The sequence below is a fragment of the Sardina pilchardus genome, chromosome 7 (genome assembly GCF_963854185.1).
Source record: "Sardina pilchardus chromosome 7, fSarPil1.1, whole genome shotgun sequence".
Lineage (NCBI taxonomy): Eukaryota > Metazoa > Chordata > Actinopteri > Clupeiformes > Clupeidae > Sardina > Sardina pilchardus.
Window position 1 is genome coordinate 8,171,095 of NC_085000.1, and position 142,389 is coordinate 8,313,483.

Consider the following 142,389-nt stretch of genomic DNA (forward strand, 5'->3'; position numbering starts at 1 on the left):
AAATAAAATAAATAAATAAGACGAAATCTTAACAACTGTAAAAGAAAAGCTAAAATCTCATAAATTCTTGCCCTGGGCTAGTCAGAGTGAGCCATTTAGAGATGAAAGTGAAAAGAAATAAAAGGCTCAATTTAATCTGCTTTAAAGCCCTTCAACATAACGTTTGTGCTTGAAACTCAGAGAGTGAGGGCTGATTGGGGATAAATACATTTCTTACCATGCCTGCGAGCTATTACACCCTTCCCCAACACAGTCGCTCATTCAAAAGACACCGTTTCCATTACTAGCTCTAATAAGTCTTAACATTATTAAATGCCAGCTGGATGAGCGAGTGAAACACGCGCAAAGACGAATCTTTTAAGACTTAAATATAAGAAGACGTGCTGTGGCCTCGTTTGATCGTGTCACCAAACATGTGGACAGACGTTTGATGATACGTTTATAAGACAATAGTGATGCAGAAACGTTGGTGCACTGCATTCAACAGAAATAATAGAATACAATAATAATAATAATAATAATAATAATAACAATAATAACAATAATAACAACGTACATGAAGTATGTGCATGCATCACACTCGTCCGTTGCACCCTGTCATGGAAGCTTTGAAAATGATCTAGAACCCAGGCTAAAATTTTCTAATCACGGATTGTCACTCTCTATATCCATAATCCAAGAGCCCCAGCTCCTGCTGTCCCCAGGATTGTGCCGATTGTTGGCGCTGGCCCTGATCTCAAGTGGCTGTCAATTCGAGGTGGGTGAGGGACGTCATATTTACGCATTATATCAAACCGCGTTAAGTACAGCACCAAGTCATGACCAATTATAAATGCAGCTCCAGTGCATGTTGAAAATATGTTCAGGTGTGCAGAATATTTTGCATTATTATTATCTGCGTCAATCATATGCATTGGCTATACGTTTGGGTGAAATGTGTCTGTGAGTTATGTGGGCGAAATTTAAAAATGCACAAAGCATAATAATTTAGGAAATGGCATGAAAATATTCCTCATAAAACACACAAAACTCACACGCAGGCTCGCACGCACACATTCACTCACACAGACACACACACACACACACACACACTTGGGGAAAATACGACAGTTGAAGCAAACAATAGTGCGATTCCAAAATGAGCAGTAGGCATTTCCAAATAAGAATGAAACATTTTGCACCCTCCAATTCTCATTCTATTCCAACAGACGATTCTATAATATTACAAAACTATCTAACAGCAGGGCGTATTGAATAATTCATCTCCCTTTAGTTCCCTTCTTGGCCTTTTGTCCGAAGTTTTTTTTCTCTCTTTCTTTACGGGTTTCTGAATGTGAAAGGACAGCCCCATTCCTTTTCGCTGCCCTGCTTTTTAGGTTCTGCCTTTGTACCTCCGAACCTTTGCTATAAAAGCCTTCAATGGTGTAGAAGGTCTTTTGGACTGAAGTTCATCTTCAAGTTTAGAGAAAACCTGTCTCAATTGAGAGAAATGCATTTTTCTTTTCTGATTTTATTTTTTAGACCTTTGCATTTAATAGGTCAAATACACAGACTATTGCATAGTAGGCCTAATCTATAATTTGCTCTATCCTTTGGTAAATGCCACACGGATTATATAGCCAATACAATTTAACTAAGGATGATGCACAATCGGAACCGTCACTGATGTAAGGCTATCAAGTCATTAAAAAGTCGACAAATCGTTAAAAAAAAGTCTACTTTGATGGTGGACTGCAAAATTATAATCCATCCGGTATTGACGTCTCTACGGGAGGTTGTAACCTACCATGGTAACACACCACTCCAGCAAAGTCCAGCGTTTTCTTTTTTCTTCGCTGACCACTGACTGTGTTCTCAATGGCTGCTCGTTCACCATTGCGCACCACTGTGAGCTCATGTGCTGATAATTGATATTGATTGTCACATCGGTCATCTGTCAGTTGCTGTTTCAAGGGACCATTTACACCACTCCAGAGGAATCTGGTGTGCAGATGAATTTACCCTCAAATACCTCCCGTCAGGAGCAATATAAATAATTAAGTATATCAGTCGGATGGCTTCCAGCTAAGTAGCATTGAAATCTCGCAGCTATTTGCAAAAGACATCTCCCATTACGCATGACCTGTGATACACACTGCGTTGTAAATAAGATTGCCTGTCACTGAATTTTGTGTTGACATCAAATTTTAAATAAGCTTTACATTGGGATCTCTTCGGTAAAAAAAACAACAACATTGTGCAAAATAGCAAGTGCACATGTCATGTGTAAAGTATTTTAAATCCATGTATTTACCTTTATCACCAAGTATGCCGTCGATGCTATGTTTAGTTTTCTTCTCTCCTCCATCATCTTTTTTATCGCAGTCATCTTCATCATCCTTCTTTCCAAACCGAGCCCTCAGAACACGACTAATGGAGCTCACTAACAATTAAATGATTGAATTATTATTATTGTTGTTATTATTAGGCTATTTTATTATTATTATTATTGTTGTTGTTGTTATTATTATTATTATTATTGCCAAAATGAAAGCGGCATGTCTTTTCGTTGATGTAAAACAAAATAAAAGGAGTATTGCTTACCAGATGAGGCCTCACCTGAAGGTACAGTGCTTCGGTCACACACCCCGTCCTTCAGCAATTTATCTCGGATTTCCCAGCTGAACATTCCTGGGTTTTCGCGCTTGTACTCCTCGATTCTTTTCTCCACGTCAGGCGTTGCTACCTGCTTTTGTGTTGAATTTGTCGCCCAACGAAACGATTTGATTTGGGAGACGGGAGAGCAGAGAGGACACAAGAAAAGGCAAAAGAAAACGAAAACACATTTTATTTCAAATGAACAAAATGTCGCTGTCTTTTCGGCCTGCGTTTAAATTCCTCTTCTCGAACTATCACACAGGCTATTGTAGATAGGGCTAGTGAAGGCTACATCCACTGCACCCACGAACTTTCAATACAAGTTTAGGAGGATTTGTGTTTGCTGCTAGTGAAATCAGTTTATGACATGAAGCCTCTATGCAACAGCTATCCTTCCCAGATAATACAAAATTGATTAAATTATAACCCCAATTCAAGATATAAAACATAAGCATATTAATAGTTCAGCCGATTTAACCCCAGAAGAGTAGCACACAACTCACCCTGGGTTTACTCCCTCCTATTGCACCAGGACGGATGGAACCGGTTTCCTGATACCGGCAGAGAATTTTGGATACACAACCGTGGGAAACTCGAAGCTGTCGGGATATCACGCAGGGTCGAATGCCGTGGTGGGCCATCTCCACTATCTTGTGTCGGATATGATTTGGCAGTGGCCTTCCATTGATGAAAACACCGCCGAGTTGATTCACCCGACCTTGACCCAGAGGGGTTGACACTATATGGCAAGAAAATGGGACCGTATAGATATGAGCAACTCGTAAATCATTTTGTATAAATAAACTGAATATTGCTTCATAAAATTCCTCATAAAATTAAATAATAAATTGCATTGTGGTTGGCTATACGCTTACTCTTTGCTGTAAATTCAGAGAGACAAGCGGAGAAGATATTTGTTTAGTCATTTTTGTGTAAAATGTAAGTGAATGCAGTGTAGGCCTGAACTAAATATGCCTGTTATTTGTTTGTATTTCTGTCGTCTAACTCGTCGTGGAACACAATTATCCAAAAATACAATAGTCCGTCTTGCTAGGATTTTCCCATAATTTGTAATTAAACAGACAACACTTGAATGGCCTATCGGGAATTCAAGGGGCACCAACGATAGCTGCATCATCCCGATTCACTATTCACAGTCATGATGTACAAATATTGATGTAATCCTTTGATACGTCGCTTTGCAATGTATTTTACATTCATTTGTAGCACCAGGCCACTTCAGCAAATCCTGGATATGGGGTAACTGGTCAGCATCGTGTTTGGTCTTTTATTGAGACCACTTGAGCACGAACCGCGTTTGTGCGAATAGGCCCTGCTGCCAATATGAGGATGAATATTTTTCACCATATTCTTCTTGTGTTTTCCTCACACATTAACTTGTTTTACTTTTTTTCTGTTCCATAAACAGGCCGTTTCACATTTTCTCCACTTGTAAATGCTCGATTAAAAACATACAAACACTGGGTTAGGTTGTTTGGTTTAGTTTAAAAATGTAAAATAAATAGCCTACTATTTATTTGTTTAGTGAAACATTTATCCCGACAAATATGTTTTGGTTATGAATAATATAGCCATAGGTTCCAAACTATTTTCAAAGTTTCCATTGCTTCTGACAGCCATGTACCCATTTGAAGGCGCTGCACATACCTTCCAAAGGAAATCCAGTACGGGGGTAGTTTTGTCCAGGCGCCGGTCGCATCATTCGGGGTACAGTGCCCGGCAGAGATGACATTCTTCTGAAGAATTAACTAAAACAAGGCTGATGCTCAAATGGTGAACACGAGTCCAGACTTGTTGATGAAAATGTCTTTGGAGAGGAAAAAATATGCGAACTCCTTTGGTCAAAAAAGAAAAAAGAAAAAGAGACATCCAGCCCGATGGGTTTACAAGTTGTGAACCTCATGCAACGCTGGAAAACACAGCTATGTCTCCCGCGACTCGGAGAGGGGCATGGGCACCATAAGACAACCGCGAACAAGGTGCAGCGTGCGTTCACGGAGGGAGGGGGTGTTCCTGACACTCTCAAGTGGACAAAGGTTACTTAATTCTTTGCAGTGTTTTGCTAAAAGGTCTGGTAGTTTTTGATGACAAAGTCCGCTTGGAGGTTGAGAGTAGTTTAAGTGGATAACTTTAACGCGCGGTGTAGGAGGGGTTGTCGCGCGCGCCGATAGGCTCTCGCAGCCTTCTTTTATTCATGAGGAGGGAAAGAGGCTCTGCCAAGTTTTTTTCGGCCAATGGTAAAAAAACGACGAGCGACGCAAATACACTTCATATTTTCATTCACTGCACACCACCTCTACTCAGTATAAAATAAACAAAAACGTTTGATTGATTAAAAGGACCACATGGTGAGTGCATCAGCACGTAGAAAAAACGAATTACGGGTTTTATTAGCCTAAGTGAGCATATAACTTAAACTAGGCTCATCTGAGAGAGGTTGAAGCCGTGATGAATGATATAGAATATGTCTAAATGTAGACTATGCATTGGTTCATGCCTATAAGCCTGCGCAATCGGGCACTTTCTTTTTTCGTCCTCTATACCCTAATGCTCAAGTGAAACATATTCGCCCCTCGAAATTTTCAGAAAGTCAGTTGGTTATAACAGATTGTTTCTAATGTTATATGTTGTGAATGTATTGGTGTATTGGAACATAAGATCACATTCTCAATCAGTGAATAGCTTAGCCTACTTGTGTCATATTCATAAAACTGTGCATCTACAGAAACTGTTAAATGGAATCCTCTTTTATGAGAATATTTATTTCTATCGAATGTCGTCTGACCTTTGTGAAATCCAACCTATGTAGGCTAATGTCATATTTTGTGTAGTTCGCACAGTTATTATCTGGAAATTAAACCCCTTCTGCCTTTGCACAGAAAATAACTGTATAACTGTATAACACGTTAATGTCTTTGCAAATAGCCTGCTTACCTTGATATTGTTGTTAGGCTTCTGGTGTTTTGAACATTGAGCAGGCCTAGGAAAACGAACAGGAATAATGTTGGCCATTTGAGGAACTGTTTTCACAGCGAATATTTTAGAGCACAGAGAAAGTAATACGGGTGGCAAATGAATTAAAAGCGTGTAAAAAATACCATTCATAACCTAAATAATTGGCCCACGCAGGTGTTGGCTCTGGCACCTTTGAGGGTCAGGTTCAGGTTTTCTGTCTCGACTTACAAATGGTAGAAATGATGTTTAGAATGTGCGACCACTACCAGCTCGTTTGCCTTTGGGAGCACGATTCTGTGTTAACACACCCAGACCTAACAAGGTTTCCGACTCGTCGTAACCTTAAAGTATTCTTATTCCAAAAGTAACAATGTGTAGCCTACCAACACACATTTAAAAGGGTAGAAATGTCAATGACCTCCTCTTAGCGCGCTTTGTAAAAATAATAATGTGAAATGGCCAAAGCATTGGATGGGAATTACCATGAAATAAATCGTTGAATAAAAGCAATTTCACAAGTAATTTTTCCAACAATTAGAGTGTGGTGGGGTGAAATTTCGATTTCACATTTAGATGCGCTGGTCGGGAGGTCCTGTTTCCCCGCTGCCTTAATAGTTTATAGTAGCCTAGGTGAAGGGCTTTACCATACCAGTGGTCTGCGCCACAGACACAGATCTGAGACGTCTGTAAACATTTGTGTTACATTTTCTACTCACCTTAAGATGATTGAATTAAGGTCGAGAAGAAGTGCAGCCAAGGGATTTTTTATTTATTTATTAATTTATTTATTTATGTAGGCTATTGTTTTTGCTTTTTAATCATGTTTTAGCTATAATTAATTTCAGACTATATCAAACTAAAGTAGCTGAAGTTACATGTTGACAGGTTTTTAATATCCCACATCATGTGTAGTCCATGTCTTATAAGTGATGGAATACAGAATAATTTGCCTCTAACCTGTTACAATGACTATAAACCATTTCTTAATCAAGAGTGTATGGTTGCGGGAAAAGGCCAACGTTGTTTTTGAGATGTATGTATTTTATCTGTCACCAGCCCCCCCAAAAATACGTAAAACAAAATAGGTGGAGAGAAATGGTCAATGCATGGTTCCTCTGTCACAAGCGCCCCGTAGAGGGCGACAAAGTACCAGAAAGTGCTGCTTCCTCCATGGGCTCCACTGGTCTATCTAAGGAGGCTGTCACAATAAATCGCTGTTACTGTGTCCCATGGATTCTGGACCCCAAACACAACTACAGTTGTGGCCTAATGTATACTCCAAATACATTTCCTCTAAGAACCTGAAGTAGCCTTTGTCATACATGTTATACTTGTTATCACTATTTGGTCTGTATTGTCGATACTTCCTTGTCTTCTTATAGCTTATATTTAGCTTAGGTCTACCTCTTTGACAAACAAGCCCAGTTTTCTAACACTAACCCCTGCGCTCATGAAGTTCCTTTCTTCTACTGCATGGGAACATGTGGCACAGCATACTCTCCTTCCTGGTGTTAACTGTCTGAAAGAAGTCATAGGTTTTCAGCTGAGACCATCAAACTATACTGTCAGTAAAATAACAAATTATAGTGGCACGCAGAAGTGTTTATGGAGTATCTAAAATCCTTACTGCTAAGTCCATCCTACTGTTGAAGGAACCTAATTTAGATTCATGTACACAAATATATTCAAACCCAGGCTTTGAAACAAAATCTGGAAAATAATTTCCATAATTAAGTTGGGATTGCTCATTTACAAATGAAAATCCTGCCATTGTTGACAAAATGCTGAAGCGGAAGGGATTAGGAATTGCTGTGATGGAGACTACACAGCAGATACTCGTTGATCCAAAGTGCCAGAACACTGTTGTGCTTTAACCATTCGGGAGCTGACAAGGTCAAGGAAGCATAGATATTGTGCATTCATATTTTAAAAACATTGGATCCTTTTAGAAATTTCAACCTGAATTTCCTTCGATGTTGTAGTATACATGGAAGACAAAAGTGAAGGGAACAGATAGACTCTGTAACTGTGCTGTATTTGAATACTAAATCATGTAGCAGAGTATATCATTAGCATTTTGTTGAAAAACAAATGATTAGTAGCTTATAGATTAGTAGTCAATCCAACCATCAGAGGACCTAATGTACTGTATGTTGTATTACGTTTGAACTTTGCCATTTCCATCTGCGGATGCCTGATGTATTACCTATTTGTGGGGAATTGCTTGTAGAGATTATGGTCTCCTGCTGACAATGGGTTCATGTTACCAAGAAAATGGAAATGATGCAATGCATTTTGAATAGGACTATTGTTTTCCACTGACGTTTCTGTAAAGAATGCATCAACCTTTGCCAGTTTAGTGTCTTCTCATTTACAGTGTGCTACAGGCCCTAGAGGATAGATGGCTTGCACTGTATACAGAGCTAGCTAGAACATCACTCACTCACACAGGAACAATCTCAGGTTGGGACTTTGAGGCTCTCCTTCGCCCTCGGCCTGCAGAACAGGGACAGGCACTGCCTGAGCTCAACCTAGCGAGTCTACTCGATAGCGATACAGTAGGCTGCCAACTGCCAGCTTAGCTTAGCGGACCACAGACAATGCCTCAGTGGCTCTCATTCGGTCTTCGGTCTCTGGCGGAGGGGCGGTTTGGGGGTGGGGGGTCTGCTGGAACACCACTAAAGGCTGCGGACACAGCCGGCTTCTGGCTCAGGAGGTAGCATCTCTCTCTCTCTCTCTCTCTCTCTCTCTCTCTCTCTCTCTCTCTCTCTCTGTCTCTCTGTCTCTCTCTCTCTCTCTCTCTCTCTCTTTCGTTCTCTCTCAGGAGAGAGGGAAGACAGAAGGAGCAGGTGCATAAAATCCCACAAAGCCCGATGTCTGGGGTGGGGTTCCCCGTGACATGTTTAGCGTTGGGCAGAGGCACACGGCGGCAGCTGGAAACGGTTAGGGATGTTAAATCACTGTGTGGGTAATGACACCTTGTCACCATCTATCACCAGAGCAAGAGGAAAGAATGTCAGTGATGTAGACCTGTAGTGTTGAGTCTCTCTCTCTCTCTCTCTCTCTCTCTCTCTCTCTCTCTCTCTTCGTGTTTGTGTTTCCCCTGTCTTATTGAGTCTACAGACAAGTTAACCACTGTTCAGTAATTGCCCACGTTAACAACACTCTGAAGAAATGCTCAGACTGATGGAAGGAGAGTGTGGTAAAAAAAATATTCTTGGTGGGGAAAAAAAGGATGTACACACTTTTGTACTCTCCTATTTTGGAATATGTTTTTATTGGCTTTTTTAATGAATCATTTTATACTAATGCATAATGCTATCTTGCACTTGCTATGAGCACAATGACCTCTTCCTCCATTGTGCTCACTCCAGGAGAGTGTGATCCTGTTCTCACATGTCGCAAGGGTTCCCATAAGTTTCCTGTCAGTTGGGCATGAGGATAATATTTTACCATAAAACATATAGTTTATATATGTGCAATATGTATTATGTTATTTATTTTAATAACTATTTTTCCTTTACATGGCATAGTGGAGGCGATTTACAGTTATTCTGTTTTAGCTATTGTTCCACCAAGTAGTACGCTTCTGTACAGAATGGAACGATATGACATTACCTGACATTTTCACTGCTAACAGTACCCTTACTTGGTAGTCAGGCCAAAGGTGCGATGACAACGAAACAGCTACACAAAAAAGAAAACATCCAGCAGCTCACTTTTCTTCTCTGCTAGGCATGTGGCTGTGCATTTTCCAACAAAAGACTGCAGATGGAGAAGAAAAGATGCACAAATCATGTGTTTATTACACAAACTACAATGCTATTGTTCGAGATAACAAATCAACTTACAGAATGGTATGTAAAGTAAAGGTCATCAGTCAGTCTCCATGTGGACCATGCCAGTCCGTTCAGACACAGATGTTACCTGGCTGGACTATGTTTGAACCCTCATAACACACCTAGTGCATCAGATAACAGGGTCTATATGTTTGGATACAGAAACTGTATACCATCACCCTGGCAGCAGTTTCAGGGTTGTCTTGTGCTGCATTGTTGAGATAAGAATTGTCTGATGTGTAGCTGAGATGCCATGTGACCTGACTGCTCTCTTGGATACTGCTCCTGCATTCAATATGAGAAACTCCAACGTGCTCTCACTGTGCTTTGAGCTTTGATGTTTAATGTTTTATTTTTCTCACTACCAGTTTGGCCAGACAACAGAGTGGAGGACCCATGAGAGAGATCATGAGAGGGACGCTCGGTGATGTTTGGAAACACGGCAGCTGCTAAATGTACGTATTAGGATCGGCCACCCAGAATATTTGATGCCTACACTGTAGAGCATTTCTTGTTCAGCTTCTATTTGACCATGGTGTTACATGTTAAAGCAACACAATATAGTTACCTTGAATATCGGCCTCAAATACACACTATACGCTGACTTACAATACAGACAATGTATCTCAAGAATGAGTCTCGATGCTCGATACTCGATATTGCCGATGCTTGAGCTGAACACCTGCAATGCACTACAGTATGCATTGTTGTCGCAGGTAGGAGCATGACCCGTTTTTCGGCTTTAGACAAATTGGGTAACTAGGGCTGCACAGTTAGTAGATTTAAAATGGAAATGGTTAAGGCTGTAATTAATCGTGCAGCGTATAACTCTGTCCCAATGGTTAATCTGGTCATATCTATGATCTTTATATTCATGTTGTGCTGTATTCCTTGTGTGCCAGACATTGAAGCTCACCTAACAGGAGCGCTGTACTTTTCATGCTCACCAATCAGAAGAGGCCCACTTTAAAGGTGCAGTCAGCGGGTGCACAGGGAGTCACATTTGTTTATGTCCATGGTTATATTTAAATGTATGACACTTTTTTCAAAACAAAGTATATTATATTTTAACCAACGACCAAATGAAACAGTTCAGGGACCAGTATTCCGAGAGAAATTCCACACGGGGTTTCGTTTTCGTTTAGGGGGCACAGGCTGCCCCGACTTTGTTTATTTCCAGTTTTCTGAGCCTGTGCTGCCTACTGTTTTCACAGAGTACTCACAGAATGGGCAGCCAGCAGTCATGAGGAGATGATAGCTGAACGTGACAATTTTTTTTATAGGCATTCAATTGTGTATAATTACTGACTGCACCTTTGAAGCGAAATTTGGAACATTGAACGTGAAGCTGGACTTTCAAAAATTGCTATATCGGTTAGTAAAATTATATATTATGCAGCTCTTTTGAGAACTTAAATGGCTTAAATTTTTTATCTTAAATGGGTACCCGTTTGTGAAAAGACAGTCAGATGTAAGGGCCAAACAGTAAGATGTAGGAGTTGACACCTATTCTGTGGTGATCAATTTGTGCATCTTGCTCGATAAAAAACTGGAATACATTGCTGTTGACAGTAGCATTAACAATGCACAATACTGGGTGATTGCCTTAATTGTTCGCAGGGTACTCAAACATTGAGCGATAGCCGCAAAACGTCTCATCACATTCTCAATTTGCTGTTGTTGCTCCCCACTTAATTTTGACGTGTGTGTGTGTGTGTGTGTGTGTGTGTGTGTGTGTGTGTGTGTGTGTGTGTGTGTGTGTGTGTGTGTGTGTGTGTGTGTGTGTGTGTGTGTGTGTGTGTGTGTGTGTGTGTGTGTGTGTGTGTGTGTGTGAGAGACAGAGAGAGAGATTTAACTTAATTAGGACTCTTTTGTTGGGCCGCAACAATGAATTGATTAATCAATTAATTTTCAAATATTAGATTAACTGGTTTGAGTAATTCTGAGGGTAGCAAAATCTCGGATTCCAGCCTTCTACAGGTGGATATTGTAAGGTTTATTTACGGCACTATAGCTGAAAATAGGCGTATCTTTAGCGTGTAGACAAAACAAGCCTTTTGAGGACGTCATCTTGGCCTTTGGGAAACATTGATTGACATTTTTTCAACTTAAAAAAAAAAAAAAAAAACATTTGATAGACCAATCAACTAATAACTTTATCAAGAAAATTCACAACTCATTAATCAATTCTGAAATATTATTCACTCATGTTGTATTTAAAAAACCCATCACTAAAATGCCCCAGTGCCTTGGATTCCATCACTCATTTTGTGACGGTACAAATTGGCCTCCTCACACCCAGTAACCTCTTGAAACGTCTGCATATGTCGAGCATGTGACGAGCCTTCTCGGGCCATGTGGAGGAGCATGCCATTCAAAAACAGCTAAAGAACACATCCCCATCACCCCTGCTTGGAGTTCCTGTGTCTGGTCCTTTCACGCCGGACCCTCTCTGGCAGACGGCCTCCCTTTCATCTGCGTCCATCTCTGGCCTCTCCTCCTTGGCAGAGTTATGGGGGGGACGTGTGAGCGTGAGGAGGTCGGGGCCTGAGGGAGCGCTCCTGCTGTGAGGCCTGACCCCTCCGCACCGTCTGCTCCAGCCAGAGGACAGCCAGAGGGAACAGGCCCCAGCTCAGACCTCTCTCCCTCTCTCTCTCTCTCTCTCTCTCTCTCTCTTCCTCCCCCTCTCTCTCTCTCTATCCCTCTCCCTCTCTCTCTCTCTATCCCTCTTTCTCTTGTCCTCTCTTTTCTCTCTCTCTCATCTTCTCTCCCGCTCTCTCTCTCTCGCTCTCTCTCCCCCTCTTTCTCTTGTCCTCTTTTTCCTCTCACTTGTCCTCTCTCCCACTCTCGCTCTGTGTCTCTGTCTACCTCTCTCCCTCTCACCCCGTCTCTCCCTGCCTCTCCCTCCCTCTCTCTCTCTCCCCTCTCTCTCTCTCCATCTCACTCTGTTTTCAGATGCTGTGCCTGAGCCATGAGCCAAGCCATATAATACTTGAATTTATATATATATATATACACATACACACAGTTCTGGAAAGAATTAAGAGACCACTGCACATTTTTCTGATGTCATCCGGTTGCTGAGTGACATTTGAATAAGTTGTCTGTCAAAATTAAGAGACCATTGCATCATTCAGATGTCACCCAGCAACCGTTGGATGATATCAGAAATTGTCTTATTTTTTCCAGAGTATGTATATAACGGCTTTGTACATTTCTGATCACTTCAGGCACAGACGTTGTGCTTGCTTTTCCCATATCCAGACTTCTTGGGTCATCGGTTACCCTTTACCCGTAGCTTCTGTGCAGCTCCTGCATGGATTTTGGCTGTCATGCTCAGTATGCTGTTTGATGACTGTAAAAAGACAGTGCCTAAATCAAAGCAGGTCATGGAGAGGGGAGAGCTTGTCCTGACTGTGGAGCCCAGAGCTGGTCTACACTCACTGGACATCTGCAGTGCACGCTCCAGGGAGTGCAGTATGCACTGTGTGTATTTGGTCAGATGAAACCGCTTTCCGACACAAAACGGCTTCTTCTCAAGCAATAGTTTGCTGGTGTATAGCAGGTATTTCTTCTTCACACCATGCAACTCAACTTCACTTTGTCTGTTTAATGTTGCACGTCTCTTAAGGATTTACATTGAAAGCAACAGTCAAAAATGTCAAACTAAATGTTTCATAGAGAAAGGTGGGAGGTTAGGGGGACTATTGATGCTCTACAGGTAAAGTGAAGGTCCTAAAATGACTTGGTTATAATGTATACACAAATGTATAGTAGAGCATAGATAATTTTTTCAAAGCAGAATTTTCAAACCAATGATGAAAGAAGAAATCAGCAGACAACAATCTAGATGAATCTAGGCATCAACAGTTCTGCAACTTTCTCTCTATTTAACATAAAGGCACTTTTCATGTCAGTTCGAGTCAGTGTCTGCTCATTTTGATGACCACATAGTCATTTGCTCCTGGAACAGCCACTGACCTTGCCACCGTTCTTAAGCAATGTTATGGCCAAACATCAATTTGACAGTTTTCAAACGGATAGTATTAATGAAATTACTTCTCTAGTCTAAATGTTTTGAGAGAAGAATTTTCTCCAGGTTGTCTTGGTTGCTCTGTGCCTGCTGTCACCCCCCCCCCCACACACACACACACACACACACACACACACACACACACACATACCCACATACCCCAACAAGACCTTTTTTCAGTTGATCAGCATGTGATATACTGGTTGTTTTTTGCTTTAATCAGTTAGTGCAGCCTTTCTTTGAAAATGTCAGAGAGAAAGGACTCTGTTGAATGTAGATGAAAGTTGCAGACCCAATTTTGCATGCTGTCCCGATTGGTTTCACTAAATCAATCTGTAGGACTGGTCCATGAAGAGTAGATCATTTGATGCCCTCGATGGCCTCCCTCTGCTCCAGCCTCTACCCTTCTGGATTTGCGTTGCTTTTTTTTTTTTTTATCAGATGGCATTAAAAGGTGGAAAGCTTTGATCCCCCTCATGTTCCCCCTTTACAGTACACAGCTAAAAATCTGCCATTTCTCATGTCAGTCCTTGGGTCCAGGTTCCTGTAGCTCCAGTTGATGTTTTGGCTCGGTTGATGTGTTTTGTCAGTCGATTACACTGGGTGCCCAGTGACCCTGCCCAGACGACATGCATGCCATTGAGAAAAGTTGGTGTACATTTTCATCAAGGTCTCAAAATCACATGAATGTTCCTCGATTGACAAATATTTGAGTTTTGGATCAGTTAGTGGTCACCAAAATATAGTTTTCAAACTATACTACTGGCCAGTACTGCTTAAAAGTTACCCTGTCAAGTATATCGAATATGTCTACTGGTTCAAAGTTGTGCTTATTTTTCTCTTTTAGTAGGCTAGAGAATGACAATCTGTAATCATACTGAAGGCCCAGGTGCAAGGCAGCAGTATCATTTTCATTATCTTTAGGTCAAACAGGGAGTTTTGGAGAATTCAAAACTAACACCTTCTATTAGATAAGATCAGTTGAGCAAAACTGACCACAGACTTTCCTTAGCTGTCAGTCACATTCAGCGAGCAGAACGGTTTCAGTAAAATAGTGAAACAACAATATTTGGTCAAATGAAGATCGTACTGAAATCTCATTCAGTTTGATTGTCCCCGTATTAGTGACGGAAATCATCGGAACATGGGTGTGATGGATTTGCCTAATATTGCAATCACCACAACTGTCCACAGCAATCTGTGATATTAGATGGATGTTTGACACAGAAATGGTAGATGAATGATTGCACTTTCTGACTGTGTATGAAATTAGAATTTACAACATCAATAGTAGCAAAGACTACACTCTTCATGAATCTAATGTTGATGTTTTCATCGGCATTCGGACATGATTGGTGTATCCATTCACAAATTTGTATGTGGCCATAACAGGCCTCAACCATAATCACTTAAGTTCTGCTAGTGTTCCTGTTACTGGTATTATATTTGACCTTGTATTTGTTTCACGGACTAAATGCACAATGAGTGTATTTGCAGTGTTAACTTTTTTTTAACACTGCAAATAGTATTATTTCTAATTTGGTTGGGTGATATTTAAATGCCACTTTACATCCCAAAATGCATGTCAACCAATCCATGTATTTTAAGTAAAAAAGATAAGCATTGAATATTTTGTTTTGAAACTAATATTTTCTATTTAGCTGCATGCAAAGTAAAAAGGCACAAAGTGCAGGGGAATAATAAAATAGTCTGATGATGAACATAGCTGATTTCGTACAGTGTGATATTTCTCTGAAAGCGCTGGTGTTGTATCAGGTCATGCAAGCATCCCTAAGTTGTTTTTTCACAGGCGATTATGTCACAGGCCATGGGACCTTCATAAGGGGGCTGAGGCACCTCCAGAGATCAATGTCCGCATTTTGTTGATCAAGCAATGCAGATCGACCATGTAAGATGCATTTCATTTGCTGCACAGTTCTCTGAAGTGTCCATTCATGCGGAGATGGTTTCACAAAAAACACTTGGCGTGATTATGACGCTGTTAAGTTGAATAACAACATAAGCAGTCTTTATTTGGCACAATGTTCATATTATAGGCCGACCGATATTGTTGACTGCTCTGACGATGATCATCAGCAGCAGTCTGGTCATCTTTCGAAGAAACGTCAACAGGGCGATGCACCAGCAGACTGCTGAACTAATCACAGCAAAAGCAAAAATAATGTGAATAAAAGCGTTTGCAGTTTAGAGAATTGTTTTAGAGAAAGTTTAGAGAAAGTTACATTTTGAATGTAAAACTAATACTGGCATGTCGGTGTCCAGGTGTCAGTAGAGCATAGTTTCTGGAGAGGTCTAATTTTTGTTTGATTGTTTGTTTGTTTTTCTGAAAGCCTAATCATAAGAAACACATGTACATGCATGAAAAATAGAAAAATGTAGCTACACATTCAGTATTAAATTCAAAATATTAATTTATGAACATGTTTCATAGTTTTGCTGTTCTTTGGATAGAGCTAATTTTCCCACACAAGCATCATCCCACTGTTGCCTCTAATGTGCTGGATCGAGCCAGCAGGGAGATTTTTATACCAGTCATGTACAGTGACCTTCATATTTGAACACATGCTAAAGTTGACTAAAAAGAGGAATATAAAATCATCTTTTGGAAATTGATCTTAATGCCTTAAATAAAAAATGAGGAAATATCCAACCTTTAAGGACACACCAATGGTCTTTGTGAACGAATATTGTATTGTAAATAAATGAATGTTTTTCCTTAGAATGTAAGTATTGGAACCCCCATGTTAAATTTCCATAGAGGCAGGCAGATTTTTATTTTTAAAGGCCAGTTATTTCATGGATCCTTGGATACATGCATCCTGATAAATGTTCCCTCGGCCTTTGGAATTAAGATAACCCCACATCATCACATGCCCTTCACCATGCATAGAGATTGACATGTTTTTTTTTTGTTGTTTTTTTTTCAGTTAACCAACACACAGTTAAGCTAAAAAAATGTTTTCAAAAAAACATGCCAATCTGGTGATGGGTATGTGGAGATGTGGGGCCATTTTAGTCATACTTTCCTAAAGATGAATCTACAGTATATTCCTCTTTTTAGTCAACTTTAGCTTGTGTTCAAATACTTATGAAGGTCACTATATGTCTGCATTCGATTATTCATCTTTAGTTCTTGATGTTTTATTAAAACAAAAAAATGTTGTGGGATGGATCGATGAATTTTAAGTCCAAGACAAATAAGTAATATGATTTGTACCCTATTGTACTCTGGGTGGTACATCTGTCTGGTTTGTTCACTTATGATATGTGGCGGTGATGGTAACAAAATCAAAACCCCCCGAGCGTACCACCTGGTGGTGGTGGGTAGGTACGACCAGTTTTTGTGATTTCTTTGAAATGTGTTTCAAAACAAATGGTAGCCTATTTTGTATTTTTTTTTTATCTCATGTGCCTCATGAAAATGTTTTTTCTACTTTTTTTATAACAATACTGGCATTGCTGTATTTTTACATAAAAATACTTTCCATACATGATGTCAAACATGCATCTGCATGTGCCTTTGGGTGAGTGAAATGAGTTTTTCCATGCTTATTTAGCACACATGGCGAGTGAAGGATTGGTGTTTCTCATCTCTGATTCAGTGTAAAGGTCAATTTACAGTTAAAGCCTACCTTAACACTGACAAGATATGTGTTTGTGTTAAGCATCAGAAGGCAATGCTCTCAAAGTATGTTTTAGTGTCTTGAGTAGTGAAAAGCTGTAAGATATGGACTTGCTGCTTGCTAAATGTTTGCTATTTGTATCATAAAACCATTTAAATGTATTTTTCCTCCTCTGTTATAAAGTATGTCATATTAGATATTGTGATAAATAAGTGGTAGCCTAAGCTTCTCATAACTGATGGCAGTCTTGAATGGCAAAAGTCTGGATATTTGAGAGAGAGTTGATTTGAAGTGAGCTTGCTGTTTGGCCGTACATGCTCCTTGGAGTAGTCAGCCAAATGGACATAAGAAGAAATGCCATTGATTAATCACAGATGAGATGACACAACTACAAACTGAAGCCGTGAGAGAGCCGCAGGTGACTGCCATCCATCCCAGACGGAAATGTTACTGCTTACAGCAGTCTCGTCTTTGTCTCCCAGATATAGATCAGCTTTTGTTTAAAGATAGCTGAATTAACCTCTCCTAGACCTCCATTAGGAGAAGGAATAATAAAGTAGCCTACCTTAAGTATTTTTAAGACCTTAGCTTAAACTTGAACTTGAACTGGACTGAGAGGAGAGGAAGGCAGAGGAGCTGAGATTAAGAAATACGAAACAATGGAAAAATCTTACATTGATGTTGAACAGAGCTTAACTGTTTCTAGGAGAAATAAGCAAGATAATGAGGAGGTCTTGCTTTCAACATCCCTTTTTTCTGGGATGGTAGATGCCTTCTGGACTACGCACCACACTATTCTACTCTATACACACTAAATCCAAACTTCTGGAAACAGACTACAGTGCTATTATCTCCAGTGAATATATTGCTATGAAATGTTTGTATATGGAATGTGTGGTTGTTTTGAAAATGAACCTCCGGCACACATCCTTTGAAATCACGCTCCTTCATCTTTATAACCCCTGTGTTCTAGTGCTCCCTGCAGGACATGTGCAGCATAACACCAAGCTACCTTAGACAGGGCCTACTCCACAAACTTCACACTCAGTAAACACACTGAGAAATATGGATGGAGATTTTGGAGTTCACTAGCATAGAAAGTAAATATGTAAATATTCCGTGTTCAGTGACTAGGTATTTATGGTCTCCAGAAGTAGACAAACCACATGTATTGCAAAAACATTTACTGCAACATTAGTTATCCACCTGTAGGAGGCAGCAGAGGAAAAGTAATGCTAGTAGCCGTACATAGGCTCTGAGTAATGGTAATGATAGAAGAACCTGGAAAACGGTGGACTTCCACAGGGTGGTGCTATTGTTCCAGTCTTTATAGGTCTCTATGATAATCATACGATCATTAGGGGTTCTATCTATATCATGGCATTTGCTCTTACCAGGAAAGAATCAAGACATTTTAAATAGTGTAAATATCAGGAAAGCTGAGGCTTAACCATTCCAAATTTGATTTCAGGCTTAATCTGTCTAAATTACTTGATTTGTGATCCAACAAGTCTACCACGTGTTCAAGTTTGTGGTCCAATGTGTCATGGTTGGCAATTCAATAATATTGAAATTGAAACTTCCATGTGCTTCAGTGATTAAGCTGTAATTCCACAGATAGAGGAGATAAGAACTGTTATTAAAGAGCATTTGTGCCATTTGCCCATAAGTGACAGAGGGGAAACTCCATACACACACATTGATACAAATATTAAGAAAAACAGTCTGGAAGATAACATTCTTGTTTGTAGAATAAAGCACTCAAAATGTATTTGGTCATTGGAAATACTAGTGGTTGCCCCAAGCTTCAAGTCTGTGAGCATGATTCTTGGTCTAGCACAAAAGTTACACAAAGCTGACTGTTGAATCAGTGGGGAAGTGCAGCACTAAGATAAGGCAGCACTGGCAGGCTGATGCTGGTGGTGACCTCGCTGTTTATCTTCACACAGAGATAGTGGACTGACAAAATAGCGTTGAGTGTACCTCAAAACAGCAAACAGCTAAGCGTATGTTTCTCTTTTCTCCCGATAATATTACTGCTCCCCTCGTGTGATCGCTTGGGGACTCGGTGTCGTGCTTTTGTAATATACTGCAGTCACTAAAACCAAGAAAACAAAACACAGATGTGAAACAAAACAAGAGGAAACATATACATGGCCACAAGGTGAGGATAAGTTATTTTATTGCCTTAAATATATAATGAATATAGTGTTTTGCATGTTTCCCCTAAAGCAGGGGTACTGTACATATGTTCAGACAATACGCAACATGCAGAAACGCTCAACATACTTTACAAAATACTCCTTCATTTAAGATGTACGAAAACTCCACTGTGAACAGAGACAAACATGAGGACTAATGTAAACCACTGAAACCTCAAAAGAGAAAAATAATTATAATATATTATTTAATTTGTAGACCACTGTCAAAATCAGAACCAGATGTGGAAAAAATACTATACAACAAATAATTCTTCAACCAAGGCACTGCAGTGCCAAGGGGAGAGAGGCATCAGGGATCATGAAGATTCATGAATCACATTAAGAAGGCAAAAATGGTCGTTTGTGCATGACAGCTTGCTGCAGTCCTGATTGGTATAGTTATGATGCAGTGACTATCAGAGCAAACTCGTTCTGTTGGCCCCCCCTTGTTGAGCACTTACACGTAAATTATTCTTCACATAAACATTAACAACACATGTTTGTACCAGTCAACCATTAACCGACATTATATAGCAAGAACATCTAGACAAAAATAACAATTATGCAACTTTGATGACTTGCAAAAACAACTGTGTCCACTTGACATATACTTGACATCATAAATATGCAACGATTAACCATAAAAACAAAAACAAAGATTAGCACATCTTGAGTGCTTCATCATTTTGTGATCAGTAGTGATAAGTTATAAAGTATAATACACGGATCAACACCTTCTAAACAGCTCATAGTGTTTGCCATTATATTCTTACCATGGACGTGGTAGACACAGAGATTCTGTACAGCTAAGTTACACACTAACGTGAACAACTACTTCATGTTGTACAAAGCACCATACTAAAATACTTATTATGTAGCAGTTTGTTGAACAATGAAAATGTTTTGGTACAAGACCAGCTTATACCAGCTTTTGACACACTTAGCATACACTTAACCATTATCTTAAAACAGTATGCAATAGAATGAATGTAAATCATAATTTTAATACTTGTCATGATGATGCAGTAAAAACAAAAAGGTTAAATATGAAAAGAAGGTGACACTGGCCAATGAAACTTAAAAGGTGGAGAAAAAAAATTGGCTTGGTAAATTTCCAGCAAATGGGATGTCAGTTATTTTACGATACCCTAAGCAGTGTGAGGCATCAGCGAGCTATGAGTTGAGGAACCTGTACAAATATAGGTTTCTAAGAGCTCGTTGTGTTCTTTTTTTACATCAAGTGGACGGATGAGTTCTGTCTGTTATAGATATCTCCTCTCTTAGCTGCAGCCCCCCTCAGTCGTCGTCTCGCACTCAGCCTCCCTGAGAAATCTGGCGTAGCGATCCACGTACGCCGGTCGATGGGGAAGGAGGAAGTAATGGGTGGTGCTGGCTTTCTTGCCCTCCTCCATGATGGGCAGTATGCAGGGGTTGTGGGGCGGGGTCGCGGCCTCCTGGGGAGGCCTGTGGGGGGCCCTGCTGACGTACTTGGGGTTGGGAGCGAAGCTCTGTGTGGGAGGCATCACCCCGTTGACATAGATGGGGAGGCTCTTGGGGCTTGGGGCGCGGGCGTAGGGCCGTGGGATGGGCTCCCGAGGGGGGACTTGGGGCGGCTTGTCGTCATCCTCGTCGCCGTCACTGGGCGGCGCCGACGGGACTAATGCTGACCAGCGGTGCCGGAGCTCCGAGCTCTTGGCAGGAAGCGGTGGGATGGGAATGCGCGGCGGGACCTCGGGCTTGTCCTGCAGCTGGCCGTGGCCGAACAGCCTCAGGCTGGCCGTCCGACGCAGCCGGCGCTGGGTCCGGTCCGGCTGCCTGGCGCAGTCTCTGGGCAGGGGCAGCTCTCGCGGCTGCTTGTGGGCGTACAGTTTCTCTTGGCCCGGAGCGCAGGCAGACTTGGTGCCCTCGTAGTAGGCATAGTTGACCTGGCCGCAGCCACGGTAGCTCCGACGGCCGGATGCGGCGTATCGAAAGGCCAGAGCTTTGGAGCGGTGCTCCGGCACCAGGCACTGCCGGTCATCCGTGCTGGTGAAGAACTCCACCTCGTTGTCCACCCCTTCGTCAGAGGACAAGTCGGACGGGTCCGGGAGAGGAGGTAGCGGCTTGGTAGCTCTTGGGGAAGAGTGCGGGGGAATGTGCTCGTACACAGACAGTCTTTTGAATGAAGGGACCACTTGGTCACCCTCCTGATAACTTTGCATGGAGCTTTCTGTTGACAGATAAAAAAAAAACACTCAGTTAGCAACAGGAAATCAGGAAGTCTGAAGATCACTCTGAATGAGAGATCAATAGGCATATGTTGTTTCCTTTTTACAAATGCCTTTTTAAGAATGCCAGGGCAGTGTATATCAAAATAAAGCTGAACTTTGAGCAACTTTCATGTCAAATGCTCAATAAATAAATATTCAATAAATATTTATGCAACATGATGCCAATACAGTTACAAGTTTATAATGGATATGGATAAATAAACATGAGAGGAAATGCGAAATAAGCATACTCATTCAGTCTCCAAGAATATTATCCCCTGACAAATATCAAAATAAAAAGTGCAACCATTCAATGTGACAAATAAAAATAGAGGGCCAACAGCCATATCTCCAGTGAAAAATAAGCCACCAGTCACAACATCCTATTTGTTGTTCTTCAAGTAACTTATCAGCAATGCAAGTGACAATCTCTGAGCTTCCCATAACCTTCCAAACTTCCCGAAAAACATCCGCTGCAGGCTTGGGAACAAAAAGTAACCAGACAGCGATATGCGTCCACCTCTCCACAAGTCCGGACGTTTCGTCAAAGTTAAACATTGACTAACCAAACAGAAAATAAGAGTGAAGCCCCCCCTTACCCTCATATCCCATAGAGGAGTCTCTGTAGTGTGTTCTGAACTTCTGTTCCATGGTTTCCGCATCAAGGCAAAAGTACAAACTGAAAGAAGAGAGGGAAACACTCTTTCAGCTATACAAAAAAGTTTGTTTATCCAGCACATGCCTCAGAACACTTGGCAGACATTCTATAAAATGAACTGCCTTTAATAAATCAGATGCCTGCGATCCGAACCGAATGAAATGCCAGTTTACATTTCTATAGCATGGTTGAGCTCTGAAAGAACGTCAAATGCATGCGGGTTCAATGTGGACAGCACGGCCGACTGATCTGTGGGATTTAGAAACTCACTTGTTTGTTTCATGAGGATCCCAGAAGGGTTTGCTTGTGGCCATGCTGAGACACACCTCCATGTATTAGAGGAGTCTCTGAGCGACACGGGAACTGCAGGTGCCGACGCACTTAAAATTCACCATTATTTGAGGCACCCATCAATCATCAACCACTTTTGTTCAAATCACGACAGAGTGCTTCTGGCCAACCTGGTGGAACAAAGCAAGCAAGAGGGGAAACGACAGAGAGAGAGAGAGAGAGAGAGAGAGAGAGAGAGAGAAATTACAAATGTTTTCTTCAAGCCACTACATTTCCCTTGTGTATCCCGCCACCCCCCACGCACGTCTGTAACATGAGAGGAAGAGGGGAAGCCTTTCCTCGAAGCCAGCCCCAGCACATTTGGCTTCCCACCCTTTGTACATCAAAACTGAGGGAAACTTGTTTGAAGCATGGTAATGGCGCAACCCTAAGGTCACTGGTGGGCATGCTTTAGAACAGCCCCCTTCCCCTCCCCTTGTTCAGGGCCTGCCAGCCTGCCTCTACAGTAATTACAACGCGCTGCCGTCTCACCCTCCTTCTCTCTCTCTCTCTCTCTCTCTTTCTCTCGCTCTCCCTTGCTCTCTCTCTCCCTCTCTCCCTCTCTCGCTGCAGCGCGGGCTCCCATCCCGCCCTTTCAACAGGGCAATTGTGCAACATTTCTCCTCACAGCCCTACAGACTGTGGAATGACAAACGCTTGGAATGACTGTGCCTGCGACTCTCCCACTCTGGGCCAGTCTTTTAAACATGAGCCTCTAGATGACACGCACTCTTACACACATACACACACACACACACACACACACACACACACACACACACACACACACAAAAGCATGCTCATGCACGGAGTCACCTCAGTAATAAATCACCATTTGTTTGAGCTTCACCATTGAAGAATGCAGGCCAAATAGTGACATTGTGAAAATATATTAAAGTCTATTATTTGGGTATTTGCCTGTAAACAATAGAAAAACGTAAAACTAGGAGCAGTTGAACAAAGGACCAAAGGTAGCCTATGATCTAATAACATAAAAATGTAAACGTTAGCTACTTTGACCAATTTGTATTCTGATGGTAGCCTATAGCTTACGGCTTATACATACATTTGAAAAAGCTGTGTGTCTGACGGTGCTGTGGACTTCTGATTCTATAACAACAAGACATATCTCAGCTTAGCTAATTGTCCCCTTTTACACTGTCAGAAAAAGCCAAGGCCCTTCACTATGAAAAGCCCTGCATTTAGTAAACAAAGTCTCAGGTTACTGTCAAGGTTTTTGAGTTGGTTTAGTCATGAAAGATTAACCTTGCATAGAGAATATCAATCAAATAGCATTCGTGTAGAGTAACGTTTAAATATACGAAACTCCGGAAACTACAGAGAGATCAAAATTAAGCCACAGTAAGTAATAATGGAAAACACTTTTTCCTATGTGTCCAGTAACAGCAAGACAGGTGTGAGCACAGTATGCGCATTATGACATAGCCTATACAGTGAAAAACAAACATCTTACAGCACATTTCCATTTTTTTCTTTTCTCAGTGAAATGACCAAGGACCACATCCTCGGATGTGAATAAAATACTGAGACATATTGTGCAACTCATCACATGCGGTGAGCCTCAACTTCAGCCTAAGTCAAATATCTCCGAGAGAGGAAGAAGAACCTAGCAATAATCAATTCTACCAGCAAACAACTCAATGTGTATGAATGGGTGCACTTTGGGGGCATGAATGGCCCTTTGTATCATTGTTGTAAAGAAAAGCCCTCACATTTTCGAAATCTGAAAAGAACTCTCCCATGAGGTCAGAGCTCTGGCTTTGCCATGGAGACATCCAGGGGTAACGGAGGTACTGGCAAAAAAGCAACAGAATCACAATCAGGTGTGGACAATGACTGTGGTCTCACCTTTTAAGGGAAAAAATGCAGAATGGGAGCTAGAGCACTCAGTCATTGCTGTCTATAACAATGGAACAGCTAACATACACTGTTAAACTGCTTTGGGTGGATGACAAGTCCACACCAATACCTTAATCACAACAAATGGCTTCAACAGGTGGTTTTTCATTATACCAAAGAAAAGACTTTCCAGCATATTTTATCACTTTTTAAAATTGTAACATTGATGAATAGGCTATATTCAACGGTTAGCTGTCGGTGTCGGCTTGCAGTAGGCCTAACCAAAGTTATTAAAATAAGTTGGCGTATATAATTCAACGGTAAAACAGAAATAGAATTATATAAATACACATGTAAGCCTATTTCTAAAAAGGTAGGATAATGGTAACCCTGATGGCCAGGCCCTCTATGATTAATATTGTCATGATGAGTACATTTCACTGCAGTCAGACAAATACAAACAGTTCTCCATGGAAGTGTGATATTTGTACACTTTGTAAACAAGCTATTCATATGAAATATCGTAGCACCTGGGCAATTGTAACTCGACAACCGCCCCCACCCCCTTTAACCTGAAGAGCAAGTCCATCACTATACAAGTCATTGTTACACACACCCTGCTACATTGTAACAGCTGACCATATAATCGTGTGACTCAGGTAGGACTCATTCCTTCCCATAGCCTAATTATTCCGGTAACACGTAGGCAAGGATATGGGCACTGTGTCTCTTTTCCTATTCAAACTTCGTTTGAATTACATAACTTTGCGTAGTCTACTTTAAACCTAGTCTACTTATTACATTTTATCAAGCTAATAGTCACACAAACGCGCCAGTCAAATAATGCATCAAGTTCCTCTAAGCAAATATGAACCCCACAGTTATCTGAAATGACAAAGAATCACTTTGACACATTACAGACTAAAACACCAGAACCAGTGATTGTGTAATAGGCTATATGACTTAAGTGGCGTTGTCCAAGATCTGGTAGCCTGTCTACATAGTGAATAGATATTGTCAACAAAATTAAGCGCTCCTTCTCACCAGAGCGATAACATCTGGAAGATCATGAAGTTTCTCCCGAATTGTTTGTAGAACTCCTGCTCTGTCAGATAATCTTAGAAAGCTGTTGACAATGTTCACGTGTAGTCCGTTTTAAACGATTTATTTCAGCTCCATTCTTTCAGTCTCTGAAGTTCCCGAGAGCTTTTATAAGCACTGGCCCTCTGACGTAGCTCCACCCGCGGTCTTAAAGACACCGTGAATAACACATTTCAGCGTCATCTGTGTAACGCGCTGCACGTACAAACCCACGGCTGGTTTTAATTTGCTCAATGATTAATGGAATAGCGTAAAATAGAAAATATAACTGTAACCAACCAAATCTTCTAAGATAGATAGATATATACATTAGACATATCGTTTGTTTGTTTGATTGATTGATTGATTGATTGATTGATAGAGAAGATAGCCTAGATGATTATAGACTCCACACATTAGATAGCCTAAACACTCTAGGCCTACTCTACTGATTTATACAAGATATCATGAATGTCACAGTCCAACACATTATTTGATAAAGCAATTATTTGTTACTTAGTGGAGGGAAAAGTCATTCGTAATTTTTTTAGGAAGAACAACTTTTATGGGCACTTGGTGTGTTCATAGCTGTTCATATTAAAATTTATAAGGTGCAATATTCCTCATAGCCAGCTGTGGCTGGCAGTGGCCAGGAAATAGTCAGCAACTGAAGGAGTGTGTCAGTGCACGAGGGCGTCAGTGTGTGGGAGGGAGTGGGAGGCACTTTGGAAGTCTGAGTAAGTGTGTGTCCGCTGGGTCTGTGCTCCAGCTGCATACAGGTCCCAAAGCAGTGAACTGGAAGACCCGTGAGGCTGCCTGGCTGGTCGGTCAGATCACTATTGCACCGGCGCTAGCAGTCCCACAAATCTTTACGGGGGGGTGGGCTTGTGTCATGATCAAAGACCAGGAGTTCCTGTGTGATGAGAGACATGTAGACATGTAAGCGTCCCACGTTATGGGACTGGCCTCCCCTCCCCTTCCTGAACTGAGAAGACAGGGATTTGACATCTAAGAGGACAGTCAGACTTTGATCCCTGTCAGGTCAATGACCATGTTTGAGAGACACAAAACCAGCTTGTTGGAGAGTCGACATGCCATACTCAAAATTAAATTTTGGTCGAGTTCCCTATGATAAATGAAACACGCACTAAACATTTGTTTTATTTAAACTTCCATGTTTGGCTAGGACATCCTTTCAAAGATTTGCTTGTTTGACACTTTTTATATTTGCTTGGAACTCAGCGTGAGAGCAATAACAGATTTGTCTTCTCATACCAAACAGCATTTACAGACCATCATGAGGGACTGGTCCAATCAGCTCGTCCACAGCCCATTCCTCCTGCTGCACAGCATCGTTCCCCCGGGGCCTAAACAATGCTCTGTAGAGCTTGGAGCCATGGGGGTTGAGCTGCGGTAGGCTCAACTCCCACAGGGTGGTGGGGGTGGAGGTGGAGGTGGAGGGAAGGGTCAAGGCACTTCCTGTCAACCCCCCCTTGCGCGCACACACACACACACACAAACACACCACCCGGCCTCTGTCCTACACAGCTGCTAGTGCCATCTATACTCAATTCCTCCCACCTCCCTTGCCCCCCCCCCCCCCCCCCCCCCCACACACACACACAGCCTTCACGACCATTATTACCACTATACAACACCAGACATCAGATGCACAACTGCAGACCAGCACAGAAAATGAAAGTCAAGTTGTGATTAAATTGGCTTACATCATTCTGCACGTAGCCATGTCAGATGAGCAATATAGTGAAGTGTAATGACTGATAACATCAGGATTTCATCAAAGGAGGGACTTGATTATTGAGTAAGGAGAGAGTGGCCCAGAGTTCTGTAATGACTTCAGATAAAGGGGGTGGAGTGAGGGGGGCTGTATTCAATCAGGAATAGCAAACTGGTGTGATAGCTACATTAAAATATCCCTTTTCTTTCAAATGAAAAGGCGGAACAGTCTCGTGCTTAGTTGGCTGTCTATACACACATACTGTCTCTGCTAGACACATTATGTAGGCTGGTTACTTCACAGAACAGGGTCTTTCTTATAGAGAAACCACCTGTTAATAAGCATGCAAATGTAATTAAAGGCTTGCTGAAAGAGAGCCCAAGAGATGGAGGTTTTAGTGGTGTCACTGTCACTTTCCACCCATGTGCAAATTACACTCAGCAAAGAGTTTTACAACCCTTCATCCAGACACAGGGGATCCTGAATTCAGCGACGGCAATTGAGTTTGACCATTGCTTATTATCAAATTTTGATGAGAATGTACAAATAAAGTCATAATAATGTCCGGTTTTGCTGTGGACGGAGGTTTGGAATGGATGGATCAAATAGGCTTATTCTAATTATACTGAGAACTGCCAATCATACCAAGAATGCCAAGAACTACTCTTATTAAATCTACTGGAGGCATTGTGGCTTTAGGCCAAGGTTAAAAGTTCATTTCCTGATGGGACAGCTTGCCTCTGTGCCAGCCATATACACATTTTCGCTTCTGGTTTGGAATTAAATATATATTTAATTTCCCTTCATCCATATTATTCACCGCTATAAAGAAACAAAATGTGATTCACAACAGCACTTTAAAGTAGCACAATGTAACTTGCGTTTTGTATAAAGGGGATGACATGAAGTACAGTCTCCTGAAGATTTAGAAGCATTTAGTATAATTTCGCCAATGTTTTGACTGTTTACTGTATATCATCTCCAACATTCAAACATGAAATATATCATTTAATTCTGCTTTAACTTGACACTTTTGCTCAAAAGTCTTCCCAAGTGATTAAGGACTCACCCAGTCAATTTTATTTGACCACGTCTATTCCCTAAATCATTGTGGAAACTGGGCCTTGTCAGAATATTTGTCCTCTGTGGTAAGGAGACGTGGGTGAGTGGCCATAACTGGATGCCCCCAGACAGACACCCAACACGGCCTCCTCATCCGAAAACCATAAAGAAACCACAAATGACTTCTGCAGTTCGGGTATATTTGATCTTTATCTTGCCATACAATATTCCTCCCAATGCCAAAACCCAGAGTTCACTGGTATACTAAAAACTTTACAGCAGCCCTATTTCTCCACACTCAGGGGAAATACATCACAAGACTCATAGGATCATAGACATGAGGCAGTGATTTATGCATACAAGAGCACATCGGAGGAAGGTGGGTTCACTTACAGTAAAAACTGTGGCCAAGCTGCCACGCATCGCAACGCACATGGCTTTTTGTGTCGCATGGGAACTCAAATATCCGAAAGACTTGGTCACTATCGTCCTCGACACATATACACAATTTGCCCTCTGTTCTAGTTTCCTGCAGAAATATCTTTAAGTAGGATGGTGGCTATGAATGCATGTAGCTTAAAGTAGGCTGTAGGGGGAAATGGGGGAGAAATTCTCATGCTGCTGGTGTTTGCTTTTTTCCAAATGTGGGCCCCTGGAGACCCTACTCATATCCATACCAGAACAGGGCCAGGTCTGGGCCAGAGTCGTCACTATCTGGGCGTCTCTATCTCTGAGGGGGCTCAGAGGTAGCCTAGCAGAACACAGATTGCATTACAGCATGGGGAGATCTGCTAAAGGCTTTTACAGATCAATCTTCTCATACCTTTTTATCTGACACACCATGTATGGAAATATACAGTAATTTCCTGGACATAGAGCCCGAGAAATACCAGTAATCTCCCCAGGAATGGCTCGCATCAGGTAACAACTTTATACTGCATATATTTTCTCCCCTTCTGAACACACCATTTCAGTGTCTGAAAGACATCTTATTTATTTGTTTACTTCTTTGCCCTCTCCTCCTTACATGATAGAGCCAACTGTAGCTAAAGTGGGGGAACCTGACAGGGCTGTCAAGTGGCTTTGTTCTTGTTGTTTTAATAGGCTGTTGTGGCTAAGGACACCCACTGAATTTTTTCCAGTGAGTGAACTCCATTGTACACAGCAAAGAGCACCAGCCAAGACTCAAGGGTGGGGTGACGTACAGACACTGGTTGCCGCTGTCTCTACATGGCACCACTATAGACACTCAGAGGACTTATGCATAACAATCATGTACATACACACACATGCATAGGCCCATTCAAATGAGTCCCCAAGCGGTTCATTCATTGTGAAATACGGCAATTCACAGTAAGAAGTGTTGAAGTACAGTACGTCAGGAAAAAATTAGTGCATGAATTTATGCATGAGGGAACTTGACTTTGATATAACAGCGAGCAGCTGTAATGACAGTGAACACTCAGATGTCACCCACTCCATGATGGCCATAAGGAAGTGCGAATAGTGTTTATTTTCATTGCGAGGCAAGGAGGGAATAGAAAAACATCCACCAACCGCAGATGTACGGCAATCGCAAAGAAACAAAAACAAAGGCCAAAAAACAGATGGTGTGAAGTGTCTGCAAAGGGTCCAGGGAACAGCCAATACAGAGATAGCTTGGTGAACTGAGTCAGAACTATACCTTTTGTGCAAAATAAATAATAAAATTATCTATACCTTTTCTAAAAAAAAAAAGAAAAAAAAAGATTTGCAGTAGGCCTATCAATGCTGAGGTATAAACACCCCCTCAGCACAGATCCTACTACCCATCTCTCTCTCTCTTTCTCTCTCTCTCTCACACACACTTTCTGTCAAGAAAACACACACACAAACACACACACTCTTTCCCAGGATGCTTGGATAATAGAACAAAGAGAGTCATTTGACTAAATATGTGGGCAAGGAAGCAGCGTGGATTAAAGTGATCTGAGTACAAAACACAAATGATTTCATGGTAACGGCATCCATGAATGGCAAGTTTGGCAGGAGTTTGGAAATGAAAGGGGTAATTATTGCTCTTTGCCTGGGATACGGCAGTAGAGGGATGGGCAACTCAATTACCCATGGTTCCAGGCTATGGCAAAGGCACGAGGTTTGCAGGCCCAGCAGGAAGTCTTCCGCTGTCTATTGTAAGAAGGAAATGAGCACATTAATCTACCCCCTTAAAGTTTCCCTTTTTCCACTGAAGAGAAGAAAGGGAGAAAGACCTTGTAGAATACAAAGAGGGGGGATATACAGTCTGATCAGTCTGACTTCTATTAGTAAAACATTATCTGAATACCTTCATGGATATGCAAGATAACATAAATATGACATCAGTCCCATTCTTTGCATATGTATTGATCTTGTGTTATGAGTCAGAATGCAAAGCTATTTTGAGTATAAAGTGAACTGCTAGTTGGCATTATGAGGTGTGTGTACCAAATGGATGTACTATATAGAACATTTCCTTCTCAAGACTAGTTCAGAGGCCCCAAACTAAAAAGTACATTCGTACTTGATAATGTATGATTATTACATTGGTCCTCCCATCAGTGCAGCCGATATAACTTAACTGTGTTTACCACAATAATGTCAAAGCAGTTGTGTGTTAGAAATACCCTTTTCTTAATTCAAGGCCACAGACGATAGCAAAGGAACATTTGGTCATGTATGGTCGTGGAATGACACATCCGGTGCACTGTAAGTGTTCGAGCAGTGACTGGGATGTCTGTGTATTTTCGTCCCACAGATTTCCTCTGAGACCCAAACCTCTGCCAGGAACTTGTTTTGGAATCCTCAATCGTTTGCAATGGCGGCCTACTCCCTCTTCATCCGACGCACACCTCATGTAGCGCATGAGTCACCCCGAGGCAGACCCATGGTTTACATTAAAAGACAACTCGGCCTTTCATTAATGTATCAGCACTTGAAGCACCTACTAAAGACAGTGGAGGAGGGGAAGTTGATGTTTGACATACTTGGCAACAGGTTAAATTAACAGCTGGCAATGCAGGGAAGCATACCATGGGGTTTGGGAAAAGTCAATAGCCAAATAAAAAGCCAAAAGTTAATAGTTAGTGGTTGGATTACGTGGAACTGCAGAAGGGAGGAATGGGGGTTTGGGGGTGGGGGTGGACAATGAACTGCTTATTCATTGTGTCTCTCCGCAATGTAAACAGTTTGAGTTGAATTTCCATCAGTTCTACTCTACCGCAGTATTATAAACACCACCCACGCTCTACCAGTGTCAGTTATGCCCGATGAACTCCTAGTCAGACCATATGCAGTGGGCTTTTGGATCATGATCCAAAACTTGTACTGGAAGTAATCTTCCTGTTATCCTGGATTTATGGGAGGTGACACTTTCAGCTCATCATCAGTCATTTTTATATATGTCTCTGATGAGACCTAGAGTAGCTTCTGGAAAATCAATAGGAAACAAAACTGAAGTTTACCTTGTCCCTGAGGCAAATGTTTCCACTGACCACAACATACAGTACCACGCTCTATGGAAAAATCTGTGCCTCTACAGGAAGTCTGATTGTGTGTAATAACTCTCCTGAAATCACCACGGTCATTTTGTTACAATACAATGAGATTTTACAAATGGTCAAGAATTTACAGTATCTTTCGAGCAGTGTTCACTGTAATCCCCAACAACTGAGGTCAATTATGTATGTGTGCCAAGGGAAAAAAAGGTTTGCAACTGTGTAAGAGACAGTCTGTATTCTGAGTCAGCAACTGTATTCCAAATGAGTCAGCTGAGCACTCCCACACTCTGACATCACATCCTGTGTGTCCTGCCTTTCAGTGTAATTCCCATTCCTTTGAAGCCCTGTCAACTACTTCATAGGTTTATGCAGGAAGGAATGAGAGTTATTGAAAAAGAAGTCGCATTATGCCTAATAGAGTACTTTGGTCGGCCTATGATAAATGGTCAAACAAATCAGCTAGGTGTGGCCCACATTTTTGGTGTAATAACAACAATACGTCATGAGTATGCGATAATATATTCCATTCCTCATTACTCTTAAGGCGTTTAAAACCAACAATTTAAAAACACATCCTAACTTATACTCAAAAATAATAATAAAGGTTAAAATTTGTGAAGTTTTGTGGGGGGGTTTTCCATTGAAAACATGATTGTGGTACTACCAGACATCTGTTTACATGCTTACTGTAATCTTAAAACAAATATTTCTGAAATTGTACAACACAGGGGGGGGACTATGACGTGGATGGGTAGGCTACTGGTTTTTGATGGTGTGATGCAATAATATTTGCTGGTCACAATCTTCATTATGCCTGAATAAATATTAGCTCAATGTTAGGTCAATCTAGTAATGATGTTCAAACATAACTGTCAATGCTTAGAAACGAGTGCATGTTAAACTAGTTAAATGTTGACACAGTCAATTCCTCGTGTACTGAGACTGACAAACATGTAGTATTTCATCATATGGTATAGAGATCAGCTAAGGTTTTAAACTATGCTTGGAATTCCAAAGTAAAACGTTTTTCACAGTATGTGCCATTATTTGGGGAATCAATCAGACATACTTTCCCAGGAAATACATATGAATCATGCCTCATAATGCTTCAGACAGTTTGAAACAAAAAAACACAAGTGAGTCCTATAAACCAGGATGCTGCCTCGGATGTTTTCTTTGGGGAAAGTTCAGATAACCTGTGCCCAAAGGCAAGGCTGGGAACAGCGTGGGCCCTCCTCAAGGTCATGATCCCCTGACTATCCTTACCACACTGTGACACTCACTCGTCCTTTATGTTTTATTTCTAATTTTCATTTTAATTTAGTGACATGGGCTAAGCTTGGTTAACAGAGAAAACCCCACCTCAATTAATTTATGTAGAGAACGCTGGAACATACACTCTTAAAACAAATGTGTATGATAACACAACTTGGGTTGTTTTTAACATATTTCTATGTCCAGATAGAGACAAAATATTATTTGTCTTAAGAGTGTACACAGTATGTGTTGAGAATAACACAACGTGTCCAGATAGACACAGTTTGGGTTGTTTCTAACCCATTCATTTTAAGAGTGCATGTTAAGTAGGCTAGGTAGCCTATTCATGGGTTTCATCAGGTCCCTTTCCACAGGTGTGTTAATCAAGCACCATGCAGTCTGCATTGATAATCAAGGTGCTTGATTTTATACACCTGTGGAAAGGGACCTGATGAAACCCATGAATATGACAGTAGGGTTGACTGAGGACAGTGGAGGCGTGTGTACAGTTAAAACACCTTACATATCTTGAATGTGCAGCAAGCCCAAGTTGTATTAGTATCAGTGTCCTCTCTAATCAGGACATTTGACATTTGAATACATTTGATGTATTGGTATTATTATTGTAACGCTCCATTTGTAGCCTACTTTTTGCAATATCTGTTCCAGTGTGCAATATTTTGTTCCTGTTCTCTTCATCAACAATGTAAAATGAATTAATTTAAATTAAAATATTTTGCCCAATTGTTATTGCATTTATTTAGCCTATTATATTTGCAATGAATTTTGCAATGGTAAGTCAACTTTACATGCATTGCATGCTTTCTGCATGTGGGATGGGTTGAGACAAAAATGCACCTTATGCATGGTGCATTTTTGTGGTCTAGGCTAACTGTGGAAAATAGGCCTATTGATATGTATGGATAGCCTATTATTGATTGATATAGCAGTACAAGCAAAGAAAACATACATTATGAATATATATATATATTTCAGTATCTAGTTTTTGTGTGATAGTGGGGAAAGCCGTATGGCTTCTAAGTCTACCTTACAACTCTCTGGACAAAATCCTTCACAAAGTTGGCAAAATAAGGTCTTGATTAAGAAGCCAAATTAGGCAACAGAAATGGTACAAGATGTTCTGAAACAGGCTAGATTGTTTGTTACTCTGAATAAAACCAAAATGAATGCCAGTCAGTACATTTGGCTGACAGGCATAGACTGTGAAAATAGCTGACAGGTCAGGTGATGATGAGAGATTCTATTTGCTCCCAGGAAGAAAAGTAACAATTTCAAGAATTCGTTTCTAGGTGACAGGATTGCTTACTGTTTGTCTGGACTTTAACATTTATGTTAAATTGGATCACCATACGCAGATTAGTTTCTACACAGGTAGTTAGATTTATGTTTTGGTTGATGCTGGTACAGTAAGTAGACACCCTCCTTTATGGGTAATAAAAGCATTATAATAAAGTCTTTTAAATTGTTTTCGTCCTCTGACTAACTAGCTAGCAGCTATAGCTAACTTTAGCTAACCCTAGCTAACTTAGTGATAGCATAGCCTCACGTTTGCCTGTGTGTAAGCTCATGTTTCTTATATTATTCATTAGCTTTCCCAAACTAACATTTCCTCTCCTTTTGTCAATTATAAACGATAAGTTATCCTTAGGGCTAAGATAGTGAAAGAGACCCAAGATAGGCTAATGTTAGGTTACTGTAAAAATCAAATATGCTTCGCAATAAAGGTATAACGTTAATCGTTTTCTCCAAATGTACCTTGACAGATACATCTTTGCAGCCAGGATGCGTCGGAGGACATCAGCGTGTAGTGTTCATTCAGACAACAGCGAACTGGACATAGATGGACTTGGTATGACCCTAAAATGCTTTCTCAGTTAAACTGATCTGACAGAGGCAGAGCACTGATTAGTTGTTTCAGTGCCATCAACCTGTCGTCCTCATTAGGAAATTATAGGTCTAGGTTCTGAGATAGGCATTGGTAGGTTGTACAATAATATTGTATAATATTATTATGAGTTACCATGAGCACGCAAATTTCCGTTTCTTTGAATTTAGTTGTTACCTTTGAAAAAATATGTCTAGTCATATGACTCATTAAATAGTTGCTATACTGTAAACTGTGTGTGTGTTTGTTTACTCGAACAGCTCTGACAGAGCTGAATAAGTTGCAGAGGCAGATTCGCATCATGGTAGGAGCCCGGCAAGAGTATGCCACTGAGACAGAGGATATTATCCGAAGACAGTTGTAAGTATCCGGACTGCTGTGAGCGGTGACAAGCATTTCACTGAGATGCTTTACAGACAGATATGCAACAAGTTTGAAAATGCAGACTTTTCTGTGTTAAACCAAATTCAATACCAGTTGCTTTTTGGCAATGTGACAACTTGTTTAGTAAAAATAGACTATGCCTATGAGGCGTGTTTCGTTAGCAAAAAAAACTTGTGTTGCTTAAAAATAACTAATATCCATTCATATCAATCAGACGAGAAATCCAGAGCCTGAAGGAGGAGCATGAAGAGCTACAGTGTAACCTTCGTGTGACTCAGGGAAGGAGATGTCAAGACACAGAGGCCACCCAGGGCCTCTGCCACATGCTGGTTTTCCAAGACAGTGTGGAAGCACAAATGGACAGAGAGAAACGGACACTGAAGAGCATAAAGCAAGAGGTGTGATCTCTAGTGCCACAAAGTCACCAGAATACTTTAAATTCAAAATACCGTCTCTTGGTGATCACAATTGCTGACAACAATTAAACCATTTCTTGTCGTAACAACAGATACAGACATCATTTGTCTAATTACCTTTTGGTCTGTGTTATGTAGATTTTGAGACTTGAGAGAGAGATGGCAGAAACCAGAAGAGAGAAAATACCTATAATCAGTAGATGTACCACCAGTCATGTTTTGGAGAACAAACTGGATCTGGTATAGAACAGAAATATATTATATCTAATATATAGATATGAAATCATCCTGTAAACGTGCACAAAATCACTAAATATATGTTTTGTTTATCTGTTGTAGGGAATTATACGTAGCAACAAGTTATTGTCAAAGAACAGACAGCTCAGGGAGGATCTTACAATTCTTCAAATTGAACGAAAACAGTTCCAACAGATATACAGCAAACTGGAGAAGGTTTGTACAAAGTCTCTCAGTGTGTAAATTAATGAAACATCTCAATTTGTTTTTAAAAATCCATCTTAATCAGCATGCATATGTAAATTAGTGTCCGTGTAATTCCATTCACAAGGAGCTGGAACTCATTCGCAGAAATATCAGAGATGTCATGAATAAGACCTCTGCTGCTGCTGATGGAAGGTACTGGAGACTTATTTGTGGATTGCCTTGTAAATAGAGTTGTATAATTTCTTTATTGCTTATCATAGCAAATGATGTTCACCAATTGTTGTCTCACTGCACACTGTGTTTCAGGTTGGATATGCAGTTAAAATCCATGTTTTTGAAGGAGAAAACAATGAAGGACATGGTACAATACAACACGGAGTTAAATGAACTAGAGAGAGTCATCTCTTACAATGATCAGCTCAAGAGCTTCATGAGCATCAAGAACCAAGAGAGAACCAGTCAGGGAGAGAGTCAGGACAACAGGAAACAAGGTTAGAGGAAACTGAATTGAGAAACTCTCTGGAAAGATGACGAAGTAGATCAATACAGGTGAGCCAATGGACAATGTGGTGGTGACACAGCCATTAGTCACATGCATTTGTCATTTGTTTAGAGAAAGAAGAAAAGAATGAGAAGGGGGTAGACTTAGAGGTGTCTTTCAAAAGAATTCAAGACATACTTGGAGAAGAAGATCTTGAGAAAATTGTGGCAAAGTTCATTGAAGGTCAGTGCTTTCATTTCAGCTGTACAACCTGCACTTTGACCTGTGGGAGCCATCTTGTATTTGTGTAACTCACCCTTTATTCCTCATCTCTTTCCAGTTGAGGATTCAAATTTCTCCTCCTTGACCTACGTCAATGAACAGAACAACGAGGCAGAGCACATAAAGGACCAGATAGATCAGGTCAGTCAGAGCTAAGGATGATTTAGGTATAGAACTGACACTATCTTAAACAATAACATTTATCTCCATTGAAGGCTCTGAAGTTCGCCTACAAAAAGGACCCAAAGCTGCCATCTATGCCCATATAAGGACATTTTTGTGTTAAATGACGCTAACTACTTTGCAAGTTAGTTGAGGGGTGGCCAAAAATCAGAGTTTGTCATCTGTGTGTACTGAAGATCACAATACTCACCTGAAGGCAGAGGACATGAAGTGTGTAGAGCTAAATGTTCGCTTTTCAAACTTGTCCTTGCGAGAGTTTAACAGATGCGATAATCCAAGATCCCCCATTTATTTCCCTATATAGGAAATATGGCAAGATACTGGATCTCCTTATATGGGCGAAGATGGCAGCTTTTTTTTGTAGGGGAACGTCAGAGGTCTATTTGCAGCATGTCGGCAGACATCCACATACACAAGGATTGGCTGGTTGTAGTGGCCTGGTGCTGCTGATGTAAATGTGGTCAATCTGCCAGCTCATATGCCACACACACACACACACACACACACACACACACACACACACATGCTATAAGCACCTCTAAGTTGAGGTACTTTTTAAATGGAAAACCAATGACAGAATCCCAGTCACACTTGAGGTGTGTGTGTGGGTGTGTGTGTGTGTATGTGTGTTTGGCTGATTTAGATCTTAGAGGGGATCGACCATCTGAACTCCGAGTGGCAGACGCAGCAGGCTGAGCGTGCTGCTCTGATCCAGGACATAGCCTCTCAGCAGCAGCAGACAGAGAGGCAGAGGCAGGCCTACGAGCTGCGCATCACAGCCATCAACAAGATCCTGGACCAGCTCAAAACAGGTCGGCCTGGCACGTTTCCGTTAATGGGGATCTTTATGGCTCCCTTCCAACTGTAGTCTGAGAATTTATCTTAGTTAGATAAGGTAATGTTTTACCCAGTGTTCATTGGGGTTTCATGCAGTTCAGTTCATTTTTATCATATATAATGAGAAAAAAAGATTTTTAATTGATGCACTTTGCTATAAATAAATTTGTCTGTTGTATTTTAGGTATAAATGCTGTGCTTAACCAGATCAACTGTGATCGCTCTGAAATCGATGAGCAATTGGGGGCGTCCTGCGATAACAGGGAGAGCATCACCATGGCCTATCTGGGCCTCGTGGAGCACCGCACCAATGAGCTGCTGACCATTCAGTCCTTTGTCGATGCCAAGGTGATGCTGTGCTAGATTTTCATTACAGCTGTTGGTGATTCTCTTGTGATTGTGTTATGACTGTTTGTGTGTATGATTGTTTTTTTCTACACATTTGTGATTTTGTCTCTCTTTCTCTCTCTCAGGACCATGAGAAAGAGTACAGTGCCATGACGACAGCGTGTCACTTGCTGGGAAAGAGTCCACCTCTTTCCCAACAAGATCTGATCATCAGACCCCCTGTTCACTGGTTTGTGTTATTTAAGCAACGCAAAACACACAAGGCAATGTAGAACATCATAATGGCTGTGATCTGATAATAGGATCAAGTCCAAGGCGGCATGTGTTACCCATAATGCAATGACATCATTTAACGAGGGCTGAGAAGCAAGAGGGCGTAAGTGACATTTCACCAGAACAACTCTAACTGCTTCCGTATGTTCACAGTTAAGACCTTTGCTTTTTGTTCAATAACTTTATATTTAGAAATATTTTACTTCTATAATTTTGTCAGTTAGAAAGAGCTCATCAAGAGCTTTCAGGTCATACATATGTAACTCAATTTTGACCAAAATGTCACTTACGCCCTCTTTCTTCTCAGCCCTAATTTAACATCAGTGTCTTTAATTGGATAGTTCACTGGATAGTTGCTCCACCACAAATGACTTGCTACTATATGGTGACGTGTCTAAAACAGAGAGGGAAAAGTGTGTTAGCACGTAGTTATTCAGCAAAATAGTTAATGTCGCTGGCTGAGAGGTGACAAACCACGCTGTGGTTGCAAAGTATGTGGACCATTTTTTATTTCGAAATGGTTATTCCTCAGTGCATCTCAACATTACTAATAATGCTTGCTTGTAAGGAATGATTCTGATATAGAGGAGTGTGAATTCACCTTGGGAGAAAGAACATTATCCAGAGAAGAGGTCTACGAGCAAGCTTTGAAGAGGGTGAGAAATAGCCAATACATCAAAACAAACATGTGTAAACTGGTTGCTAAAGCCTTCATCATTAGCTGTGATCATGTAGCAGTTTCCTTGTATTGTTTTTACATTTGGCTTAGCTTTTTTAAGATTCCAAGATACCATAATAGCTTCTTATGCGTCACACAGGCATAAATGGTACAGTACCAGACCAGAATGTTTGTTTTGCCACAGATGCAGAGGAGGAGAAGCAGACCAGAAGTGAAAACATCCAGAGTCAGCCTTGGGCCCAACTTCCGCCAACGCAGCCTGGCTTTGGCTTGATGTGGCTTCCTGACCTTGTTTGCCTCGGAGGTGGACTACTTTACAGCTTATTTTCATATGTACATTTTCTGAGGACGTTAAACAAGCTAGGAATGTGAGTCACACTTAATGTTGCACAGAAACACTTCATGGAGGAACCTGATCAACCATGTGTTCTTCAAGTCTGCCACCCTAGCTGATATTAGTTATTCTTATGTAATGTTGCACTCAATTACAAATAAACATTAGGTCCATTTTAAAATATTGGATTTTATTGAACATCTGTTGCATTACATGTTTTGATAAAGACGATGGCAGTGTTACAGTGCTCTGTGGACACCCAAACATCATTCGTGTTGATTCACAAGATCGAACTGTGAACAGAATCTACAATCTATTTCATTTGTGTGAATTTTCATCACAGTATAAATATAAAAGTCATTTTCACTCAATCAAATGTTTTTCACAAAATATAGTGCAAATCATTTCACAGAAGAACATCATTTAAAAAGTTGGTCACAGTGGTTTGTATAAGAGTGAGGTATATATTTGTGCAACTCAGGTTCTCAGGTTTTAATTTTGCAAAATCCAAACACAATCATATGACATCAAATGTCTTTTTATCCTATTAATGTTATTATCAATCATAGCATTGAATAACAGATTTAAACCTTCACTGAAATTCCCTATCCGATCATGAAACCCTCCCTAAGAACCATCCACCTTGTTCGAAACTACTTTAATCATTTCTGGGTCTTTGCATCCTGTTCATTACCACAGAACACTACTCTATTCTCCAGCCGCGAGCGCTCCGCTTCAAACACCAGCCTGTGGCTCGCCAAGGTCTCTCTCGGACCAGAGCAGATGAGAGCAGGGTCCTCACTCTGCAAAGAAACAGATGAACTCGCTAGTAAAACAAGTCGATAGTGGCGTTTGTTTGGTACTGTGCTGTGCTGCTCATTCTGTTCTTTACCCATGAGTGACTGTGTCAACATCACCTTTATTATTACAACCTCAGGTTTAAAGACCCTGTAAATATTTCAGTTGAAATGTACCAAGGGCTATCTACCGTGAATGTCATGAACACCTACATCGATCAGACACCGCAAACAACAAAAACGGTAACTCACTGCCACAGCCGAGATGAAAGCATCCACAAGGTGATAATCTGCCCCTCCATGGCCTTTCATAGCAAAACTCCCAGGGGCTTTCAAATCCGCCGAATGCTTAGTGGACCTCTGTGTGAGAAAGTCAAACACGCTGATATCGTGGCCGTTGTACTGGAGCTCCCCCTGTAGGACGAATGAGTGACAATGTTGTGTGTTTTTTCTTTCCAGTGAACATAATGTATGTTTTATTATATGAAATTGCATGGATGCATCAAGCACATCCTCCAAGCCCAGGACCTACCCTGGTGCCATAAATAGTAGTTTTCCGTTGACACATCTCTTCTGTGAAAGCTACCATGGTAAACGCAGCTGTGAGCCCTCCTTCAAACTCCATGTTTACAACCTATTAAAGGATAGGCAAAGAGTACTTACTTCAGTATTCAGTAATCTGTACAATAAAGTTGACAGTCTTCTATTCTGTACAACTGATACACATGGAAGTTGCATTAGAATTGTCAATGTTGTGCCTGATAATGTGCCATGTCCATAATTACTGTTATAACAGTCCTCTAACTCTACATTGACAAACAACTTATATAACTATAACTACATAACTATATTATAACATAATAGCTAGAAACATGCATCATTAACTGTATATTTGATTGGTATATTTAAGCGCGCAAATATGATCAACATATTTCCAGCGTGGAATCAGTTCTGTGAAGTTGGGTCTTATCGATGACAAAATCCCATCTACCTGATTGGAGCAGACGTCATTGTCACACTCGTACACACACCGACCGTAGGGACCAGTGCACAGGGCCTCCGTCACAGACTCGATGTCTGGAAGGGAGCTGGAACAGATGACTGACACAGGCCAGCCCACACAACCCTGAAACAGAGGATGTTAAGGGAAGTGGTCAGAAAGATTTTGAGGGTTTTGCATCTAAACTCTTCATATTTACTCTCACCTCCCAACTTTGACACCAAAACTGCTTATGAAGTAATCACACTAGAATGTCTAGGAAAAACAATATTTTTCAAAACTAACTTCACAAAAAGCTGAAAGGGTTACGGCAAAATATTAGATACACCTGAAATATGTCTGTTATGATATAACATGATCATTCATATGGGAGCTAATCTAGACAACAACACACGAGAGTCTGTTGGCGACAAGTTAAAAGCTTAAATTGCTACATGAGAAACAAAGAAACCAACCTGTTTCACTGCGTCAAGGTAGATTTTGCGAGCTGAGTATGGACAGTTTGCTTCCACAGGACAGTCTAAGCAGCGATCAGCAGCTCCAGCAGGCTGGAATGAAAGCTCATTCTATGACTTAGCATAACCATATGTTCAATGTATGTACTGTATCATTTTCTTGCCATTTTGGTGTTGTCTATGGAGTATTGCAATTTTGGATTTATGCATCAAGGTTACTACTTGTCTACTTGATTGTATCATGACTGTATCAGTTCATACAAAAGTGAAAAAAAAAGACAGACCTTGTTTTCTTTGCGGAAGTGACTCAGAGACCCAAATGATGAAACTTTTATACACCTGCAAATAATGTAGACACCACAATAAAAAATAAATTAAAAAACATGTCATCGACAGAACCATCGGCACCTGCAAAGTATTCCCTAAAATGTGTTATTGATCTGATTTCAAACCTGCGGCCACTGGCCCAGTGGTGGATGAGGTCCAAGTCATGACAGCTTTTGGCCAAGAGGGAAAATGAGCTCTGCTCCTCGTTCCTCCAGTTCCCTCTGACAAAGGAATGAGCAAAATGATAGAAGCCCACCTACAGCAGCCGGGAACATATTTGAGCAGATCAAGTTGGACAGAGCATGGGGTATGCAGTGAAGAAGCACTTCCCATAGACATACTGTAAGAAAATAGGATCCTCAGATCCTATATTTTAGCGGAATATATTTATTTTTCATATATAAATATATCTTTATTTTTCCTGAGGGGAAAAAAGCTGATCAACAGAACTGATCAGCCAGAAAGCTGTTCCTAAGACTGTGCTTTTAGGATTCGCTCCAAAGTTAAAAAGTAAGATCTTCCACATCACACTCGGAGTAGCCAAATATAATGCAAAACAACTGATTTGTACATACCGGCTCCAGATGTTGTATATGGATCACATCCCCAATGGCTCCGCTGTCCAACAGCACCTGGTATTAGGAAACAAGCCTCCTTAGGATAAGCAAAAATGCACGTACCATCCTTTCAGTGATTCTACCACTCCATTTATATTTGTTTTTAAAATGCATCCTGGTTCACCCAATCACAAGTAGTCAGTTTTAAATACACGTATGTGTAATCAAGACACATTGTTATCCGATCACTTAAACCACTTGCCATGGTGGTCTAAAACGCACTCTGAAGCTTCCTGCAATCCTGAATGAGAGCTCTGATGAATGCAGAGTTGGCAGTAACGTAATCTAAACACAAATGGTTAGCAACATCTATGGCTGTGCATCTTGGATAAATGTGTAAATGGCGATGTGACTCAACTGACCACTTGTGATTGGATCACCCAATATGCATTCTAAAAAGTAATGTAATGAAGGACTTTATGACTTAAAGATTCTAATAAATCTAAGTAAACTTGAAACACACTACTTTAAACACCAGATTGGAGGTCTACCTTTATTTTGTGGATGAGAGGATCATATCGGAGAACATGGCATACTGTGAGCATTACACCAGCGTGAATGCAAGCTTCCACAATTTCTGTACAGTCCTTTTCTGTAACCTGTCATTTTGGATAAACATGCAGAGGACTGTGAGCAATGAGTGGTATCATTAAAACAGAAACATACTCCAAGACAAAATGATCTTACAGCCATGGGTTTCTCCAGTAGGATATGATAGCCTTTTCTGGATAGTGCCACAGCTGGATCCTAGGGAGGAAAGATGGAAATCATACAAAACTAAAAGTGAAACTAGGAAACTAAAAGTGAAAATTAGATCTTGTAAAAACATGAGTCTGAAAAGTGGCAAATGATATAGCATCCACCTTATGAAGTCGGTCAGGGGTACAGATAAATATAGCATCTGCAAACTTGTCTCTCTCTACAATGGATCTCCAATCTGCAAAACAAAATCAAACAAAACAAAAATAGAGTACCCGTAATTTCCCGACTATTAGCCGCGGCTTATACATTGATTTTGCAACATTTCTTCAGCTATGAGGTCAATACAGGGGGGCAGTTAATGGTGTTAATATAGTTTTGTTTCTTTTAACTTGCATAAACACTGTCCTGCGGTTTATACACAATGCGGCTTATATGCAGGAAATTACTGTATGATAATTAATGCAGTTTTAGCCTTTGGGACACTGTCACACTGGTACAGGACTGGTTCATATCTCTTACCATCAAATACATTTTCATCAGGTATTTGATGTTTTTCTTGCAATTTACGTCGGGCAAACAGCCTTGGATCCGCCACTCCAACTACCTAGGGCAACATATTGTCAAATGTCACCTCACCTCACAAAAGAAGAGTTAAAAAAAAAGAGTCCACAAAGCTGGATAAACACATCGATCACTGCATGTAAAACAGTAAAGAAAGCAGGTTCTCTGTTCTAAATGCTAAAAGCAGAAGCTCCTGTACCCGCATCCTGAGAGGGTGAAGGGCAGCATAACTGGAGTATGTCTCCCCACGGTTGCCAGCTCCAACCACAATCACATCAACAGGTGTTGGCATAGCGACCGATCAGCCGTCCTCCCTGAAACAAATAGGACATGATTTCCATAAGTGAGTTAAATTGGTCTATTGAAGAAATACTTGAGATCTAGATTTTAGATTTCACATGGGCTACCCAATTTTATTATTTATTTTACTTCAATAATGACAGGTGTTTCTGTTTTGTAGGCCAATCACAGCTTTTAGCATCTAGGCCTAACTGGAGAAGCTGACATAAGGGTCATTCCATGTCAAATCAGACAGAATCCAAGAAAATGGCATGAAGGGTAGGCCTATCTGTAGGAACATAGTCTCTGTTGCTATGAGTATCAGTGTTATACCATGTTTCATTCAATAACACAGGTGAATTGCATTGTAGGCTATGTCATATCCTTGTCTCTTTATACACTAAATGCCCATACATTGAGCTACTTCAACATGGATTTCCATAAGCCTTTGGCCATCCATAAAACTCAATCCTTGGAAAATGACTAAAAACTAACATTATCCCTTGTTTTAACCATTCATGCGCATTGTAGAGAATTCAAATATAGCATAGGCTTTACAGTCTAAGCCCCAGGGCATGGGATACAGTCATAGGCCTACTGACAACTAGGCCATCAACGTTTGGGGTGGTTATTGTTTCTAAAATGATGTGTGTTTTTCAGGCTGTAAAACTAAACAAATAGCAAGGGCTGAAAGACATGATGACAATTTGAACAGAAATGTGTAACAGGGCTTGCTGTTGAGACTGACATCAATAAAAGTTGAGACAGTGCAACTTCTCAGATTTGATACCAAATGACTCACTTGTGGTTTGACAGGAGTTTTACAGGATTTCCTCTAAAATTCAACGTGACACCGAAGCTCATGCAACATGCATTTCAGTGTTCACATCTCTCACCACTAACAGGATACTCAAGACTGCTCCTATGGTTAGCATGTGTGCTTATGAGAGGGACTCACCAACTCTTGTTAAGTTCCCCACTGTAGGCTATGTCCTAGTAGAAACGGTAACTTCTGAATTAGAAGGACCGCTACTAAGTTGGCAAAATCAGGGTTATCTGAGGATATGATCTTAAGGACGGGCTCGTACTGGACTTTGATCTTTCCTATCCGGAAATGTGTGGACTCTTAAATGCCTGTCATGGTGTCTGTTGCCTGTGTCCGTATGAGATGCAGAAGGCCATGCCTACAGCGCCTCAGTTTATTATGACAAATCGAAAGATCTTCAAAATTAATGGAATCCTTGCCTCCTACTCAAACCAGATTTGTACCTCTGTTTGTACTGCAAAAGGGCCAAGAACCTTGTTTGATGACGTCAACTGAAAACAAATCAACGAGATACCAAGGAAGCACTCGCAGTGGCTAAATAGCAACACAGATTTACAGCGCCGCCTAGCGTTGCCATCCACATACGCCATCCCAAATTCACTACTGTGAGATCTATGAGATCTAGCTCTCTATGCATCAAGCAAGGGAAGTGGGCCTTCTACTTGTGTCTTTCATCGATAAGAGGTGGACTAAACATATATTGAAATACTTCTGTATCAATAGGAATAAAGTAACATAAAAATACAATGTCATCCACAAAATACAATGTCATCAATGCAAATTATCAATTTTATTAAAATGAAAATGAAGGCCCCAGCCGTGGCGCAACTGGCTGGGGCACCTGCACCACACACCGGCGACCCAGGTTCGATTCCCGCCCCGTGGTCCTTTCCAGATCCCACCCCAGTTCTCTCTCCCTCTCGCTTCCTGTCATACTCTCTACTGTCCTGTCCAATTAAAGGCATAAAAAGCCCCAAAAAATAATCTTTAAAAAAAAAAAAAAATGAAAATGAAAATATCTTACTTGTCTGTGGTTGGATTACAAAAAATAACTAGAGACAAGTTATCATCATTTATGAGTATACCAAGAATAACAATCAAACTAGAAGATTAATTTCTGATAATTTGTACTGAATATCCTCTATTCATAGTATGACAAATAAAAACAGTACCAAACAGGATTATTTTGTACTTCATTGTCTCTTAACAAATGTGTCTTCCAACAAATGGACAAGATTGACAGAGTATATGTGATTTTATGATTTACATTCAGTATAGTCTGCTCATAATCAATAGTCAAAAATCAATGTAACAACAGAAAAAAAATACTTTGATTTTTAGATTCACAAATAGATTCACATGATGGAAGACAGAAGATATTTTGAATAATTATTTGTATAAATATAATCATAAACACTTATGGGACAATGGTTCAAACATCATGATTGTCACAAATGTCAAGTTTACAGAACTCTTAATTAATTTATAACCCCATTTCTCACAAAAACAACATAGTATACTCCTACTGAGCCATTTCTTCTGAAGATTGGGAAGCTATTCCTCACTGCTGTGCTTGTGACTATTCTCAGCATTCATTGTCAACACACATTTCTACAGTACATTAAGCTAATCTAATGGACGATGCAGGAGGTGGAGGACTCCTGCTTGATGCGAGCCTTGAGCCTGCGCAGCTCGGCATGGCCAGCGTCCACCTGCAGCCCGCTCTGCGTCAGCGTCCAGGCCTCGCTCAGCTGCTGCTCAGCGTAGCAGCGCGAGGCGGCGTGGAGAAAGTGCCTGGCCAGCCTGGCCCGCCCCGCCCCGGCCTCCACGCACTCCAGCGTCTGGCTGCGGTGCAGCCCCAGCGCCCTGGAGAAGTCCTCCACGGCCGGCTGCTCTCGGGAGCACAGCAGCAGGCTGTGGCCACGGCGGCACAGGTCCTCTGCCCACAGCCCGTGCTCTGCCGCCCTGGCCACCCCGGCCTCTGTGACGCCGACGACACCGGTGGCAGCACCGTGACCTCGGATGACCTTGTCCAGGTCGAGCACGGCTCTCTCGTGCAGGCCCAGCTGGGCGAGGCAAGCGGCTCGCTGGCGGAGGTACTGTGGCTTCAGCTCGTCCACGGCCCGCACCGCCACGGTCAGCAGCGGCAGGGCACTCTCCCATTGGCCCTGCTCAGTCGCCCTGCTCGCTTCCTGGGACGCTGCCTGGGCGAATAACATCAAATACATTCAGAGAGGAGTGCCCTCCCCCACACAAAAGACAAATAAATAGTGCAATGCAGCAAACAGTGACAACAGAGGAAGAGGAATGATTCATCTCTAGATCAAAGCGAGACTACGCAAGAGACTTAAAGGTCATTGCCAAACATTTCATTACTCAACATACATTTTGAGTTTACTACTTAATCACTATTTGACATGCTGATGTCATACAGGTCAATGTTTTAACAGTGACAACAGTTTACTTAGCTCAGAGAGGGAGATGATACACGCATGTACACTAGATTTCCTGGTTGAAATATTGCTCTACTAAGGTTATTCAGATATTGACGCGAAATACTTGTTGGGAGAAGTCTACCACCATTGGTTTAAAATGGCCAAGCAACAGAGACTACACAACTGCCTGACTGTGTGTATGTTTTGTACATTCGGCACTGTGACACAAGTAGCGCTTCAGCTTTACTTGTCCGAGGTGTTTCCTGTGCAAAGAGCTGACGAGAGGAAGCAGGAAGTCCAGGGTGGAGGGCTCTCTCTCGGCCACCTTGGCCAGCCTCTGGGCTGCTCCCCTGAAGTTCTGCTCCCAAGCCTCCACCACCCCCCACCTGGCCTGGGCACTGGCCTCCCGGGGCTCCTGCCCAAACACCTGTCCCAGGTGAGCGGCCGCTGCCTGCACGTCACCTGTGGGGGAGGTTAGTCAAAGTTCGCACTGCACAAAACAGCACACACTATGGAGATGATAACGTGTCTGTGTATCAGAACGTCCAAACCTGTAGCCTACATGTAAAGATATTCAATCAACAGAATCAGTTGAAAAATGAGGCAATGATGACAATAATATCAATAATAGTAATAACATTACCATCATCATCACAAAAAGTTCGTACCTTTAGCAAGTAAGGTATCAATGTAAAGCAAATGCCACCTAGGGTCTCGACCATCTATTCTCAGAAGTGCTGCTCCAACCAAAAAAGCCTCTTGAAGATGCCTCTCCAAACAGGGAACTGGATTGACTGCTACTGTTTGCGAGAGACTTGTTTGGCAGAACTGAAGCAGCCACTCGCAGATGAGTTTCCGTCCCTTGTCTTTCAGGGAAAGAATATCCTGCGCGACAGCCTCTGGGTTCGCTCGCAGAGCCGCCAGTATGTCTGCGGTACATTCCTGGGGACATTTGTTCATGTTAATTGACATTCACAAAAGACTACTGAGTTCTTATCATCAGATGTCATTTCTTTATCTCGCCTTAGAAAATCCCCATGACTCATAGCTGAGCCTATTGTGTTAATCTTCCTATGTCTGGGCTCCCAACCTACCCAGACTCATCAAGAGTAACAGCACAGAACAGTTACTTTCTCTGTCCTTTTTTTCTTCAGCTTTTGCTTACAAACTCTCATCCTCAAACCCAATTAAATGATCATAAATCAGTTTGTTGTTGTTAATCCGATCACTTGCAACAGCAGCCTCAGGGACTGAGAGGCAATATGTATTTTCTAATTATGTGCTGCCTGCGTCATGTGATTTGCGATGGGCTGATTTGACCATTCACCTTCTGTTGATTCAAAGTGAGGTGGGTGAACGCTCTCCCACAGAGGGCTGGCACATGCTCTGGGTGATCCTTCAGGATGGCGGTGAAGTCAAAGATGGCGGTCTTGCGCTGGCCCAGTAAAGCGTAGCACCGGGCCCTCTCCAGCAGTGGCTCCACAGCCTCGCCACCTGTAAAAGGGCAAAAGCATCAATATCTGCTTTTACTGCTGCAACAACAGGAAGAGTGCTACGGTCACAATATCAGATTGACATGTTTCACAACACACATATTTCCTGTGGTCACAGAAACAAGTTGCCTTCTACTGCTGCGTGGGCGTCAGGAGTGTACACGCATAACTTTCAAAGTGGAATCCTCAGTACTCAGAGATATCAGCAAAATTCTCTGAGCTGACACTGAACCGGAACTGAACTTCTTTCTAACTACATGACCACAGATCCCCAGAAGCGCAGAAGAAGTCAAATGTGTAAGTGACCTACCCGAGGCCATAATGGCAATGGACAGATACGCCACTGCCTCCCTTATGGTGCTGGTCTCCCTCTGGACCTCCAGGGTTCGCTTGGACGCCGTGTAGCAGTGCTTCTCCATCAGAATGCGATCCTTCGGAGCAGCCACTGCAAGCAGGGGACGCAGACAGCTAGTGTCGCCACACTGGATCAGCTTTTTCAGCAGCTGTCAATCACAATTACTCAAAACATCACATACTGAAATACACAAAACACACTCTATATCCATGCATTCTGCACTTCTTAGTGTCTAGAGGCCTATGTCCCCCCAGTGTCCCAAGTCAGAATAGCTACAAAATGATTCATTGGATGAAAACATCTAACACTAATCTTCTGTATACCATTACAATGAACCCATCGCTGTTTGTCTCTCTAGAAGGCCAGGCACCTGGTTAGCGTCGTACAGAAAGCCCCGGTGCAGCTGCAGCAGTGCGAGGCGTGCGAGGATGGGGGAGCGTGTGGTGGCGTGCTCTATGGACAGCAGCAGGCGGTACGCCTCCTCCACCCGGCCCAGCCGGTACAGGGCGTCCGCCGTGAGGATCTGCGGCGCGTCCGAGCCCGGCTGCAGCTCCATCAGGAGCAGAGCCAGAGCATGCACTCCTCCTGGGCTCCTGCACTTGACCGGAACACAAAACACCTCATGAAGACGAGCAAGCCTGTGCAGAAGCATTTGGCGTTTGGCCAGGCATGATGACTGTTTACAACTACAGTACATCATTTATCATTGTATTGTATTCATCATTGTATGGCTTATAAACTATTATATGATCACATTACCCGTCTTTGGACAGTGGGAGGGACTCTTTCCCCTGTACTGACGGGGCTGGTTTGTGCTCTTGCTGTGAAGAAGGGCCTGGGCCTTTGCCCCCGACGTCCTCCAGCATGGCTCGGCCCTGCTCCAGCAGCACGGTGCACAGCAGCCCGCGGTAGTTCCACGGGACGAGGCAGCGCACGGTGAACGCCGTCTCCTGGGGCTGCAGCCTGCTCGCGGTCAGGTAATCCAGCGCGGTCAGGTAGTGGGACCCGGCCATCATGCGCAGAAGCCCCCTGCCACACAGGGCTCGGACACAGCTGGACGGATGAGGCGCCCTGTGCTCCATCACCGCCTGGAAGTCCTCCAGCGCCCCCTGGTGGTCGTCGGAGAGGAGGCGTGCATAGCCGCGGAGCACCTGCACGGTGTTCTGGTAGCTCTGCTGGGTCGCCGCCACGCCCGCCAGCTGGCTGCTGATGGACAGGGCTTCCCGGAACTCCCCGTGGAGGAGCAGGCAGTCGGCCAGACGCACGCGCAGCTCCCGGCCGCCGCCGTCCGGCTCCAGGTGACAGAGCGTCCGCAGCTGCGCTATCACAGGGTCCAGGAGCTCCAACCCTTTGGTGGAGCGGAGATCCGGGCGCGCCAGCGCAGTTTCCCGGTAGCCCGAGAGCCCTCGCTCGGCCTGCTGGCGGAGCTGGATGCGGGCTGCCACGCCAGTGCCGTTGTCTGAGAACAGACGCTGGAACTGCAGTCTGGCTGTGGCTGGGTGTATGGCAAAGGCCTCTCCAAGATCACAGCAAACCTCACTTGCTCGTCCTCCAACAGAGAAGTTGGCCGCTGCTCTACCAACTAAAACCCTGGCCTTGTTCTCAGCTGGCTTCAACCTTACAGCCTCATCCACACTGATATGTTCGCACATCTTTAGTGCATAGGAGAAGGTTTCTGCACTTTCCTCAAACTTGCCAAGGGACAGCAAGAATTCACCTTGCAGCTCTTGCACCTTTGGGTCATCTGGTGAAATGGCAACTAAGAACTCAAGGATTTCACAGCTCTGAATTGGATTGTCATCCACTACATCAAATGTTTTATATTCAGTCTGATTTTGACTAGAGGGCGTAGGGCACTTATGGATATGGTCAGAAAAAGCTTTAAGAATTTTTGGAAGATGATGGGCTTGCCTCGACCTTATGAGTCCCACACACTCTGACTTATGTCTTTGGAACGCTTTCAAATAAAGCTGAAGAGCCTTTGCGCTGTGGGGCTCTGAGAGAAAACCAGCAAGTGCCTGAGTAAGCTTCAAAATCAACTGCCTGGGTCCTGTCGGGGTTGGTATGCCTTTGCCACTGAGAAGAGAAGAGCACCGGGCATAAATCTCCTCCGAACCATGGTTTGCCCTCTGCAATATACTATCCATTTTGAAGAGCGTGGCCGAGAGGTTGTTTGGACAGAGTGTCGACAGAAACACCGCCGCAAGGCCCTTGTTGAGTCCATCCATTGACCTCTGTGCATCTTCCTCACCATCAAGCCACGTCTCAAGAGCCGAAACGACCTTAGCGACGCTGGATCCATCCAGACCTCTCATGTGAGCCATTGTGGAGCCTGCATGAGTCTTAAATGCAGTCGTGTAGCAAGCTGCGGCTTTCAGTACACAGCCTGCAGCCATCAGCGCATCACCGTCATGACACAGCCCTGCAGCTGTTGCTTGCTGATTGGTAGTCATGTCTAGATTTTGTGTTCTTCAAATGTAAATTCATATGGCATCATCCTTAATCCTTGAGAGGCTTTTTTTCCCTGGTGGAAAGAGAGGGCATAGTCTATTTCCTCACAAACGTGTGACACGCACACACACACACACACACACACACATACAAGGCACACACACACACACACACACACACACACGTACACGGCACACACACACACACACACACACACAAACACACACACACACACACACACACACACACACACACACACACACACACGGCACACACACACGGCACACACGCACACATACGCACAGTGTATGATGCACAGATTCATAAAAGAACGTTTTTCATTTGTCAGTCTGATCTCTTTCTCTTTCTCTCTCTCTCTCTCTCTCTCACACACACACACACAGAAAGAGAGAGAGAGAGAGAGAGAGATGATAGTGGCAATTATTTCTTTAGGAACACACATAAATGTATAGAAATGCCTGACTTGCAATTAAGCTAATAACTGAATTACTCTGATGACTCCCTTAAAATGCTTAGGCTACCTTTTCTATTCGTGGGCAGGACAGTCAGTCCTACATTTTTCAACACTGCTGTCGAGCAAATATTAGCCTACATTCAAACATGGCCATGTCAGTTGAACTAAAGGTTGTTAGAACGGATTGATGAACTGTCACTGATTGAACATGATGCACACTTTACAATGACAAAAAATGACAAGTTCTTTGTTAGTCGATAATTAGCTTAGCAAGTGAAGTAAAATGAAAAGTTGAATACTTAACTTGATTACAGTAGGCTACTGAATATAACTACAACATATTTACCGTTCCCAGTGCTGTTTTCTTTTAGCCTTTTCTCCAAGAAACAAACTTCCGTGAAGGAGACTAACTTTATATGTAACTCCCATGTTTGAAATTTGATAGCGAAGTTAATGCAACTGGCGTTGGCTACAGAAATGCTGGTCTACCTATGAAGACGAGGCATTCCAATTATAACCAGCAAAAGATTATTCTACTTTCATGTGGTACATAACTGAAATTACCTCATGGTAGAATAATATATAGCAAACAGCTGTCATTTATCCTGTGCACTATTGTTAGCTGGCTAGCCTTACCAGCTGACAGGCAGCCTGTGCTCTGTCGCCCGGGCAACATCAAACAATCATCAGTTAGACAGGTAGTAGACGAGTCGTGCTCTCAACCAAAGATCGAGCAGAGCGGTCCTCAGAAGGTGTCACTTTCTAGGTGATGAAACTGAATGCCTCTGTGTGTTGCTTTGAGCATTATGAAACATGAACTAATGCATGCAGCAGTGGCACATCTAATACATTAGGCTATCTAGGTATTTACCTAGAGACCCATTTAAGTGTCCAGCATTCATTGTCCTCTGTAGGCAGTTTAAAAGGAAGACTAGGCCATCCAGACTAAGCCAAGCCAAGGTAAAACAAATAGGCCTAGTGAACTAAAATGATTTAAATTGTTAACTTTCTGCAAACTTTCCCCAGGGCAATGTTCGAAATTCTGGCATCTAGCGTAGGCCTACCTACCATTTTTGTGCAGAATTAGAATTGGAAACCGTAAGGCTGAGCCTATGACATTCCTTTTTTACCTTCCTCAGAGGGCAACGTAGGCTAAATGAATTGCAAGGGCACGCCATAGTGTTGCAGTGCTATCTACAAGGGCATTTCATAAGTTTTTCTGCCATCAGAGAGCAAACCTCAACTTTATAAACATGCAGTTGGAAAAATGCAGAAATATAGGCTACAGCAAAGGTACACCCATGTTTCCTGACTGCTGAGGCTGGTTGTTTGTAAAGTTTAGGTGAAGGAAGTAATGTTAGGAATTTCTGATCAATGTGATTTGTAAGGCTGGAACAATAATTTCAAAGTTGTAGAGCCATCAGACTCTATTCACTTTGTGAATGAGTTGGACTCATTCCAGGCTAGCATCCATTAGGAAACCCTAAATTGATTCAAGTAGGGACTCTTTACTTCACTGCATCACATTTTATCCACTGGCACCTACATAATAATGTATAATGTAGCCTAGGCTACTCCTACAAAGCTGTGTAGGTAATGGTTCAACTTCTGGAAGAAAAACAAGCTAATCTGGACAAGAATCTGCACAAATTGAAAGGAAGTGAACACCCTTGTACACTCTCAGAAATAAAGGTACAGTGAGGGTACAATCAAGTACTTCAAGGTACAAATTTCAGAACTGTACCATCCAAGTTACTAACATGTCTCTTGCTGAGTACAAATAAGTACCTTTCCAAAGAAAAAGGCACACAATGAATTATGAATGCTGACAAGTACATATAGGTACCCTTTGAAAAGGTACATTATCATACATAAAGTAAGAGTGAAGGTACAATCTAGTTCTTTAAGGTACAACATTCAGAAATGTACCATTAAAGGTCCTATTGTGTTCCCAAGGGGTACTAAGAAGTACCTTTTGGGTACACATCCTGTAGGGTACAAAATAGTACTTTATTCTGATGAAAGGGTACACTTCCTGTGCGGTACTGAGAAGTACCTTTCGTGACAGGGTACATAAGCTGGGGTGCTATTAAGTGCCTTTTTGCAAGGGTACACAATCCTCTGGGATATGCCAAATCGAGGGCTTCGAATGACCTCAGACACATCAACCGTCACTTTTCTATCATGAATCTGACTGCAAGCTGTGTGCTGTAGGCCTACTCTGCCATCATCGTATTCAAGGTAAGAATTACAGTACTTTTGTATGGCAATTGAAAACGGGAATTTATTAGAAATGTACCGTTTTCACAATGAAATATTAACCACAGTCGTTAGCCATCATAGAAATCATAATTAGTTAGCAAATAATAGCTATCAAATAGTGCTAGCGAGCTAACTTCGCTAACGTTAGCGATGTTAGCTGTTAATGTTAACTTTTCCAGTTACTAATTTCACCTTTATGTAGAATTTTTGGAGTTAATACCATATCTAGCAATAATTCAGTCTGAGATGTCGTTTTGTACTCATCATTGAGTGTGAGTTTTCACACATCAGGCGCAATAGCTTAGCCTACCTATCATATATAGCATTTAAAGTGGCTGTTACAATGCAGGCTAAAGTTAGCAGCTAGCAGACACAACGAAAGTTGTTGTTAACGTTAACAGACACAAGGAAAGTTAACCTTACCTTTCGACCTTCCATGGGGCATGGAAGGTCGAAAGGTAAGGTTAATACATGTATCGATAGTGTTGATGCATAATATGTAGTGTTGCTATAACTGGAAAAAGGACCAGTAAAACGAATGAAGTAGGTTAATATTAAGTTATTTCACCCCCTGATTTAGGAACAGTAGTGTTGTATGCTAATTGATAGATCTGTCTTATAGTGGATGTGAATGGGGGGGGCATTTGGGGAATTTCAATTAGCAGAAATATCATGCAAAGTAAAGGGATTTTCAGTTTGTTTATGGAAGTGTTAGGGTTCATGTTCTTCATTTTATAGCCTTTATTTGTGCCATGTTTGATGACTTACACCTAGGCATATGTTTATTTAAGATGCATGTGAGTGCAGTAGTGCATCAGTGATGGTCTTTTCATGTTCTGTGAGTTTTGCAATGTATTAATGTTAGCCTTCTTCTATTCCCTCTGTTTGCAGGTGGTGTAAGGACCTGCTGCCCTGCTGCCCTCCTGATAGTTATTTTTGTCCAACTAGCTTTGTTGCAGTCCCACGCTTCATCCTAATAGGTGTGTGTGTGTGTGTGTGTGTGTGTGTGTTAAGTTTCAGAAGTGACCGTGGAAGCGTCTGTACGTCAATTTACTATTCCACAGTTCATAGGACCAATGTGACCACTCACCTGCAGCAGGCCACTGAATGAAAGCACAAATGTGTTTCTCAAAGCTTCCTCCAGCCCTCCACCGATGGAGTGGGATGTGTTAATATCCAGTCAATCTTACTATTGATTAATCAGGTCTGCTGCACTGGTCACTTAATTCAATAGTATAGGACAGGAATTTATGCTTTCATTCCGTGACTTGCTGCACGTGAGTGGTCATATTGCATTTATAAACTGAATCAGTTGATTGATGTATGGACGCTACCATTGTCACTACTGATACCTAACACGAAGCATGAAACTAGCTTTATTCATCCAAAGAGTGGTTTTGTTGAAGACTAATGGTATGTTATTATTACACTTTGATAAGCGCGTGCGTGGAAAAATCTGTAGACAATTCAGTGCATTCTGAGATGATAATCAGATTTTGATTGTGTGTGTGTGTGTGTGTATGTGTAATCTACTGGATGCCTAACATGAATAAAGTATCTCTCTCTTCTCTTCTAGGAATGGACTTCAGAGCGGCACTCATCCTCCTGCCAATCATTTTTAAAGAGAGTGTGAATCATCACATCATAATGGGAGAGGTATGCATCTCTAGCTTCTGCCTAGCTCTCTGGCTGCTGACTGGTGCTACTGGTCGCAGTCTACCCTAGTTAGTAGTTGACTTATTTAGTTATTTATTGATTGATTTATCTTTTTTTTTTTTTAATGTCATGAGTCACCGAGTGGTAATGTAGGTAGGCCATAGGTATGATTATTTGTTTGTTTGTTTGGGGGCGGGGGGTCCATCAACTATCTCTCTCTTTTTTGACCAATCAAAACGTGCATCCCTGTCTGTTTTGTTGTATTCTTCAGGATGAACCCAACACACCGTATCCAGTTGTCCAGGTGACCCAAGAAGACTGGAAGTCTGCGTTTGAGGGACAAAGCCTCTGCTCACTTATGGTAGACCGGGTCCTTTTTATATCTTTATGGCAATGATATACTGTGTGTAAGAAGTTAAAAATGATACCTTCAAATTGTACAAATGTGTTAACACTTCTGTGTATTGACTAATATTTTAATGTTGCCTCTTTCTACTTTATAAACAGATCATAAGAGTTTAAGCATTATACATTATTTTTCCTCCTCCCAGGGATCATAGGGATTTAAAAGTGAAAAACTGCATTCAATAAAGTTGATTGAAAATGAAGATTGTGGTCTTTCTTTTCCTCATTCCTCTCTATTTAACTAGGACATTTTTGCCACTTTATAGGTACAATGGCATCGTCGCTGTGGTGGTACCCCTAACGAGAACAAGTTGGTACCATCTAATGGGGTACCACTTTGTACCAGTGGATTAAGGTACAAATATATTGCAAAGGTACAAAATTGTCTCTCAAAAGGTACAGTGTACAAGGGTACAACTCTGTACCTATGGTAAGGGTACAATTGCTGTACCCTGGGGGTACCACCCCAGCGACGAGCCATTTGTACCCTTGAAGGGACCTATTTGTACCAAAAAGGCACAGACTGTAGGGGTACTTCTTTGTACCCATTAATATGGTACAAGGTTGTTCCCCTTGGGGGTACTGCCCCAGCGACGAGCATTTGTACCTTTTTTTTTACTTTCCTGTACCTTTATTTCTGAGAGTGTAGGTGGTTATCATATTTTACCTGGCTTTCTCATCTTTTACTTTACATCCTCCATTCTCATGGCAGATCTTTAGTTTTCAGAATTTGTCAGAATTAATCAACAGCACCTTTGTCAGCACTTATCTGCTTTCTCTCACGTAGTGCAATATACAGGACTGCCTTCCACTGCATTCTGTACTGACACCCTTTGCAAATAGGGGCAGCGTAGAGGACACCCCATATTGGCACCCTTTCAAATGGAAGGGCACACATAGACCATTTTAAGGCATACTTATACTTTATCTGTTCAAAATAATTTATTGAAAAACACTAAAATCTTAGTTACAATAGAAGAGATTGGAGGAGGCAACCTCCTACCAGGCTGGTAGGCTGAACTAGTAGTTTGGGCACACTATAGCAGGACCAAAAGGTCTAAGTTAAACTCAATTACACACATACAAGTAGGCTATATACATATAATAAAAAAAGAAAAAAGGAGCCTGAGGAAGCGCATGGCGAAACGCGTTGCTCAGAAATAAAAGTTTAAAAGTGTAGTCCAATGGTGTGTGGTGATCCTTTTTTCTTTTTTATTAATCGTAAACCTGCAAGTCACCAGCACCCAACGACCCAACTTAATTGGTTGTGCAAGGGGATTTTGGATTTTTAAAATATATACATATATAAAGCTCATAATGTGCTTGAAATAATTATACAATATGTATTACATGTTTGAGAACATCACAAAATATCCAGACATTATCACAAACCGTAAGTCTGTACATTAATTTCTCATAGCCTATTGTAGTTGTCCAGTTGGCTTTGTGGTGGTGTATAAAATCCTCTGTAGTTTGTCCTGTAATTTGTCTGCACAGCCTGAAAGGTCCATGGAGTGTAAAGTAGAGTAGAGACTCTCCAGATTCCCATTGCTTGCCTGACTCCACAGACGTAACATTTGATACTGGCGCTCCAGATAGGAGGCTCCCGTCTCCATCTCCACACGTTCAATCTCCTCGTCGGGAACCGCGAGCAAGCGAAGGAACTCTTTCCAACGTCGCACAGGCACTTCCCTGATGATGGTGTAAAGTACCTGAGCCTCATAGTTAGGGCCTACAGAGGTAAAGAGAGAGAATTTTCTTAGGATAAATGCACAGCTAATAAACCTCACTTCTAAAATGGTATTGTGTTGTGTATATACAGATATAGCAAATCCTCAAATTAATTGTCCGCTTAACTTAAAAATTAGAAATAGATAGGCCTACATATTTCACAATACAGCAAAATTGAAAAGTTGGTGTGAGAAGAGGCATATGTGGCATGACTGAGGGGATGAGATGTGTGTCAATTGCGCAAGTCTAACGCTCAGAAGCCTGCGTGAGAGTTGGCTGCTCTCCTCAATTATAAGCTAAAATACATGAGGCCATTAAATGAAACCAACTATTTACTCCAAACACTTTACTAAATAGATGTGTAACACACTGTAAAAACACTGTACGTTATCAATTGGGCTAAACATTTGTTTTTCACCGGAAGGTGGACTAGCTGTGACCAATATGGACTGCACGTTTTGTCCACACTTTCAGGTTTTCTAGCCTACACTATCACACACGTTCACAGCAGCAACTCCCTGATATTTATCTCGTATCTTCTCACTAATGCACACCCACAATGTTGAAAAAATCTTCACTAGTGCGTAATGGTTCTGGAAGAAAACTAGTAATCTGGATAAGAATCTGCACATATTGAAAGGAAGTTAACAACCTCATAGGCGGTTATCATATTTCATCTGGCTGGCTTCTACTTTACATCCTCCATTCTCTTGGCGGATCTTAGCAGAATTAGTCAGAATTAATGCAACAGCAAGTGAGTCAATGTCACTGGAGCTGTGATCTAATAACATAATTAATAATAACATATGACGTATCTCCCCAAAAAAGTTATTTGTGTATTTTCTTTTGAAAGCTTTTAGGCCTACTTTTCCATATAGGATCTTAAGCAATTGGCATCCCTTGGCGCATTTCTCAATAAAAGAGGCGAGCATAGCGATAGGAATAAGCTTTGATTATGTCACGAAAAAAGGACCCTAACTCTCCCAAAAGTGTTCTATACAAAATATTTGATGCCGGGACAGTTCATTTTTTTGTCCCACAAGGGTTGATTTGTTGGTGATTTAGTTTTTGATGGTAAAATAAGCTTGGTAGTTGAGTGGCTGCTGTGTGGAAATCCCTTACAAAATATGAACAGCTCTCCTGCATATACTGTATCTGAAATGGTGCAAGCCAAAACATCACATCACTGTCTTCACATTTGTTTTTGTCTAACTAAGAAATGCGGTCTCGCAAAGATGATTATCCCATGAGATTTGAGTCATTGGAGGTTTCCCTACTGCATGCAGATTGCGCTTAAACCACCTTTCTTCACAAGACTGCTAAATTAAAACCATTACAGATAAAGGGAAAGTCACACATACATGGATGTTGAGTGGTCAGAAGAATGGGTGAGAAAAAGTGACTCCTGGACTCATTTTTGATGAGGCTTTGGGTGTATGTGTCCTTTTGGGTCTCCTCTGAAGGCTGCATGAGGGATTCAAAGACGGGTGCACATGGTGCTGGTACCTTCACCTCCTTTGAAAGGTTTGAAAAGAACCATTTAAATGGATTAAAAAGATGAAGAAGGCACCTTAATAAGCAAAGCAATTCTAGTCAAGTCTAAATTACACTAAAAGATTTTATTAGGAGCAACATACTTAAAGACTTTCAGAATATAGTGTAGAGTTCAGAATGTACATCCCTTGAAGGCAAGGCCGCACATGTAGTCGACATTGGAGGGGGCCTACAGAACACTGATCAAATGCTACAGGAAATGAAGGACTGAATTTCTTCGAAATAATGCATAATCTAGAATCTGTATCCGCTTTGTTCAGTTCATATTGCATAATTTCTTTAAAAAATTTCACATAGCCTACAGTAAGCGATGGCTAAATTCCCTGCGCTCACTGCCTCGGTCAGATATTTAAGCACTTACCATACCATTTTCCAGTTAGTAACAAGTGATTATTTTTGCACAACAGTGAGCAACACTACTGCAGCAATTGTGGCAATTTGTCCTCCTAAGTATATAATGATTTTGGCTTTGTTTGAAGGACATTATCTGTCCAAATCATAATATCTAGACATTAATTTACCCTTTAGTGTTTTTCACACTGTGTTTCTCTCAGTATTCCATGTGTAAAACTAGTATTTATGGACTACCACCATCAACAGGTGACTGTCATGTAACAGCATCGACTTTTCACCACCCATCAAGCACATACATGTACTGTACAACACACTTTTTGCTAGAACCACCATTGGCAACAACATTTGTTTCAACCAGCATGCATTGAAAAGGTGTTTGAATTAAATAGCTATACCAACAATAGAGAACACTCACCTGTGGAATGGGTATCATGATTTGATCCTGATCTGTTGAGAAATAAATGTTATTTGCACACATACTCATATTTCGCTAACACTTTAAAAAAAAAATATCTACACACAATTCATAATTTATTAAGCATTTGTAAACTATTAGTAAATGGTTTGCTCATAATTTGCATACCATGCAATTGCTCATACATAATTTCTCATCAGTGTACAGACCGCTATAAATGGTCATATTAAAAGACTAGTAAAAAAGTAAATAAGCCTATATCTATCTATATCTATCTATCTATCTATCTATCTATATTTGGAAATGTAATTTTTACAACTAATTTCTAAATGTGTTGCAAGGCATAGAGAGTCTTCACAAAATATTATTAACCAACCACTTGTAACTCCTGAGTTATTCATTAATATTAAGAAGTGGTTTATAAAATATGTATCTGCAAGTAACTAATCATTAGTGCATAACTGTTAAATAATGGAAACATTACTTAATCAACAAATTATTATGCCATGATATATTAAAAAAAATGATTAATTATATATATATTTATTTATTTATAAATATTAACGCATTTTAGATATAAGATTATTTACTATTGAACAAAAAAACAAGAAATAACGTAGGCTATACAGTAAGCAATACCTGACTATGATTACATAAATATTGAATAGTGTGTAGTATCAGAAAGTGTTACACATATTTCTACTGCTCTGACTGTTCTAATTCTGAAATAAACAATGTTTCTTGACACTGTAAGCGAGTGCTTTTTATTATGTTTTATGCATCTTCTATGGTGGTAACAGATAGTGGAGTGTAGCAGTGCCGTTGAACACAACCAATGGAACGTTAGTGGTGTCAAACTATATGGACTTGCATTTTATATTGAATGGAGTAAAGAACTGCATTTAAATCCTTTGTTTACAAGAAAGATGTGTTGGCTGTACGTCTGCACTTTGGTAATAGTTCAATGAACCAATTTAAATTTAATTTCACTGTTGGTTACACACCTTGGAAATCAGAAGTGAAAGGTCTCCAATCAGACACTCACAATCTCAACTGAGATTCTGTTCTGGTGTTAACATTAAAACACATTCAAACTCCAAAATTAAAACACCAAAAGGACGTGTTAAAAAGGTTAACAAGTTTATTTTTGCCGGAGTGGGTCTTTAAGACACATTCCCGTGCACACAAGAAACTTTTTATCACCCATGTCCATTTAGTGGTTGCCTTATAGTCTTTTGGGCCTCCACTGTCAGGCTTCCCGGCTGCGCTGACTTCCAGGCACCAACCCTGACTCTTGTCTAGCCTAGTGCTTTCCTAGACAAATTGACGGTGGGGGCCCAAAAGACCATATATCTTAGTGGCTCCATAATCCCCCAGCCTCCCAAGAAGATATATTTAAAATTTAACCATATCAATGCTTTCCAGATGAAAACTGTCTGGCCTGGTGCCTGTTAGTTAAATGTATAGGCATATCAACTCATATCAATATTAATATAACTGGACTGATGCATAAACAAAATAGAAGTACAATTTCAAAATGGTAAATGTACTTGTACTGGCCTTGCAACTCACCTCCTTGATTTGCCTGTATATATATCTGTGTGGTTCTATGGGTGTCCTCATGTTGATCTGGCAAATTGTTGTTGTCTTTCTTGTAAGACCAGCAGGGTTTTCTCCCACATCGAACCAGATGTCTGATACTGATTAGCAGAAGTCCCACTATCAGTGGCACTATCAGTGCAATCACAATGACTAAAACAGGTAGTTCGGCTGCTTAAAAAAGATTAACCTTAGATTAGAGCATATCAGGTGCATTTGCATTTATCAAACAAGTAGAGCTCTGAAGATATATAAGCATCAAACTTACATGCACAAATGTCAGTGTCTTTACACTGAGGGTTGTCACAGTTTTGCCTGCAGTAAAGGAATGTTACATAATAGTGCATTAGACACCAGCAGAAACATAGCCATCAAGAGAGTTTTGATCATGAGGCAGATCACAGGCTATATAGTGGTTTATTTCTTTTGGATGGCAAAGCACTAGCTATAAGGTCTCATTCCCACTTACACTGAACCAATTTGATAGTGTAGTTAGGTTACATTAACTACCGTCGTTAATGTTCTATTTCAGTCACTGAAGTGGAAATATCTGCTCTCAGTACCTGACCTGATTTATCTTTAATTGAATAGTACGCACGTACGAGGCAATATGGTCAGAGGCCAGCTGGCCATCAATAATGACACCCAAGGCTGCGTTTAGACTGCAGATCGGATATGCTCAATTCCGATTTTGTGCTCATATCCGATTTTTTTTATTGCATGTGTACATCTACTTTCGCCAGTGACCAAAATCCGATCATGTGTGTTTACATTTGCCAGACACTTGAAATGGCCCGCATGCGCATGGGCTAAAAGTTTCTTCTAGGGGAGAACCAGCACATTCGTAACACTTTTTTATTTTCTCAGTTCAAACTAGCTTTACACAAAGACGATAGACTTGAGAGCAGTGAAACTTGACCAGAACAGAGTCATACATCTCTACTCCATGAAAGTTGAAACAGAATGTAACAAATATGTTGCAGTTTGTTAATAACTTAACTTAACAGTGACATGTACAGTGACACACGGCCATAAAAAAGTGCGGTAGGCTACAGTTGTAACAGTATAGCGTCATGGTTGTAACAGTGCTAAAATCGTGAATCTTATAACATATTTTAACACAAAACACTGCTGGCTTAAACAAAGAACATCTGTTTTCATATATAATCAACAAAAAAAGGTCCAAATGTATGACTGTTAAAGCTAGTTGTATGAGTGATTAGCCATTGCAAACCATATATTATGCTAGCTCACAATAACCTTTAAATAGGCTTATTTTGGTCATATCGACTTGATAAAACCTGTTAATATAGTTGATGAACTGCTTATTTCTTACATATCTGAAGCAATTGGTCCAATACTGATATTTGAAGTTGCTGTGTTAACTTTCATTGGGTGTGATCGCGGCACATAAAAATAATCCATAACTCGCAATCATAATTGCTCGCACATGCGCGATAAAATCAGTTAATTTTGCTAGAGACGGGTGTTAGGCCTACAACTAACTCTTTTACTGTCTGCAACTAACCCGCACAGGTCTAGGTCATGATGTTTTTTTATTTTCATTTAATTGCATTTGCTGTGACTATAAATCAAATGGCACTCATGTTAACTTGAAACAGATCGAGGGACTGACGAAATGAATGACATGTGATTGAAGTCTACACATTCAAATTCCACGAAGCAAAGTTAAACAGAACTGCAGTTGCAGTTTTTAAAATAGGCTAATAGCCTACAAATCGTGATGCTTGAATTTGGCACGTTTTGCTTAATATCTCTGGTTGTAGGCTATTTACAGTAGACCATTCATATTTGGATGGCTATAGGCCTACGATTGTAGATAATTAGGTAGGCTACAAATGTTTTATTCTCAATACATGGTCGACGGAAACGTAGTCTATCAAAGTAACAGGCCAACTTTTAACACGCTCCGCCAGTGCGCCCACTTGGAATTGTAACCTACGTCACCAGGCGCAAAATTGTCACAGATTAATGACGTGTGGGACGCATTGCACTGGAATATCCTATTTGTCTGTTTAGACTGTAGACACATGCACACAAATCCGATCCATATCTGATTTAAAACCACATACGAAAGGGGCCTGTAGGCCTATCCGATCTGAGGAGATCGGAATTCATGTGTTTTTTTTCTGTTTACACTGTCGTGGCACAGATCGGATACGTGCCACATGAGAGCAAAAAATCGGATTTGGGTCACTTCAAACTGACAGTCTAAACGCAGCCCAAGTTTCATGCAAGAGTTCTGATGTTGATGCTGTGGTACTTTGTTTGACTGGGAAGACTAGCAGTTCTGAGAGAAGTTTAGTTGGAGGTGATGGTCCTTCATCCATATGGATATGTGAGAAACTATCCAAGATCCACGCCGAGACCATGGGGTCAGCGGGAATGACACACTGCAAAAAACTGCTTGTCTAATAAAATCTAACCAAGTGTTTTAATCTTATATCAAGATAGATAAATTGTTGGTATTGTTTTCAGTACAAAGACACTTACTTCTTTGGAAATCATTTGACCTAATTTAAGAAAAGGTTGTCTTATTTTAAGTCAATTCCTCCTGAAAACAAGTAAAATTATCTGTCCGTGCAGTAAGTAAATTTGTCGTAAAACAAGCAAAATTATCCGTCAGTGCAGTAAGTAAATTTGTCTTGATAAGACTCCTTAAAATAAGTCAAAGTCTTCTTAAATTAAGTGAAATTATCTTTTGAGAGAGCTAGGTAAGTATTTTCATACTTAAAACCAAAGATCATAGAGCGCTACTGATCTTTGCTTAAAACAATACCAAATAGATTTTTGATCTTAATAAAAGATAGTTACACTTGGTTAGATTTCATTTTTTGCAGTGCATAGAGTTGGGCGTGATCTCTGTAGCACTGGTATGAGAAATTGTGCAATTGGTGTTAGTGGCAAATAGAAGGGACCCCAGCATCGAGTCTTGGGGCATCCCCGAGGAGCAGAGACTGCTTATGTCACAACAGAGACATTTCAGTGGAGTGGCCGCCATTAAAGGAGAAATCCGGCAAGTTTTCACATAGATCTCCATTTCTCAAGATCGCCGAATGAGATTGCTGCCATGGTGGTACATGTAGTTCATGAAGTTTATGAATGCGAAGGCTTAGAAAATTCACCCGAGTAGCAATACATCAAATTGGCTTACCAACTCTCCCAGACTCCATATTAAGGAAGTCCAAGAATTCCCATTTCAATACAACAAACACAAGGACATAGCCAGAGGAGTGAACACATGGAGATTCCCCTCACCCAAAAGACAAATATAATTTCCAGGCAAATGAGTTCCTAATGTACAGTATTAGTTATACATTAGTACAATCTTACTATAACTGTACTAGTATATGTTCATAAATATGTCAATGAATGTAGTGAATTGGTGCAGTATCACCTTAAGGCCTAAACACACCAACCCGACCGGCCGACCATCGGCAGAAAAGCAGTCGGACTATCAGTCAGGCTCTCGTCTCCCCTGGTCGGTCAAAAAAAGCCACTAAATACACCGAAACGACGCCGACGGGATATAGTCCGACTGCTTTTCTGCCGCCGGTCGGCTGGTCGGGTTGGTGTGTTTAGGCCTTAAGAAGTATCAGCGTGTTCCTCCACCAAATCACAACGCAGCACTTGAATTAGATTCTAACTCGTTGTGGTATCTGTGTTTTCCCTAAAGACATGGTGATCTAAAAGTGATATATAAAGTCTGAGTGATCGTGAAACTAACTGAGAGGGGAAAATTCTCCCAGCCATCCTTAGTTGTGTGTACAACGGAAACAGCTTGTGTAACATATTTTTTATGCACATCAGTAAATTCTTCAGACTACCTGCGCAGGAAACCACAACCCAGTAACCCAAATATGTGATGTCAAAAACGTTTCTAACTAATCCCAGCCAGGAAATGTGTGTCATCCGTTTCTTTGTAGGACACAGCTACGTATGAACAACAAACAATACTTACTTTTGACAAGACTTGCACGTCACATCATCCATATACATGCCATTTTTGCATGCCTTGGGGCATTCTGGGCCTCAGAAAGGGAGAATCCATTGAAATGTTAATTATATATATAAAAACTTCTTACGTGGGAAATTAACAGATGATGCTCAATATTCACTGGTTCTTTCAATCATAAAGTCTCATCTGTGCAACATGTTTGTGTCCTGACTGAGTATACTGATGAAGCCTTCGAAGATTCTTACATTCTGAGTGATTATGACAGTTCACACAGTTCATACAAATTAGAATCCCCGACTTTTCGTGAACCTTGTTGCTGTAGTGTCCATCTTTACATCCGCAAACACGGTCTTTAGTGGGTGTGCAGTTGGTCACCTCAATTTGGTTAGCTGAAGAAATGGGTCAATGTTTAATACAGGTTAGTATTATATATTACAATAGTGTGCCATTCAATTGTCAGGACAAAACATCCAAGGACATGGTCCCAACACTGATACTAGCATAAAAATAAAAAAAAAACAGATAGATGAAACCTACATGAAAGTTATGTGGCTACTAGATAAGATATGCACAAATTACTCTAGTCCAGACACCAGCAGAAACCTGGTCCTACCATACTCTCGTACATTCATAATGTGCAGAAAGTCTGGCCACTTTCCATTGCCAAGCGTGAACTTCCATGAATGCAGATACTCTGTTGATGTTTAAAACTATTGGATCTGCCCAGAGCCACTCAGATCTGCCATAACCAATTGCTAACGTTTGGTCGTGACGTTACATGCTCAAACTAGCGCACGGCCTCAACGTCATCGTTCTCAGCTACTCCCTCTGTTCGCTGATTGGACTTGCACATTTTTGTCTTCAGAAGACCCAGACTACGTAGTGAAGTGAAATGAAAACTGAGTGGAAGTACGTAGGAAGGTGGAGCCAGGCTACAGAAACGTGGCCATCAAGAGAGTTTTGATCATCAGCTAGATTACAGGCTATAAAGCAGTTTATTTCTTTTGGATGACAAAGCACTATATGCAAAGGTCTCATTCCCACTTACACAGAACTAATTTGATAGTGCAGTTATGTTGCGACCTTAACCATGACCGTTAATGCTCTATTTCAGTCAAGTGGAAATATTTGCTGTCAGTACCTGACTTCCTCATGTTTCGTTGAGGTTGACGGCTTGGTATTCCGTAATATGCGGTTTCATTTGGGTAAGAGAGAATGATTGAGAGACAAGTAGAGCTTTGCTGTGATTGACGACTAAGTGAGAAAAGAAATGTGTTGTCTTTTTCTGATCATTTCAATTGCCTGTTTGTATGTCACACAGGCTATACGAACTGTGGGGTTTTCATAGCCTTACACATACATTTATTCAACTCTTTAAGTGACTTTGAGCACAGTAGATACAATGTTTATGTGACCTGCAACCAAGTCTCATCAGCATTAAGTAACGAATAAGGACGGACATAAGAACAGCCAAGCTTATTCCTCATTAGAAGAGGTCAGACTTTAGGAAAAGCTGGCAAAGTTGAGGGAAATGCCAATCAAGTAATCACCAGATACTACACATGAGAAAATCAGGCCTCAAACACAATTTCTGTTCAAGGCATAGTAGTGGGGAAATAATTGCGTATTGCTTGTTACATTGACATTCAATATGACCTTGATTCATATCTAGACCGTAAAACATAATGGATGTTGGTTACCGGGTGCATCACATGTAATACACGGATCACAACTCCTTTGACTCTTCACGCTGTCGCCCGGGCAATTGTCATCTAGGTGTTTCTCTAAAAAGAACCCTAGAAGAAAAAGTTTGGATATTAAGATCAGCTTTAAAGGTGCACTAAGCAATGTGGTTTCTAAGCCACATTAAAATACATTTTTGCTATATACACAGAAAGCATCACTTCACCAGCCGCTAGTTGCTTGTGCCCTGAATACACTTGAAAAAATGTGCTCTTATGTCTGACTCAGGGCTCAGTGGCGAAAAGCATATACATTTAGGGGCCCAGTCCACATTCGGGGTGGTTTTGAGCCCTATCATGATAGTCTAAAGCGTAATGCAAAGCATATAACGAGATAGGCGAGAGGCACATACGGAGCACAGCTAAAGACGAATCGTCACGAGATGTAGCAACTCCTGCAGGATAAATGATATTTTTTTATTTAGTCATTCAAACATTATTGGGGTAAGTCGGGTGCTCAGTGCAAAAAGGTTTAATCTTATATTTCTCAGTCAGTCAGGTGTGCTTTGGGTGTAACATCTTTTAAGGCGTATTTGGAGAGACGGACGTGCACATCCAAATTTTTTTTTTAAACAGGTGCCTGAAAAAATTGTGTCAAGGAGTAAAGGTGATGGTCAGCACACTGTAATGGCTCCAAAAAAATCTTTATTTGTTAGGTATAAAAGGCAACGTTTCAATCAACAGATCTTCATCAGGCAAAAAGGCTTTCTTTCTTACGCTGCAATTGGAGTGATATGAACGTTTCATGAATCACACGTGATTCCCATCGTAAGATGATTTCTGCGCTCAGATCTATGCTGGCTTCTACGCTCTGTTGATAATGAGAGCCAGTGTATCTTCAGCTGTGCTTTAGATGCGCCTTTCGCCATAGACCAGGTTTTTCTAGCCGATTAGCATTAAAACCAGTCATGTTTTTGAATGGTAGTGCATCATTCCCTCAGTTTGCCTTGAGATGGTAGAAATACGGATTTCAATGTTGGACTTCCTGCTTTCAATGATGTAAAAATCATCATTTTACATCATTGAAAGCAGGAAGTCCTACTCATGGGTTTCATTGAAATCCCTATTTCTCCCATCTCAAAGCAAACTGAGGGAATGATGCACGACCATTCAAAAACATGACTGGTTTTCTAAAGATACAAAGCTTAATGCTAATCAGTGAAGTGTCCCTTTAATGATTTTTAGAGTATGTAAGATAGCGATTTTTGGATCATGCACCAGACCACACCGTGATAAGAATAAGCTTTGCACCGCATTTCTGATTGTAAAAATAGAACCCTCAAAGTCACATTGCACTGACTACCTGTTATTATTAATGAGAAATTACTAGAATAATCCTCCCCCCTGCCTCATTCAGCCCTCTGCCTTCTGAAGCAGGAAAATTGGTATAAAAAACAACAGGTGGGTCATTCCACGTCAATTCAACCAGAGTGCACGCACTTGCGTCTCAAAAAAATCTGAAAAAAATACCATGCTTGGCTATGTTACCCAGGAGACACTCTGTAAAATGTCAATACTTTTCAAGTAACAGCCAGTTTTACGGGGGGAGGGGGGTGTCAAATTTGTTCTGCCTCTTTTTTTTTGTCAAAGTTCACAAGCTCATTGCTCAAGAACTAGAATCTGTAGGAGGCTCAAATGTTGCAGGCTGGTGCATAAATAGGAAGAGTATGCAGTAAAATCACCATGAGTAGTCTGGATGATCCTGCATGGTCATAGCAGTACCTCAAAGTTGATCAAAATGTTATTGGAGTTCTTGGCTGGGCTCTGTTTAGGCTTACAGTAGACATCTTTTTACTCAACATAGGCTCTTGATTTTTTCCCCCTTATTGAGATCAGTAACACTCTCCGAAAAAGCAATGAAGAGAAAAGAAAATCCATCAGGGACTGAACAGCAGACCTCACAAGTTTGAAAAATAATTTTGGATCTCATATTCAGAGCACCCTAACACCTTGTGGGAATATACAAAGATTGTTTTTATATTTTTTTCTTTAATCTGCATCAGCTCTTCTTTTTAAAAACACCAATTTGACTTGTCTTATGCAAATCATTCTTTTTCATTTCCCACCCTGAACAAGGGCAAAATGCACCATTGAGATGTATTGAGAGATATGTTCTGTATAGAGTAACCACTAGGTGCCACTAAAATCACTGAATCACTGAAATTGCAGTGGTGGGGAAAAAACATATTGATCTCAATGGTGGCATTTTGTCCATGTTTAGGGTGGAAAATGAAAAAGAATGATTTGCATAAGACAAGTGAAATTTGTGTTTTTAAAAAGAAGAGCTGATGCAGATTATATATTTAAAAAAAATTTAAAAAAATCTTTGTATATTCCCACAAGGTGTAAGGGTGCTCTGAATATGAGATCCAAATTTATTTTTCAAACTTGTGAGGTCTGCTGTTCAGTCCCTGATGGAATTTATTTTCTCTTCATTGCTTTTTCGGAGAGTGTTTCTACTTATCTCTATAAGAAAAAAAACCCAAGAGCCTATGTTGAGTAAAAAGAGCCCAGCCAAGAACTCCACTAAAATTTTGATCAACTTTGAGGGACTGCTATGACCAAGCAGGATCATCCAGACTACTCGTGGTGATTTTACTGCATACTATTCCTATTTATGCACCAGCCTGCAAAATTTGAGCCTTCTACAAATTCTAGTTCTTGAGCAATGAGCTTGTGAACTTTGACAAAAAAAAGAGGCAGAACAAATTTGACACCCCCCTCCCCCCGTAAAACTGGCTGTTACTTGAAAAGTATAGATCTTAGCACAAAACCATTTCACAGAGTGTCTCCTGGGTAACATAGGTGCACATGGTATTTTTTTCAGATTTATTTGAGACGCAAGTGCGTGCGCTCTGGTTGATTTGACGTGGAATGACCCAGGTAGTAATACCCGCTTGTCAACTACAAAGGACATTGAATAAAAGTGATATTTTGAGAGTGTTAAAATTACTGCCCATTTCTGAAACCTCTCTAAACTGAAGTCAAGACTCTCATTTTTAGAAAACAATTAGATTATTAGCAACAAAACATCTGCAAAAAATGATCACATACCTCTGTTGTTGTTATAAAATTAAATTCAAATGCTAAGCCTGCCATTTTGAAAAGGCTATACAAATATGAGCTAAATTAACAGTTTGGAGTTAATAAAAAAGACTTTTAAAAACTTACCACGATCACACTTCTTACATTCCAGGGCAGTAATGATGGGCAAAAGCTATGAGTAGGAAATATGTTAGGCCTAATCTTACAAAATATGTTATCTTTTCTCTTTCCTTTATTTGGTAGATACTAAAATGTACTTGGTCAATTGGACAATTTTTCAGGAATGAAATAAAACATACTCACACATAGCCTACACACTAAGACATACAACTACAAAAAGTCAGGTATTTGGCTTTCGGGTGAAACTTGTTGGCCTTTGTTTCAATACATCGTTTAAAGTGAGTAAATCACCATTGCATGCTTCTACTTAAATGTCCCACTATAGCTAGAACTTTTTACACCTTCCATAAATTACATCCGAAAGCCAGATATCCCTAACTTTTTGTGAGTATATTCCATTAAAGACAACGTGTTATTTTTGACTGGATGAAACTACAACATTGTTTCAATTTTCTCAAAAGCCACTGATCTCCTAATCACAACAATTCACCACATTGTGTGAAGTGGTGATAAAGTCTTTTCATGCTGCTTACAACATGTGTTGGGAGTCGGACAAGCAATTGTTTATGAAATGCAAATACCTACAATTAATTATCCTGTCATCACCAATAGAAAAAAAAACTTTACCTACCTTGAATATGAACAAAATCCAGATGTTAATAATCAGGTGCATCGTAGTATGCCTACAGCCTACAATCCAGGTCAAATTAGGTTAGAGGAATGTGAAAAGTAAGCAGTCATACAAATACATTCATATATAAAATGGATCACCAAACACAAAAGACTTCATTGCATTCAGTCCTGGATAACGCATTTAACCTTCTTCTGCTACCCTAGGCAATCTATGCGCAGTGTTCTACTAAAAAGACAGGCCCAAGCTATCATGATGGAATGTTTGACAGGTGAATAGAGAGAGAGAGCGAGAGAGATAGAGAGGGGGGGACACGTCAGAGAAAACCTCATGGGTCCGCTCACTGGTCGTCATCGTCGATGATTACACATGCGGAAGTATTAAATATTCCGTCTAACGCCATCCTGTAAATGAAAGATGTCCGTATGTCAATCTGATTATTGTTTAAAACGAAACTTGAATAGCACACACCCAGTAGGTCTAAGCCTTGAAGTTGAATGAAAGGTGAGGGACCATCACAGGACCACAATTCATTCTCAACAATAACACATAGGCTGTGAAGTAAACATCGTGCACCATTGAGTGTAAACGAGCTGGAATATAGGCCTAGCCTACATCATCATGTAAAAAGAAAAAGGTTTTGAGTGTTGAGTGTAGTGACAGGCCAATAGAGACCTCTGCTGGACATTGAAAGCGGTCCTCATACTAACCGAACTCGATAGGCTACAATTCAATGCTTGTAGGCCTACTTGCTTACTTTTATTGAGGAATCCATGGATCCATATGGACCTACCTTATGAGGAAATGAATTATCTTTTCTTTTTTTCTTTTTTTTTAAAAAAGAAAAAAAAACTGAAAGTGTATGGAGAAGCCATAGCCTAGGCTACCCCTCAATCATCCATCAAAGATTTAACGATCTGATCATTCTTAGATTGCTGAAAATATTGCTGACCAATTCGCTTTTGGGGGTTTTCGACAACTTCACATTTTTGTCAAGCAGTCAGAACAGAATGATGTGGGCTCCAAACCGCTGCAACACCCAGAAGTGAACAGCAGGCGACCCGGAAGCTCTGAACTCTGAAACAGACAGAAAGAATATCAAGCTTTTGCTGTAATAAAGCTGTGCTTGCCAGGGAAATAAATCAGCAATCGGGATACCAGGTCTGTGATTGACATCCCTGTTTCTCTATAAATGGCACAAAAAATGTAACAATATGTTGCCCCCTCTGTTAGTTGTGAAGGGCTTTTGACGCCCATTTCAATCGTTACAAAGTTGCAAATGACTGTAGCTGCGATTTTTAGAATTCATCGTTTTCCGAATGAGCGTTTTCCGAATCAATTGTCTTGCCTTGCCGTAGCCTATCTTGTACACGAATGTAGCGAATAAGCTAGTTTTGTTTGATGTGATGCTAAAAAGCATGTCCAAACTGTTTCCCTTATCAGCGTCGGTGCAATTTTGCAAGGCATGATTGTTGTAGGAAGTGTCATTTTTTTCAAGCAGGGGCCGGGCAATTCAAACGCGCTATTCAGTAAACAATCGTTCCTTCGTTAAACACAAACATAGCTTACATATACAGCATAGGCTGTGTATAAGATATCATTGTATGTATTAAATGAATCTCTGGTACATATGAACGGGTTTTAAATTTTGGATCTGCAGAATATGGCGTCCTTCCTTATAAGACAGGCTGCCATTTTTGTTTTTCTTTTGTCTGATTTTTTGATAAAAACTGACGCGGACGTGTAGGACACAAAACATAGCGCGATGATTGTGACGGCACCTAATCTGTTTTCATTAATCACAAGAAATTAAGATATGAAGCCCGAATATGCTGTTAAGTGAAAGAAGTTCAGTTTTAACTGAGGGAATGAGGTCCCGGTTTTACAGGGAAAATGCCCACTTTTGGGTTTGGTATAGTTACATTAGCTACGCACCAACGAATATTGGCATGTGTAAGGCTGCAAGTATAGGCCTATTTGGCTATTTTTATTATCACTGATTCGGCGTAAAGTTTAAAGTCGTTTGAGTGCGTGCATGTAGGCTACAACGTAACATAAGCTACACGTGTGACGTGATGCTCGTCAAAAGGCAGCCTGTGCAGTCTAAACAATGTTACTCGTTGGGTGACAGGCCCACAATGTGCAGCTTCTTGCAAGTTGACTAACTCGGTCTAATGTTTGCGAATGTTTGAGGTAGGCTACATGCCTTGTGGTGTATAGTGCAGATGGAAACCTCTGTTCAATTTAAAAATAAATACATTTTTATTAGGCTACCATGATTACACGTATATAGGTCCACACATGACACTGCCTTGTTCTGATTGTTTATTACTAAGCTTTGCAGACAGAGTCCTGCAAAACAAATGTCTGACAAACAACTCCTCTTTTGGCATGGACAATTGTTGGTTCTCCTTTGAAAGAATGTTGTGCAAAGTGTCTAAATTTGGCTGTTCTCTTACTTCTAATGTTAGCTTGGTGAGTAGGCTAGGCTATAGGACTGTGTCGTTGCTCAGCAGTTTGGCAAAACACTGAAGAATGCATTTGATTACTGTGTTATTAAGCCTGCGTGCTTCAGAGCTCTATGGTTTGCTGGTGGTGGATTTTATTTCTGATTGATTGAAGGTAATTTAAAAAAAAATGTAGTCAGGGGGCTGTCACTAACTGTACACAACAATGTTTGTTTTGGCAGGATGGCAGAGCCTCGATTTAATAACCCTTATTTCTGGCCTCCTCCTCCGTCTATGCCCGGTCAGGTGAGTGCTTCTTTCATGTGTCTTCTGTCCAGAGGTGTGGAAGTCTGGCTTCAGAAAGTAAACATCCTGCCACATATTTACTCCAACCACTCACTAAACAAGCTGATTCCAATTGGCACAACTCCTCAGCCAGTTAGAGGAGTTCCTTGGTGAAATCACCTACAGGTGTTAAGTGCACAGGTAGAACCAATACATGGTAGGACTTTTATTTTCTGAAGCCAGACTTGTACATCTCTGCTTCTGCCACTGGAATGAATCATCATGTATCCTCTCATGTCCTCATACAACATAGACCACTGATGTGTCTGTCCTGCGTTCTCTCCCCCATCATCCCTTTGTTAGTAGTTAGTTCATTGGACATGCTATGTACCACCCTACCTAAGGCTGCTAAGAGCTAAGATGCTAAAGTCTGTTCATCTGTATTGTAGACTTACTGCTTTGCCTTTGATTTGCTGTTTTGCTAACCAAATTATGTTATGTTATATTTAACACTGACAAAATGTGAAAAATTGAATGCATCTGCATTTTATTCATATCCAGTGCTGTTGAAAATGTCATAACTTATTTAAAAAAAATAAAATAAAATGAATTATTTCAGTCTTGACCCAAATCATTCTCAGTCTTGAAACCATGTTATTATCAGCAGACTGCCACAATGATATCAATCTCTACAACACAACATTTATTTTTAGCCAGCACATTGGGGTTTGGTGTGTAAAACTACATTGGTTGAGGAAAGGTTCAGACATGTCTCAGGTCTATTTCATTCCCATAGCTTTTATATCACCAAATTAACTTGCCATTGAATCTCTCATCATCATCATATCTCATTCACATTTTTACTTCTTCGGATTATTTTACCTTTCCATACCATCACGTACAGTCCGCTCACCTGATCTGTTACTATTGCTGGTGTGCGCTGTAGTGCCTACTGTCTCCTAGCTCAGCACCAAAACCTCATGACTCTTGCAGCTGGATAACCTGGTTCTAATCAACAAGATCAAAGAGCAGCTGATGGCAGAAAAGATCAGGCCCCCGCACTTGCCACCCACCACTGTTCCCTCTCAGCAGACCCTGCTGGTAGCCTCTCAACCCACCGAAGCCGGCCAGCACGTGATGTCTCTCCCCAAGCTGCAGCAGGTGCCTGGTCTGCAGGGCCACAACTCGTCGCAGCCCGACATTGCGCTGCACGCTCGGCCGGCCTCCAGCACTGTGTCAGGTATCACCACCTCCCGGATGCCACAGGGCCACAGGGTTACAATGGGTGCCTCTCAACATCCCTCCTCGATCCTCGATGCTCGAGGGGTGTTCCCACTGATCTATAACTAATTCTGGATAGACTATCCCATCATTCTTTATGTAGACCAGTGAGGATCGAGGCCCGAGGAGGTAGGGAGGATGTATAAACGACAAATGAGAGGCACCCTTTGAGTGAAGTTCAGTTCTCAACATCCTCTGGAGTTGACTTGTTACATGATGAGGGAGTCAGAGGTCAGCTGGTAGAGTAATGTGTTTAAGGTTGTCGGTGCATTACCCAGTGAGCATATGTACGAGCAACTGCATGAGCTACTGTATGCGCTCTATGTGGTACAGTATAGAGATATCTGCTAAAAGTGTATTTGTACTGGGTAGGATATGTAGATGGACAAATGTTGAAAATGTGAACACAGTGAATTTTTTATTTTGATGGGGATTACAAATACCACCTTAATAGTAGTACCTTGTTTGACGTTGTACCTTGTTTGCCCTATCTTCATTTCCAAGTCATTGGTGCATGATACAGCATGTACTTATCTAGTATCTTGTATCTTAAGCTGTGTCTCAAACCACATACAGTACGTCTGTCAGTACACTGTTAGTGTGCACTGAGCGCTTACTTGTGTTGTGCCCACTTTTGATTGTTAGTATCATCCCAATATCTGCACTGTATACTTACACTAAGTGTTTGAAGTGTGCAAGTAGGGAGTTTGAGACAAAGCCTTGCATCTTGTCTGTGTCTGTCTGTGCTTATCTAATATGCTTCTTCTATCTGATTGCAGACTTGAATATGGATGATAAAACAGCTGTCAAAGCAAAAGGACTATGGGAAGACTGGCATATGCGTCAAGCTATTGACCAAGCCAACAGAATTAACCAGCGTTCAGGTACACTCACACAAAATCTTTTGTCTGGCTGTTTCAGAGCAGACTTTGTTTTATTTGTTAGGACAGGAACACATTCACATCCCAGCTGTATATAACTATATGAAGTGGAGATACCTTGTGCGGTCAGTGTGTGTACTGTAAATGAATTGTAACCGATTATGTGAAGAAAACAAATGCTGTCATTGACCAGCACTGATATCAAAAGCAGCTTGTTGTACAAGAGTTAAGACATGCATTTATTAGTTGTCTCTGGTGGCTTTCAGGTCTAGCGCTATCCTCTCGCACAGACACACCCCACAACACCTCAGAAGCCATCACCCCAACAACACCGACCTCCAGCAGCCAGAACAGACTGGGCGGAGCCCCCAGCCTCAACGTCATTTCCGGATTGGCTATTGGTCCAGGCATGGACGCAATCAAAGGCGGAACCCTGGCGGGCATGCTGGGACCACCGCCGAAGACGCCGCGCGGGCGCAAGAAGATCAAAGCGGAGAACCCCTCAGGCCCTCTCCTCGTGGTGCCTTACCCAATCCTGGCTTCGGGCACAGACCCGTGCTCTATAATTACTGCCAAAGAGGGAAAAACCTACAGGTATGAAATGCAGTGTTTGTAATTCAGGCGGCATTCATTCATTCATTCACTTTGAAGGAAAAACACTCTAAACACACAATTCTAAGATCCTCTTGTTTACTTACAGTACTGTTCTATAACTAAAGCGAATGTCTTTAGCATGTGAAAAATAACAAAGCATTTGAAGACGGCATCTTGGGCTTTGGGGAATTGATCAACATTTAGTCATTCATAATTGTTGGTTGTAGCCCTAGTTGTAATTGCCTTTTGATTCTCTTATTTAGCTTTGGGATCCCTTTAGGCTTAGCCCTTTAGACTTTAGCCAACTTATCCTTGCCTGGGGATGTTATGGATAGCTTAGTTTAGCTGCTCAGAATTGCAGTGTAAGGTAGCCCAGAGTCTAGTAGTGAATACACAACAAAAAGCCATGTCATACTGTATAGTCTCTTTGGCTCTGATTCCCTTTGAGTTTAATTTTGCATGAGCCTTCTCACAGCATCTCCATTTTGCATATGTTTAATCCCCAGTTCTTTTCATTAACAACTTTCAGTCCTGCCAGGGATCACTACGGCCTCTGCAAAAAGCCAAGAACTTTAACATTGCAAGTGCAATTTAGTTTCCGCTCGCAAAGTTCACCTCCTCTCCTCTTCCTCTTCCTCTTCTCCTCTCTCCTCCTGTCGCAGGTGTAAAATATGTCCTCTCCAGTTCTTCACCAAGTCGGAGATGCAGATCCACTCGAAGTCCCACACAGAGGCCAAACCGCACAAGTGTCCTCACTGTTCCAAATCCTTCGCCAACGCTTCCTACCTGGCCCAGCATCTACGCATTCACTTAGGGATTAAGCCTTATCACTGCTCCTATTGTGAAAACTCCTTCCGCCAGCTCTCTCACCTCCAGCAACACACCAGGTGAATACACAAAAGTAGGCCCAGGGAAGGGTCTAATAGATGGTCAAGCATGTGATTATTCAGAAAATGTAAACACCATGTAAACCAAAAATAATAGATTGTAGGTTGTATGTAAATGTGTCATTATTTTAAATGAAAATATATATAATATACAACATTTATATTGAAAAGAAATTGATAATGCCATTCCTCTGAATATTTTATCGTACAGGAATGTTGATTGCAGTTCCGTTGTTTATTTGAATGTGATGGTATGAGCCAAGAGTGGGTATCTTCAACTATTGTCAACTATTTCTGACTTACAGAATTCATACTGGTGATAGACCCTACAAGTGTGCACATCCTGGATGTGAGAAAGCTTTTACTCAACTCTCTAACCTTCAGGTAAGAGCTTGGAAACATATGTTTTGCAGTCCAATGTGCCATTCTAAAAAGATGTAAAGATGTTGGCATCCCACACACCACACACAAGTGATTTGTTTGGTGGTGATGTTTAGTTGGGGGGACCATGAAAAGTGTTATACATTTTGTTAGCCATGTGTGTTTGGGCATCATAATGTGGGGATATGACCTCGTTTTGTGGAAGAGCATAATTCGTGCTATATTGTTGATGCATCGACTAAAAGTAATTTCCTGTGTATTAGCCACATTGTGTATAAGCCACAGGACAGTGTTTTATCCAAGTTAAAAGAAACAAGCCATATTAATACCATATGAACCGCCCCCCATGTGTTAACCTTATAGATGAAGAAATCAATGTATCAATAATCCGTGGCTACTGTAATAGTTGGGGAATTACAGGTACAGTGCAAAATGGCACGATGTGACTTCTGCAAGTTGTGCCGTTTTTAAGCTTCACAGATTCCTACCAAGTTTAACTGTTTGCAAAAGGTGTTGTTTGAAGACTACGAGCCCATTTTCTCTCATTCAGACAGACAGCATTCAGAGAACAGCACAGGGCATTCGGTCTCTCCTAGAAATAGCATGATTCATGTACATTACTTTGTTGATAAGTTAAATGATGTGTCTGCAATGTGTCATGGAACAATATTGTAATCAGTGTGTGTCGTCAGCAATGTTGTGCAGCGTGTGCAATGAGCAATGTGCTGTAAATGGATTTCTTTCAATTTATGGTATGTTCCAACACAGAACACAGAAGCACACGCTTTTTTCTCTACTTCACAGGACAATATACCATCAAAATGAGATTGAAGATGATTACTAGTTGCAAAAGTAGTTGTTAGATGGAAGCATACCTTAGCCAATAGTACAATGCTGTTGTACCTGGTGTCATGTTGGCTATTGTTAAATAGGCTTGGTTGTTGATAGGCCACTATGTGAAATCCGTCACCTATAGCACTAGGAATGTCCTACCTTTCCTGTGTTTGTCTAAAACAAAGTGGCAAATTGTTGCATAGTGTTGCTTTAAGACTGACATGGTCTCTGCAATAGGAGTTAAGTGTTTTATGTTCTTTATCTCCTGTGTCGTTTCCAGTGCTAGATGCCTTTAGGTATAGCTGCACCATGGAGGATGGATTTGGTGGGAAATACTGTGATGAATTGTATAATGTGGGTTTGTGGGGTTTTATGCATTTAGATATTCCCTGATGATTTCCTTTGTAACAGCCAAACTAAGGAGACTTGCAGACTTGGCAGAAATCCGCGTGAGAGAGAATGAGTGCCAGTGTTCATAGAGAGAGAGAGCGGGCTGTTCAGTCTAAATCTGTCAGTGTTGGTTTGGATGAATTCTTTTAGCTAAATATAGTGTGCTTCCATTGAAGCGGTGTACATGAATTGTATGACTTCAAAGTGCTGTGTCAGCAGTGTCAGTGGTGAATTTCTTGATAGTTACTGTATAGTTTGGGACTGGAAGCCAGGCAAGCCATGCTTTGTTTGCTGTGTATAGCCATAAATGGGCTACCAACCACATGGATCTATTTTCAGAATTGGTAGGGAGGCAGAGGAATGGACGCTGAATGTTTTCAAGATGGCAAACGCATCCCTCTGAGAGTCTGGAGAGTCAAGAGTCCCTCATTTTATTGGACAGTCGCTAGCAAGACAGTCTGCAACTTAAGCTCAGTAGTTGTTATGACACTGAATCCTCTTACCTGACTTTGTCCTGTGCTGTGGTCCTGTGCTGTTTGTCCTGTTCGTACTGGTGCTTGACGGAGCCTCAAGGCACTAGTACGCACTCGTTGGCCCTAGGTTAAAGACGAGGCCGTAAATTCAGGGCTGGTAACCCCAAAATAGTGAGACTTAAGGCGTGATTACGGCCACAAATTGATAACGGGGACGGGATTGGGTCCCGACCCACCAGTTAAGAAACATTGCTCTATCAGGCCAGTGGAGCAAAGCTGCATATGTATTGATGCGTAAAGCAGGAAGTGCATCTTTTATCACTAGATAATTTTTTGTGTTCAGTCCTAGTGCACTAAGAGTCAGCGGGACTGTGTGATCTGAAATGTCATTGCTTTTTATGAATTCACAATTCACAGTCTTCAAAAGTGATATGGTAATTTCCTGTGTATAAGCCGCAGAGCAGTGTTTTATGCAAGTTAAAAGAAACAAAACCATATTACTACCATATTAACTGTCCCCGTGTATACATGTAAACCTCACAGTTGAAGAAATCTTGCAAAATCAATGTATATGCCGTGGCTAATAGTCGGGAAATTACGGTATAGCTCTATAGTGACAAATGATCATGTCTGTTTTTTTTCTCTCTCTTTTCCTTTCTTCAGTCACACCAGAGGCAACACAATAAAGACAAGCCGTACAAATGCCCGAACTGCTACCGTGCATATTCAGACTCCGCCTCATTACAGATACACCTCTCCGCTCATGCCATCAAGAACGCTAAAGCCTACTGCTGTAGTATGTGTGGACGGGCATACACCTCAGTGAGTACCTCACTCAACTCTCTCTGACCTTTAACCTTGCACTTCCACCAACAGGCTTCAATTACTCTGTGTGTATGCTTGTACATGCATATAGGCATGAAATGTATATGTATGAATGTATATATGCATACCTGTTCAATATGCATGCTAGTAAAGTGTAAAAGTGGGCATAAGCTGAGGACGTATTTGGGCTGGGGGCAGAATCCCTGATTTGGGGCAGGATACAGGGGGTGGGGAGGGTGTTATAGATCAGCGTATAGAATAAACATTTGAGGTGTCTAGTTCCTTTCAGTCTTGAGTGAGGCAAGTGAAATGAGTGAGGCAACACCCCTTACCTTTTTAGTCCTACTGAGTGGACTGCTGAGCTAAACTGCACAGCCTTCGGAGAGTTGCGCTCATTGTCCACTAGGTGGCATTAGCATTATGAATTGTCATTTAATCAGTGCAGTGTGAGTTCCAGCCAGACATGCAGAACACCTTAAATACTATTCTATCAACATCCATGGATGTAGGTAAGATGGTATCCAGGATGTTGCTTGGGGACGATATTTACGATGTTGCCAGGATGGTATCAGAATCGTAACTTGGTGATTTCATCAGAGAGGGTTGAAATGGAGCAGTAATCAAGGATTTTTGTTTGTGCTGTTCGGGTTTTAGTAATGTTTGTCACTTACTATGTTAGCCAGGCCATGCCCACCTAGATCTTCTTTCAGAGAGATACTAGTCTGGAACAGCATGATTCAGTTTTGAAATCAAAATGGGCTGTGGCGAATGGTAGTAGCAATGCCTGTAAACTGCAGTTTGAAGAATGTGTAAATTTATTCACATCAAAGGTAGGCCTACGTACATTGTTTCCTAACTGCCAATGTGGTTTATTCACAAAGTAGGAAGTAACAGTAGGAATCTCTGATCAATGTGATTGGCTAGGCTGGACCAATGATTTCAAAGTTAATGCTATGTCTACACTTGTCACCATGCTAGTGTTGGAAAGGTTTCACAATTGTGAGTGTCCAGACTCTATTCACAAAGTGAATGCGTTTGGTTTTAACCAGGCTAAAGAAATGTAGGCCTAGCATTTAGTTAGGGCTATAACTTATCAAAGTCAAAGTTAAGTTTATTTCTATAGCACGATTTACAGACGACTTCACAATAAAGTGCAAAAATGCTGAGAATAAATTACAAAGAAAAGGCACAAACATTTTAAGTTAAAAGTTTTAAATTAACAAATTAACAAATTAACAATTAACTATAGCCTTCAATAGTTTTGTATAGCAGGAATACGTTTAATAATTTCCCGATGACCTGGGAAACCACCAGTTCCACGGAACTTGTGTTTTTAATAATTTCCCGATGACCTGGGAAACCACCAGGTCCACGGAACTTGTGTGTCCATGGTGTAGCCAGAACTTCTATGCAGACCTACAGAATCATGGGCAGAACTTAAAAATGACATAGAAGTGGGATTACGTTTCTTTAATTGCTGGCCATGGTGACTGTTGGCTTTTCATAGTTATCAGGCAAGGGTTAAACTCAGATTGAGCAAATCCTGTGTTGTTTGAACCAACTCATCCAAAATCCGTTATTGCAAATCTGAGTCTCCCCATCTCCAGGTAAATCAATTTAGAGATCTTGGTTAGATCAAAGTTTGATCAAAGTTTGTTTAACCTCCTTTTTGGAACACCCCCCTCATGTAACAATGCTGTTGTGTTGTGCCCTGGAACAGGAGACCTACCTAATGAAGCACATGTCCAAACACACAGTGGTGGAGCACCTCGTGAGCCACCACTCTCCCCAGCGAACTGAGTCTCCCAACATTCCTATACGCATCTCTCTCATCTGAGTCCACACTTCTCTCCCTCCCTCCTGGTTCCTCTGCCATTCCTCTTTTTCACATTGATTCTTTTTTTCTTTGCCTTTTTTTTTTTGGTTGTCGTTGCAAAGCAGTTTCCTCAGAATGTGCCAGATGATATTCCTGCTCTCTTGAGAATAGAGCAGAGAGAGCAGCACTTTAGTCCTCAAAGGGCCTAGTGGCTGCTGCTGGGTATGTTTGTTTGTTTGTTTGTTTGTTTGTTTTCTTAATTTGTTTGTTGGTGTATTGTAGTCCTTAACCAATTAATAACAATCCTGTATTGCTTATGGAGGGTAGATGGACCTGCTGATACCGTTTCTATGGTGATCTACAGCTCTTTTGACTCTCTTGGAGGTGAACTGCATCCCTAGAGCAGACAGCCGGATACCAGTTTGTTGCTGTCACCTTATATTTGTTACCAAGGATGTATTAGGGAGATGCCCAAAGATAATCTTTTAAAAAGCACTTTCAGGCCTTGTGGTTTCGGTTCAAGATAGTGTACAGATCTCTTTTTTTTCAATTCAAGAATAAGGCATTGCTTTAGGCAGCTAAAGGTTCCAAGACTATCCTTTTATTTAGCTGTTGTTGGTGTACTCTTCATCTTATTCGTTCCTTATACTGACTCAAGCATTCTCCTATTTTTTCCATGATGTCTCTTTGTACAAAAAATATTTGTAGGTCCCACAAATATCTCACTTTGAGATTTCTTCCGCTTTGTCTGGTGTTGAATAACACTTAGGATTACGTTTCTAAAGGTGCAAACGCAAAGATGATAGAAGGCGGACCATACATAGTCAATTGACCAAAAATATGTATTTATTGGTCTGTCAATCCTGTACATGAGTATGAATGACCCCTTACTATTTAAAATACCAATATGGAACTCACTGAGAAAATGTAATTGATTTTTTATTTTTTTCAAAAAAAAAAAGAAAGTAGATTAGTCATGCTGCGTTTGCACTTGTAAAAATGACCTGTAGTGTAAGAATGAATGAGACATTTGTTTATGCTGTTCAGTTTGGGAACATTGTTTTTTTTTTGTTCTGAATTTCTTGAATCAATAGCCATTTTCCTATGGTGAGGCAAGAATTTGCCAAGCTCCATATTCTCATACTAAATTTTACTTCTGATAATGGTTAAATACTCTGCTGCTTAGAGAGGAGCAATCCGATTTTACTGTAAGTAAGACTTTTCATTTTTATTTTGTAGAGAGTCCATTGTCAGCGCATGGGATCAATCTAATCTTCATGTCCAATGGCAGATATAGTTTGCTGCCATCTCCTGTATAACTGTTACAGACTTTAAGTCACTCGATGCCAAAAACATAGTGAGTTTCTTTCTCACAGCTTTATCAAGGATAACCTGACCTTGTTAAATAATAATAATCTAAATTGCATGAAATGCGAGAAATGCCCTTATGAATGAATTTTGAATGTCACCTTATTGTAGCCTTCACCCCCCTGCCCCCCATCCCCCACCCTTGTTCATAAAATGACTATTGATTCATTATTCGTGTGGCTAGTTGGGTGTTTTGTAACTTTCTTTGTCATATCAAAATGTGTCTTTTCTTCATCACTGCGAATAACACAGTGCAGCAATAAATGGTGTGGGAAACTATTTAAAATAGGTGGACCAACAATCATAGTCCTCTAACCTGCACCCTAAACTTGCAGTATGACGCATACTGCAGTGACTATTCATGTATACTGTATGACCTGTTCTTTTTTTCCTTACTGTGTACTGTATTGTCAACCCAGAAACTTAAGTATGCCATACCTTTGGTTTACTTAGTGTGCATCCTTTTACATTTATCATACCAGTCACTTGTTAAGCTCATTTCACTTACACAGGCTTGCTGTCATTCTGAAGAGAACGAGTCAGACTAAGCACACATTGCAAAGGTGGTTGCTTTTTTGGTTGTCCATGGCAGTTTGTTTCTGTACTGCAAAGGTGCTATGTGGATTTTTTTTTTTTTTTTGTCTTTTCTACCTTCAACAGAATGTGAACATTTTAACATAATGTCAAAAATTCCCATCCCTGTGTCGAGATATTAACTGAAGCAACTCATGCTATCTTAACTCCCGATATTAACTCATGCAAAGCACCTATAGTGTCAGATCAGCTCTCTCATCATACCATGTTGTACAACTTGTATTAAATAAATACAATGCAACTCAGTGGAAGAGAGCTGTGTGGCTGCGTTCAAGACAAATCAAATCCTAAAGAATTCCACATAGATCCTTGATGATTTTCTAGCTAAAGATTCACACCAAAACTGCTCTCTGTGATTCTCAGTTTGGTTTTGTTAGTTTGAAATACTTTTCTCTGTTAACAAGTTGCTCAGACAGAATAATCACCACAGATACCCCTGTTTAAATGTAAAGCATGCAGTCCTGACTAGATCAGAAGGAGCAAACTGCCTTGTTTGACTAAAAAAAGAGAAAAAACTTTCAAATCACCTTTCAAATGTCAGCTACATCAGGCTCGATATGCTGCCATTTCTACACATATGTTGCTAAAGTTGTTACAACAGATTCTTCCTCACTGATGTGAGTTTGACTATTTGATTTTGGTTTCCTGTCACAGGACCAATAGTTTTTTTTCTCTCTTGTTTTTCTTATACTTTCATTTATTTTTCAAAAGAGGGCAATCACTCTGGTGCTGTACTGAGTACTGAAAAAGGTCACCTCAAAAGGAACCTTGCTCCCTAATACAGGTCTATTGTGTTCAGTGTAAGAGTTGGACATGTTTGAAAATAATGTTGTGATAGGCTTTCCTTTGGGATGGTCACACATTGGCCCACAAGAATTGGGAGGCAGTCGCGCACAGTTATGTGCCATATGCCTCCTCGTACTTGAGATGAGGTGCTTCTTATGTGTCAAAAGACATTAATCCTAGATGTTGAGATGGAACATAAGCATGTTTACAAGTAAAATAAAGTCTAGTATGTACAACTGCAGATCATTCTATGCTGGCAACTTGCCACAAAACAAACTCTTTATGCCAATAACTGACCCTGCCTCCACCCCTTCCTGTCTTCATAAAGCTAGTAAACTGAGAAGTGTACATTTGTTATGACAAAAAAATAACCCTTGTATTCATTTATAGTGCAAATTTTCAAATGACTGTATTTACTGTTGAATTTTGTATTAGTATATTTTCATTTATTAATCATCTTTGTGAGTATTGATCATTTTCATTAATATCCATTCTATTTTTCTTTCCTTTTTCTTACATTTAAGCCTTAACTGTTATCATTGACTATTTTATTTCCATATTCCCATATTGGTGTTTTCAGTATTCAGTTTCTGTGCATTTTACTTTTCATTTTTCGCATGGAGTACTTTGACAATAACTTATGTATTAATTAACTGTAGCATTTTGTTCTGTCTGACATTGTTATACATGTCTAGGAATTACGACACCCCTTTTCCTTTGTCTTGCATTGTGGTTTCATTTTTAAGATTTGGCTTAATATGCACAGACATGCTAGGTGAATTAAATAATATCAATGTTACAAATACTTTGTATCTTTATCGGGTTTTAATAAATGCAGACTGTTGATAATGTACTTGCAAAAGTTGTTTTGTTGTGTCCGTAAATATTTCGAGGGCTGAGAATCAAAGGGGCGTAAGTGACATTTCACCAACTTTACAGGAGAGCCAAAATAAATCTAACTGCTTCTATGCTCACAGTTAAAGACCTTTGGTTTTTGTTCAATAACGTTATATTTATAAATATTTTACTTCTATAATTTTGTCAGTTAGAAAGAGCTCATCAATAGCTTTCAGGTGATATGTATAACTCAATTTTGACCAAAATGTCACTTACGCCCCTTTGGTTCTCAGAAAATTTCAAAATTTAAAATATAAAAATATAATATAATATAATATAATATAAAAATATTCAAAAAACCTGCATTGTAGGTAATATCAATCAAACTATTATTTGGTTTGTTTTGATGAAGTCTAGTTCTCCAAGAAAAGTAAAAAAAAATATTTATTGATTGACTTCTCACAAAAAACATTGCTGTTGTATTTATAAGTGTGTGTGTATGTGTGTGTGTGTGTGTGTGTGTGTGATAGAAAGTCATCCCCTTTGAAATTTGAAATTACTTTTTTTGTCTTACAAAACCCATTTAAAAAATGTATGTTTTTCCAGTTTTATTTACAAATTTAGCTGTACATCATCAAAATACTGGGAAAAAAGACAACAGTTCTGAAATTTAATAAAAAATTAAAAAGTAGAACAACAGGGTTGTTCTGTTTGGATATGTCTCTATTAGCTTTGCACACCTAGATTGGGGAATATTTGCCCAATCTTCCTTGCAGAATTGTTCAAATTTAGTCGAATTCTGTGAGGAATGGCGATGGACTGCTCTCTTCAAGTCAATCCACAGATTTTCTATAGGATTTAAGTCAGGGCTCTGACTTGGCCCCTCAAGGACATTCACCTTCCTGTCCTTAAGCCACTGCTTTGTTCTTTTGGCAGTATGTTTAGGATCATTGTCATGTTGGAAGGTGAATGACTTGCCCATCTTCAGCTGTCTAGCAGAGGGACGCAGGTTTTCCTCAAGAATTTGGGTGCACTTGGCAGCATCCATTTCCCCTTCTATCCTGACCAATTGCCCAGTCCCCGCTGAAGAGAAACATCCCCACAACATAATGTTGACCCCACCATGCTTCACAGTTGGTATGGTGTGTTTTGGGTGGTGTACTGTGTTTGGCTTTCACCAAACTTAGCGCTTGGAGTTCAGTGCAAAAACACATCTGGAATATTCTGCTACCATGTGGAAAAAGGTTTTATGGTCAGATTAAACTGAAAGATTTAACTTTTTTGACTGAACTCCAGGTGCTAACCAAACACTGTACACCACCCAAAACAATCCTAGAGGCAGGGTTCAAGTCAAGCTAGAAAAAAGCCCTTCATCAACGAGATGCAAAGAAGAGCCAGGTTGAGGTTTGCAAATGACCATAAGGATTGGACCATAGAGGACTGGAGAAGGTAATCTCCGATGAGTCCAATTGTCAGGTCTGCCCAACACTTGGTTGTGTAATGGTTAGACCTGAAGAGGCCACAGTGTATCGCACCCACTGTGAAATTTGGTGGAGGATCAGTGTTGATGCCACAGCAAGGCTGGAATCGGGCAGATTAGATTTGGCAAAGGATGCATGAATCAAGCAGCCATAGCAGAGGTTCCCTTTCTATGGATGCATGGACGCACACACGCAAAGCTCTTGTGATTTATGTTGAGGCACCTGACATTCACACCATAGGGTGCAAGACAGCACCCATCTTACAGCACTCACCAATACTGTTCACAGACCTCATGGTCTTTGCGCACACTGTTCTATTTCATATCGGTCAACACGCCACAGTATGGGTCATCCTCTCAGATAGGGTGAGCTGTTAGGAGACAGAATAGCAAATTAACCACTTCCCGCTATGTGCGTGCAATCAACCCCAGTCTACAGGTGCATGCACACCGGCACTTTCTCTTTTTGCCATCTGGCATCATGCCACTCCCCGAGTGACCACGCAGTGTGGCGTGTAGACCTTCATTCACAGAACCTGGGTTACCTGCTTAACACTTTGTTTTCTTTGCACCTAAAATATTTGTCAGGCGTGAAGGATGCCAAGACTGCTGATGGGGTCCTCTGTCTGAAGACGCTCAGCTCAGCTCAGCTCCCTAAGCTCCCGGGACACTTCAGTTTCACCTGCTGCCTGTCTGTGCTGAGATAAGCATTCTCTCACGAGCAGTTATTATCGAGCAGTCAGAGGGCCACAGCCAAGAGTCTCGACTGTTCTGAGACAAATGCCATGAGAAGATTTTTCCTTGAATGAAGTTTCTTTGACCTCCAGGTGGCGAGCAAATGCTTCAGCCCAACACTGCTTACTTTTCAAGAGTGAAGATGGGAGTGCACAACATGTTTTCCCTGTAGGTTTTTGAACACTCTCCTAGGTTTCCAGATGGGGTTTTTTAACTGTAGAAGAGAGAAGTTGCGGAAAACATCCAGAATGTTCCGTCTATGTCCAATTCAGTTCCCGTCATCATGCGGTGCAATTGTGTGAGGTAGGATGTAAATGTGAACTTCAGAAATGTATACACTTTGGTCTATAGTTTTGCTTACAAGTACATTACAAAATGATATATCAAAATGAGTGGAATTCTATTTAACGGGGACTATAAATATAAGTAAATATCCTTTTTTGATCCCGTGAGGGAAATTCGTTCGCCGCATTTAACCCAATTTAACAGAATCAGTGAACACACACAGCACACAGTGAACACACAGTGAGGTGAATCACACTCTAACCCAGAGCAGTGAGCTGCCTGCCCAACAAGCGGCGCTCGGGGAGCAGTGAGGGGTTAGGTGCCTTGCTCAAGCGCACTTCAGCTGGTCGAGGATCGAACCGGCAACCCTCCGGTCACAAGCTCGAAGCCCTAACCAGTAGGCCACGGCTGCCCCCAACTTGCCCACTGATTGATTATTCAGATGGACAGACACCACCAGTTCTCTGGTACACTCCCTCAACTCCTTTATGCTGTAATATACAGTATAATATATACAGATACAGAATCAGATTAAATCAGCATACATGCATTAGTAAAAACCATGCAACGAACACCATACTCATACATTGAAGGACAAAGACCATACTGTCAAATTTCTATTTGGACAAAACGCAAATATAAACAAACATAGGCTAAGGTGCATTATCTAAGTTGTCTATCACTGAGTCATGCTGTGCTAAAATAAATTCCTTCATGGGGACATTGAAATATATCCTATTATATTCTATACTATTAAATGAAGATATAGAAAAATACTCCTCCCAGATATTTTAGAACTTTGAACTGTGAATATCCTGGCTTCACCACTGCTGTCAGAAAGCCATTGAAATTGCATGTTTCTTTATTCATCTGATGATACTATGGCCATTTTATGATTATTCAAATGATATGATGACAGTATGACATGACATGATATTATTGTATGATTATTACAGTGAATACACTTATGTATAGCACCTTTAAAAGCCTGCCCAACTCTAACATAGGGCCCGTAGTCTGTGAACTCATTTGGCACATTTGCATGGAATCATGAAACACTGACCTGCACACAGGCATCAGAGTGTGTTCATTTGCTTATCTACTTGCAAACCAGGGCTTTCAACCAGAATTATTTCCCAATTGGTTCGTTCCGAACAGAAATTGTTTTTTTTAACGTTTCCGTTTTTCAGTTCAACCTTAAAATTGACGTTCCTGGACTGATTAGAACAAAAAAAAACACAGTTCCTGAATCAGTTGCAGTTCACATGTTCCATGTGCGGGACATTCGATGAAGAAGGCTGATCATGAGGACTTCAAAATTATATTGTTAGTCTACATCATTTTCCTTGTCTCCAGTGGCGATTCTAGAGATTTGTAACAAGGGTGGCCCTAGTGGGGCACTGGTTAATTCAAGGGTGGCATCTAGATACATAACAGAAACAGGCTCAAGTTGTTAAATTAGCACACATGCATGAGTAAAACCATGCACTAAGCTCCATACTCAACAAAGAAGGACAAAGACCATACTCTCACATCAAATGTCTTTGTAATTGGATAAAATGTCAATTTTCAGCTCATTTTCAGCTCTGAACAAAACCCATTCAGAAATTAGGCCATTTGAGCAAAAGTGGAAGTGTGAAATGTTTTTTTGCCAGTGGTTCTTAACTGGTCTGGTTTTGGAACCCATAATTTCACAAGTTCATAAAGTTGTGACCAACTATTAGCATTCAGGCCAAAGAATATGGTGAGGTAGCCTACATAAGACACGCAAAGTGCCTGGCCTATTTGTGTGGAAAATGCAGATGTTTGGCATTACATTTGTGAAGTCTTTAACTGCTGATATTGTCTCAAAGTACTACTCAACAGGTTTGTCTTTGACAGGGGTGCGTTGTTTCCAAGTGGCACTTTAGTTTGGATGGTTTTATGCTCTCATGTGCACCCTACACTGTCTTATTTTGTCCTCAATTTAAGTTAATCACATTCTATCTTACTGCATACTTTTATAAATGTATAACATTATATCTAACATGACATGTCACATAAACATTGGCTATGTCCATGCCATGGCAATGACTGACATAGGCTACGAATACATTTTATCAAAATAACGGGCCAAGGATAGATTTTTTTATTTTTAATTTCTTTTTAGCCACAAGCTCCATGACCCATCACTCAGATCAGTACCACAACCCACTTTTGGGTTCCAACCCACCAGTCAAGAAACACTGGCCTAAGCTATAAATTTTCCACAATGTCAATATTACGTTAGGGTAGTAGACTATTTACAATACAACATAACAATACAACAGTGTCGGCTGAGTAGGTAGGATAGGCAGATATAAAAATTTGCCTACATTACGTGATTCTACAATTGCAATACAGGGTTTTGTGTGTGTAATAAGATAAATGGGCACTGGCAGATGCGATAGGTAAATATATGTTTTTGTGTTAGCGCAAGCAGTAGCCTGTAGGCCTATTGTAAACTCACATGCTAAAAACAATAAACCATGTAGCCTATAACTGCAAGCATGTTTGCTAGATTGCTTATATTTCTGAACCCTGATATTTCAAACTAGTGTGCTGCAAGTGCATCAAGAAATTTCTCGCCTTTGACTGTTAATGGCGAATAGTAGACTAGGATTTTGGGGTGGCACCTGGGGTGGCCAATTGAATCTCAAGGGTGGCCTGTGCCACCCGGAGCCACCCCTCTGGCTACGCCCCTGCTTGTCTCCATCCTAACATCAGACACTAGGCTACATTATGGAAATGACATACAGTAACTGTAATTCTGCCTACATTTTTCTCAGTAGCCTATTATACATGAATTAAGACACAGAACATTTCTGCCATGTAGCTCACATATCTAAATTTGCAAACAACTGAGATATGGTATGCTACATAGCTGCCATTGTGAATATCAATTGACAAAACCTAGTCAAGGCCTGAGACGAACGCAAGTTTACCCGACTGCTGTTCCTGCTTTTCATTCTTGTTAACTTTCTTCTTTTTTTGGATTCACGTTCATCTTCTTGTAATATAGCTTAACACTGTCCCTGTGTCTGCATATGCCTACCTGTCTGTCACTAACTTGGCTCAAGGGAAGACAGAGGAGGGGGCCTTCATTTAGGCTACTTGCGGGCCCTATACGCAACTTGCGTAGTGTGCGTATAGGGAGAACCGGCCCTGACCACAATGGTGTAGGCTACTGTGTACACACATAGCTGCCATTGTGAATATTAAACTTATAAACACATGCCCAAAACCATGTCAGGGCCCAGAGAGAAATGAAAGATTCAGCCTGTGACAAGTTAACCTTCTCTATTACATTTCTCCCGATGAGTGAATGACCGGAAGTGAAACTCACCTCAGTCATATTGCACAGGAATCTTGTCAGACAACTAAAAAATAATGGTATTAACCAGTTAACATTATTTTAGATAAGCATTTCAGGAACATAACAAAAATTAAAGTTTCTGGTTTCATTTCTGCTCCTAGCAAAACATCAAAAGTTTCTGTTTTTCGTTTTTGTTCCGTGAACCGCTTCAAAGCCTTGTTGCAAACACCATAAATGTATTTTGTATGGTTTGGCTGTTCTAATAGTCCTCCTGTGTCCTATGAGCCCTTGTGCTGCCTTTTGAAGCAGCTGAGAGATTTGCATGCTTGGTCTCAGTGGTATGAGTACAGTGTGTGTGTGTGTGTGTGTGTGTGTGTGTGTGTGTGTGTGTGTGTGTGTGTGTGTGTGTGTGTGTGTGTGTGTCTGAGGTGCTCATAAATCAACCTGGCATGGTGTCCTCTAACCTCTCTGATGATCTCAGGCAGTGGCAAGTCTTTGGTCAAGCTCCTCATAGACAGCCTCACTCTGTGCCATGTACTGTATGTGTGCACTGGGAGGAGTATAGTCGTTTACCCCATGGCAAAAAGAAAAAGATATGTACACAGATATGTACTGCCATTGCAAGCATATAAACTATATATTCATGTTAATGTTGCATATTTGATGACATAAAGGTAATTGCATAATTATATGTTGCAACTTTATCATAATATGCATAGGGCAGCCATTCAAAAACTCTACTGTAGGACATGGGTAGAGTCTTCTAAGATGCAGTTGGCTTTCCTTAATGTTGCCTTGTCATGCAGTGACAGAGACTGAAAAGGTGGCAAATGATTTTATAACATGTGCACACAATGCTCTTGAGGTGTTTCTTATTTTTGATTGAGAGGGAGTGAAGCCAGCATGTAGATGAAAGGCTACTTTCAATGAAGGAGGTGTAAAAAATGTTGAGATTGTCCTGCTCAATCCATCACATTACATTACACTACATTTGCTGACGCTTTTTAGCCAAAGCGACTTACGACATGGTGAACATATTACGCTTTTAAAGCAATTCTCACAACTATTCTAGGAAAAGTTTGAAAAGGTAGGGTGCAGTATGAATAAGTGCATCAATGATTGCAATTGTCCAGAGGGGGAATGCGGCCGGGAATGTCCTCCTCCATGGTCGTGGACACCAGGCACAAGCAGGTGGTAAGTCCTGATGAAGACGTAACATAACGTCGAAACGTTAGTCTCTTACGATGTTGGCACCTTAAATAAATATTTAAAATCTTCACTTCTGAGTTGCTCCGGTGAACCCTTTTTTCTCTACTAATCTAATCTGAGTCAGTGTATTGATGAAGGAATAGATTAAATTGAAAGATATAAGGTTTGGAAAGTGATATCATATTCAAGTATTTTAACAAGTAATACTTTCAAAATACATTCAAAATAGTATTTTATTTTGATATATGGTGTGGCTATGCATTTCATAGTTTATTTTGATACACCACAACACTCAGTGACATTGAGAAACAGAGATCTATGTGAAAAATTGAAAAAAGAGACACATTTTCCTATAAGTTATCAGTAGTGCTTTAGCCTATCTAACACACATACAGCCTACTGCACAGCTACCAGCTACTGTAGCTACAAATTCTCAACACCAACTCATCTACATCCAGGGTTTGAGACTGCACAATAGAAAAAAGTTGACTTCTTGACTTTGTTTGGGAGAACAAGACACAATGCTTGGGTGGGCTTAGCCCACCCTGGCTCCTACCTAGAGCCGGCCCTGGTTTGAATCTTTATGTCACAATATTATTGTGGTACAGGATACAGGTGTGCTACTGTGCCAAGTTACCAAATAATTTTAAAGTTGTTGCTGGTAGGCCTATCAAATTTAATAGGAACATATTTTCCATGAAATAGTCATACATGTAATTTATAACAGCCTATATTTCCAGTTGAATGTGAGTTTACTGCAAATGCAATTCTGTAGCCTACACGGAGATACAGATGTAATAGGTCTGTGCATGTGCACAGAACTTTTCTGCATAAAAGTAAATGTCTTCCCTTCCAACTATTCCCCAGCCTACACTGACATTAAAAACTGATATAACACTCCAGTTAAGAGTACACTCTTCACAAGAAGCTAACCTATGGCGACAGATGTTGCGACGTCATCCTGGTGGGCAAGAGCGCTAGGATAGAAATTAGGTGGCACAGTCCCACTTCAGACAGTCTTGGGACATTGGATTACGCTGTGCGCAACTGAAACTTCTCTGCGACGTATTAATAGATTACGGGTGAATGTTGTGTCTCACAATAATGTTGGACTCTTTGATTCCACGGTAGACTAAACGTTCAAAGTTCCGTCGTACTGATTCATAGGCTAACGTTAGTCTCCAACATCTCGTGACATTCCAAGTTATTGTGAATTTTCATCCTGTCATGTAGTCATTTGGAATTGACGCTATGCCGCAGTCGATTACTGTACATTTTAGGTAGCCTAAACCTCGGAAAAAGAAGAATTTGCTGTAGAACTGTGTACTCAATATAGCTATAGGTCTTAGAAGTGGATGATTTGACGCAAGATCAATTAGGCTTAGGTTGCTTCATGAGCATAATGAGAGATTGGAGACATAGAAAATGACTTGTACCAAGTGGCATGTCCTCAACAAAAGGTCAGTCGTTGCATTTTTAATTAAATTGAGCCTGAATGTTACAGAAAGGAAACTTCAAACTTTAACTGCCGATTATGCCTTTCCAATTCGCCTTCACTTTTATCAGACGTCTTCGCGCAGTTTTTCTGTGCCCGATGTTTCTGTGTGTGACAGCGGTGCTCTTCATCTCATACAAGTATACAGTGTCAACTGGGTAAGTGCTACACGACTTCCATAAAGTTACATTTCTTCCGTTATTTCTTCGAATTAATAATAATCAATCCAAGACAAGGCATCTCTGTCAGATTATTTAAATTTAGCGACAAATGGATGATTTGTTATGAGGTAGATATTTCTTTGGCTTTAAGATGCTTTGTTTTAATCATTATTTGAGACTATGAGCAATCACAAGAGGATCATTTTGGCTACTGATTCATTATCTTTCTGAATCCGACTATTTGAAGTGTACTGCAACAAGAACAAAAAGCGAAACGTTCCCAAAGGCCCGTTTAGCGCCAAGTGTCACGCTTACTCAATAACATTTTCACATGGCTGTCAGTTTCACAAGAAGTGACACAAAAAAACCCGATAAGTTGTGTTCACACTCAAGTATAGGCTAATGGAAACTCCGTTTTTTCCTCACAAGTTTTTATGTTGCACAATGTGGTTGGTGTCTGTGTTGTTTTCTTCCGGAGGCCAATGATTAAAAATCATTGCATGTCAGTGTCCATCTTTGTGTTGAGTTCATAGTTAGCAGTGCAGTTAGGAGTTTTAGGCCCACTTCCACTAATTAGCCTCTTCAGCAGCAACTTGAAGTGAAATTTGACAGTAAACCAACATTATTTTTGTTCTGATTGTATTAGTGAATGATGGACCTGTTGTTTTATGCACTGTTACCAGTATGCCTGTGTTGGCTATACTGAATGGCTAATTATGCAGAGAGAGAGAGCGAGGGAGCGCGTGTCACTGTCTCAAGTGGTTGGTATTGCTTGGTAGCCTACATAGAAGGCAGCTCATACTACTGATATAACTAACAAACACAGAAACCAGAAACAAAGACACACAAAAGGATTGAAAGACAAAAGATAGTTTAGACTTATATGCTAACATTTGATGAAAATCCTTGGGCCTATATTAGTGAGTACCCCAAACTTGTGACCATAGTGGCATTCTGTTGTACATTAGAGTGGCTGTGGCAAGTTTTACCAAGGCATATCTGTCCAGTAATAATGCTTATTTAAACAATGCTTTTTATTTGTTTAATCTGTCCAATAATAATGTTTTATAATCAGCATCATTTTATCTGTCATGGCAAAGGTGCAGTGTTGTCTTGGGGTATTACATGCCTGTGAAGTGCCCAACAGTCTGACATAATTTAATGTCATAATAATAAAATCTTAGTTTTATGTCCGAACACCTGTGTAAATCAAACTGATAATAAGTCAGAGATGTCTAATGAATATATACTTTTTTGATCCCGTGAGGGAAATTCGTTTCTCTGCATTTAACCCAATTTAACCAACTAGTCATTATGATATTGTGTGTTTAATGTTTTACCTTTGTTATGTCTCTTCACCAGGTATTTTACTGCAACTAAGAAGTGTGCTTTGGCCCCTGGTGAAACCTTACACCCAGGAGATCATATAGATAATTCACTAAATCTTTGGTATGTTCTTTAGTATTACAAATGTCCCTCATGAAAGACATCAGTGTGTGTTACTTAGCAGTATGTACTGTATGTACAGTGGTGTAAACGTCTGATTTTAAACACGTATAGGTACAGATCGGATGTTCAAACATGCACATCCTGGAGGGCTCCGATAATGTGGAATGAGATGTTTGAAAGAGAAATCTATGATAACTACTACAAAGCCAAGGGCACTTCAGTAGCCTTAACGGTCTTTGCTGTTGGACGGTGAGTTTCATGACCTTTTTTGTTCTTGTGTTAAAGGTGCACTAAGCAATGTTGGGTAATGTCACTTCTGTTGACGTTTAAACAAAACAGAGAGCTAGCTCGTTTATTCCCTCTCCCTCCCTCCCATAGTCTGGTTTTCACCATATAAGCTCAATTTTTTAAGATTGAACGCTAGTCTGGGGAGGCTGCGCTTTGTATCTACTGCACTTCGCGTCGCTTAAGTTTTGTTATCGTCACGTCACCGGCCAATAGCGTGCCAGGTCTATGGCCGTTTCTGATTGGAGCCAAAGGTTCTGGCAGTAAACAGAGGACATAGATCTACTGGTTTCCAGCCTGAGCTGCTGGGCGAAATTCAAATTCCCCGGAAGTTCAGGCAGGGTTCACCCAGCCTATCCCTCCCGTGCAATTAGAAATTAAAACCATCTCGTCAGTGATTGGCTGGAACAGTTTGTTATGTTGAGGTAGTGTTTGCTGCATGTGACAAAATATGTTTTTGCTTAGAAACCGCTTAACATCACTTGACTAAGTGACTAAGTAATCTTATGGAACTTTCTCTGGAATTCAGTGAGTTCAGCAAGTTCAACTCACTGCATTATGTTAATATATCTGTGTTCCTTTCACCTTTGCAGATACTTGGAGATCTACTTGAAAGATTTTTTAACATCAGCAGAAAAGTATTTCATGGTGGGCTTGCCCGTGGACTACTTTGTGTTCACCGATGTCCCCTCCAATGTTCCCGCCATCCAGTTGGCACCAGGACGGACACTGCAGGTGATCCGTGTCAAGAGGTATGACCGCTGGCAGGACATCTCCATGATGCGCATGGAGACCATCACAGAGGTGATTGACAGCCTCATCAGCAAGCGGAACCAGTATGTGTTCTGCATGGATGTTGACCAGGTCTTCACTGGGCCATTCGGCTCTGAGGCCCTTGGGGATTCAGTGGCCTTGCTTCATGCTTATTTCTACAAGAGCTCTGTACCAGGGTTTACTTATGACCGAAACCCCAAATCTCAGGCATACATGGATGGCGGGGACTACTATTACCATGCGGCTGTCTTTGGTGGCACATGGCAAAGTGTGAGGAACGTCACAAAAACCTGTCACCAAGGAATTAAGACGGATAAGGTCAATGGCGTTGAGGCTCTTTGGCATGACGAGAGTCACTTGAATAAGTACTTTTTGCTTCACAAGCCTAGCAAAGTGCTTTCCCCAGAATACTGCTGGGCTACTGACATTGGCTTCCCTTATGAAATCCAGGTCCAAAGATTGATCTGGGCTGAAAAATACTATAAGGCTCTCAGGGATCAGAGATAGACTTGGTGTTGAGACATTTAGAATTGTTCCGGTGTTTACATAGAGCTAAGCAAGCTCAGGTTTTGGGATGGGAATTGAAACATGAATTGAAACAAATCCTTTGATTTGATCCCTTGATGTACAGTATAAAACTTGTTGAGAAGACCTTATTGTTCATGTATATAAAAGGCCAGTGGTCTGTAATATAATAAGCCACTAGGGAGAAAGGAGTATGATAGTGGTGGAAGCTGCCAGTTTTATTTCGCTTTGTGAACTTTTATTTAGCTTTTTATTTAGTCCATCAAGCTTGGAAGAGGAACAGTGTATAGCTCTACACAAAATTCACCTCAGAAATATAAAGATTATGCAGCTAGTGATTGTGAGGACTTAATTGTTTTAATTGTGTGTTTTCAGTATAATCGAGCCTCCTGTCAGTAAAAGCAAAGACTTTTGGGGGGGGGGTTTTGTCCAAACCCTTTGCGTCGTGAAAAGGCTTTGTTGGTTAAAGCACAGTGTCTAAAACATGCTATGCAACGATGAATGACAATAGACAGATAGATTAGATAGGAAAGATTGCTATTTTAAAGGTACACAATGCAGATGTACTGTAGGTATTTTTAGAGTTTCCTCTAACTTCTAGTGACTTATCCCCCCTGCACACAATGAAAATGCTTTTGTTGTGAAGGATTAACAACAGTCAAAAATGATCTCTAAAGGTATTGTTTCACGATTCGCACGAGATTTGTTGGGCCGTTGTTCTTGAAGTTGCATGGCTGGTTTTCTCGGTAGTAACTCGTATATGCTGTAGAGCTATGCAAGTGTGTTCACCATCAAATTGGCTTCGTAAAGCTTATTAAGGTGAAAATCTTGCACAGTGCACATTTAACAAAGGCAATGCTAATCTCTAACATTATGCAGTCAACTCTGCAATTGATAGGTGCAATTCTGCTCCATCTACTCTCTAGATTTCTAGTTCATTCATGGCGGGTGTTCTAGATACAGACCTCAAATCAAATGGCAGCTCTCTTAATGCGTTTCCTTGTATGCTGGGTAACTTCTGCTGCCAAATGTCAGTGGAGATCTTAATATGTAATGTAGTTCTGCCTCCACAGAAGCTGAATGGTGGTTTCTAGTAAGCATCCTAATGAGAACACTGGCGTGTGGCTTCCTACTTTGAGGATAGGCCTATACAGTATGTCATTCCCTGCCTGACTCATATTGCAGCTGTTATGATGTGCCTCAACCAAGCCAAGTAAAGCAACAAGCTTCAAGCACATAATACACTGCTCTGTCTGGCACTTGTTTTGTGTTTGTAATTGTCTGTATTTTTAATTTCATTTTGTGAGGCGACCTTAGGTGTCTTGAAAGGCGCTTTATAAATAAAATGTATTATTATTATTATTGTTATTATTATTATTATTATAAATATAGCACTGTCATGGCAGTCTTCACTTAGTTCAGAATCATGTAATTTACATCATTTATCATTTAGCAGACACTCATACTGTATCTTTACTGTGAACAACTCAGGGTTACGTACCTTGCATAGGGACACAATAGTGGCAGCCCTTGGGCTCAGTCACAGCCCTCTGGTGGTTCCTAACCAGTAAATCAGACCATCAGCACAATCTTAACCACTGTTATTGCATGTGAGAAAGCAGAAAAAAGATGTTGATGTCATTCACACACTGGAGTAAAGCCAGAGCACAGTAAAAACCCTTTACACAAAATCCATGAAGTATATGGCAGGGTTTGAAAGTTATAATGGAGATATCAATAATCTTCAAGAACTAAGCTCAGGAATGTTTTGTAAAATCTTGTTTCATCTCAATTATTTACAATGACTGGAATGTATGTATGAAATGCTCTGTATTTTTTTCTGATCAATTGATAAACAAATTACACTTGACAGATATTTCCATTTTTAATAAAATACTTTAAACAAAATATAGAATTCTTATTGTTATAATACACAGGGCCAAAAATCACATTCATAAGTGGTTTGTACAACACTCAATACACCCAATAATCACAAAAATGTGCAGCAGTGTAACAGTAACAGAATGTGCCCTCAATTCACACAAATGCCAAAAACATGGTGGAACAATGGAATATTTGACACTGTGTGACTCTTTTGGACCCTGGAAATCCTGGAGTTCTCGCGAGAGCACAATCTGAATTTGCTCAGCGAGTCACTCTGGCAATCAGTAATGATGCTCATTACCCATGCCCTTGGAACCGAGCTGCACCAATCTGTATCTGATATAGGCCGGCCAGAGACCAGACTAGCTCTTTCGGGTGTCACACTGATACAGAAAGCTCAGGATAGTACACTGTATTTGGCATCCACTGGCACTGAACCATTGAGACTTTCAGGACCGACATCTCAAGCCTCTCAGCCAAGTAATGGATGATATAGTTCGACATCCTAAACATAAGCACTGGGCTGCTAGACACATGGTTCCACTGGAGGAGGGTGAGACCTCTTGACACTGTCCCACCATGACAGTTACGGCACTGGACCAATAGGACCCATTCAAACGTGAGGCATGCAAATGTTCCAACTGAAGACCTCTGTGTTAACATAACTTCAAAACAATGGAAAAAAAAAAAAAAATCAATGAACACCAGAGAAGGTTGAATTGATTAACATCCAGTTCAACTGGAAAACCATGTCTCGTCATAGATATCCTAATTCTCTGTCACAATACACAAGGTGTCCCTTTAAGTACCAACCAAGAGTTGTGACACACACACACACACACACACACACACACACACACACACACACACACACACACACACACACACAGAGATACACACACACAGACACACACACAGACACACACACAGACACACACACACAGACACACACACACACAGACACACACACACACAGACACACACACACAGACACACACACACAGACACACACACACACACACACACACACACACACACACACACACACACACACACACACACACACACACACACACACACACACACACACACACGATATTACAATCTCAAATGTGACTAACTCATATTGTCTAACTCAAATGTAACAAAACATCAGTATATCTCCCAATGATGCAACTTGTTTTCTTACTTTCAGTATTCTGTGAAAAAACACCATACAAAGTCTATCGAACTTATGAAAGTCACTCAATACGTTTGAATATATTGGCATGAAAATGATCATGGTAAACACGCACGAGTAACATAGTGGTTATAACCATTAAAGAAAAGAATGCGCCAGAGAGATGGAAAACATCTCCCTACAAAACTGCAGTGAAGATTTTCAGTTATTTCAACACAAGCATGGTCAGTGAAGGTAAGCCTTCCTGTTTGCCTTGTGAAAGCCCTGCACTGTGGTTAGAGCACGTGGCTGTATTCTGGCTACCGCTCCCTTAACATGATTAGCTAATATACTTCTCATGTCCTGTTAACTTCCTTAGAACTTAGCAGGAGGGACATGTACTACCTCCATGCACTTCATTCATAGGCCCTATAGTGTTTGTAAATGGCATTTAACTGCATGAGTGTCTTAGGCAATACAGAAGGTAGATACAGCTGAATCGTTTGCACTGCCATATGTACAACATTAACACATTCCACCCAAATTCCTTAACATACAAATATAATCTCTAGCTAAAAAAAAAGTGCTTTTTTTTCTCTCTCTCTCCTCTTTCAGATTGTCTCAAAAGCAACCAAAATAGAGTAATACCACAGTGAAATGGTTTTGTTCTTGGTTTTGTAGGAAAGTCTTCCCCTGGTAGCAAACGTTCCCTTTCCTAAATAAGGCATTCTTTGAGTTTATTACTAGCATATGATTCAAAGGCCCAGGCAGTGGGTGTAAACTGCTGGAATCAAACACAAAAGCTTGGCCTTAGCGACAGAGAAAAGCTCAGAGCAGGAAGGAAGCAAGCCACCAGAAACCATGACGCATGACTGGAAATGCTGTGCGATGCAAGTAGGATAACCACAGCTCCAAGCACCAAGGTAGAGGAGGCCTTATCCAGTCTATTTTGATTATCTAAAAAAACCACCCTTTGTTCCATAAGGTGTCTGGCATGTAGTGTACTGATACCGCCTTGCAAGGATAGGACAGACACATCTCTGAGCCATCCATAAACACATACATAACTCCCGTATGTGAATCACACCCAGTAATCTCCCAAAACCACTTGGATTCATGCTGATGCACATTATTCCCATGTATATCAAAGCTGAACTAGCCTACCTTTTAAAAGGTGACAAACAGTGTGGCATCTTTCAGAAGCAACAACTTATAAATATATCACAATATTTCACGTTTTTGCAATATGTAAATGATAAAATGAAAAAAGTTCCCATTCATTCACCACGATCTTCTTGGCCACAAGTCAGATCAACATAGGGCTTTGTAATGACAAACATTGATCCAAAGAAGCTTTGTCAACGACCGGCTGTTTTTTTCACGCCGACTGTTTGCACTCCGCCTTCTGTCATTCTTGTTCTAGAATGCAAGCTGCCCATGTTGGCGCATATGGGAACATGCAGTCCACTACATTGATATCATTGTGGGATGACAAATTCTCATCAGCATTAGATGACGCACTATGGCACATCCTTTGTCACGAGCCACATGTACTGTGGATGGACTGGTCAGCGTCTCCAAAAGCGCTAGAAGCGTTTCAGGCTTCGTCACTGGCCACACTGATACTGTCCTCCTGGTCCCTGGTAGCATGGGCCCCTTCAGGGGACGTCACGTTCAGGTAGCTGAGCTCAGAGGGCTGGGAGAGGGCCACGGAGAAGGAGGACTTGAGACTCTCCAGGTGCTCCCCCATCTTCACTCTGCGGATGGAGTCCAGGATGCTCAGAGGGTCACCCACAACCAATTTTGCACTGGGAGTGAGCAAGAAGAGGGGAAACGATGAAAAATGAAAATATGATGGAAAATAAATATGTTACAATAACAACATAATAATAATAATATATAAAAAAAATATTTAGCAAAGTGCAAAAATGAAAGCAGAATATTGAAGATTAGACTGGAATGCTACATTTAGAAATAGGAGATGGGTGTGTCTGTGATCAATTACACTAATGCCAACACATTTACATCCACTGGGAGACTGAATGTTACATGTTAAAATGTGGCGTTTCATCTCAGTTTAATGCTGAGGCATTTAACTATGTGTGGACTGGGGAAGAAAATGATACCAGTTTAATTTCCATAATGATACCAGTTTAATGAAATTCCTTTAGTGATATGGAAAGCAAAGGGCTTTTTTTCAAGAAAGCATTCTCAGCAAACCAAGATCAACGCATCTTGGAATATCTCGGAAAACGTCCATTTTTTTTGTATGCTAAATGTCTAGTTCATTCAACCATATTTAGCTAACATAGCCAAACTGACACGGACACTGATTCAACTCTGCACTTTTTGTTAGAAAGGTGCTTACTGCGTAGCTTCAAACAGTGACATCAGATGGCGAATTTAACACTGCAATTATCTACCTTCTCAAACTATAGATTCTTATAAGGTAAAAACAGAAGCAGAGAAAGAGAGGGATGAGTTCCTATGTCTAAGGACACATAGTTCTGGTTGGGTGTGTGTTTCATGGTCACATATTGATGTAATTGACTTCCTCTTACGACAGTGAGAGAGTAAGGAAGAGGGAGCAAGAAACTTCTTCAAATGACAATGTATGACAGTCCAACATATTGTAGATGTGAAGAGAGCAAGCAAGGTGAAGATATGATTTTAATTTAGAAACCCCATGACCACAACAGTGACATTTGATATCAATTGAATGTCCCAAAAATAGCCTACTGGGAGACCATTTCATTTAAGTTCTATCTTCGGGTTGTAGGACACAGATATTAAAAGTTCAATTATTTACGAGTTCACTTCTCTATTTAGAACTCGACAGAAGTAAAAGCTGTACCTTGAGCCAGAATTCTGGAGAAATCCATCATAGTCCGAAGGAAGCATTTTCTTCAAATCCTTATTCAAGATAAACAAACAAATGCATGGAAAAGAAGACAACTCAGACCAGTAGTAAGTTACAAATTCCCAAAGAATGATAAATAATAGAACAAAATGATATGTCCTATGTTCACAGGCTATCAATTCCGACCACTTTAGACTGCCTTGGGCACATGGGATCTGTCATGGAGAATGATGGTTGTGAGGATAGACAATGATGGCTGTGGGGATAGACAGCTTCGCTTCCCTTGCTTCGTGCCTAACAACACCCCTCAGCTGTGCTATATTCACGATATAGAACGGCCTGTCAGGGCTTATTGCTTAAATAGAACCATCGATTTTCAACGTTCCAGCCCAGACCTACATTTCTAGCCTGGAAGCCAACCTGAATTTAACCCCGCCCACAAAATTTGAGGGAGGGAAATTTGGTCTGGCATTGCTCCATTGACAAGCTTCTATGCTCGTATGAAAATCAGCCAACCAATCAAATCGTCCGGGCGGGCTTTATACAGTATACAGACGAGCAGCGGTGCGTGTTCATTAACGTGACCTGAACGCCCTTGATTTTATTTACAGCAAAAGCATTAATAAGAAATAATGTTTGAATTAGCCTACTGGAGATTTGTTTAGCCTTTGAAAACTCTGGATATTAACTTGGACCTACTACCTAGATTTACCCGACTGACTTAATATTTTCTGCAAAAAAATTGGGCTTAGATGTCATCCAACTGGCAGAAAAGGTGCCTCAAACAGTACATGAAAAAAATTATAAAATGAAAATTTTAAAATCAAATTCCAGCAAGAACATATTTAGAGACACAGCATACCCAACTATAGCGTGGCAGGTGAATTTGACCATTATCTGACAGCAAATGGAATTTTTTTTACATTTCCGACCCCGTGTTCATGTACCTCATGAGAGTCCTCCACCTCCACCACCACTGGCGCTCATCTTACCTCCGTACTGCAGGTGGAGTGGATGTTCCTCAGGCCACGCTCGAGCACCCCCACCTGATGGGCCAGTCGTAACGTCTTCTCCTGCAGCTGCCGGTTCTCCACCTCCAGAATGTTCACCCTGGGGAAAGTAAACAATCAACAACAACATGTTACATTTCTATAGTGCTTTTCTAGACACTCAAAGCGCTTCACAGTGAAGGGGGACCCCCACTAATCACCATCAATGTGTAGCATCCACCTGGATGATGCACAGCAGCCATTATGAGCCAGAACACTCACAATCTGCAATGTAGGTTATAAAGAACCTGTGAAACCTTCCCAGTTTTCAGGTAAAAGGGAACCTTGTTATCTAATGTGTGTGCCAGACACTTGATCCAGTCTGAAACCTTTGCAATGGAACATGCCCTCTGTTGTTAAAAATGTGCTTGTGTCCATGACTACTTGTTCCATTATGTCACATCCTGTTCCGTGGTATTGTCCACCATGAGCTCCTATGCTCCTACAAAATATCAGTGAGTAAAAGAAATATGTAGGAGTGGAGTTTTCCAAAATTGGCTCATTTCTCATGAAATGACACACGTCTCCACCCTGACCTGAATCTTGGTCATCAGCCTGATTATGGCCTTGTTCCCCACGACCTCTGTCTCTGTCTGTCTCTAACTCTAGTTCAGTCCTAGGTAAAGGGCCATTCACACCAAGGAGAATATCTACAACTATAACTATACACTGATAAGAAAAGTCTCTGTGTTGACGAATGTGATGGCTAAAATTTGATGAATTCTGATGGCTGTCAGCTTTCAGCTGGTTGTCAGCTTTTTATCGTTCTCAAAATAGTTCTGAAAGTGATCGATAGATAGATGGATAGATTGCACTTCATCTCCAAGGGGGAAATTCTTTTGCTACCTGGCAACCACACACAACAACATACATCAGTAGGAGAGTTGACACTTAAGACAGGCACAGTACAACACACACTACAATAACACATACATAGTGTAGTGTCCACAGACATACAGTAGGCACTGAAAGGACACAATAATCACAGCAATCTCTGCAACATACTGTATGTCACAACAGCAATGATAGATAGTCAGCAGTTCTTGTTAAAAAGTCTGATTGCTGTAGGAACAAAAGACCTCCTGAATCTCTCTGTGGAGCACCTAGGAAGGAGCCTTTGTCTCCAACCACTTTTAGTGAACATGCTGTGCAAGGGGTGGTCTCTCTGCTCTGCTCCAGGATTTCCTCCACAGAACAGAATGATGGAACATGCTTTCCTTATCAGTTTATTAAATCTGTTCCTGTTCTCCACTGTCAGGCTACCTCCCCAACACACAACAGCATAAAATAAAACACTTCCCAGAATCCCATGGTAAAACATGTTTAAAATAGGCCTGCCCATATCAAACGAACTAAGCTTCCTAAGGACAAATAGTCTAGACTGGGCCTTCTTGAAGGTAACTGCTGTTCTCTTTCCAGTCTAGTTTGTTGTCTAGATGAACACCAGGGTATTTATACGAGGGAACTACTTCTACTGGGTGACCTCTGATAAGTACAGGGGCTACCTCACTTTTTCTTTCTCTTGAAATTCAGCACGAGTTCCTTAGTTTTGTCAACATTTAAAATGAGATGGGCATCATCACACCATCTGACAAAGCTATCCACATCCTTCTGATATGCTGCATGCATGGTTGTTGTGTGAGGAAAAATGAGACCACAGTTTAATCAACAAGGATAGTTTTCCACTTAGTCAAAACATGACATGGTTGCATTTTTTTTTTTTTACAAGTAATCCTACACACATTCACTGATTCAGAGCGTGGACAGAGTGTAGACGGGGTGTGGACACCATTGTGATGGTGGTGGTGGTGTAAGTACTGTTCTACAAACATCAGCTGCTTCTATGCTTCCAACAATTCATACTCGTAGCAGAGAGAGAAAATATACGTAATTATTATGCCTACTTAGTAGAATGGAAAGTACTGTAAATCATCCTAATCTGGGTCAGACACTCTTGCGATTGAATCTAGTTGCTGGACTAGCCGCCCAGTGCAAGAATGAGTGCAAGTTACCACTAATTAGCAAGAGGAAGTGTTGAGAAACTTCTCCGGATGTTTCTTGTTCTTGGCTAAGCAGCAACTGAAAACACCAGAATACTCTGGACACACACAGGCAGACACACACAGAGGCACACAAACATCCGGGCTCACGAACAACACACACTAACACACACAGGCAGACAAACATCCGGACTCCCAAACACAAACAAACACACACACACACACACCTCTGCTGGACGCTGGTGGCGGTGCGGAGGCCGTCGGTGCCCATCTCCTCGGCCTCGGTGACCCGCTGCAGCAGCTCCCTCCTCTCCAGCAGCAGCTTCTCGTTCTCCTCCATCACCTTCCTCACACGGCCCTGTTCCTGGCCACACACACGCACGCACACACACACACACACACACACACCACACACACCACACACACACACACACACACACACACACACCACACACACACACACACACCACACACACCACACACACCACACACACAGGATGCATTTAGTTTATGGACTGCATTTCTATAATGCGTCTTTTGTATTTAGTACTGTCCATCTGTGACCATATTGGCCGAGACGCATTTCATAAACAAAATTTGTAAACGGGATCACACCCTCCCCATGCGGCAACAGCGGGAATTACAAATCCTATCTGCATTTATCCAGGGAGCATTTGTTTTTGTATTCAGCACTGTTCACTTGTGACTAGATTGGCCGAGATGCATTAAAAAAAAAAAAAAAAAAAAAAAAAATTTACTCATTGGGACAATTGTCTCATTCACCCATTCACAAAGTGATGGCAGAGGCTGCCATGCAACCTGCACACTGGGAACAGTTTGGAACGCAGTATCCTGCTCAAGGACACTCTGACAGAGACAGGGGGTATCTGTCCATCCTCTCTTCCTGAAATGAAGAAGGTATGCAAGGAGGATGTGACCCTCTCGGTTGCTAAATGACTCCTCTACCTCCCGGGCCACTGTCACCACAAAGCAAAATGCTTTGCTCAAAAATGCTTTGCTCATTTACATTTGAGGGAAGGTTTACACTTATAGTGTGTGGATTGTGTATACATTTCAAGCCCATGGTCTTGCTAATGTGAGTGCCTTGTTGATAATTTGAACCCTACACAGGAGATGTATTCGGTACTCTGGCCTTTAGAGGAGACTCACTCTCTCAGATAGACTGTTGGCGATGATGAGGTCATTCTCAAGCTTGTGAATGACTCCGTCCCGATGTGTGGTTGCCCTCGTGTACACCTGCTTGGCTTTGCGCAGCTTGGATTTGTATTGGCACTGCTTCTCGTTGTACTTCCTGGAGGAGGGGGGTGAGGGGGGGGGCAATCAGAGGCATGAAAGGTTATCCTGTTCCTACTGACAGATGCTCAACAAAACACTATTATTATTATTATTATTATTATTATTATTATTATTATTTGGCATGACAGTCTCAGTCATGGTAAAATGGTAAATGGACTGCATTTATATAGAGCTTTTATCGATTTCTGCGAGCACCTTTACATATCATGCCTCACATTCACCCATTCACCCATGCCTCACATTCACCCATTCACACACCGATGGTGGAGGCTGCCATGCAAGGCGCTCATCGGGAGCACTGGGGGAGCACTGGGGTTAGGTGTCTTGCTCAAGGACACTTCGACAAGGTCAGGAGGAGTTGGGCTCGAACCAGCAACCTTCCAGTTACTGGACGCCTCCTCTACCTCCTGAGCCACTGCTGCCCAGTTCCCTCAGGGTTCCTCGTTGACATGCATGTCCTACCGGATGTGTGAGTCGAGCTGGAGCATGGCCTGCTGCAGCTCCTCCTGCAGCCTCTCGGACTCCTGCTGACTGGACGCCAGCTGCTCCTTCAGATCGCGGCACGCCTGCTCAGCCACGCGCCGCTGGAACATAAACACGCAGGAGGAATTCAGAGAGATGGCTCGCCACCGGCACGCAATACTTCTACTGTACTCACAAGGAAACTCCCCACATGCCACATCCATGAAAGAAACGCATTAACTGTTCCTTTTTTTTTTTACACTGAACTACAGATGTCATGTTTGAATACTGACCAAACAGGACTCACCTGGGTACATAAAGGATAAACAAAATAAAGAAAACAAAGCCGACCTCACCCTTTTGCATACACTTTCATTTGCCATGGATTTGTCTCTATGACTACCTAAAGGCCAGTACCGGTTTTACCTCCAGGCCAGCAACGGCCCCATCCCATGTGCCATAATACACATGGAAGAATAGTACTATTCCTGCCTTGGACAGGATCCATTTGTAAATAAAAACCTCCTAATGTGCACACCTCCTAAAAGAGAATAGACTTAGCCTACATGAGATGCTCAGTTTCCAGTCTTTTAGAATAGATCACAACTGAATACTTCATGCTCGGTACTGGTACAACTGTTAGAGCAAACCACAACTATGGCTCGTATCCATAATATTTAAAAAAAAAAACAGGCTAGTCTGAGGCCTTTCTTCAGACTTATGCAGCCAGAGAATAGCCTCGGTCTTCTGTTTCCATTGAAGTTGTAATATTAGGGACACTCGCTAACATAGAACACAGACGCTGGTAAATTTTTAACAGTGCTTAGTAATGATCATGTGACTACACAAAATAAATGATAATGATATTTAAGCATGGCATTACATTGGATCATTATTTCTTTTGAAAACATTGCATATATTTGTAGATCAGTTTTCTTTAGAAATACAAGTTATTTCTGTCGCCGGGCAATCTTAAACAAATTCTACCTTATCTGCTTTTATTGTATCCCATTCAAAAAGTCCTCAATTGTAGCATCGCCTTCCACACGCTCCACCCTCACCATGGAAAACCAGAGGCTTCCCCCCACACACTAGGATTTTACTCCACCATGGAAATGCATCGACGGTTACGAGCCTTTAGTGAGGCTGTGACTGGATGTTTCCATTCAGACGCTCACAGAGCTGGCCAAGTGTACTGGGTGAATAGTTGTTGAGTTACTGTTGTAGCAACCATCTACAAAAATATGTCTCTCAGCCACAGCATTTATTTGGCTGCACGGAGGCCCTTTCCAAGGTCATGTCCAATGGCAAAGCAGTTGGATAACTATGGTGCAAAAGGGGGAGTCTTTCTTACACAAAAATGGACTTAATCGCTTTTTTTTTCCTTTTAAACACGTACTTCCCCTCTGGCAGCGGTCTGCTCACTCTCCAGGACCAGGAGGCGGGTGTCCAGCTGCTGCAGCCGGTGAGTCAGCTCGGAGTTAGAGCGACTCAGAGACGCCTCTTTGGCTCTCAGGGCGCGGATCTGTTGCTGGAGCTCTTCTTCCCTCTGCTCCAGCAACTTCCTGTTGGACGTTGGAAAGATGAAGACGTGAGCTTTGAGGTGGTGCCCTGATACAACAGGAGTCTTATACAATCAATGCCACTTCTGCAATTTTGCTGTTGTACAACAACGCAACAGTGGCATTGCGTGGGGCACTCAAGGCATGTGCTGACCCAAATGCATTAGCAGTGCTTAAACGGTAAAGATGACAAGTGAAAAAAGGGAACTAGACTAAACTGCCTGGATTTCAATGGCAAAGATTTGTTAATAAAAAGTTGATAAAATGTCCATGTCATGACCAAGGACAATAAGACAGACAAATTTTCTTTGTGAATGAATAATGTATCATAAATAAATAAATGTTCTTCCCAAAATACTGGGGTCAAAAATATTTGCACCCCTATGTAACCCTATGGGAATTTAACACATAGGGTTAGGCAGTTTTTTATTTCTAAAGGCCACTTATTTCATGTATCCAGGATACTATGCATCCTGATAAAGTTCCCTTGGTCTTTAGAACTAAAATGTACCCACATCATCACACACCCTTCACCATACCTAGAGGTAGGCATGGTGTTTTGTTCAGTTTTGTTCAGTTAGCCTATTAGCTTGCATTGAGTTCAATGAGCATTGGACTAATGACTTGTCAGAATCATTATGGGTTATGGGGTGGGGGCGATTGGGCCTCTGGGTGGGGGGGGGTTTGGTATCTCACCTCTGCAGCTGCTCCTCCTGGAGCTTGGCCCTGATGGCGGACAGGCTGTCGGCCAGGTCCCTGCTCTCCCTCTCCAGCTTGGACGTCTCTCCGGCTCGGGCCTCCTCCAGGCGGAGCTGGTGAAGGGTGCTCTTCAGGTGCTGCTGCAGCTCCAGAACCTGCAACAGCAGCGTACACACGTCTCTCACCTTGGACATTGATAGCTCAGCTGTCAACATGCAGTTGAAAGGAGAGGATCACATCAAATAGCCTTGAAAAATCCAAACTCATTCACAAAGTGGTGAAGATTTTTTGATTGGAAAAGGTTTCCAACACTTGCAATTTTGCATGAAACTGGTGTAACAGAAATGAACAAATGCTCCACCTAAAAAGTCATAAAGGTTACCAAGTCATCTACAATTTAATTTTGTTCCTCTCACTTGTGCCATTCCCTGTTATGACTAAGTTCCTCTTTATCTGTCATGTTCACTCGTTTTCAGTCATGTTTGATATAGGCCGCCTTTGATAGCACTGTAGTGGCGTGCAATTTTTTTTTTTATCTTAAGTAAACATAGAATTTGTCAAGTAGTGTGACCTATCCTGACCGAACCTCTACATTTGTCCTGTCTCGGAATATTGAACATACACACATATCAGAGGATCAAACTGGCAACCTCTTTATTCACAAGCCCACATATTAAAACTTTATGCCATGGTTCGAAGTGGGAGAGAAAAGGAGTTTGAGGACACCCTAATGATCATTACAATCAAGCATATGCCATTTATATTCTCTAAAGTTGTGGCCAGGTTCACTATTCCATGTTTTGTGGCAAGTGTGTAAATTGGTCTTTTGTCAACTTTGGACTTTGCATCACTGTGTCAACTGGAATAGTGATGTGAGTCGACCAGCATCTCTCGTCTAGGGATGAGACCGGTGGGATAGATGACAATTCAAAATTCAACAAAGATAATGTTGGACCATGGCATCAACCTCTGCCGCCACCTCTGCGGAGATTACAATTTGTGTCCATTTCTATCGGCGCCACTTCAGCGGAAATCCACTGTGACAAAATCAACCGACTTCTGTGTAGCCAACTGACTCGTTTTGCCAATGTGAGGGGACAAACAACGTTTCCTCTAGGGGAGTGTCAGTCTTCTCTCTTACCTTCTTGTCAGCGGTGATGAGGCGGCTCCTCTCAGCGCACAGCTCCTCCTGCAGGCTGCTGGTGGAATGGCGGCTCTGGGCGCTGCGTGCCAGCTGGAGCTCCAGCTCGCGGCTCTTCTGCTGCAGCCGCTCCAGCTGGGCCACCTGCTCCTGCTCGCTCTGCTCCAGATGGCTGCGCTTGGCCTGGGCCTGCCTCAGCTCCGCACACACCTGCACACAGCCACAACACCTGTTTGAGACCACACACACCTGTACACAGCCACAACACCTGTTTGAGACCACAGTCACCACACACACCTGCACACAGCCACATCACCTGTTACAGGACATACGCACCTGCACACAGCCACATCACCTTTTACAGAACATACACAGACCTGCACAGAGCACCAACACCTGATACACACACACCTGCAGAGCCAGAACACCTCTTGGAGACAACACACACACACACCCGCACACAGCCACAGCACACAGCCACGACACGTTATAGACATACACACCTGCACACAGCCACAACACCTGTTAGAGAACACACACACACACCTGCACACAGTCACAACACCTGTTAGAGAACACACACACACCTGCACACAGTCACAACACCTGTTAGAGAACACACACACACCTGCACACAGCCACAACACCTGTTAGAGAACACACACACCTGCACACAGCCACAACACCTGTTAGAGAACACACACACACCTGCACATAGCCACAACACCTGTTAGAGAACACACACACTTGCACACAGCCACAACACCTGTTTAAGAACACACGCACACACTAACACAGTCACAACACCTACAGACTAAACACACCTGTGGGGTATACTACGAATCTCGCTGAACATAACCAGGCTTTCCTTGGATAACCTGGATCGACAAATACGATAGTCGCATTCAGAGTTGAGTGGTATCACGAAACTCACTCACGGGTGAATTTGTCAAACTAGGCTTTCAGCTCAGATCTGTGCGCGTTCTCGTGGTTTGGGTAACATTGGCCAATCGTGAAACGTGGAGATGCACAAGACCACCTATATCAAAAAAAAGATTACTTCCGCATTTATGAAGTGTCTAACCTATAACATCAAAAAAATCGATGGTCATCAGATATTGTATGTTATGCATGTCCATAGTAGCGATATGTCTGCATGCGCAACATAGTTAAAGCGCCTTCGAGTTTCAAAATGTTTGAAGAGGCGGGGCTACACCAGTAAGATGTATGACAGATTCTCACACGTGAGATAACTTCGTTTTTCAAGATAATTGATTGGTCAGTAGTCAGTAGGATTGGTCAGAGGGCGGTAGTTTTTCACGATTTGAGCTATAACTTAGCACATAACCTGCTCTGGACCAGGTTTGGTTGCGAGCATAAGATACCATGGTGATACAGCAACGCCAAATCAAATCGTATGACAGCATACCCTGGCTTTGAGCGAAACCTACTTGGCTAAGCCACTAATGGAGGTTCGTAGTACACCCCACTGTCCTGCACAAAGCCACAATAACTGTACAGACCACATGCACACATCCCAGGCCAGCACAACGCCTGAGACATACACCTGAACACATCTACAACCTCTTAAGGCTGCATACACCTCCACAACAACTGAGAGACAAAAAGTACCGTAAAATGGGATATTGCAACATTTTTTTTCAAGGCATTGCATGCGCAAATGGCAGCCTGGTGGCAAGCATAACAAAAACGTTTGGGTCATAACCACAACCAACCTAACAAGGAGAGCAGCGCATGATGCATGCAATGTGTAGGCCCCTTTAAGCAGGGATGGGTAAAAATATGAAAGTTGGAAAGGAGTAAAAAATCTATCAGTACATTGGGCGAGTTCATTAAGTAGACAATGTTTAACAGCAACAGACTTCCTCTACCTGACAAGGCACTGCATAAACTGTTAATAGATCAAATATGCTGACCCCCTTGTTACTGACATCCCAATGTGACCTTATGGTCACGCGGGTAAAGCTAGTTTTAAAGTAACTCCTGTTCAAAGAACTTTTCCTTAACGACTCACAATGACATCCTAATTTACTTTCTTCCTTGACTTGATACCATCTGGTGCACTCTTGAATGAAATTCACAGTTAGGATCGTATCACAGTTTTGAGTCACAGATTGGATAATATTATTAAAAATAATGATAATAATAATAATTTTGAAGTACATGTACTTGGCGGTAGAGAGAGGGAGAAGAGTCAGTGGGTGTGTTGTGGAGGTAGTCTCTACCTTGAGCTTCTCCTGTTCCAGCAGAGCGTTGTGCTTCTTGAGGTCCAGGTTCTTCTCCCTCTCGTAGCGCAGCTCACGCTCAGCTGAGGTGAAGAGGTTCTGGGTGCGGGCCAGGTCCTGCTTCAGCTGCTTGTTCTCCTCCGTTTTCTGCTGTAGAACCGAATCTTGGGACTGCAGAACAATGGCAGAACAATGGCAGAACAATGGCAATGAGGGATCAATATTTAGTTGCAAACAGTGCGCACAGCCAAATAAAGGTGCAGGAGCCAAAAAGTTAAGATCCAGAAAAAGAGTAAAAGATCTGCATACTTGCTCTCACTTAGTTGACTTTATTAAATCAAGTTACGTTTCAAGCCGCATGGCTCTTCTTCAGACAATACATTTTCTCAAGAGCAAGAGCATGTCTGAACTGGAAGAGTACTTGGATAGTGTAGACCTCCAACAAGGCCTCACAGCCCTGTACCCCTGCAAAAGTCCATACATTCCTGTGTGTGTGTGTGTGTGTGTGTGTGTGTGTGTGTGTGTGTGTGTGTGTGTGTGTGTGTGTGTGTGTGTGTGTGTGTGTGTTTCTAACCTTTGATCGGGCATGTGCCTCACTGATCTGAGCCTGCAGAGCCAGCTGGTGTTGGCTGGCCAGCTCTCTCTCCTCGTCCAGCGCAGAGTGCAGCCGACGCATCTCCAGTTTCAGAGACGCCAGCTGGAAGATGACCACAACAACTCATCACATGCTTTAGACCTCCATGCCAGCCATGATGACGCCGCACTGTAACCCCACTGTGCTTAAGTGCCATGACCTGCCATATTCAGGATGTGTTGTCATAACAGACTATTTGGTGTGAGGAAGTATAAATACCTGGGTTTCCATACAATGTTTTCATGCAATTTTTGTCGATTCAAATAAAGAATCCTGAGTGGAAATATGCATAAAATCTTCTAAGTCGAGTAAGAGAATACTTCTCTATAGAGGGGTTTATATGAAGGACATGTTATGCCGATTCAAGAGGTCCCTCACAGACTGGGCTACAGACAGGACTAATCACAGACTGGGCTACAGACAGACAGGGCTTGCATTGTGAAACAGTCAGTAATCAGGCTGGAGACAAAACAGGTAGAGTTTGATAACAGTCACGCTGTTAAATTGGGAAGAGTGGCTCAAACAGAGAGAAACAAATCAGGGAATTAATTGCTATCCTGCCATCCTACATGTTTAGAAGTGTGTGGGAAGTTATCCCACACAGGCAAGGATCATATTATTGTCTTCTTGGGTAACACTCCATAATAAGGGTCCTTAATAAATAGCAAACTAGTTTATTAACTAACCCTTTGTAAATATTTGTTAATTGTTACTAAAATATCTATTTGCCACAAGTTAATGTTTTTTCATCATTCATTATTAATTAATTAGTGATCTATTTTTATCTGAACCGGAGTATCACCTTTAGTGTAGTTTTCACACAAATTTGCTACATCTTTCTAACCTGACTTTCGCCAGATCCTGTAGTTCGCTGTCTGCTTCACAGCGAAACGCCTCTGGTGGAGCATGGCGGAACTACAAGGGTCTGGCGAGAGTCAGGCTAACATCTTTCAGCTTTGCCCTGTTTTGTTTTATCGAGGACCTTTGTGAACCTTGTGATCATTAAAGGAATAGTTCGGAATTTTGGACATAGGACCTCATTTCCAACTTAGTCGGGGTGATATAGGTCGATGAAGACCGTTTTCAGTGAATTTCTGCCCTTCCTTGAGTTGCAGCGTTCATCTCGTGCTAACCTGGCGCCGAGATAACGCAAGTCAACGGTAACATCCAGCCTAGTTTAAATTGACTTGTCTCGGGTGTGCTGTGGAGTGAGTAAGACTGTTGTTGATGTCAGACTGATGTTACCGTTGAAATGCGGTAGCTCAGAACCAGCGTTAGCAAGGGGGAACGCTGCAACTGAAGGAAGGGGTTAAACGCGATAAAAACGGTCTCCACCAACCTATATCACCTCGGTAAAGTTGGAAATGAGGTCCTATGTCCAAAATTCCGAACTATTGCTTTAATTTCCAGTGTGAGAGACCCATATTGAGTTATATATTACTAATATTGATGATGAAAAAAACATTAACTTGTAGCAAATACATATTCTATATATTCAAATATTAACAAAGGGTTAGTGAATGACTAGTTTGCTATTTATTAAGGACATATAATGGAGTGCTACCTCTTCTTGTTGCTTGATAACAGTCACGCTGTTAAAGAGTAGGGGGAGAGTGATTCAAACAGAGAGAAACAGATCAGGGAATTAATTACTATCCTGCCATCCTACAGTACATGTTTAGAAAATGTATCCCACACAGGCAAGGGTCATATTAATGTCTTCTTGTAGTGTAAAGCCATGCCTCCTCCTACCTGACTGTCCCCCTCCTCCTGTAGACGGGCCCCAGAGGTGGCCATTGGTCTGGGTTCCCCCTCTGGCTTCGGCCTCCTCCCCTCCAGCCAAACCAGCTGCTGCTGGTGCTGTTGGTGCTGCTGGTGCTGCTGGTGGTGCTGCTGCTGGTCCCTGACGTGCTGCAGCTCCAGGCCCAGCCGCTGCCTCTCCCCCTCGGCCTGTAAGCGCAGCTGCGTCTCCTCACTCAGCTGCCTCTGGAGCTCCAGCACCTGCCGGTTCCTCTCAGCCATCTCACTTCTGCAGTTGGTTGGGTTGGGGTCAGATGGAGTTTCAGATGGAGTTTCAGCATACGAAATTGTGATGGTAATTACAAGTGGTTGAGGTCACAACAGATTATGTTACAAGGGCCTACACTCACAATTTCTGTCAGGCTTTCGGGCTGAGTTATGTTTACTTATTCTGGAGCAATATTTGCTAAGATGGCTGCATTTCTTTATTCTTTGTATGCCACTAATGTCATTTAGCCCTTTCACAGAAACTGACCAAAAACACAGGCAAATACAGGTCACTATCCACACAGTAGATCGAATAACTTGTTGGTGTCAACATCAGGACCTAGGAGGAGATACAGGGTTCCCACTCCGAGTCAAATGTAAAATTCCCAGACTTTCCCTCACAAACAAACTGAATTTCCATAACTTACTATATAAGGAATGGTTCAATATACCGACCAATAATTTCAGAGCAGCCACGCAGTGTTCAAGAATATTTTACATTTTTAGAGTGGAATTTGGGCTACTCAAGCAAGCAGTAAAGCTAACAAACCAGATACACCAATTTTGTGTGTATATATATATTTGTATTAATGTATTTTGGCTAGTAAGTTTTAATCTGCTGCAACAAAATTCCCTGATATTCCACGACTGCACCAACAATGCTAACATTCCCTGACTTTCCATGTCTGAAACAGACTTTCCAAAATTCCATGATATTCCAGAAATTCCATGACCCGTGGGAACCCTGGAGACACTAGCATTTGGCTGTTCCACCTCAGCTTTTCAAGCCTAGTGTGTTTTATAATTACATAGTGCCAGCCATGTGTCGTATAGCTGCTTACTTGAGTGCTCTGTGCTCCTTGTCCAGAGTGGACAGCTCTGCCTTCACCCGCTCCACCTGAGCCGTGAGCTCAGACACCTGACCCCAGCTCTCTCTCAGGTCCTTCTGGGCCGGGCTGTTCTCTGCCTGGAAAGCCAAGTCGCTCTTAAGTCGAGCCTGAGCACGTTCCAACTGTGCCACCTACAAACAATGCAGATTAGGGAGACAACAAAGCAATCTTGCCACACTTATCTTATCTTAAAATTGCGTGCAAACAGCTGTTGCAGAATTTGTACATTAAAATAGAATATGGACAATGCTATTGGGTGTTCATTTACTGGGGGTAAAATCTCACAGTGCCCTTATTTACCAAAGCATTTATCTCTGGAGCGAGTATTGGGAATTAATTTTAGAGCAGACATCTGATGCTATTTCAGTGAAGGGATTTCAGTGAAGGGATAATGCATAGTCCACTGGTCACTTATAAAATACACATCTTGACAGGACAAACAAGGATCTCAAAAGTTGGGTTGGCCCATTCAATGAAATGGACAAGTCTGCAGCATTTGGAAGAAAATGATGTGATTTAATGAGCTTTACTGTACCTTCTCCTCGAGGACTCCCTTCTCCCCTTTTACTTGCACCAGTGTGTTGCTGAGTGCTTTGGCTTGCTGACACTCGGCTCGTAGTGACTGCACCTCTGGCCTCAAGGCCTTCAACTCTTCCTGATCCCTATTAAGGATCTGGTGGAAAAAATAACCACACACACACACAAATAATGGACCCGTCTCCATCCACTGCTTGCCAATGTGTCAAATGATGGATGCTGTTTGCTAGACAGTTTGTTTGAAGGCCTGTTGCCAAAAGTCGGTCTCTACAAACGATAATTCAAGAATGTTTCCACAACCAGAAACACTCTGGTTCTGTCTCTGTCCATGAGCATAACAGGGTATAACAGGTGGGAATGAAAATCTTCACTGAAACAGGTTCTAGTCTAGGATTAGACTTAATCCATGTATAGGCACCTGGCCATTAAATGTGTAGCCTACCTCTTTGTCTTTCCTGAGGGCCGTCTGGGCCATAGTCAGGTCTGCCTCAAGCTGCTTTCTCCATGACTTCTCCTCCTCCAGCCGGCTCTCCAGGAAGGCCACCCTGTCCCCAAAGGCATCGATCTGCTGCTCCATGGGGTTAGAGAGAGGACATGTCACCCAAGAGACTAATCAACATGTTGGGTGCATACTGTAGACATATAAGAAACATAGACTGGCAGAACCATAACGTCACCCATTCATTAATGTTCATTTTCAGAACCAGGTCATTCACAGTCAAGGGTTGGGTGTCTATGAGTGAGGACATCACATCACTCCTGTCTGCTGTGTCTGTTAGGTCATAGGCTGTGATATGACCATCTGAATGTCCCGTAAATTATGTGATTGTTCTGGGGCTAAGCTAGGGAATTCATGTTGAATGTTCTATGTGGCTGCTGCATCTGCCTTCTGTTCTTGCAAAGGAACATGAACTGATGGGTCAACATAATACGCCTTTGGGACAGTCAAGACTGTCCATTTTTTTAACAATAGATTAAATCACGTGAACAGAAACATACCACAACCACCAACATATTAACCGTGACTCCGTGAATTAAGTTAAGACTCAAGACAAACACAGGTTTAAATGCCTCTCCTGTCTGGGCGCACAAACATACCTGCTGTGTGTTCACACTTCTATCATTTGCAGGGGCCAGGGCTGTTATCGTTGGCTTCTTCTTCAGTTCTGCCTCCATGCTTTTGATCTGTACAGGGGAAATCAGTGCAGCGGCAACAACGGTGTTGAGTTTAGCCTCAAAATACAAATGAAAAGCTCTTTTCCAAAACACTAGATCAACCATTTTAATGCATTTTCATAACTATATATATTTTCAAATGTTCCTTTCCAACTAATTTCAGTGGTACTCTAGTGGTAATCTAGTCCTGTCTAGTAGTCTAGTGTGACCCTATCTAGTGTTTCCTCGTCGTCCTCACCTTCCTCCTGAGGCCCTCCACCTCGCCCTCGTGCCGCTCGCGCTCCTCCTTGCTGGCGTTCTGCTCCTCCCCGAGGAGGGCCTCCAGCTCCTCGTTCCTCTCCACCAGCTCCTCGTGCTCCCCCTGCAGCTTCTGCAGCCGCCGCTGCGCCTCCCGCAGACGGCACTCCTGGTCCTCCGACTCCCGCCGACACCTGCCACAGGCACCGCCCCCCCCATCCAGATTAGATTAGACGGGATTGGGATTAGGCGTCGAGAACCCAATGGCACGTATGCTGGCACACACAGGGTGCCTCTCATTCGGCTTTTATACATCCTCCCTTCTTCATTGGGCCTCCATCCTCACTGATCTACATGAAGAATGATCGGGCGGAAACAATGGGATAGTCTATCCAGTTTTAGTTATAGATCAGTGGGAACGCCTCTCAAGCATCGAGGATCGAGGAGAGATGTTGAGAGGCACACACAGTGACCAATTTCCAAGCTATAGGCTTTCAAGGTGTGGAGCGGAGCTTCAAACAAAGATTTTTCTCTGCATTTGACATTGCATACACTTTGGAATCCTACTTGAGCAGCTGGCCAGATCGTTTCAACTGAGATGCATTTCTCTTTCTAGGAATCCTATTAGAATGTCCTTGCTATTCCTTCATAGCCATCGTTGATCTCTGTGAGGGGTTAGCATAAGGTAGCCCATATAGCCAATGCAAATACAGTCTATTTTCCTTTCGCACAAACGCGATACATGCAGTCATATTAGGCATGAGAAAGTCACATCAGTTAAAGGGAAACAATGCAGCTATGGTGGGCCAGGTAAATTTGAATACTTTGTAGTGCTACAATAATCTATTTTCAAATCTTAAATGGCCCAGCACACCCATGCATTTGTACAGTTATTTAACCATTTTTGAATGGTTGATCTATTTCCTTTTCGTCTACGAACTACTTTAGTCTATGCATGGCTAAGCATTCACAATGGATGAAACAAAAGGTCTGTGATACCTTTTATGAACTTCCTGGTCTTCAGCTTCTGCCATGGAACCATTCAATCGATTTGCATCACGGCCCTATTGGGAAAATCACAAGGCAGGTAAGGCAAAGCATACCAGGCCACAGAATGCGGTCAGTACTAAAAGTAATACACAATATCATTGAGGATATTGAGGGATATTAATAATTTTAAGATTTTCAGAGATTTTGAGATTTGACCTGTCCAAGATGCAGGGGAGAGTGACCTGCTGAGACTTTGGGTTCATGACTTGTTGAAGTTGCCTTTGACGCTTCAATCTATGAGAGATGAAACGTAATGAGTGGCAAGACTAAAGGGCTGTTCACACCAAGAACGATAATTATAACGATAACTATAAACACATATTGTTCTCGTTAATATGAATGACGGCGTTTACACATAAACTGTAACAATATCGACATGAATAACAATATCGTTGGGGATTTTGAGAACAATAAAAAGTTGACAGCCAGTCAGAGGTCAGAACCCATTATATTTTAGCCATCACATTCATTAACATGATAAGAGACTTTTTTATCGTTGGTCCGTGTGTAATGCTAGTTATCGTTATGGTTATAATTATGGTTATAGTTACAGTTACCGTTCTTGGTGTGAACGGCCCTTAAGTGATCATATATGCTTGAATGTGACCCTCATGAAATAACATAACTGACAATGACCAGAAGCAGTGACGATATCACTGATTAAGGAACACAAGTTCATTAGCTGAAGGGATTTGGATTCTCATCTGCTGGTAAAAAATAATGCTATGCTTGGATGTGCACAATAGCAGTGGAGTACAATTTGTCATATGTTTTCACCATCTCCAGAAGGCCTTTCCGTTCACTGTCCAGGCAGCGGACACGCGTCCTGAGTGCTCGGATCTCCTCATTCAGCCTTTCATTTTGCTCTTTGGTCCTGTGCAGCTCCGCCGTATCTGCAATATATTGAAAACGTGCCGTTACTTCTCCAAAAGCAAGAGATAGGCAACAAACTTGATAGAAAAGAGATAGGCAACAAACATACACTGTGAGGGAGAGTCTCAATATTCAATTCCACCTGCAACATGCTATTATAACTTCTTCTTTTGGCAAGGGCAATGACCTTTCAGAATATCTTATCAGTCATCAGCAAATCTTTATCAGCAAATTACTGTTCAAATGACATGTGATAAACATACTGATGTCTTTCATCTCCTATAAAAGAACTTGTCCTCGTCCTGATACCTTGCAGCAGACACTAAAATCAAGATTCTCTTTCTATCTTATATATTGTCCCATGTTTAAGGCTGGTGTGCACATTTCACAATAGCCTGTGCTGCAGAGCCTAAAGGTGTTTCTGTCTCTTTGTTCCAACAGTCATTTCTTAATAATCAAACATTTCTTAATGTTTGATACCATGATTCATGCATTGACAACTTGATAACTTGATACACCGAAATCTTTGTAAGCACTAACAGGACAGCTACCGAAATATGAATATATGACATATATTTTTTTTGTAATTTATATTTTAGTTTTTATTACTATACATATTTTATTTCTGTGAGCACCTTGGGTCAATTACATTCAAGTGTGCTATATATAAATGTGACTTGACTTGACTTGACAAAGCTGGGAAGACATCTGAATCATCTAAAACTAGCTAATGCAATAGGCCTATGTAAGTGGATGGGTCACAGGGGATGTTCACTGGGAACCTTCAGCGAAGTGAGTTTGTAAATTCTCACCACACTGCTTCAGCTTCTCTACTTCCTGCTTCAGCTGCTCCATTTCCTGTCCAGTCCTTTGCAGCTCAGTCCCTACAAATATCAAGTCTCACACTCAGGCTATCTGAGTGGCTGAATTTATATCCTGGTCCTTTTTACTCCACAAAGGCTGACAACAGTATTGCTAAATGCATTACCCACAGTTTTGTATTTGAATAGTTCTATTCATATAGTGGACACCAGTGAGGAGCAGATTGTAAACAGTAAGCAGTGTCTGTAGGCGGGGACATATTTTTGGTGTGTATGTAGTGTATGCAGGCAGGTGCATCGCTAATAACCAATCACACAACACATTTTAACACACACACACAGTTTGGGGCTTTTCTTGTTTGTATCAATGTTCCAGCTTAAAGGTACACTATGCAAGATTATCACCTTCACGTAGCCAATTTGATGGTAAACAAACTTGTAACAAGCGAATCGTTCATGCAACTTCAAGAATGGCTGCCTGACGAATCTTGCGAGAATTGTGAAACATTACCTTGTTTAGCATATATTGTCTGTTGTTAATCCTTCACCTCCACAATAAAAGCATTTTCATTGTGTACAGGGGGAATAAGGCACGAGAAGTTTGCTATTTACAACAGCAGAATAAGATAGAAACATATCGCGACTCTAGGGGAAGCTCTGCAGTCTCCAAAAATACCTAAACCTGCATAGTGTTCCTTTAATAAAGGGATAAACACTACTCCAGCTCCTACCGCAGTAGCCCTCGTTTTTCCGTAAAGAGTCCAGGTCGTCGGTGAGATGGCGGATCTCCTTGTGTGCCATGGTGAGGCGTCTGGAAGCTTCCTCCAGATCCCTCTCCAGTCTCTGCTGCTCTTCCCTCTGCTTCAGCAACTCCTCACTCTGGACCTGGGATAAATGTAATGTTAATACATCACCCATCTGGCATGATTCCACTATGTTAAAGTCATGCTGTTAAGTACTGGTGATCCAACATGCATCCACCTCATAGCTGTGCAACGTGCAAATACCCAGGGCCGTAGTCAACACAAACAGAAGGTGAGACAATTAAATATCAGATCATTAAGCGGTGCAATATGAGACAGGCTGTGTGAATGGCATACACTTGCATTCTTCTGGAGCTCAGCTTAACATCATAGAGAAGCTCCCATCACAAAGCACAATCCATGAGAAGCACAATCCATGAGAAACACACAGAGCTGTCTCAAGTTTCCAACTGAGTATCAACCACGAGGTTACAGAAAGTTGAAAAAGATCAACATATTGAAGTGCATAACTGGAGTAATTTGAACTCAGGGTCTTTTTCACCATGACAATGAGTCGAACACCCCCTCAAGAGGTAAATTAAGTTTGATGCTATTTTGAGCCTTATTAGCAGTTAAGAAATGGTGGTTTGGATACGTTTACTGTACAGTAAGTGCTAAATCCTGTCGCTTTGGACAAAGGCGTCTGCCAAATAGCACGACCATAACCATAAGGCCAGTCAAACTCCTAAGTACTCCTTCGATCCACGTGATCGAACACTCGAGGGGGGTTTCGACTCATGACGATTGTCATGGTGAAAAAGAGTCTGAGTTGGTTCAAAGTACTCCAGAATTACACATTAACATAGTCAGGAAATTGCTGCATTGTTTTTGTTGAAGTCTGCATTTGTTATAAGTGAAACACAGCGTCATTGCTATACACACGGAGCAATCATTAAACAATGTTAAATGAGACCCAAGGTTAGTAAGGACATGCTGAGCATTAACCCTCAGGAGGACCAGCTGTTATATAATCATGGTGCTGTAAGGGTGAATTAATTTGCAGAACCAGGACATACACTGGCACGAATGTGTGCCCTCTGTGTCGCCTTGCGCACTCCAAACAGCTTCCTCCAGGGGCTGTGACCTTGTGACTGTTGTTCCTTAAGAGGTAAATCAAGAATACACATAACTAGGACATCTACGTATGATACACTCGACTCACCATTGGGTACGATTCACGATTTTAAGTTCACAATATTTTCTTATTCTTTTTTAGAATAACCTACAGACAAATTATGATCGAAAAAATATTCCTTAATTTATATTATTAACACAAGAGACCACAAGATCCGAACATCAGCCAAGTGTTCCAGTCCCATGCGTATTATCCAGCGCATTGTTTTACTATTGTTGCCAATCATCGGGATGTCTATGTCAACCAACCAACAACCGCTCTTCACACATTTGTATGGAATTGTAGCCGATTCGTGGTGTATTGTTACATCCCTAACGCATGTACAACACTTCGTGTTTTTATTATGAATCTGCTCACAACTCACTACACAAAGTGTCACTCTATTGAACTAGCCTAAACCTGTGATTCAAAGTCAAGGACTTGATGATGGAGGTATTGGAGAGGAACAACAGAGAGAGTGGGAGGCATTGAAAGGCCAGAGCCATAGAGAGAGTGATGGCCTCACCTTATCCATGCCCTCTTTAGCACACTGGACGCTATCTTGCTGCTGCTGCCTCATGTCCTCCCCCATGGAGTGTCGGATGCGATCTAGCTCCTCCTGGTGGCCAGATGGGGATAAGGCAGGATTTATATCAACATTTGCATTAAGATTTTCATATTCAAAGTTGTCAAAGTGCAGTCTTCTGTGAATAACTGCAATGTGTGACCTTACAATGACACAATGGCAAACTATATGACCAGGTAAAACCATCTGTTGTTTCCACAAAATAACTGGTAAATGTCTGATAATGAGCGACACCCTTCTGACGCTGATACTCATTTCTCCGCTTCAGAAGAATCTCTGTGCTGTGACTACACAAATTCTTTCCTCTATGTTTATAGTAGTTGATTAACAGAATGTGTTTATGGTCCTGATCCTTAGATTCCCTCCCCACCTTTAAATCCAATTTGAACTCAATCAGGTCTCCCTGGCATTTCAGGCCATTTGACCTTTGTGTCGTCTCATGCTATCTTGTCCCATGTCCCATCGCAAATTCCGTGTCATCACCATAATTTCCTGAATTTGAACTATAGTTATACATTCATTTTCTTAACTCTCTGCTACCCTGTGGTTAATTCAAGGCTATACATGGGTAACATTTTCTTTATTCAAATATATATACTGGTGTGTCTGGAACGCCTGCATTGCACTATGTAATGATGTTATTGCAGATAGGACAAGGGGTTTGAGACAAGAGACAAATTGGGTACTCCCTTAGCGTTAAATGCGTAGCCAACATGCCGCGGACACCAACATGCCACATTGACAAAAAGGAGAATTCCTACATCAACAATGCACAGGTATAGTTGATACTGGGGTTGGCTTTCTAAAATGACATCAAATTCGGTCAGCTCATTCGGTGAGCTTGGTAGAACTCACCTAGGGTATGCTTACATTCTGATTTCAAATGTTCAGTGAAATATTGCAATATTCTATTTTTACTTATTTCACTCCTCATAGTCACTTACAAATATATTTAGCATAACAAATTGTAAATAGTATGATTTGGCTGGTATCACTTTGATCACACAGTTTGTTTGTTTGGCTGGTTTTAAACACATTTTCTAGATAAATATAACTCTAGAGCCAATTAGTGCAGGCTTCATAAGTGACTTACAGCAGAGTGAGGGCTCTATGCACCTGTGCATCCTTGGAACTGAGCCAGTGATGGCACGACTATTGCCAAGTGCGCAAATGGGAGTTGCACCAGTGCAGATCTACAGAGATCCATCTGACCCTTTCATTTTCTGCTGGCTGCTTCAATGCCAGCTGACAGGCCTGCTGTGTCCACATGAGGTATGACAGAGCTAGTTTGCATGATGACTTCAATTTTACTGCTTACTATGATCCTGCTATTGCCGAGCGAACTCCACTTTGCGAGGAGACAGACCCACTTCTGCATTCAAATGATGCCCCGATCGGACCGTGACATAGAACTACAACTCAGTTCCAAAATGCAAAACATGTAAACATTAAAGCTACAATGCAATATGGGCCATTGGAGCAAACAATAAATACTGCAAACAATAAATACTACAAAAAACAACAATAAAAACAAGATAATCAAAAGGAGTTACGTAGAAAAATATATGATGATGCATTGAAAGCAGGGTTTCAACTCGTTATGAGCCAGGACCTACCATTCTGACTCAGAAAGCATCCTGATTCCTGAGGACTACCACTGAATAAAAAATAGTGACCTCCACTTTGAAACCACATCATAAATGCAGTCAGGGACCACCAGCAATACCTTCTCAGACCACCAGTGGGCCGTGGGCTCCAAGTTGAAACCCCTTTGGTTTACGGAGAGGCACTACTACCGTAATTTCCCGACTATTGGCCGCGGCTTATACATTGATTTTGCACAATTTCTTCAGCTAGTTTAATACAAGGGGACAGTTAATATGGTGTTAATATGTTTTTGTTTCTTTTAACTGGCATAAAACACTGTCCTGCGGCTTACACACAATGCGGCTAATACACATGAAATTACTGTACAAGACAGGGAGGGCTCTTTCTGCTTTACCTGTAGATGGACCTCCCTGAGGTTGTCCGTGAGGGTCTGGGTGTCCAGCTTCCTCTCGGCAGCCTCCAGGCGCTCCAGGAGCGTGGCTCTCTCCACCAGCATGTAGGCCACCTGCTCGCTGGAGCTGCTCTGGCTGATCTCCGCCAGGCCCTCCTGCTCCAGCATCTCCACCACCTCTTTGCGCTGGGAGTCTGCGGATGGTTCCAGAAAAAGCATGTTTTAAAAAAACACATAGTCACACAGGTGTCTAAATACATCTAATGCAACGTGGGATCGCTTCAAGCTGACAGTCTGCAGACGGTTTCAGACAAACAGGAACATCTAAATTAAAGTGGAATAGCAAAGTGGGTCCACTTTAGGCTCAGAGTCTGTGGATGGTTTAGGAGAAACACATGATACTGTAAAGGCAAACAGAGAAGTGGGTGCCCATCTCTCCATCCAGGCTCACCTAGCTGGTGCTTCATCTGGGCAAGCTCAGCGCGGAGCTGGTCGTTCTCACGTTCATACTCCGCTGTAAGGGACTCACGCTCCTCCAGCAAGTTGCGGATGTGCTCGACATAATTCTCCACCTGAAAATGTAAAACACACACACACACACTCTGGTGAGGACAAGCAATTAAACATGCACACACAGAGATATGATAGCAGCTTCTTTGCATCCATATTCCAAGGTAAATAGCATGTCTATCTTACATGTGTGGATAATGGCAACATTATCTGTTAATTCTTACTTTTAATTCGCACATGGGCAAACAATAACATAGCTGTATACATTTACTAGAAACTCATCAGAGTGTATGGCTTAAGATGGGAAGACTGGATTGTATTTCCAGAGACACTTATCCCGTGACAGCCAGCTTGCAGAGGCTTCTCATTAGTCATTCTTTAGAGAAGGGAGTGGTCCCCACTCTAATAGATACACACGCATACAGACACAGACACACACAGACACACACAGACACACACAGACACACACACACACACCAATGCAGTCAGAGGGCCAGTTCTCTTACCTCCTTCATCTCAGTGGCCTGCTGTGTGCGTAGGGTCTTCAGCTCCCCCTCACTCCTCACTAGCACCTGCCACAAGTGGCACAGCCTCTGTTCGGGGGAGGCGTCAGAAGATACACCATCCTGCTGTAGGCGAGAGGCTATCTCCTCCACAACCTCCGTTTCCCCCTGTGGGGCCACAGAAACATGGGCCATTTCTAAACCTTATCATTTTAATGTGACACTGACAGGGGAGGGCATTAATAAAAGGTAGCTTTGGTTCTCACCTCGGCTGAAAAAAGGGGCATTATGAGACAATGGGCATACTGTAATCCTGTGAGTAACTTGAGACCTCTTCCCAAACAGGCAAGTTGACTCATGTCACCATCTAATGCTTGACGTTTAGTTCAAAATGATAAGACTGACATAATGTGTCACCACTTGCAGCTTGGCTGATTCCATTAAATTAAATGCCATTGGATAATAACAAAATGTAGATAGAAAGTCAGCATTTACAATGTAACACACACTTTGTAACAATTACACAAATTGTAACATTACCTCCATGTTCAGATCCTCTTAACGGCAAAGGCTGAAGTTCCAAATAATTACATCATTCCACACTGTTCTTTGGTTGAATGTCTTGGTAACCCAGGCGAGTGGATCAAAGCTAGGCTCGCTTTGAAGTGCAGCAGAACTTATGAACGGATATCTGATCCCCATAGTAAAGCCACAGTTTGCACCACACAAGTGCAGTAGAGTGGATCAGACGATAAACAAATGTCTCGAGGCTACAGGCTCAACTAAGTGACTCGATAACTAAAAACCATGCCAAGACCATATCTCCAAACAATTCTGAAAGGCACAACTGACAGGTCTATCAACTAACGTAGTAGGATAGGTGCCCTTGTTGGAAACAGGCAAAAATGATTCAGTTGAACATGTCACCACACATGGCTAAATCATGCAAGTACACATGTTTTTGGAACAGTTTCCAGCGAGATACATATCAGTTTAGAAGTTAACAATCCGCGGGGCAACTTGGAAGAAGAAAAATAACTTTTTGCTGATTGTTCACTAACTAACGTTACTATCTTAAGGGCGTCATAGTAATCCCACTAGCCATAAGATACCAGGGTAGCTAACAAGCAACCATCTCATTTACGCCTGCTGGTGTTTAAAATAATATTCCAAGCTGTGTTTTATATTGACAGCCATGACAATGGTTAGTTAGAGCTATCTTGTTAACAAACGCCAAGACACAAAATACACCATTTAGCCAGACATCTGCCAGTCTGGCTAGCAGGCTAACGACAACTTGCTATCTACATCACCAACATGCACCCCAGCTAACACAACTAACGATATGGTATACCCACAACAGGCAGTGAAGGGCGTAGATACTGTGCTGGTAGTTAACAATTGTAAAGCCTAAACTTCGCTTGTTTCCTCGAAGTTTGCATGCACAAATGTGACTACTTCGGTTGATTCCCACTCAACAGCTGGTGCTACATTAGCATGGTATGTAGGCTAGGGACTTCTTTGCCTTGTCTTTTTCTGAAGTGTCCATCAAGTGGTTTGGAGAAGGATCCTTGGCAACGGAACAAACCATTTCGACAAGTTGGATGGGGGGGATTCACAGCCCTTTGAACAATGGTGCTGTCCAGTACTTCGGGCTACTGTCTATCACAGAAAACAGTCTGATAGCCTAACACATGATGTATTTGAAATTGTTCGTGTATCATTAATACGTTTATGTGTATTATGTATATGCAGGGACTAACTAATAGATGTCCCCACAAAAATCCACAGCTGATTATTTACAGTAGCCTATAAGTTTTTTTATTTTATTTTTTTGTAGCCTATTGCATTTTTTCTGAAAGTAGGCCTATGTAAGCGAGCTATTATGCTGCTGAAATACACAACAGTTATATATGCATATGCTTCAAGTACAGAAACCTTCACACTAAAGTCAGGTTAAAAAATATTATTTTCTTGTTTTTCATTTTGGACATATCTCCTCTGGCTCAAGGATTAGGCTAATTGTCCTCAAGTGTTTCTTAACTTAATTAGGAAGTAATACATGTGTTTTTGTTGGCTGTTTTCACTTAAAAAGGGAAATTCTGTTTCTACCATGTGTGTCTTAGTCAGCCTCTCTCAGTAGCTGTAGTAGTTTTCTATGTTTCATATCAGTCACTGTACTCTCTCTCTCTCTCTCTCTCTCTCTCTCTCTCACACACACACACACACACACACACACACACACATACACACACACACACACACACACACACACACACACACACACACACACACACACACACACACACACACACACACAAACACACACACACACACACACACAGTCTCTTTCTCTTCACGTTTTTGTTTTGATATCTGTCTCCTGAAGAATACACCGTGCATGTGAAAGGGAATAATATAGTTGATCTGGTCCTTCAAAAGTAATATTAGGCTACTAAACTTGAGGAAATTAAAAATGTATTATTCAAAATTAAAAGTGTAAATGCATGTGCAGAAATTTGGAAATATACTGTATGCCCCCTATACTATTTCTACTTCCCCACCCTTATAACTAAAAATGAAATTAAGATATTGTTGGACAGACTATCCTCTTATGTGTAAGTGTAGTGTTGTCTGTTTCCTCCAATCTAATTATCTAATCTATCAGGATCATCTGACTCTTCTCGTAACTTGTGCCAGTGGGAAATCTCTGCCTTCGTCCTCCTCTGCGCCTATATCCTGTAATTTCCCCCAATTTTCACTCAATTGACGTTGATGTTTGTGTTGTTTTGGGCGGATTCGAAGATGGAAGGTTTGTATCACAATTTCTCTCAATCCACATCTTCTTACAATCTATGATTGATTTTTTTAGTGGATCCACCATCTCAGAGGGTTGTCGGTACTGTATGTCATGAGGAAGAGCGGGTTAAAAGTATCATGTTTTACTGTGAGAGTGCAATGGAGTACAGCTCCATGTGCTGGACCTCAGTCTCTTGGGTGGGTCTAGTTTGACTAAATTTGAAGTGGTGCTGAGATCAGAGCAGAGGGAGTGTGCTAGAGAGAGCAATGGGCGCTTAGTCCCACGAACAGGAAATGGAGGTTTAGATTTTCCTCAGACTTTCCTTAAAAAACGTCCAGCATTCCTCCCCACCTTCCACTGGATGCTTGGAAATAGAGTACTTGCGGGGAATACAAGGGGAGTGGCAAAAGCAGGAGAAGGAGTAGAGCATTCTAGTAAAGAAGCTGTGGCACCGCGGTCAGGATTTGTACACAACAGACCAGCAGCATCGCAAGTAAGTAACAGTATGACTGAACAAAAGAAAACTTATTATATGACTTATTTTTAAGTTCAATGTCATCATGTAATCAATGTATTCATATTAAGAATAGCTGATCATGGCTTTGTTTTGACTTTGTGACATAAAGGACTAACTCAAAAGAAAAAGACTCATAACTAGCCACACACTGTTAGACAACTCAGTGTCTACATGTATAAACTTTATGCTGCTGTAAAGTCAATAACTCTAAACTTAAGAAAAACAATATGACGGTACTTACACAGCATGGAAATATAAATTGGCAAACTCAATCTTTAGTAAAATAATTTCTGTCTTCAAGTAGTATTCTCTCTTTTTTTTTGTGTTGCATTGCTGGTCATTGACCGGAACTGTTGAGTGTCATTCCGTGATTTCAATTGATGAGGATGCTCATGACCTAATGAAATAAACAAAGGAGATGTGCATCTCAGACCTAGCTGTACAAAACCCAAACTGTTTTTCTCAAATACAAACAATGCAGTCACTATTTTTCTGTCAGGGCAGTGGATTATTGAAGTCATACTGTACGTAATTACCAAATAATTTCATTTTAACTCTTTCCTCCAAGGCTTTGTGAGTTCATGAGGCATGAGGTTGATCTTGAGTTAAAGACTAGGTCAGTCCTTAAGGAGTGTGTAAATCTCCTTTTTTTACAATTGACTAATCACTCACTCTTTTCATTTTCTTTATCTATATAATGTAAAATGATATAGCCTAATTGTGCCATAACTATTTAGGAAAACATGTTACAATGTGTGTGTGTGTGTGTGTGTGTGTGTGTGTGTGTGTGTGTGTGTGTGCGTGTGTGTGTGTGTAGGTCTGGTCCTCAACCCAAAATGGCATACCTGCTGATGTTTGTGACGCTGCTTCATCTCATCACGCTTGGCGTCCTCTTCATTGCTACTATGGAAAAGGTAAGCTAGACTAGTGTCACTTCTGCCCTTATGTGTTGAAGTTACTTGAGAGGACAGCTTCAAATTGGACAAATCACCACTGCTTGCTTCATGAGTGCATTAACCTCAGTGCCATTACTGGCACCATTTATGTCACTGGGTGGAAAATGGGCAGAAATGAGTAACTTGAAAACATAAGTGACGTTAAAAGCACCCTGGAAATGAAACAGAAGTGTTGATCTTTCCAGGTACATGTGATGTTGTGGACAATTAACTTTTCTTGAATTTACCTTGTATTCCTTGTTGCACTCTCTCATTCAGTCCTGGTGGGTTTGGGGGGAACGGGACAGCGCAGACCTCTGGTATAGCTGTAAATTCGACAACGACAAAGAGGTCTGGCTCTGCGCCTCATCAAGAGAGAATGGTATATACATGGTTGCATACATAAACACTTTTGCATTTATTTACAATTCCCATCTTGCACTTAAATAGTGGGTGTTAAATAATAGCTTGTGGTGTCGCTTTTCCTTCCACACTATCATGATCTTCAGCGATTTTCACTGTAATTCAGTTTGATATCAGCACATGCTGGTCAGGGTCATATTATTACTGAGGAAGTGGATTGTTCACATGTGTGTTCATCATGTGCATGTGTCTTTGTATCAGGGCCAAGAAAAAATACACTTATGTCATTGTTGTGAGTCTGGAGGGAGCATGACAACAAAACTTGACTGTGCCCTGAAGCAGACTCTCTGGATTGACAAGACTAATAACCCTACTTGCCTCCCCGCCTTTTGTTCAGACTGGCTTCAGGCAGTCCAAGTCCTAATGGTCCTCTCTGTGGTCTTCTCGTCGGTGTCTTTCCTCATTTTCCTCGGGCAGCTCTTCACCATGTCGAAAGGGGGGCTTTTCTACGTCACCGGCCTCTGCCAAGTCTTCTCTGGTAATGGTCCCCTGAGGGGCTTACGCACAGCACAACACCACCGCAGTGACTGACTTAACCAAAATGTCTTGACGGTGAATTTCCTAGGGGATTCGGGGTGGACGGTGGTGATGATTGGGGGCAGGCAGGCATGCTACAGTACAGTATGACGAGGGTGAATCCTCATTCTTGTGACTCTCTTGTGCTCTCAGGTCTCACGGTGCTCACTGCAACCCTCATCTACACGCTGCACAACAAAGAGATCCTTCAGGACGCCCGGGAGTTGAGCCTGGGTCACTTCGGTTACTGCTTCATATTGGCGTGGGTGTGCGTGCCTCTGCTACTCCTCAGCGGCGTTATGTACATTCATTTGCGTAAAAAAAAGTAGAGCCGCATCACAAGGCTGTTGTTCTTTTATAATGAACTGATGTTGAAAATCATGAAAACGCTGGCAGTTTCTTAGTAATGTTAAACACAAATGCTGGTCTGTGTGGCGTTTTTTTTTTTTTTTTTTCATGGAACTGGAGCTGGGAAAAGTAGGCATTTTGCAAAATGACAAGGCATCGCAGAAAATGAAAATGTAGTGATATGTATTCTTGGGCTGTAAGCATGTGTTACATGTCGAACACAGGCCTTTTCGGGTAGTAAAAAAACTGTAATATCCATGGAAAAAAATGGCTTTAAAAAATAGCTTTTGAACACAAATGTCAGGCTTTTTAAAGAATAAGGCTTTTATTGCAGTTCCCTAGAATATTGTAGAAAAATCTCATTTAGAAAGTATCACAAATGCTGTATTTTTGTCTAAATAAATGAATCTACCTAAATTGTCTTTTTTTCTCTTTTAAATCTACCTAAATGTAGATTTTCTCTAAGAAAGCAACAGTTGCAGAACACTAAAGCTATACCTGTAGAACCATGGTGTATGGCACAGCACCAGTGAGTAAACATCAGAGCCCTCTATGCCAGCAGCTATAAACCTATAGCTTCAATCTAAACCTTTTTATAACCAGAAGGCCAACTGCTCATTAGGACCAATTCCACCTGTAGACTGAGAGAGCCATCTTGCTGTTTTTTGTTCATAAATCCTTGAGTTTTCCAACTGATGCATTCCGATCAAAAGAGAGATATTACATCTCAATGGGACCTTCCTGGGATAAACAAAATAAAATGTAAAAAAAGTCTTAGACCCCACCCCCCTCAAAGTTCTACTGAGTAAACACAAGCACTACAAAACAAGGTTTAGTGCATGGGCATGTGAAACCAAAGACGCTGTATGTTGGCCTCATTTAACATCAGCATTGTAATCTTCCAGGTGGGCCATGACATAAGAGGGATAACCCTTTTGGTGCTACTGTTGGAAGAAATACAGTCAATGATAACATTGGAAGGATGCTTCGGATTTCTTCAATTCCTTCCTGATACAATTTCTTAGCGATATGTATTCACTGCCTACCTAGGAACATGCATCAGTTAAGAAAAAACAAGAGAAACCAAGCCTCCTCTAACACCAGACAAAGGATTTTAATCACAAGTTTCCAAAGATCCATACACCCACTCAGTGCATCCAGTTCTACTGCGAGTCGCTGCATAGAGTATAGGATGACTGCCACACGATTTCTTGTGACAGTAACATCTATGTTTGACAACTCAAGTTGCTATCATTAGGTCATTAATTAGGATTGTAATATAATGGTTGTTAGGCAACAGAATTAACAATATGGTGTGACATCATATAAAGAGCCAGCCTTTTGGTAGCTTTAGCAAATATAAGCCTCACTCCGGTAAAATAAGACAAAAAAATTATAAAAAAATATTTCAACCCTTTTTTTTTTTTTCCTTTTAAGAGATCACGATCTTCAACTGACAGAGATAGTGGAGGTTAGTGTTCTTTAACTGGGATTTTGAAAGTAAGGCTACTGGCAAAAGAGGAGATGATGCGCCATTGGTGGGAGGGAGGGAAGGGGCAGTGTGTGGGAGGAACAGACAAGGGGTGTGAGGGGGTTACATCTGGAGGGAGGGAAGGGGGTGGAAGGGAGGGAGGTGGCATCAGATGACTAACAATCATTGAGGTAAATACATATCAAACTCTTTAAGAAAGCTCTTTATTAAATCAAAATTTGTGTGTTCACCGAATACGTCCAAACCCACCACAACCAAGTCGACTCCCCACCCCTTTCCTTTCAACCTACAACTGTCACAACACCACTAGGAGCTCTGCACCCCACTCTCCTCTCCTCCACTGCCTCAACATTACCGTCTTAACATCTTCTTCAATGCCCTCCACGAACCGAAGAAAAAACAAAATCACTAAAGGAAAATAAAAAAAAAAAAGCCATTAGAAGTCCACAAGTCCAAGTGATTCCCCTATGGGCGGGGAGCTCAGAATGCTGTGATTCGGGGAGGCCACAAAGGGGGGCACTGTCACTTTATCCGCTGAACGATGACTGCGTTCAGCAGGTTCGCATCCTTCAACGTCTGCCCTTCATCCGTCAGCTCCTTGTTGGGGAAGGTGGTCATGAGGACAAACTCTGTGGCGGCCATGGCGGGGCGTGCACCCACCACAAACTGACGGATATCCGACACTCTGGAGGAGCGGGACACAGATTGCAGGAAGAAGGTTACGATTATGATCACAAACAAACAAACAAACACCGTCGCTTAAGGAAGTGGCATGCTCTTCTGCGCATTTGTGCCGTGCGTGATTGCCACGTGGCCATAATTGTTGGGCACACGACACACCCCCCCACATACCGCGTTGATGACGTAACTCTCGTCACACGCCGTGTGTGTGGGACACAGACGCAGGACTGTAACAGGCCCATTACTCATGCAGAAGTCAACATCCGCACAGCACACAACTTCAACACCTACACATGATATCCTATTATTGTGTATTACTGAAAGAGGAGCCAAAATCTAGGAATAGCATTCTCCTTCCACAACTACAAAGAGATGTAACAATAAATGGATCTTGCATCATGATGCTTATGAATGACAATCAACATTTAACTGCAAATTCATGTACAAAAATAACAAATAACTCAAACAACAAGAGCCTATAACTATAAATGCCTGAACTCAAGAAGCTCAAACTCACTGTCAAGGATCAAGTGATCCATTTGCATTCTGGATTTAGCAATCTTTCATCAACTCACGTGGAGGCATACAATTTTAAACACATAGGTTCTTGTGGGAAGTAAACCAAATGCCATGGTTACACAACAAGAATGAGCACATTTATGTTGTACACCAACTAATAACCTCTGGACAAACAGACTGCTTAATGCCCTCACCTGTGAGTGTGGTTGAACTTCTGCACTAGCCTGCCACCATCAGCAAGTCTGATCTGGATGCTGGTTACTGGTTGGCTGGTGTCGAGGGAGATGGAGGCGGTAGCCTGAGCCTCATTGGTGGACTGTTCCTGCGGGCTACCCATCATCCTCTGGGGTGAGACCAGCTCAGGGGTTGCACTATAATGGGAGAGAAAGGAGCGCAATTTAGGCAGTGGAGAGCGTGCAGTAGAAGGAGACCAAATGAGGACTCCTAGCCTCCTACACCTACAATTTAACGACGTCTAAAGGACTCTCCAGGCCTACTTCCCTTGAAATCAAGGAGCCAACATGTCATGGTTTGAGAGATACAAATCAAGGTTAATTACAGTTGCAACACAGATAATTTTCATAATGAGAACTCTTGGGCTTTACAGCAGCTCAAAGACAACAATGATAAAGAGAGAGGGTTGAATGAATGAACACTTACAACCTTTTTTCAAATGTGTTGTTACAGTGATGGTTAATTATACGATCTCCTCTCTTTGCTAAAGGAAAATGTAAATGCATGCACTTTCAATGACCCATCCCTACTTAAGCATATTTTTTCCAACACTTTAAATGTCCTTGTTTATAAAATGTAACAAAGATTTCAGACCCATGATGAGATTCCTGAACTAAGGCAGAGCCAGAAAGGCAGGATCCTAATTTAAACCAAGTAGATAAAGAATCTATGAAACAAATCGTCTGCCTCAACCCTACAGCCCCCTTGTGGACATACTATCATACTGTGCAACTTTGTGCTGAATTGAGCCGTTATGAGCGATGTCAGCAGCTCTTGCTAACTTCTACCAGACTCTGCCGCTAAAGAATCCTCATCTCCACTTCCCTGTGCTACGGTAAACAGGGGTACCCACCATAACTGCAATACACAGCTCAATGCATTTATTGTCTGATGGCAATTGTAGGTACACTGCTTAGGCAAAATGCAACTCGGTACGGTTTTAAACTCAAGAAGATGTTGTTTAATGCAGTTTTAATTTACACTGCAAGTACGTCAACCACATTAATCCAGGAGCTGTCCTGATCATTGTCCTGATCATTGTTTACATAGATACAATGTAAAGAACAGCTGATGCACTGTCTCAGTAAGAACATCATGGTCAGTTAGCATTACAGATGAAATCCTTCACTCACCTGCCCAGTTTCTGACCCTCCCCAGTGAAGGCTCTGAAGGCCATCCTTGGTTTGGAGAAATCCTCATCCCTGTGGTCCTCCATGTCCAGGTTCACCTGACCACCGCGAGCACGTTGCCTCAGCTCCAGAGGAATCTCCCTGCAGGAGGCAGGGACAAAAAAACAAATAACAATTGGTAAAAACAAACAAACAGGTTGACATTAACATATACATATATATAAGAATGAAAACAAGAGAAGAGAATGTCCAACAGTAGCAAGAGCTGGGGTCCACTCATTCTACCCATAGTCCTGAGCAAAAACCTACCCTCTACGGATGGACTCCAGGAAAAGGGCATTTCCAGGATCGCTGTAGTTCCTCAGTTCCCCATCATCCAGGCTAAAACCACTTTTCCACAGCTTCAGCACCACATGCACCTAGAACAGCCACAGGCGAGAGGTGAGTATTATGATATTTTCTTAGAGCATGACACGAATAAAAATCAGCTACCGTACAATAGACGCGTAACTGAAGCGTTCCGTTCGCGACGCGTAAAATCCATTTTAGAAGATGGGTCTATTTTTTTCGAATGTACGCGCCACTGTTGTGTCTGTCTGGTGTAGCTACTTCCATTGACTACAGTGATAGTTAACTGCTGCGACCAGCTGCAACCAACGCGTCGCCAACGGAACGCTTCAGTTACGTGTCTGGTGTAGCTCCCCTGTTAGGGTGCATTTACACTGGGTTCATTTAACTGGACCGCACCAGAGTGCGATCACGGCCCCCTAGCCCTGACCCAGCAGGTGTCTGGTTCACATTTTTGTTTGTGGACTTGGGTCTGTTCTTGTCATAAATGCTAGCTTCTTTTTAGCAATATCGTAAGTTTAAAAACATGTAGGCTATGCTTACTTTACTGCGGAACTTGGACTCGACCAATAAGGAATCGACTTGAATCAATAGTGACTCGACTCGGACTTGACTCGACTCAGACTTTTTTTTTTAATGACTTGGACTTGAACCCTGGAGACTCGAACCGTAGTGACTTGACTACAACACTGCAGTCTAGAGCGATTGCGCCCTTACAATGAGATTCTATAGTGTACCCATGAGCGGTCACTCACATCCTGTGTGCTGTTGGAGGCTCTCCTCTCTCCAGCCACATAGGTGGACTCCTCCTCAGGGGCAGCACCCAGCCGGTAGCCACCTCCACCAAAAACCTGGGTTGAGAAAAATGACAAACAGAGGAACATAAGAACAAAGACATGAAGCCTTTGAGTCTGTAGGAGTCATACATTGTATCTACCTTTTCTGCCAACAATGGCTGACCAGTATCTTAAACTCATCAATGACCATTTGCTGCGCACACACACACTCCACCTATCGATGCTATTACTATAGATGCATCAATACCAAATATCAGGTACCAACAGCCATGAGAACCACACATTGCTCAAATCAAACCTATAATGCCAGCACGCAATTCCACTCTTGTTAGTTTTACTTTGGCTGTACTCCAACATGCCAGTTGAATAATCAGATCAGGGGAGAAAGATCAATCATTAGGCCCGACACAGAGAGAATGAATGAATGAATGAATGAATGAATGAATGAATGAATGAATGAATGAATGAGCGAATGAGCGAATGAATGAATGAATGAATGAATGAATGAATGAGCGAATGAACGAATGAGCGAATGAATGAATGAATGAATGAATGAATGAATGAATGAATGAATGAATGAATGAATGAGCAAAAAAATACACAGCGCCGGTTATATTTGCTAATGCCTTTATCAGAAGCAACCAGTGCTATCACCACTATTCAGCATAATGCAGAAATGATACAAAGGCACAAAAGACCTGTGGGCAGCCACCCTTGACAATGGTTACAATGGTGAGGTGCACTTCGCTATACTTAACTTTGCTAGACCCACAGGCTTTAAATAATTCATAATGCACTCAATTTCAAAACTGCTCTGCAAGACAACCTTTGCATCTTTAGGACACCAGTGAGGAACCACAAAGACATGTTAAAAAGCCGAATTAGGCAAAAAAAATATATAGGAGAAAAAAAAACAAGTCCATGATGGATTATTCATTAAAGGAACACTTCACCGTTTTTTTTTTCATATTAAACTACGTTATTCCCCTAATTAAGACGAGTTGATACATACCTCTCACGTTTCAATGCGTTCACTCACTGGCTCTGGCGCAGTGGCACACTATATTGTGTGGCGCAGTGATATCCTCACTCTTGCACTTTCAGTTTCACTTTGGAGTGAGGATATTACTGCACAGAGTCTAAGTGCTCCCAGCATTATTCCGCCACACAATATAGTTATCCATTTTAATAGGGAAAACATAGAGGCATTTGGTCACTTCTAACATCATCTCTGTTTGGATCCTAATGAATGCATTGGGCTAGCTAAGTGCTATCAAAGTTGTGCCGCGCGCTAGAGCCAGTGAGTGCACGCATTGAAACATGAGAGGTATGTATCAACTCGTCTTAATTAGGCGAATAACATAGTTTAATATGAAAACACGGTGAAGTGTTCCTTTAAACACACACACACACACACACTACATAGATTATATGATTGCTAAAAATGAGAAATTGACCAACTGAATGGTTGGCCAATTATTCAAGGCCCTGATTCAGCTAACAGGTTAAAAATGTTGTTTGAGAGAATAAATATGTTAGTTGGTAGAGTTTTGAGCAAGAACGTTGTTTGCATTAACACCAAATGGTCTTACAGTGAAAGTGAACTGGGCAAACCTGACATTAACACCAACGATACTGCAGCATTCAAACGAAATTAGATGCCACGGCAGCCTAACTTTTAGAGGACTGAGAAGAACAACTTCATAACTACTGGGAGAAAGCAGCAAGACTTAAATTCATTCAATGCTATGAATACTTAATTGGTTAGATATGAAATGTTACTTTCAGAGAGAAAATGTAAATACCCTCTGGCTACTATGGAACTGTATTGATAGTGAGCCTTCAACCAGCTGTTCCAACAAGTGCTGCCGAAAAGTGGTAACAGGTCCCAGGGCTAAATTAACAAAGATGGTATTGATAAGATCCAACATTCTCAATTCCATTTTTAATACTGGAGATTCTCACCCTCGGAGGCCTTCTGCAGGCCAGAGCATTTCTCACAGCCACATTTCAGCAGCGGACACACAACCTTGGACTTGGTAGGTGGGCATGCTAACAAGCACACCAAAACCCATGGGTGGTACAGTCCGTAGCATGAGGGTGAACATAGGATAAGTGTATAATTGAGGATACCTTTTACCTTTGCCAGAGTTACCTTTGGACGGCTGGATTCTCCAGGCTTCCCTGCCTTGTCCACGGGGACCGCGCCATGCTCCTTAGCCCCGCGGAATAGATCCTCCACGACCTCATTAGGGCTCTTCTTCTTGGGCGGACCCACGATTTGTTGCCCACTGCGCTCAGATCCACCTGCAAAGAATCTGATAGGGAGATCGATAGGAGAGTTGAGACCACCTATTACATTACAGTCCAACTGCATAGTGGCCTGCTCATCTGGGAATGGTTCCAGTGATGAGCACAGTGCTTTCACCAGCCATAAAAAAAGACAACAGAACATGCTGAAACCGCAGGTCTACATAGTGACCACTGTCAGTTTGTGTTAAAAGTAGCTAACTAAAAATCCATTACCAAAGGGATGTTAAAGTTCTCTTTTAAAAAAAAGTCCTTTTCATTTGCGGCAAGATCGCGGTAAACTAACCTCTGGCCTTCTTCTTCGTCACTATCCTCCTCTTCTTCGTGCATCAAGTCTCTGAAGGATGTTACACGGTTTTGTTCACTGAATGGGCAAAAACCAAAACATAGCACCAAGTTTTAGGCTTCAGACATACAGGGGGCAGTAGGTGTATATAGAAGACAGCAGCTCTAATATATAAAGGGGATGCTGAAAGCCTACCTTGGACCAGCTGATCTGGACACTGAGCCACTCTCTGGTTGAGGCAGGGTTACAATGTCATCTTCGGCTCCATCTTCAAAGAAGCTAGCCAGGGCAAGCTGTTTAAAGAAGTGAGTTTGTCATAAATATTCTTGCTAAATGAGCCGACATCAATGTCTACATATTGTTCCAACAACTGCTAAAATGGGCACAAACAGTCAGTTACTCGCCAGCTAGCTGACCTTATTCACTATTTAGTGGGCCAAAAGATGCTAGCATCACCCGAGAATGGTCAAACGAGTTACTAATTTTTGCACCTAGCGTTAGCGGTTAGGATCACAGGATTACACATCGCACGAACTTGCCGATAACTTTCAACAGTGAATAGATGGAATAATGAAGTAGAGCAAGCCCATTTCATAACGATACACATTCAG

The 142,389-nt window shown here is 41.5% G+C and overlaps 11 protein-coding genes and 1 long non-coding RNA gene across 19 annotated transcripts in view; 5 read left to right on the plus strand and 7 right to left on the minus strand.

Annotated features, from left to right (window-relative positions):
* pax7b (paired box 7b) overlaps nt 1-4,490 on the minus strand; it is a 54,578-nt gene extending 50,088 nt beyond the window's left edge. The window contains exons 1-4 of one of the 2 annotated variants that reach the window (XM_062540572.1): nt 4,306-4,490; nt 3,141-3,376; nt 2,599-2,728; nt 2,294-2,422 (exon numbers count right to left, since the gene is read on the minus strand). In XM_062540572.1, coding sequence (XP_062396556.1) covers nt 2,294-2,422; nt 2,599-2,728; nt 3,141-3,376; nt 4,306-4,390 — 580 coding nt within the window. In that variant the 5' untranslated portion in view covers nt 4,391-4,490. Of the gene's footprint in view, nt 1-2,293; nt 2,423-2,583; nt 2,729-3,140; nt 3,377-4,305 lie in introns of both variants that reach the window. The other variant, XM_062540571.1, reaches the window with a different exon arrangement.
* A 14,676-nt stretch (nt 4,491-19,166) lies between these two features.
* Nucleotides 19,167-39,840, plus strand: LOC134087217 (outer dynein arm-docking complex subunit 1-like). Of its 2 annotated transcripts, none has more exons than XM_062540573.1 (15): nt 19,167-19,293; nt 34,864-34,949; nt 35,246-35,345; nt 35,584-35,767; nt 35,924-36,025; nt 36,125-36,238; nt 36,354-36,421; nt 36,536-36,720; nt 36,843-36,953; nt 37,051-37,133; nt 37,819-37,987; nt 38,197-38,360; nt 38,486-38,589; nt 39,202-39,289; nt 39,497-39,840. In XM_062540573.1, exons 1-15 carry the CDS (start codon nt 19,283-19,285, stop codon nt 39,584-39,586), a joined length of 1,659 nt encoding a protein of 552 aa, XP_062396557.1. In that variant the 5' UTR covers nt 19,167-19,282; the 3' UTR covers nt 39,587-39,840. The 2 variants fall into 2 exon arrangements, with proteins under 2 accessions (XP_062396557.1, XP_062396558.1); XM_062540574.1 differs by lacking the exon at nt 19,167-19,293 and adding an exon at nt 34,392-34,471.
* On the minus strand, nt 19,295-25,622 carry LOC134087219 (ERBB receptor feedback inhibitor 1). Its single transcript, XM_062540577.1, has 4 exons — nt 25,472-25,622; nt 22,508-22,698; nt 22,179-22,258; nt 19,295-21,539 (listed from the first exon to the last, which is right to left on the minus strand). The coding sequence occupies exons 2-4, from the start codon at nt 22,567-22,569 to the stop codon at nt 20,611-20,613; spliced, it is 1,071 nt and encodes a 356-aa protein (XP_062396561.1). The 5' UTR covers nt 22,570-22,698; nt 25,472-25,622; the 3' UTR covers nt 19,295-20,610.
* A 7-nt stretch (nt 39,841-39,847) lies between the features above and the next one.
* Nucleotides 39,848-45,654, minus strand: zgc:154075 (uncharacterized protein LOC556929 homolog). The gene is made up of 14 exons (XM_062540576.1): nt 45,343-45,654; nt 44,305-44,419; nt 44,064-44,148; nt 43,706-43,779; nt 43,530-43,589; nt 43,334-43,441; nt 42,801-42,857; nt 42,351-42,481; nt 42,183-42,237; nt 41,899-41,991; nt 41,435-41,569; nt 40,976-41,077; nt 40,696-40,857; nt 39,848-40,449 (listed from the first exon to the last, which is right to left on the minus strand). Exons 2-14 carry the CDS (start codon nt 44,395-44,397, stop codon nt 40,309-40,311), a joined length of 1,296 nt encoding a protein of 431 aa, XP_062396560.1. The 5' UTR covers nt 44,398-44,419; nt 45,343-45,654; the 3' UTR covers nt 39,848-40,308.
* Nucleotides 45,655-46,133: 479 nt separating this feature from the next.
* Nucleotides 46,134-51,267, minus strand: ttc34 (tetratricopeptide repeat domain 34). The gene is made up of 7 exons (XM_062540190.1): nt 50,253-51,267; nt 49,864-50,086; nt 49,449-49,641; nt 48,973-49,139; nt 48,314-48,587; nt 47,893-48,107; nt 46,134-47,414 (listed from the first exon to the last, which is right to left on the minus strand). Exons 1-7 carry the CDS (start codon nt 51,143-51,145, stop codon nt 46,842-46,844), a joined length of 2,538 nt encoding a protein of 845 aa, XP_062396174.1. The 5' UTR covers nt 51,146-51,267; the 3' UTR covers nt 46,134-46,841.
* A 4,313-nt stretch (nt 51,268-55,580) lies between these two features.
* LOC134088152 (uncharacterized) lies at nt 55,581-56,700 on the plus strand. Its single transcript, XR_009939899.1, has 3 exons — nt 55,581-55,661; nt 56,258-56,337; nt 56,609-56,700. It is a non-coding gene; the product is annotated as an uncharacterized LOC134088152 (long non-coding RNA).
* Nucleotides 56,701-57,678: 978 nt separating this feature from the next.
* Nucleotides 57,679-72,151, minus strand: si:ch211-112c15.8 (tumor necrosis factor receptor superfamily member 1A). Of its 2 annotated transcripts, none has more exons than XM_062542133.1 (10): nt 71,913-72,151; nt 71,288-71,333; nt 68,075-68,170; nt 66,620-66,763; nt 66,378-66,447; nt 62,664-62,710; nt 62,369-62,566; nt 60,797-60,828; nt 59,835-59,988; nt 57,679-58,474 (listed from the first exon to the last, which is right to left on the minus strand). In XM_062542133.1, exons 1-10 carry the CDS (start codon nt 71,952-71,954, stop codon nt 58,164-58,166), a joined length of 1,140 nt encoding a protein of 379 aa, XP_062398117.1. In that variant the 5' UTR covers nt 71,955-72,151; the 3' UTR covers nt 57,679-58,163. The 2 variants fall into 2 exon arrangements, with proteins under 2 accessions (XP_062398117.1, XP_062398116.1); XM_062542132.1 differs by having other exon boundaries at nt 62,369-62,569.
* A 742-nt stretch (nt 72,152-72,893) lies between these two features.
* Nucleotides 72,894-86,607, plus strand: znf362b (zinc finger protein 362b). Of its 3 annotated transcripts, none has more exons than XM_062540578.1 (9): nt 72,894-73,073; nt 74,602-74,665; nt 75,638-75,884; nt 76,705-76,809; nt 77,073-77,400; nt 78,063-78,287; nt 78,593-78,671; nt 81,029-81,187; nt 82,911-86,607. In XM_062540578.1, the coding sequence occupies exons 2-9, from the start codon at nt 74,603-74,605 to the stop codon at nt 83,025-83,027; spliced, it is 1,323 nt and encodes a 440-aa protein (XP_062396562.1). In that variant the 5' UTR covers nt 72,894-73,073; nt 74,602; the 3' UTR covers nt 83,028-86,607. The 3 variants fall into 3 exon arrangements, with proteins under 3 accessions (XP_062396562.1, XP_062396563.1, XP_062396564.1); XM_062540579.1 differs by having other exon boundaries at nt 75,734-75,884; XM_062540580.1 differs by having other exon boundaries at nt 72,895-73,073; nt 75,737-75,884.
* An 8,053-nt stretch (nt 86,608-94,660) lies between these two features.
* Nucleotides 94,661-100,225, plus strand: LOC134087221 (N-acetyllactosaminide alpha-1,3-galactosyltransferase-like). The gene is made up of 5 exons (XM_062540581.1): nt 94,661-95,094; nt 95,201-95,287; nt 96,653-96,739; nt 96,851-96,988; nt 97,618-100,225. The coding sequence occupies exons 1-5, from the start codon at nt 95,060-95,062 to the stop codon at nt 98,303-98,305; spliced, it is 1,035 nt and encodes a 344-aa protein (XP_062396565.1). The 5' UTR covers nt 94,661-95,059; the 3' UTR covers nt 98,306-100,225.
* A 989-nt stretch (nt 100,226-101,214) lies between these two features.
* On the minus strand, nt 101,215-129,736 carry ccdc30 (coiled-coil domain containing 30). The gene is made up of 27 exons (XM_062540192.1): nt 128,983-129,736; nt 128,446-128,610; nt 127,881-128,001; nt 127,433-127,623; nt 125,371-125,463; nt 124,747-124,830; nt 123,659-123,812; nt 122,011-122,126; nt 121,390-121,467; nt 121,183-121,247; nt 120,185-120,377; nt 119,869-119,955; nt 119,213-119,338; nt 118,769-118,906; nt 118,186-118,364; nt 117,089-117,365; nt 115,277-115,399; nt 114,703-114,873; nt 112,457-112,666; nt 111,313-111,470; nt 110,454-110,619; nt 109,055-109,176; nt 108,446-108,587; nt 107,503-107,639; nt 105,219-105,336; nt 104,221-104,279; nt 101,215-103,174 (listed from the first exon to the last, which is right to left on the minus strand). Exons 1-27 carry the CDS (start codon nt 128,986-128,988, stop codon nt 102,964-102,966), a joined length of 3,690 nt encoding a protein of 1,229 aa, XP_062396176.1. The 5' UTR covers nt 128,989-129,736; the 3' UTR covers nt 101,215-102,963.
* Nucleotides 129,737-131,531: 1,795 nt separating this feature from the next.
* Nucleotides 131,532-134,392, plus strand: emp3b (epithelial membrane protein 3b (MAM blood group)). Of its 2 annotated transcripts, XM_062540584.1 has the most exons (6): nt 131,532-131,735; nt 132,328-132,375; nt 132,577-132,673; nt 132,974-133,076; nt 133,455-133,595; nt 133,787-134,392. In XM_062540584.1, exons 2-6 carry the CDS (start codon nt 132,341-132,343, stop codon nt 133,960-133,962), a joined length of 552 nt encoding a protein of 183 aa, XP_062396568.1. In that variant the 5' UTR covers nt 131,532-131,735; nt 132,328-132,340; the 3' UTR covers nt 133,963-134,392. The 2 variants fall into 2 exon arrangements, with proteins under 2 accessions (XP_062396568.1, XP_062396569.1); XM_062540585.1 differs by lacking the exon at nt 132,328-132,375 and having other exon boundaries at nt 131,533-131,735.
* A 679-nt stretch (nt 134,393-135,071) lies between these two features.
* The window catches only part of nsfl1c (NSFL1 (p97) cofactor (p47)), an 8,107-nt gene continuing 789 nt past the window's right edge, over nt 135,072-142,389 (minus strand). Inside the window, exons 2-9 of one of the 2 annotated variants that reach the window (XM_062540583.1) lie at nt 141,974-142,071; nt 141,779-141,856; nt 141,338-141,500; nt 139,141-139,236; nt 138,347-138,456; nt 138,041-138,178; nt 136,868-137,044; nt 135,072-136,158 (exon numbers count right to left, since the gene is read on the minus strand). In XM_062540583.1, coding sequence (XP_062396567.1) covers nt 135,996-136,158; nt 136,868-137,044; nt 138,041-138,178; nt 138,347-138,456; nt 139,141-139,236; nt 141,338-141,500; nt 141,779-141,856; nt 141,974-142,071 — 1,023 coding nt within the window. In that variant the 3' untranslated portion in view covers nt 135,072-135,995. Of the gene's footprint in view, nt 136,159-136,867; nt 137,045-138,040; nt 138,179-138,346; nt 138,457-139,140; nt 139,237-141,322; nt 141,501-141,778; nt 141,857-141,973; nt 142,072-142,389 lie in introns of both variants that reach the window. The other variant, XM_062540582.1, reaches the window with a different exon arrangement.

Coding starts and splice junctions, on each gene's coding strand:
- ccdc30 (XM_062540192.1), bottom strand. Junction 109,177..110,453: donor AGACCGCTGCCAGAGGGGAA/GTACGTGTTTAA, acceptor TTTATGTTCCAG/CGGCGCGTGGCTGAGCAGGC. Junction 108,588..109,054: donor CAGCTCGACTCACACATCCG/GTAGGACATGCA, acceptor CCCCTCCTCCAG/GAAGTACAACGAGAAGCAGT.
- emp3b (XM_062540584.1), top strand. CDS start 132,341: ATGAGGCATGAGGTTGATCTTGAGTTAAAGACTAG. Junction 133,077..133,454: donor CGCCTCATCAAGAGAGAATG/GTATATACATGG, acceptor CCTTTTGTTCAG/ACTGGCTTCAGGCAGTCCAA. Junction 133,596..133,786: donor CCTCTGCCAAGTCTTCTCTG/GTAATGGTCCCC, acceptor TTGTGCTCTCAG/GTCTCACGGTGCTCACTGCA.
- LOC134087221 (XM_062540581.1), top strand. CDS start 95,060: ATGACTTGTACCAAGTGGCATGTCCTCAACAAAAG. Junction 95,095..95,200: donor TGGCATGTCCTCAACAAAAG/GTCAGTCGTTGC, acceptor CACTTTTATCAG/ACGTCTTCGCGCAGTTTTTC. Junction 96,989..97,617: donor ACGGTCTTTGCTGTTGGACG/GTGAGTTTCATG, acceptor TCACCTTTGCAG/ATACTTGGAGATCTACTTGA.
- LOC134087219 (XM_062540577.1), bottom strand. CDS start 22,569: ATGGAGGTGTGTCTCAGCATGGCCACAAGCAAACCCTTCTGGGATCCT. Junction 22,259..22,507: donor GATCCTCATGAAACAAACAA/GTGAGTTTCTAA, acceptor CTCTTCTTTCAG/TTTGTACTTTTGCCTTGATG. Junction 21,540..22,178: donor CTCCTCTATGGGATATGAGG/GTAAGGGGGGGC, acceptor ATCTGTCAACAG/AAAGCTCCATGCAAAGTTAT.
- LOC134087217 (XM_062540573.1), top strand. Junction 35,768..35,923: donor TGAAGAGCATAAAGCAAGAG/GTGTGATCTCTA, acceptor TGTGTTATGTAG/ATTTTGAGACTTGAGAGAGA. Junction 37,134..37,818: donor TAAAGGACCAGATAGATCAG/GTCAGTCAGAGC, acceptor TGGCTGATTTAG/ATCTTAGAGGGGATCGACCA.
- ttc34 (XM_062540190.1), bottom strand. CDS start 51,145: ATGTGCGAACATATCAGTGTGGATGAGGCTGTAAGGTTGAAGCCAGCT. Junction 49,642..49,863: donor TTCTGTACGACGCTAACCAG/GTGCCTGGCCTT, acceptor TGTGATTGACAG/CTGCTGAAAAAGCTGATCCA. Junction 48,108..48,313: donor TGATACCTTACTTGCTAAAG/GTACGAACTTTT, acceptor CCTCCCCCACAG/GTGACGTGCAGGCAGCGGCC.
- si:ch211-112c15.8 (XM_062542132.1), bottom strand. CDS start 71,954: ATGCACCTGATTATTAACATCTGGATTTTGTTCATATTCAAG. Junction 68,171..71,287: donor ATGTAAGAAGTGTGATCGTG/GTAAGTTTTTAA, acceptor TTTTTCTTCTAG/GGTTCTTTTTAGAGAAACAC. Junction 66,764..68,074: donor TATTACATGTGATGCACCCG/GTAACCAACATC, acceptor CCATTTCTTCAG/CTAACCAAATTGAGGTGACC.
- znf362b (XM_062540578.1), top strand. CDS start 74,603: ATGGCAGAGCCTCGATTTAATAACCCTTATTTCTGGCCTCCTCCTCCG. Junction 75,885..76,704: donor GGCCTCCAGCACTGTGTCAG/GTATCACCACCT, acceptor ATCTGATTGCAG/ACTTGAATATGGATGATAAA. Junction 76,810..77,072: donor CAGAATTAACCAGCGTTCAG/GTACACTCACAC, acceptor GGTGGCTTTCAG/GTCTAGCGCTATCCTCTCGC.
- zgc:154075 (XM_062540576.1), bottom strand. CDS start 44,397: ATGCCAACACCTGTTGATGTGATTGTGGTTGGAGCTGGCAACCGTGGG. Junction 43,590..43,705: donor CCCCTGACCGACTTCATAAG/GTGGATGCTATA, acceptor TTTCCTCCCTAG/GATCCAGCTGTGGCACTATC. Junction 40,450..40,695: donor CTTTCATCTCGGCTGTGGCA/GTGAGTTACCGT, acceptor GTTTCTTTGCAG/AGTGAGGACCCTGCTCTCAT.